Source organism: Miscanthus floridulus, chromosome 8, assembly GCF_019320115.1.
Source record: "Miscanthus floridulus cultivar M001 chromosome 8, ASM1932011v1, whole genome shotgun sequence".
Lineage (NCBI taxonomy): Eukaryota > Viridiplantae > Streptophyta > Magnoliopsida > Poales > Poaceae > Miscanthus > Miscanthus floridulus.
The window spans coordinates 89,916,980-90,060,058 of record NC_089587.1 but is presented as its reverse complement, the minus strand read 5'-3'; the positions used below and the strand labels follow the sequence as shown (position 1 = coordinate 90,060,058).

General features: G+C 48.1%; 6 protein-coding genes and 4 pseudogenes across 7 annotated transcripts; 5 read left to right on the top strand and 5 right to left on the bottom strand.

Annotated features, from left to right (window-relative positions):
* Positions 1-26,370: 26,370 nt before the first annotated feature.
* LOC136469560 (uncharacterized) lies at positions 26,371-27,260 on the top strand (annotated as a pseudogene).
* A 3,177-nt stretch (positions 27,261-30,437) lies between these two features.
* Positions 30,438-33,315, top strand: LOC136476932 (peroxidase 55-like). The gene is made up of 3 exons (XM_066474915.1): positions 30,438-30,891; positions 32,379-32,570; positions 32,674-33,315. The coding sequence occupies exons 1-3, from the start codon at positions 30,655-30,657 to the stop codon at positions 33,247-33,249; spliced, it is 1,005 nt and encodes a 334-aa protein (XP_066331012.1). The 5' UTR covers positions 30,438-30,654; the 3' UTR covers positions 33,250-33,315.
* Positions 33,316-33,699: 384 nt separating this feature from the next.
* LOC136476931 (plant-specific TFIIB-related protein PTF2-like) lies at positions 33,700-37,337 on the bottom strand (annotated as a pseudogene).
* A 7,194-nt stretch (positions 37,338-44,531) lies between these two features.
* On the bottom strand, positions 44,532-49,425 carry LOC136469559 (protein NUCLEAR FUSION DEFECTIVE 4-like). The gene is made up of 2 exons (XM_066467704.1): positions 48,686-49,425; positions 44,532-44,907 (listed from the first exon to the last, which is right to left on the bottom strand). Exons 1-2 carry the CDS (start codon positions 49,423-49,425, stop codon positions 44,532-44,534), a joined length of 1,116 nt encoding a protein of 371 aa, XP_066323801.1.
* Positions 45,039-46,661, top strand: LOC136475420 (uncharacterized). The gene is made up of 3 exons (XM_066472911.1): positions 45,039-45,275; positions 45,322-46,337; positions 46,427-46,661. Exons 1-3 carry the CDS (start codon positions 45,039-45,041, stop codon positions 46,659-46,661), a joined length of 1,488 nt encoding a protein of 495 aa, XP_066329008.1.
* LOC136476930 (plant-specific TFIIB-related protein PTF2-like) lies at positions 49,421-53,701 on the bottom strand. 2 transcript variants are annotated; one of them, XM_066474914.1, is made up of 2 exons: positions 51,233-53,701; positions 49,421-49,548 (listed from the first exon to the last, which is right to left on the bottom strand). In XM_066474914.1, the coding sequence occupies exons 1-2, from the start codon at positions 52,931-52,933 to the stop codon at positions 49,528-49,530; spliced, it is 1,722 nt and encodes a 573-aa protein (XP_066331011.1). In that variant the 5' UTR covers positions 52,934-53,701; the 3' UTR covers positions 49,421-49,527. The 2 variants fall into 2 exon arrangements, with proteins under 2 accessions (XP_066331011.1, XP_066331010.1); XM_066474913.1 differs by having other exon boundaries at positions 49,498-49,623.
* Positions 53,702-56,904: 3,203 nt separating this feature from the next.
* LOC136472902 (FACT complex subunit SPT16-like) lies at positions 56,905-86,026 on the bottom strand (annotated as a pseudogene).
* A 20,146-nt stretch (positions 86,027-106,172) lies between these two features.
* LOC136476929 (nascent polypeptide-associated complex subunit alpha-like protein 1) lies at positions 106,173-112,034 on the bottom strand. Its single transcript, XM_066474911.1, has 4 exons — positions 111,875-112,034; positions 110,722-110,797; positions 106,713-106,843; positions 106,173-106,631 (listed from the first exon to the last, which is right to left on the bottom strand). Exons 1-4 carry the CDS (start codon positions 111,944-111,946, stop codon positions 106,293-106,295), a joined length of 618 nt encoding a protein of 205 aa, XP_066331008.1. The 5' UTR covers positions 111,947-112,034; the 3' UTR covers positions 106,173-106,292.
* A 3,181-nt stretch (positions 112,035-115,215) lies between these two features.
* LOC136469558 (uncharacterized) lies at positions 115,216-116,828 on the top strand (annotated as a pseudogene).
* An 8,459-nt stretch (positions 116,829-125,287) lies between these two features.
* Positions 125,288-127,872, top strand: LOC136472901 (nuclear transport factor 2-like). Its single transcript, XM_066470598.1, has 2 exons — positions 125,288-125,702; positions 127,499-127,872. The coding sequence occupies exons 1-2, from the start codon at positions 125,400-125,402 to the stop codon at positions 127,568-127,570; spliced, it is 375 nt and encodes a 124-aa protein (XP_066326695.1). The 5' UTR covers positions 125,288-125,399; the 3' UTR covers positions 127,571-127,872.
* The last annotated feature ends 15,207 nt before the right edge of the window (positions 127,873-143,079 follow it).

Here is a 143,079-nt window from a genome sequence, read left to right as displayed (position 1 = left end):
TGATGAGTACTAGGTGGGTCGACCGGCTCATCCGACAAGGCTGGAGGAGTGCGAGGGCTTCCATTAGTGGGTGACTTGTCAGATCGATGGCCCCCCGCCGATACCAACTAGCCCCTGTCACGTGGGGTGCGTCCCAAAATCGTGATCAGTTGCTCACAGCATTGGGGCCGTTTATACTTGTTTCTAGCGGGTTGGCTACTTTCCTGCACGTGTGGCAGTGATGTCGAAGTTAGTACTTAGTTAGTAGGAAGCTAAATGCTACAAAAAATCAATGAAATGCGTGTAGTTAGTACCCCGGGGCTGGCACCGTACCACTCGGGGTCAGCTATAACCTCTCCAGTCAGCAGGTCACGGCCTAGCCCAGTATGGGTCTGGCCATCGCGCCAGTTGAAGTAACAATGTTTCAGCTCATTGTACTTGTTCTGGCAAGTTTTCTTGCTGTACCCAAGGTCCGTGATTTGGTTGAAGTCATGAGTGATTTTGGTCCACGCTAGTGAGGTTGGACCGTGGGCAGAGGTCCAGTGACAGAGCTCTTTTTGCTGGAGGATGAGATCAAGAAGGACAGAGGTTGCTCTGTCCTCCCACACAGCACGGTCCTGGCTCATCTGATTCAAGGATCGACAAAGCTATTAGTAAACCACCAGTCGCAAAATCTGCTGGTATAGATATACTAATTGATTTGTAATGCTTTCTTCTATCACGGATACTACTAGTTGCCTGAAAGTGTATGCAGCATAGAGCAAACCAAATAACTCAATAACTAGAACACTTGTCCCTTAAATGAATTATAGGAATCAATTGGTACTGTGCTAGTTCTGCACCATAGCCAAACCCTCGGGAAACGTTGAGAACTAAAAAGGAGACAACAACAAAGGCAACACACACAAAAAAAGAGAGAAATCACAGCCATGTGGCTTGTGGCAACAGCCTAGAGGATGGAACTGCACATAACCAAGAATCTGCTGCAAACTGAGAGCTGAGCATACATTTGCAAAGGACAACGGAAACCCAAATGCAAACTACAAAATGACAAATAGTAGCCCTAACTTGCCTTTAGCGACCGTTTTTGGCCTTTTGAGCGGAGGTTGTAGTGCCTGTCAGCAGTTGGAGAGCAAGACGAAGCCGACGACGCTGCCAGTTTGGGCAGCGCTGCTCACAACCGGACGAAACGTCCCTTCTATGGCTGCAGTGCAAGCATAGAGCACAAAAGTAAGATGATTCCACACCTAGTTGCATGAAAATCAAATAACACAAGTGCACCAGAGATATATATCTGAGTAACCTAGCATCTCTTCATGTACAGATGACTTTTAGTAACAAATCTAGAATTGAAATATCAAAAAATAGGACCTATTAATAATGCATGAACATGCAAAGGATTTTCTAGTTATCAGTTATCACCTAACTCACCTACTAAAGACAACGCAAAAATTGTTCAACAAAAACTAACCACTTTGATGAACCAACTGAATGCTGAATGCAATGAAAACCAAGAGTTGTAACACTCCATACTTAGCATTCAATATACAAGTATAGAAGAAACTCATTAAATCAGGTCCAATTTGAAATATGATGAACATATGAAGATATAAACAAACTTATATATGTTATCTCCTACTGATATAGTAAAATAGCACGAATATTGTTCAAATAAATAGCACTTCAATGAAATGGAATCATATGGAATGCTGATAGTGACTGAAGACAGTAGTTCTAGCACTCAACTAATACTTTGCAAGCACATAGTGACACAGGAGGCACAGTACTGATAAGGAGTTTAAACCTGCATTCTATAGAATACTTAGCAGGTATAAAAAAGCAAGGGTAAGAGATTGAACTTAGTGTGTGGTAATAATACACCAAAAAGAGACATGACTACATGTTGGATCTCAGATCCGGCGGGGTCAAAGTGCGTGGTGTCGGGTTTGAGGGGGCTTACCGTGGTGGAAGGAGTCGCCGTTGATGGAGGTAGGGTTCGGGGAGGAAGGCCGAGCCCACTATCACCGAGGCCGGCGAGAGTGAGGGAAACCCTAGCCGTGCGGAGCTCAACCTACAAGACGACCAGCTGCGACTCAGAGGTGGCCAGGTGAGAGGACGGAGGCATGGGATCCGGGTTACCTCGCTGGCCGAAATCGTCGTCGATGGAGGTGGTGTGGGGGAAGAGGATGACGACACTTTCACCATAGCCTCGCCGAGGAGGACAGAGTACAGAGGTGGCCAAGCCCAGATCTAGGGGCCACCGATGGCGGCCGTTGATGCGACGTAGGCTACCGCCTGTACTTGCGCGGCACGAAGGCGGGGAGCGGCGCGTCAGTGGGGAACCCTAGCCACCGCGAGTGACGGGAGGAAGGGGAGAGAGTGATGGACAGGAGTCCACAATGGATATAAGCCCAGCCGTTCGGCTAGGGCTGGCTGGTGCTAGGCTACTGAACGGCTAGGCTGATAAGCCCAGCACTAGCCAGCCCAGCCAGTGTACCGAACGGGCTGAATAAAGCTATTTTTTTACCTGACAGAGGTGAAGTCAGTCCGACGCCAATCTCCTTTCTCTCTCTTTTTCCCCTTCTTCTTACAGACAGAGGTGAAGTCTCGCTGACTTTCTTGAGCCCCGTTGGCTTTTAGCTAGGTAGGGTCTTCTGGGCATCTGGGGTTTTGACTTTTTGTTTCTGCTAAAAGAGGGCACTACTGTGTTACCGTGTTGTTTCTCGCACTCGCACTCGCACAGCAGCCTGCACTCCCGTCCGCAATAGACGGCCGGCAATGTCTGTCCTGCTCCTGAGTTGTTGCGCGCCCGGCGCGTGCCTGCCCGTGGTCCACCATGGTGTATCAATTAATGTCAGGTGGCAGGCATGATATGATCTGTGGAAGAATTAGCAATCGACGACAAATTTTAATATTCAACCCCAAGTTGGCAAGCCTATCTGATATCGAATTCGCAAGCCTTTCAATATTTAACTCTGCACATGAATTATTTCAATGCGAGGAATTTATGTGATTTTCTCTCTTTTTCTAATTTCAAATACCTCTTCTCACTCATCATGACATTGGAAATGACCAAAGTACCCTTGCCTCCTTATCCTATACTGGATCGAGCGTTCCTTTCTAGTTCGTGTTTCTTCGTCGGGTCGTCGCGACCGCATGGAGTAGCGAGGCCACTCGCAGACGCCGCCGCCCAACCCCGCCTGCCGCCCTTCCCTGGCCCGTCGGCCTAGGGTTTGGGGCGGCGTGCTCGTCTATCGCTGTAGGTCGGGTGCTGCCGGTCTCCCTGCTGGCATCGCGCTAGCAAGCTATCCTCCCCCTCCGTCTTGATGGCTCCTCCTAAGTAAGCCCCCAATCCTAAATCTCTCTTATGAGTTTTGCAGTACCTGTTAATTTTGGGTCTCATTTATTTTTTGTTGGTACACATGGTAGAGTCGATCTGGATGGCGCATTTAGGTTGTGCATTTAGTTTTCTCAGTTGCTAAGTTCAATGATGGTCGCTCTGTTGATGTGCCACGAAAATGTGATAAATGGGTTGTGGATTGTCGATCTTATAATTTGGATATGCTAGAAAATGACATGAAAGCTAGGCCCAATTGGGGAAGCAGGCAGCAGCCTATAATACATGAGTTTGGCATGAGTGGTGGTGGAGAAAGAAAATTGCTAAATGATACAGAACTGTTCCTTGCATTTTCTAAAAGGATGGGTGACAAGAAGCTATTCTTGTTTGTTGATGTTGAGGACAAACCCACATAAGTGTTTTGTAGCTCTGTAACAGAGGCAGCAACAAGCAATGTGGGGCATGATAATGTCACAGGACCAATAGATTCAAGCAAGGAGGCATCAGTTTCTCATGCAATCGACTGGGATAGTCTGGAGATTATTCCTCTTGGACAAGATCAAATTATTGGTGCCGCACTTCCTATGATGGATGAAGATGCAATATATGAGTTTGTTGGCCTTAGGGTAGAGGATGAGAGGGCTGAGCAAGCTAGGATGGCTGCTGAAATTAATCTTGATGATGTGGACCTACAAGATGTAGAGTTGTTGGTTGATGATCGTATACCTGGTGATGATTCTGTGTTATATGACAGAGAGGACCCTCCAATGAAAGCAGGAACCATATATGCTAGTATGAATGAATTCAGGGCTGTAGTGCGGCAGCATGCTATAAAGGGATAATTTGAACTTGCAATAGAGAAATCTTGCAAAGATTTGTTCAGAGGGCACTACAAAGCTGAGGGTTGTTCAAGGTCCTTGTTTGATTTTGGTAATTGAGTGACAACCTAGGTGGACTAATTGTATTTATGTGAGATATACATGTGATTAGTCCACAGGTACATGTGTGTGAGCAAGATATGCTATGGAGGTGGAAATGGCTCGGAGATGTTGCAAAGCTCACACATGTGATGATAAAGGAGCTCATTACACATGAGACATGACATTGAGTTATGTGATCAAGGTGGAGAAGATCAAGACATGACTTGGCTTGATGGACTAGTTGCAAGCGTGAAGGGCAAGTTGGAGGCTTTGGAGTGATGCACCGTGTGGCGGTGAAGCTTGAGCAAGACTTGACGCCGATGGACGAAGGCAATGGTGAAAAACAAGTAAAGTCAAGATCGATGAACCAATATGATCACGTGATGATATGAAGTGGATCATATCATTATTGATCATGTTGGTGCATGTGTTGCATCGACATTGGAGGAGATGGAATGGAATGCGCAAGGCAAAGGTATAACCTAGGGCATTTCATTTCACCGGTCATAGGTGTGTAGAGAAATTTATGACCGGGTTTAGGATAGATGACCATACTACCAAGAGGGGCAAACTTATTTGTATATCAGTCATCTAGTGCCACTCGAGTGATCTAACTTTGCATCGTCGCTAGGATCGAGTGGTGTGGCAAGTTGAGTGGCTAATCCTTTGAAAAATGATTGTGAAAATGCTAACACACATACACATGGTGGTGTGCACTTGGTGGTGTTGGCACATTTACAAAGGAGAAGAAGTTGGAGTTGATGTGGATCAACTCGGTGAAGAAATAGAGGCAAAAGGAGGTCACTGTGTGACTGGATGCTGGCCTCAACTGGACCGGCGCATCCGGTCAGTGGCAGCAGTGAAGGTGCAGACGTCGGTCTTCGACTAGATGCTGGGTCACTTCATGACCGGATGTGTGGTGGGTGCATCTGGTACTGCTGATGTGGTGGCATAGAGAAGAGGAGAAGGACCGAACACTGATGCTGCATCCAATCGTGATCTACCAGACATGTCCGGTCGCAGTTGAGTGGCTCTGGGAGCTCTCTGGACTTGATCGAACGCTGCCCCTCCTGCATCCGGTCATGATCAAACTGACGAGTCTAGTCATCATTTGGCTCTCTCGGGACCTCTCTAGAAATGACCAGACTTGGCAGAGGTGCGTTCGATTATCACTTAATCGTTAGCGCGTGGAAGCCGACCATTGAGATTAAGCGACTGAGGCTGAATGGAGGCAACGCGTGGCGTGCATCTGTTGATCGGACGCTAGACCAGGTGCGTCCGGTTGATAAATAGAAGTGTTGGTCGGCCTATGGATGTAGGGGAGCACACTAGAGCCTTGGTGGCTTATGTGGTAGTGCTTGGGAGCCTTCCAACTCACTTGAGCTTGATAGTGATCATTCGATCGAGTGAGTGAGCGATTCTAGTGCGATTGCATCGTGAGGTTGCATCGAGTGGCACTAGGTATTCGAGTTGCAAGCCAGTGGTGCTTGTTACTCTTGGAGGTTGCCACCTCCTAGATGGCTTGGTGGTGGTCTCCATCGAAGCCCGCAAAGAAGCTTGTACGGTGCTTTGGAGAAGAGCTTTGTGAGGGGGATTGTGCTCACCCCGTGGGAGCCACGAAGAGCAACTCTAGTAGAGCAAGACACAAAGAGCGACAAGTGGTCCGGCTAGGTCAAGTGCTAGAGCTTGTGGTAAGCACTCCATGTGGGAGAGTGTGACTTGTGGGTCACCACTAGCAAGAGGACTGGCGATAATCTTGGAGCTTGTCTGAACGAGGACTAGCGTGTTGGCAAGCACGTGAACCTCGGAAAAAAAATCATCGTGTCATCCTTGTATTCTTGTTGGTTTGCATCCTTGTTACACAAGCTTGTAATTACTTTCATATACATTGTGCTTGTGTAGTTGCTTTTGTAATTAGTTAGCTTGTGTAGCTTGCTAGTTATCTTCTAGCTTGTGTAGCATAGAAGTAGCTCCCTTGCGTGGCTAATTTGTTTTGTGTAACCTTGTTAGTCATATTGCTTAGTTTGTATAGCTAAGTATTTGCGCTCTCTAATTTGGCATTGGTTGCCTTGTTATTGAGCATTGCTAGTGAGCTTAGGTGGCTTTGTGCTTTTGCTTACTAGCATGTGTAGGAGCTCCCTCGTTGCTTGAAGTACTAGTGGCATAGGTTTGTGTAACCTTGCTTCTAGAATTAGTTAGGTGAGCTCTAGCTAGCCCGACACCTTAGTTGCTTAATTAGGATCTTTGCAAGGTGCTAGAGAACATAGATAGAGGGGTGTAGTCTTGGCTAGATTGATAGTTTTAATTCCGCACTTGTTTCGGTTAGCCAACGCGATTAATTTTAGAAAGGACTATTCACCCCCCCTCTAGTCCGCCATCTCAACCTTTTAAGTGGTATCAGAGCTAGGTCTCTCATTTGTGGTATTCACCGATCTAAGAGGATGACGTCTAGTGGGCTAGATGTTTATGAGACATATATTTTTGATGGCACAAACTTTGCACTTTGGAAAAGTCACATGCTTGATCATTTTCATGTAAAGGGACCTAAGTTTTGATGGATTGTCACTAGTGATCTCACCCATGTCTTAGATCATAGAAATCTCACCAAAGCTCAAAGAGTTTTCTACAAACTTGACGCACATGTTTGTTGTTTTCTAATGGATGCATTGAGTTTTGATTTGGTGAAACAAGTAAACTACACGGGAACTGCTCGTGAGATATGGGAGTCCATCAAGCGCACCTTCAGTGATTCCTCCACATGGGATGATGGCAAGTTCAAGGAGGATGAGCCCAAGAAAGTGGCGCATGAGGATGTTGAACATGACCACAACTTGGTGATTGTGGAAGATTGTTCCACCTCATGGTCAAGTGATGATGATGATTGATCTACCACAAGATCACTTGACAAGGTTGATGATGATGCCACAAGTGTTACACATGAAGATTCTACCTCAAGCATACTTGGTGGTGATCTTGATGATGTTGGTTCATGCTCAAGCCATGATGATGATGCTACTACAAGCTCTCCAACTACATCATATTGCTTCATGTCACAAGGTGACACTAAGGTATCTAATGCAAATGTGGTTGATCATGTTGATTCATATGATGAGCTTGTTAGTAGACTTGCTAGCATGACCATGTCTTTAGAAAATGAGAAAGCTAAAAATTGAAATTGGAAAATGAAACCTCATTTCTAAAGAACTCATGTGAAGAACATAAGAAATTACTTGATGTTCTTAAATCTTCACATGGTGAGCTAAAATTGACTCATGAGACACTACTTGCATCTCATGAAGAATTATTAGAACAACATGCTTCTCTCATTAAAGTATTTTCAAAAAAACTTAAAAATAATGAGAGCTCATCACATGAGTCAAGTGATCAATTGCAACATGTGACTAACTCTTGTGATATAGGGAAAAAGCATGTATCCACCTCTTGTGATGATTTATTAGAAATGCCATGCTCTTCACATATAGATGATTGTTCTACTTCTATGTCTTATGAGACTAACCTTTTGAAGGAGAACAATGAGCTCAAAATTGAAGTGAAGAACTTGAGCAACAAGTTAGATAGGTGATATAACTCTCAAGTCACCTTCGAGCATATGTTAAACAACAAAAGAAGCTATGGTGACATGAGTGGCATTGGCTTCAACAAGAGCAAGAGATAGGGCAAGAGAATATATGAAAGAGAGATGAAGAAACAAAAACAAGAGAAGCTCTCTCATTTCATGTGCTTCAAGTGTCATGAAGTGGGACATCTTGCAAATGGTTGCCCTAATAAAGAAAAGATCAAGTTGAAGAAAGAAGAAGACATGCTAAGGCATGTCAAGTGCTTCAAGTGCCGCACATGGAGTCATCTCACCTTATGTGCCCAACCAAGCAATTGGTGAAGCAACAAGTGAAGCCTCAACCAAAGCCACAAGTTGAGCAAGAAAAGACACCCCAAGAGAAAATCAAGATCAACCATGATGGTAGTGATTTGATGATAAAGAAGAAGAAAACTAGAAGGGGTGGAAAAGCAGGAGAAAGAGCAATGCGTCCAAGGATGAATCAAGATGCAAAGCAAATGAGCAAGAACAAAGAAGAAAAATAGAGAAGATTGCTCACAAGAGATGTTATAGTTGTGACACATTGGGCCACCTAGCCTCGGGTTGTCTAAACAAGCTTGAGAAGATGGCTCAAGCAAACAAGGAGAAGCAAGGCAATGAGAAGCACAATATGAGCAAGGAAGAAAAGGCTCAAGCAAAGAGAAAGTGCTACTCATGCTGGGAAAGGGGACACATGGCTCATTCATGTCCCCTAGGTAAAAATTCTAAGCCCATTTCAATTGATGATCATGATGTGCTTAGAAAGGATGTCAATGGTACCTCATTGGTTGCAATTGCAAAACATCCCGCTATTCATACTAAGGCTATGCCTAAGTATGTTGCACCTAACTTGAGAGGATCCAAACTAGTTTGGGTACCATCAAAAAGAGGATGAATGATTGTAGGTACCATTGACATTGGAGACTTGATTCAATTGATTTTATATTGATCATCATATATTGAGTCAAGTTATGAAGCTTAGTGCAATCCTATCCTAATGCCAAGCCAAGAATTAGTGAAGTCCAAAAGTTCTACAACATACAAGTGTCAAATTCAAGTTGTTGGTGATTCATTGGATATATTAGATGGATTGCAAATATTTGAGTTGAAGCTTGCTAGTTGGATGATCATGAGCTAACCAAGGTATATCTCTTGTTGATCATTTCATTTGGGTGCATATGAGTTGATTGAATTGGATAAATATGTAATATTGCTTGCTATGAGATGTTTGAATGGATAAATAGTTTAGTAATCAAGTTTGGATTGATTTATGCTGGATAAGTTCATAAGATGACATTTAGTAAGTGAATTGAATAGATTTATGTCTTGTGAAAGTATTCAAATAAGTTGATTTCAAGTTTGATTCACATTTGATGAAGTATAGCTCAAGTGATTGAAATCTGTCCTATATTAAAAATCTGAGTGAGCTGTGATCTTAGCCATGTTTGAGTGATCAAAACTTATAGGATTGGCATAAAAATTAATGTACATGCGCTAGACTTATGGTATAAGATTCTGTAAAAATTTCATGAGAATTGGATAAGAGATGCTTCGGTTTTAGAATAGATCTTATCAGCTATAGTGCAGTAGTTTTCAGCATGTAGCAGTGGTGGAAGAATTAAAATCTGGTAGCAATCTAAAAGTCAAATGAAGCTCAAATTTTTACATATGCTACATAACTTAGTGAATCATATCTCCACCAAATTTTATGGTATTTGGATTTGTACTTTGGGAGAAATGAATTTTTCTTTGAAGAGTACAGAATCTGCTAGAAAAGTGACAATATTGGATTGATCTAGAGTCACTTTGATTGAAAGGTCCTCAAGTTGGAAACATGTTTTTAAGTAATTGAGGCACCTAAGTTTGGTATTGAGATGATCTAGAAGCATTACAAGCAAATAGTACAAGGTCATTTGATTGTGGAGTGTACTTTGCACACATTTGGTACTCAAATTAGAAGATCAAGATCAAACTCAAGATGAAGATAAAGTTTAAGTTCTATAGATTATTGGAGATCATTTGGTAGAAAGAAAAGGACTTAAACAAGTAGAAAGAAAAGGATTTAAAGAAGGAATTAAGGTTATTCATCAAGTTAAGTCCATCACTTGGATCAATCAACAAATTCATTTCAAGTGAGTGTCAAGAATGGTTCTTAGAGAGATGTCACTTCTCCCTAAGTGTAGGGGCTTGCCGCCTATGTGTAGGTAAACCAAGTGTGGTACTTGGAAGGCTAACATAGAAGTGGTGATCCTAGGGACATTTAAGATGCTTAGTTGAAGCAAATTAAAAGGGTTGATCAAGAAAAACAAACAACACCCAAAAGAGAGCTAGTCATGGCAATTCAAGTGGTATTCCAAATAGTTCTCTCATGCAAGCATTGATCAAAAGATGAAGCAAGCTAACCACAACAAGATAGTGCACTTGTTCATATTAGTGGTTCTCAAATCATATAGGTGAATAATGGATTTCTTTATTCATGATTGGTCTTCATCAAGTTTATAATTGGACTTCACATTGCTATTGGAGTAATGAATTAGAATCTATGTGACTATCCTCTACTCCAAGATAGCAAAGGTATCATTGTAATGTGCATGATCATTTCATCCCTTACTAGTATGCGATTAATGCATATAACAAATGAAATGTTTAAATTCATAGACTACCACTATTGCTTGAATGATTAGTTGATCTAATGGTTAGTATATGAATTTGTTCATGAGCTAGTGAACCCAAGTACTTGATTTAATTTGGATTGCTAACAAGTGACAAGTACAACATTGGCAAGATAACCCTTGTAAGAGGTGTGAAGAAGTTTGTCATTGGTTCAAACCGGACTTGGAAGCTTAGGCAAATCAATTTAGTTCAAGTCAATCATAGAAGCTCATGATAGTGATAAGAGTACAAGAACAAAACAACAATGCAAATGGATATCTAGTTTGTTTGTTTCAAGTAGCATCTAGACTCAAGTATTTCATCAAGAATTCATAAGTGATGTCTAGATCAACTCACAAGTGATATCCGATAAGTGGTACTCATGAAGATAGCAAAAGTTCAAGAAATGATTTTTATTGATAAATCCAACAAGTGGTTCCATACTAGAAAATTCTTTCAAGTGCTATCACATCTACACATGGTATCAATCTGTTTGCACCAAAATTTAGGAGAAAGGACGTGGGAACTCACAGGCCTTCAAGGTTGTGCCAGTTAAGAAAGACTGATGTTAGCCGATTCAAATATGACTCTGGAATCAGATATCTTAGGGTGACGTCAGCAGGTAGCAATGATAAACTACGGTTGGCGCCGAAAAAATACATATCGGACTCTACAAAAAAGGAAATATTAGAGTCCAAGTTATCTTAAATTAGGAATATTCTCCTTTATACCTAAATTTATAGCAAATCATGATCAAGTAGGATTCATGTTTAGATCTTGGGTATAAATACCAAATCCCGGCTATTGTAAAAAGGACAACCAATCAATCAAATACAAGTCAATTACTTTTTTCAGCTTTGGCCACCCCTTAGGAGTAGGAGTAGAGTAGATCTTGGCGAGTTCTTTGGCAAGTACAGCTGCATCGATCTGGTCGACCTCCACTGCTTGTTGTAAGTACCATCATGGTTTATACCTCTGTTCGTATGGCCGCATCGATCCGGTCGACCCCCACTACGGCTCTGGTATAAGCTAGTTATCGACTATTGTCTAATTCAAGTATGACCTATGTGATTCTGCCTCACACCCCACTGCTTGAATTGGATCAAGGTCAAGTTATTGACTCTATCTTAGAATGGTAGTCTTTGGTAGATTCATTAAGTTACCGATATTGCTTATCTAATTACAGCAATATTCCTCTGCCTGATTGAGATTGATTTAGATCGGCCTTATATCTTATTTGACTCATCGTTTGCTAATCTAAAATTGATCTAATCTACACCTTAGACGATGAGCTATGTTTTTTGTCAGCTGTTTTACATCAATCTTAATCGTGCATAGCGTACGGTTAAGGCATGTTTGATCCTAAGTAGATCTATTGGTTAGCGAGAACCATTTCATGGCCTATTATCATGGCCTATGGGATTCTGCCTCTCACCCCACTGTTAGCACCGTGGAGTAGGGATCGTTAGTTGGTAGATCCATTCTTGAGAAGGCATGACCTTAACTGTGCGCTATGCCTAAATCGGCTATTTAGCCGATATCGAGCGCTTTCACGAATAGTTCACATCATGAGACCATTGAAGTAGAGGTAAGTTGAAAGATATATTAGCCCTATGATCTTATTATTGTATTACGGCCTGCATGATTCTGCCTCATGCTCCACTGATATTAGGAATGAGTTAGGGTCGTCGAGTCTATTGTTGTTTCTATGGCCTGCATGATTCTGCCTCATGCCCCACTGGTCATGGTGATAGATGAGATCTAACATGTTCATTAGATTTATCTTTATTAAATGGTTAAGTGGTGTTGAATTGTTTCTTTATATAAAAGGAGTTTGGTTACTCGTAATCATTGGCTTAGTATGAATCGATCATCATTGATATCTTATTGCCATTGATTAATATTTGTTTAAATGATATTTATCCTGAATGATAACCGATTCTTCTTATGCACCCCCATGAGCTCTAACTGACTCATTCTCATGAATATACTGGAATCGGCTATTTAGCCGATTTCCTTTCATATCGGCTCTCATAGCCGTACATTCGGGACTGTCTAGCAACACCGGCAAGTTCCACCCTTAATTACTGATGAACTTTCTCTCCTTGTCAATTATAGGGTCAAATTGACTGGCATGCCTTAGGAGGATTGTGCAGGATCGACCACCCCTACGCTGAAGCTAGGCGGATCTGCTCCATCAAGTGGACCCTTCCGGCTTGCTACGTGTGTCCTCGACATGGGACAAAATTCTATGTCGACACACGTTTCTGGCACGCCTGGTGGGACCCCACAATCATCATGGCAGCTCATAACAACAGCGACATCCTTATGCTACATTATAAAGATCTACCTGATGGAGATAAAGATGTCATCAGCAAAGCTATAGAAGAGTTTTAGAACAAATATTTGTTGTCCTACACCAAAACATGCGACAACACAATTGTTCAGAAATTTCCACTACCGAGAGTTCTGTTACATGGATAGACAGACACAGCCGAAGCTAAAGATAGGCGTTTCTTTAAAGAGGTTGTAGACAAATCTATTCATGATGCCATGTCGAGTCACAACGGAGCTTTTGTGGACGTGTTCCACAACGCCATGAAAGAGGCGATTCATGGATTTCCAGTTGGTCAAGGTGGACCGATTTATTACAATATTCTAGATCCGCCTACCCAAGGGACTAATCAAGTCAGTACCAGCCATCAAGAAGCAGTACCAGCTAGTAGTGGTGATGTCTAGACAGTTTAGGGATCATCTGAACAAACTCAAGGAATTGCTGCGAATTAGACACAATACAATTCTAGACCACCAGTACATCATGTGCAACAACCGACGGGGTAAAGTCAGAACTAGGTGATCAATTTTGGCACGTCAGGCCACATACCAACGTCAGCTCAAAAAATAGCGCCATTAGTTCAAAAGATCCATAGAGATATAGATCCTTATGTCTATAATCAGAGACTTCAAGCAGCAAGCCAGCAAAAGACCTAGCAGATTGAAATTCCACAAGGGTATCATTATGGCACAGATTATAATACCCTCCATATGATACCAAATCCAGGATATCAAGGCACACGGGATTTCAACCCACAGATGGGTCAGCAGGTGCAGAGAACTCCAAATTCAAATGCTGATGAGTTGCTGCTAAGGGTGATCGAGATGATGAAGAATCAGTTCGGTCTGAAGCCAAAAGGGTTGACTTTTTCGTACAAACGCACATATCCAGAATGGTATGATTTGGTCGCTCTTCCAATGAATTACAGGCTCCTAGAATTTGCTAAGTTCACTGGCCAAGACAGTACAAGCACGATAGAATATATCAGTCGGTATCTTACACAATTAGGCGAAGCATTAGTTGAAGACGCCCATCAAGTTCGTTTCTTCTCCTTGTCCCTATCAGGGCCAGCCTTCACTTGGTTTTCATCATTGCCAGTCAATTCCATTGTCAATTGGGCTGACCTAGAAAAGAAGTTTCATACATATTTTTATACTAGGACTGGAGAGAAGAAGATTACCGATCTGACAACCATAAGACAGAGGACTAACGAATCGGGCATTGAATTTCTTCAGAGGTTTCAAGAAACCAGGAACTTGTGCTTCTCCTTGAACTTAGCCGATGATCAACTAGCTGCTTTAGCTGTTCAAGGAATGCTGTTGATGTGGAAAGAGAAGCTGCTAGGACAGGAATTTGACAACTTGGGTCAATTGGCTCAACGAGTGGCAGCGCTTAATAGCCAATTCTAGAGCATATGCAGAGATACCTGATTCTAGAAGAGTACCTCAGTAGCCGAAGCTTACGATCCATATTCAGTCAATGACGGCTATGAAGATGAAGAAGAAGAGGTTGCTGCAGCTAAATGGAATTGGGGCAAAAAGACAGTGATGGTGCCAAACCCTTGGGGAAGAGGAGTTGAGGAGAATTATGACTTTGAAGTCACCAAAGCAGACAAGCTCTTTGACTTCCGACTTGAGAAGGGGCAGATCAAGTTGTCCGATGGTCATGTCATGTTGCCCCCTGATTAGTTGAAGAACAAGAAGTTCTGCAAATTCCATAACGCTACTTCTCATTCCACTAATGAATGCAGAATCTTTAGGCAGCACATACAGAGAGCTATTTAGCAAGGGAGGCTCAAATTTGATACGCCTTGGAAGATGAAAGTCGTGGATAATCCTTTCCCAGGAGATTAGAACATGGTTGATGCTAGGCTGTTTAAGGAAAAAACCAAGGTCCTAACATCGACCAAATTGAGAGAAGCTAGAACAGTAGATCTCAAGATGCAAATATCGGCTGACGAGTATAGAGAGATCAAAAGGCGTCATGCCAAACAAAAGAGCTGATACGAGTAGGGGAAGACGTCGAAAGCAGAGACGATAAAGCTGCGGGTCACATCTCAAATTTTGTTGAATAAATGGCAGCGACAGAAGGAAAAGGATTATCAGCGTTGGTTAAAAGATCAAGCATACCAGCATCAATTGGAAAAAGAGAGGTATGAAAGGGAACAAACTAAATTACATTGGAATTGTCCCTTCTTTAGACATTGCTGGAATGAAGGTTTGAAGTTCCCTACCAGGCATGACTGTCCAGAATGCAGCAGTCAATATCGAGAGTATAGGCAATCTCAAACCAACCGCCGGTTTGTCCATGCTCAAGATATGTATCATCATAATAACATGGACCGGCGCCTAAAAAACAAAGGTGTTCATGATCGGCTTGGAAAAAGAGTCATTGGACAGGATTGGGCTGATCATGAAGAGGAAAGCATTAAAAGAAGATATACATGGCAGGAAGGCCGGTGGTGCCCAAGAGGTTTGACAAGAAGCCAAAAGAGGAGGGTGCAGCGCCTAAGGAACAAAGAGATGGAACAGACTCAGGCACCCGGTAAAACTCAAGTGTGGTGTACCAAACAAATAGCCGATAGAAAACAACCATCGGCTAATATCCAAATGGCTTTTCTGTTACCATTAGAATTCAGAGCTCCGGAGAATCAAGAAGCTTATTCGGATTTCGATGAATCAGAGTATGAAGAGATAGTTACCAAGTTGACAGTCGTACAATAGGCAATATTTGATAGACCAGTCAAGCATCGGCACTTGAAAGTGTTGTATATGAAAGGTCATGTTGATGGAAAGCCGATGAGCAAGATGTTAGTGGACGGAGGTGCATCTGTCAATCTTATGCCTTATACTACTTTTTGTAAGCTTGGTAAAGGACCAAAGATCTGTTGGAAACCAACATGATGCTCAGGGACTTTGGAGGTAACACGTCTAAGACCCAAGGAGCAATAAATGTCGAACTAACAATTGGAAGCAAGACTCTGCTCACCACATTCTTCGTCATTGATGGAAAGGGGTTGTATAGTTTGCTCCTCGGTCGTGATTGGATTCATGCAAATTGCTGTATACCATCGACCATGCATCAGTGTTTGATTCAATGGCATGGAGATGATGTCGAACTGGTTCATGCTGATGAGCCCGTAAGCATCACAACAGCTGATCCAGTCTTTTGGGAACTAGGAGACTTCGAGTGTTTTTCTGGCAAGTCATGGGAAGGAGGCTTCATTAAGATCAGCAATGAAAGCCAACAGCCGATGCAAGCGATCGGCTCTGAGAGTTTATTTTAGTAAAAAGGTTATGACTTCACATCGGCCATTGGAATAAAGGAAAACAAACATCAGTTCTGAGGTTTTGGCCGATGTGTGAATGTTAAATAAGGCGGTGAATTCGGAGTTAAAGGATTTGAAGAAGTTATGTTTCACTTAATAGGATGTTCGACCTGGGTTGATTGCTCATTCGACTTTTGATGTGAAAGTTTCTATGGTACATTATCTTGACACCCGGACAACATTTGATAGCTGATTCATTCTCAGCTCTAATAGCTGGTATCATAAGGGTATCGCCTCTAGTTCAAAAAACGAAAATCTTCAAAGACAATAAAAGCCGATATGATATGTATTGCCTATAGAGCAAAAACAAAAGATAGAGCAGTCATGCACAAAGGCACCAAGCGGCTGAAGGAGGGAAATCAAAGGACTCTCTTAATAAAAGCCATATTTTCAGACTTAACTGGATTAAGATCAGAAGTCTGAGATCGGTTGTTTTAAATTGGCTCTTTAGCTAAAACAAAAGATACAACGAGACAACAAAAAAGTATGATCATACATGTATCAACTTATGAATTACAAGTTTAAGACATCCTGGATAATTTTCAATAGCTCTAGCTGGATGACGTCGACTTCTGCAATCTTTTGCTCATACTCTTTGGCTGTTCTAGGAGTGTTCTCAAGGCTGCTACGAATGGCTCTGCTTCTTTTCACTTTGGCCAGCAGTTCCTATTTCTTTTGTTTAACAGCATCAGGGATTTGGGCCAGAGTAAATTTGCGACTGTCAATAGCAGCTTTCATGCTTTCCAGTTCCTTCTCAAGTTTAGCACATTTGATTTCTAGCTGGGAAAGCTCTGGATCGGTCCCGAAGGGGGAATTTTTTAGATCATCAATTAGCCGCATCAACTCTTTGGCATCTTGCTTGTTGGAGCTATTCTAGGCCATCAAAGCTTCGTGGTTGGACAGGTTTCTCTGAATCTTTTTCGCCTTCAGAGCTTGATCTTCAAAAGAAGACAAATATAACAAGACTCTAGAGAGGGTTGGAGATGGATCACCCTTTATAGCCAAGAAGATTCTCTGCATCGAGTCGGTGTCTTGGATCAGATTGGCTACGTCCTTCTCAAGCATTGGCAATATGTGTCTTAGCCGATCTTTGGTCTCTTCCGATAGGGCTTCGCTAGAAGAGGTAGCTGACGATCTAATTTCATCCTCATCAAAATATTCCTCAAAATCAAGAGAATGGCTCTGGGCTGGAAGATTGAAGGCCTGTGTACGAGAGAAAACTTGATTAGAAGGTTTGACTCGGTTTATCACAAAGTGGACCACAAAGAAGATATAACACCTTCTCTGTGGCGGCCTCTATCGGAGGGGAAGGGACAGCTGATGATGCTCCAATAACATCTAGTTGAGTCGGCTCTAAACATCCAGCGTTAGCATTTGCAATGACAAGGAAAATTTTTAGTTCATGATCATCATGATGGAAAAGACGTATAGCTTCCTTACCATCAGGTGTGTGCCGGATTGGGAGATCAGCAGTCTGAACACCGACCACAGGATTATTCCCAACGTCAACTGGATCATGGCCAATAGGTGAACTACCAGATTCCTATTCTTGCATGAATGTTTCATCGAAGGATGTCTGGTGTAATGAATAGCCAAATAAGGGGTGGGAATAACAGTGAATCAAGGAGTCAAAAAGGATGCTTCAATAAAATTCAGAGATGGAACTTACATTTTCTATCGTTATGGAAGTATCGGTTATTTCAACCGAGATCGGCTCCATTCATGGATCAGCCGATGGAGGTTTAGCTGGTGTTGAACCAAATGCCTGGGATAGCAATCCCGCGCCCAAAGTAGACTGCGACGCAATGCTCGATAACTGTGGAGGAACAAGATTAGAAAGTTAAACACTAGTCCGAGGAAAAGACAAATTGATTACCTGAACAGCTGATGGTCTCATTCTACGCAGTTGCTTCCCAGTAGTAGCCTTCTGAGTTATCCCTGGAGATGCCTTGCGCTTTGAGGAGTGATGTGTCACAGTTGTGGGAGCAGCAGGGGTTCTCATCAACCTCTTTAAGGAAGGTGCGGCTGATCCCATCCTTAAAACTGGGCATGAGGGTTGGTAATATATGGGATGCCCTCTCCTATCCAGGCTTGGAGGGTCGAATTCGATGTCCTGAAAGGATCGGTTAGAATGATGGGCAAAAGGATTTGCCAAGTGGTCTATCTGAAAAGGGAAATAAAAGATTACCTCACTACCAGAAGCAAATTCCCCATCCAGAGCTATACACAGAGGGTGGACTGGCCCACAGAAAAGATGGGAATGCCATTCTTGCCACCAGGAGTTGAAGAGGCTGGAAGAGAAACTGGCTATGACCTAGTCATGCAAGGAAAAAGAAGGAAGGTCTGGCCCCAATTGAAAGATTCTAGAGCTTCCAGCATGTCGCTGACATCTTCTCTTGGCTTCAAGATGTTCTTAAAGAACAGGCGGGGGGGGGAGTTGGCCAAGGCCAAACTGATGGGCCACAAAAAAAGGGTTGTAAAACTCGTAGGATGGAGGATTGTATGGGGTGGAGGAGCCTTTAACCATTTTGCCACGACCATGATGAAATTTAGCCAGGAGAACATAGGGCTTGATAAAGGTATTAAAGATCGCGGCCGCTATCTCGTCCGAGCACCCAGACTCAAATTAGAACTTGAATGGAAAGATCAGTTCATCATCCTCCTTGTAAGGTAGCCAAGTCAGGACGACTGCATCAAACCCTCTGTAAAGCTTTTTGAAGAAGTGGCCAACATTGAAGTCAATGGTTATGGTCGATGCAGCCTCACCATAATTCATACACTGCCGGGTTCTTCCTTCTTCGCCTCTGTATTCCTCATCAAAATTGGAGGAGGGGAAACTCAGATCTCTGAGATCAGGCCTTACCATCTTATGCATGTATAGATTGAGCCACAATTGTATTAGCCACCAAGGGCCGCTGATAGTCTGTATTGGTTCATTCTTCAATACTTGAGCAGCCACCTGGTGCATCAGATGATAAGCAGCTCCTAGCAGATATTTTCCAAGAGGGATATCCTTGCCTAATGCCAGGTGTTCTGCCATAAGTTTGTGATTATAAGTCAGGCCACAAGATGACCCACAAAAGATAAATTTCTCCAACCACATATTCAGAAAGGCCACATATTCTCATTCACTGATAGATGATCCGTCCTCAACATGATTCTGAATGTAACTCGCCCATCCGGTATAATCTGCTATCTTGGCCAGTCTTTTGGAACCAGCACTCAAATACTCATAAGGTTGCATTGATCTAGTAGTTCTAAGGCCAGTCAACATGTATACATCGGCCAGGGTAATGGTCATCGGGCCATGGCCAAAAATGAAAGCATTTAGAGCATTGGACCAAAAATAAGAAGTAGAGATCAGGAGTGAATCGTTCCTCTCCATTTCAGACAATGAAAGTGTCCGACACTGGTTTAGATCATAAAGCTCCTAGTCTCCATCCTTTTGTGCGGATACCCTACGAAACCAGTCTCTCCATCCCTTAGGCGCTTTAGGCCAGTTTCTGAAGGGAGTTTTGTTCCAGGAAGATAAGTCCACTATGGACCTTTTAAAGGGGATCTGGTTGGTTTCTTGGCAGATAAAATCAGATGGATCAGGGTCACCCATTGGCCTGAGGAAGTAAGCATTGGGGACAACAGCCGATGGAATTAAGATCTCGTTCTTCATTTCCTAGAAATCGGATAAAATAATTTCAAGAGGAGCAGAAATACGGGGTAACGGCTGACACCTGGAGAATAGAAATTGGAAACATACCTCAGGAACATGATCATTGGTCACCATCACATCTGGAGCAAGTTCAGATCTAACAAAGATAGCTCGAATAAACGGTTCGACGGAACGGCAGATTTGCTAGGGTTTGGGTCCCCGACAACGGCAGCGTCGGCTGTCAAAGTTGGCTCCAGAAAAAAGGGGAAAGCAAAAAGGCTGAGTGCGTCGAAAGAGATACTATTGATGTTATGTGAGGTTCAGGCCAAAAAGTCAGGAGTTATGCGTATTTCTCGGATAAGGACGGTTACGGCGCGGTAAACCGATGAGTCAGAATTTTGGGATAAAACCATTTTATCCCAAAATTGGGGGACATGTGTTTGCACCAAAATTTGGGAGAAAGGACGTGGGAACTCGCAGGCCTTCAAGGTTATGCCAGTCAAGAAAGACCGATGTTAGCCGATTCAAATACAACTCTGGAATTGGATATCTTAGGGTGACATCAGCAGGTAGCAATGATAAACTACGGTTGGCGCCGGAAAAATACATATCGGACTCTACAAAAAAGGAAATATTAGAGTCCAAGTTATCTTAAATTAGGAATATTCTCCTTCATACCTAAATTTGTAGCAAATTGTGATCAAGTAGGATTCATGTTTAGATCTCGGGTATAAATACCAAACCTCGGCTATTGTAAAAAGGACAACCAATCAATCAAATACAAGTCAATTACTTTTTTCGGCTCCGGCCACCCCTTAGGAGTAGGAGTAGAGTAGATCTCGGCGAGTTCTTTGGCAAGTACGACTGCATCGATCCGGTCGACCTCCACTGCTTGTTGTAAGTACCGTCATGGTTTATACCTCTGTTCGTATGGCTGCATCAATCCGGTCGACCCCCACTGCGGCTCTAGTATAAGCTAGTTATTGACTCTTGTCTAATTCAAGTATGGCCTGTGTGATTCTGCCTCACACCCCACTGCTTGAATTGGATCAAGGTAAAGTTATTGGCTCTATCTTAGAATGGCAATCTTTGGTAGATTCATTAAGTTACCGATATTGCTTATTGCTTTCATTGCTTATCTAATTACAGCAATATTCCTCTGCCCTATTGAGATTGATTTAGATCGGCCTTATATCTTATTTGACTCATCGTTTGCTAATCTAAAACTGATCTAATCTACACCTTAAACGATGAGCTATGTTTTTATCGGTTGTTTTACATTAATCTTAATCGTGCATACTGTGTAGTTAAGGCATGTTTGATCCTAAGTAGATCTATTAGTTAGCGAGAATCGTTTCATGGCCTATTATCATGGCCTGTGAGATTCTGCCTCTCACCCCACTGTTAACACCGTGGAGTGGGGATCGTTAGTTGGTAGATCCGTTCTTGAGAAGGCATAACCTTAACTGTGCGCTATGCCTGAATCGGCTGTTTAGCCGATATCGAGCGCTTTCACGAATAGTTCACATCATGAGACTGTTGAAGTAGAGGTAAGTTGAAAGATATGTTAGCCCCGTGATCTTATTATTGTATTACGGCCTGTATGATTCTATCTCATGCCCCACTGATATTAGTAATGAGTTAGGGTTGTCAAGTCTATTGTTGTATCTATGGCCTGCATGATTCTGCCTCATACCCCACTGGTCATGGTTATAGATGAGATCTAACATGTTCATTAGATTTATCTTTATTAAATGGTTAAGTGGTATTGAATTGTTTCTTTATATAAAAGGAGTTCGGTTACTCGTAATCATTGGCTTATTATGAACCGATCATCATTGATATCTTATTGCCATTGATTAATATTTGTTTAAATGATATTTATCCTAAATGATAACCGATTCTTCTTATGCACCCCCATGAGCTCTAACTGACTCATTCTCATGAATATACTGGAATCGGCTATTTAGCCAATTTCCTTTCATATCGGCTCTCATAGCCGTACATTCGGGACTATCTGGCAACACTGGCAAGTTCCGCCCTTAATTACTAATGAACTTTCTCTCCTTGTCAATTATAGGGTCAAATTGACTAGCACGTCTTGGGAGGATTGTGCAGGATCGACCACCCCTGCGCTGAAGCTAGGCGGATCTGCTCCATCGAGCGGACCCTTCTGGCTTGCTGCGTGTGTCCTCGACACGGGACAAAATTCTATGTCGACACAATCATGCAAGACGATGGTTCCACAAGTGATCCTCAACTTTAAGTGATCATCAAATGAAGAATGCATCCCTCAACTACAAGAGTTCAAGTTTAGAAAACAGATGACCCATATTATGACATAGGGGGAGGTGTCCCACAAATTGGTATCATGGACGAAGATCCTATGTGTGGTATCTCAAGGGCTACAAGTGGTGTCATTCCAACAAACAAGTGGTATCCATAAAAAATGCAAGATTCAAGCCTCAACCATCTACCCCAAATGCAAACCTTTGCATCAATAAGAAGCACACCTTTCATGAAAATTGATGACAAAGGGGGAGAGAGTGTACAAAGATATGAAAGCTTTGGGAGACATTGAAGAAAAGAAGTAAAGGTTGGACATAGACATGGACAAAGAGGGAGCAACATTGAAGAAAAGAGATGGATCAAAATTCTTGGACAAGAGAAGCACATAAGTAGGGGAGCAAGCTCATAAACTTTGATTGGTTGCATTTGTTATGTGCATAGTCATGTGCTTGCTTGCATTGCATAAGTTTTTAAATTTAATATGCATGCTTGTGTGGTGTATGCTAGTTAAAGAATTTGATTGATGAAATGAAAACTAGCATGCATAGGATGATAGCTAGACACTTGGTATCCTTTTCAAGTAATGCTAGTACCTTGCTTTTAATGTTGATCTCACGAGGTATCTAGTGATTTTACTTCCAAGTGATATCTAGCTAACCATGGTGCTAAGGATGAACTTAAAGGTGCAACTCTGATTGGTATCATGCTTCAAAGGTTTACTCTATACACCTTAGCATCATTTGGTAGTAATTACTCTCCCATAATTTCAATCTATGCATATGTGCAAGCTTCAAACCAAACACTCTAGCACATATGTAGGGGGAGCTAATACTACCATTTTGGGTTTGTGGTACTTGTCCAAAATCATTTACACATGGTAAAATTACTTGGGAAAGCAACATGAATCCAAAAGAGCTTAATTTCCATATCTTTGTAGAGTTGCCATCAATTACCAAAAAGGGGGAGATTGAAAGGTCCTTGTTTGGTTTTGGTAATTGAGTGATAACCTAGGTGGACTAATTGTGTTTATGTGAGATACACATGTGATTAGTCCACAGGTACATGTGTGTGAGCAACATATGCTATGGAGGTGGAAATGGCTTGGAGATGTTGCAAAGCTCACACATGTGATGATAAAGGAGCTCATTGCACATGAGACATGACATTGAGTTATGTGATCAAGGTGGAGAAGATCAAGACATGACTTGGCTTGATGGACCGGTTGCAAGCGTGAAGGGTAAGTTAGAGGCTTTGGAGCGATGGACCGCATGGCGATGAAGCTTGAGCAAGACTTGGCGCCGATGGACGAAGACAATGGTGAAAAGCAAGTAAAGTCAAGATCGATGAACCAATATGATCACGTGATGATATGAAGTGGGTCATATCATTGTTGATCGTGTTGGTGCATGTGTTGCATCGACATTAGAGGAGATGGAATGGAATGCGCAAGGCAAAGATATAACCTAGGGCATTTCATTTCACCGGTCATAGGTGTGTAGAGAAGTTTATGACCGGGTTTAGGATAGATGGCCGTATGATCAAGAGGGGCAAACTTGTTTGCACATTGGTCATCTAGTGTCACTCGAGTGATCTAACTTTACATCATCGCTAGGATCGAGTGGTGTGGCAAGTTGAGTAGCTAATCCTTTGAAAAATGGTTGTGAAAATGCTAACACACATACACATGGTGGTGTACACTTGGTGGTGTTGGCATATTTATAAAAGAGAAGAAGTTAGAGTTGATGTGGATCAACTCGGTGAAGAAACGGAGGCGAAAGGATGTCACTATGAGTGACAGGTCGCTGGCCTCAACTGCACCAGCGCATCCGGTCAGTGGCAGCAGTGAAGGTGCATGCTTCGGTCTTCGACCGGATGCTGGGTCACTTCGTGACCAGACACGTGGTGGGTTCGTTTGGTCCCGCTGACGTGGCGGCACAGAGAAGAGAAGGACCGGACGTTGATGCTGCGTCCGATCCTGATCTACCAGACACGTCCGATTGTAGTTGAGCGGCTCTAGGAGCTCTCTGGACTCGACCGGACGCTGCCCCTCCTACGTCCGGTCGTGATCAAACTAACGAGTCTAGTAGTCATTTGGCTCTCTTAGGACCTCTCTGGAAACGACTAGACTCGGCAGAGGTACGTCCGGTCTTGGCACTGTGCAGCGTCCGGTCATCACTTGACCGTTGGCGTGTGGCAGCCGACCGTTGAGATCAAGCGACTGAGGTTGAACAAAGGCGACGTGCATCCATTGACCGGATGCTAGATCGGGTGCGTCCGGTCGATACGACCGGCGCGTCCGGTCGACCCAAAAAAAATGCCCAGTGAAGGGGCAACAACTATTTTAGCCCATGGGGATATAAATAGAAGTGTTGGTCGACCTTTGGCCGTAGGGAAGCACACTAGAGCCTTGGTGGCTTATGTGGTAGTGCTTGGGAGCCTTCCAACTCACTTGAGCTTGATAGTGATCATCCAATCGAGTGAGTGAGCGATTCTAGTGTGATTGCATTGTGAGGTTGCATTGAGTGTCACTAGGTGTTCAAGTTACAAGCCGGTGGTGCTTGTTACTCTTGGAGGTTGCCACCTCCTAGATGGCTTGGTGGTGGTCTCCGTCGAAGCCCGCAAGAAGCTTATGCGGTGCTCTAGAGAAGAGCTTTGTGAGGGGGATTGTGCTCACCCCATAGGAGCCGCGAAGAGCAACTCTAGTAGAGTGAGACACGAAGGGCGACAAGTGGTCTGGCTAGGTCAAGTGCTAGAGCTTGTAGTAAGCACTCCACGTGGGAGAGTGTGACTTATGGGTCACCACTAGCAAGAGGACTAGCGGCAACCTTGGAGCTTGTCTCAACGAGGACTAGCGTGTTGGCAAGCACGTGAACCTCGGGAAAAATCATCGTGTCATCCTTGTATTCCTGTTGGTTTGCATCCTTGTTACACAAGCTTGTAATTACTTTCATATACATTGTGCTTGTGTAGTTGCTTTTGTAATTAGTTAGCTTGTGTAGCTTGCTAGTTACATTCTAGCTTGTGTAGCATAGAAGTAGCTCCCTTGTGTGGCTAATTTAGTTTGTGTAACCTTGTTAGTCATATTGCTTAGTTTGTATAGCTAAGTATTTGAGCTATCTAATTTGGCATTGGTTGCCTTGTTATTGAGCATTGCTAGTGAGCTTAGGTAGCATTGTGCTTTTGCTTACTAGCATGTGTAGGAGCTCCCTTGTTGCTTGAAGTACTAGTGGCATAGGTTTGTGTGGCCTTGCTTTTAGAATTGGTTAGGTGAGCTCTAGCTAGCCCGGCACCTTAGTTGCTTAATTAGGATCTTTGTAAGGTGCTAGAGAACATAGATAGAAGGGTGTAGTCTTAGCTAGATTAGTAGTTTTAATTCTGCACTTGTTTCGGTTAGCCGACGCGATTAATTTTAGAAAGGACTATTCACCCCCCTCTAGTCCGCCATCTCGACCTTTCAGGTTGTCTATGGTCTATTGTAACAAGGTTGTTGCTTGATCAAGTCTAAGTCAGGGTACTAACACTTTTCATATATACAGTATGCTAACTTAATATATTATGCAGTATTAGTCCTCATGCATGTATGTTGCGTTACTAACATGTTTGTTTCCATTTAACAGGTTACATTGAATAAAGAAAAACATTTTTGTCCATCTACTGGGAGAGTGAGGACCAAGATGGCATGATACCATTGGGTAGCAGAGAAGGCAACCCCTTACTAATGAAGGATCCAAACATAGGTGCAAAGAAAATACAAGAAGAGCTAGATGACAAGTATCAAGTTAAAATTGGGTATGGTATTGTGCATAAGGGTTTTATTGTAGTAGGAGAACAAATTCATGGGACATGGGAAGAAAGTTTTGGATATTTGTTCAACTTCAAGGCATAGATTGAGCTTAGGATGCCAGGAAGTATTGTAGAGATAGACGTCGTGAATAAGGAGGAAGGTGTATTTTTCCATAGATTCTTTTGTTGTTTGAAACCAAGCATTGATAGTTTCTTAAATGGTTGTCGGCCATTTTTAGTATTGACTCCACAGCTCTCAATGGTAGATGGAGTGGCCACTTACCTTCAGTTACAGCACTAGATGGACACAACTGGATGTTTCCAATTGCATTTGGGTTTTTTTATGGTGAGACTACTGATAATTGGACTTGGTTTATGCAGCAGCTGCAAAAGGCAATTAGGAATCCACCCACCTAGCTATAAGTTCATATGCTTGCAAGGGTCTAGAGAATGCAGTGAAGAAGGTATACCCTTGAGCAGAGCATAGAGAATGTTTTGTCCATCTCATGAAGAATTTCAGCAAGAGGTTTCAAGGACCTGTATTTGGGAGAATGTATCCTACAGCAAGGACTTTCCAACCAGAATACAATGAGTACTTAATGAACAAGATGTATGTAGTGAATAAAAAGGTTGAGCCATGGTTGAAAGCCAATCACAAGTTGAAGTGGATGATGAGCAAATTTTCAGAGGCAATAAAGTGTGATCATATCACTAATAATGTGGTAGAGGTTTAGAACAATTGGGTGAAGGACATTAAGGACCTTCCCATAGCTGACCTTGATGACACTCTTAGGTCAAAGTACATGGAGCTTTATGCAATAAGGAGGAGAATAGGTGAGAAATTTGAAGGACATGTAATGCTGCCAATAGTTGTTCGCCAACTATATACAATGAGTCGTCAGTTGGGTCACTTGAAAATAAAATAAGGTGGATGGGATGAAGCAGAGGTGACAGAGGTCACAGATTCCTAAAAGATCATAAGACATGTGGTTAATATTCAGAATCACACATGTACCTGTAGGGAGTGGCAAGTCTAAGAAAAACCATGTGCACATGCTTTGCTTCTAATCACCACACATAGAAATCCTAAGATAGAATATTGCCTTATCTATACTACTCAGTGTACCATTTTAGACTAGCCTATGGTGGTGTGATCAAACCACTACCTGATAAGTCTCAATGGGCAAGTGTGGATCCTGGATTTAACGTCCTACCACCACTCGATAAGAGAGAGGTTGAAAGACAAAGGAAACTCAGAATACCTAGATGCACTGAGAATAAGGAAAGCAAACCCAGGGGCAAAGGCATGTGGCAAGTGCAGTGCAAAAATTGCTTAGGTCATGGCCATAGGACAACATCCCCAAAGTGTCCTCTCAATGGAACAAAGAAGAGGTAAATGTGTCTGCCTTTTTCGACCTAACTCATATTTTCTTCATATTTTGAACTTATCTCAATTTTACATTTACAGAAAAAGTCGGGCCAAGAAAGGAAAGGCAGGTAGGCCTGCTGGTTCTACCAAAGGTGATGCGGCTCCTAGTCCATCCATAAGTCAGAAGGTTCATGTGTAAGAAAATTCAGTGAATAATAGTCCTGGACCTGCGTAAGAACTAGAAGGCACAAAAGAAATTAGCACTAGTCCCGGGCCTGTTACAAGAAGGTGAATAAACTGAACACTAACTTGGAACTTGGAACACTATCTATTTTTTAGGCTAAACATTTGTCTTATTTTTAGCCAAATGCAATTAACAATGATGGAATTTGGAGGCACTAATCAGATCACTGCAAGCCCTAGAGCAGTTACTTGATTCAACTTGTTTAACATGTTTGTGCTTATCTTACTTCATATACTGAACCGGTCTATTTTCCTATGGTATTTAGTCAAACTGGAGAAGGGGCGAGTAATACTATAGCCACTCCAAGGAAGAGGCTAGGTCTGAAGAAAAAACTCACTCCAAAGAAGAGAAAGAACATCGATGTTTGAATATTCCAAGAACAACGTTTGGAGACTTTTGTATTGTTCTAGATTCTCGGCCATCAGGATGCTTCTTTTGTCTATGTAAACCTGTAATCTTAAATTGGCTGGGTAATTCTATTGTCTCTATGTGAACCTGTACTCTTTAAATTGCCTACATGGTTGTATTGTCGACTTGAACCTATTTACTAAATTGTATGGTTGGTTCTATTGTGTACGTTGAAATTTGATTATAATTTATGCGTTGTTTACGTTGATTTGGACTAAATATGTTAGATCTGTGTAAAATTTAAGTTCTGAGGACTATGAAAATTGTTGGGTGAGCCGGCAGGGAAAATGTCAGGGAGAAAAGTGCGTAAACCGAGAGAAACGAGGTGCTGAGCGAGCGTCCAGACCACCAGAAAAGAGTGGAGGGTAGTATCGTCATTTCCTGTGGCCTAAACAGTGTAAAGAGGTAGGTGGAAATAAGAAATGAGACAAATCCTTCATGATCCCTTGAATTGAAACAATTCACGTGCGTAAGGTTAAATATTGAAAGGCTTACGAATTAAATGTCAAATACTGAGAGGCTTGCGAACTCAGGTTACATAATGAAATTTCTCGCCGCTGACGTCCATCGAGCGAATCTTCCTTTCCTGGGTGTCTGCCCCCCTTAGTGTTATGCCTGGGGACGGACGATACGGTGTGTCGGCGGCGAGCATTGCTTTGGGGTTGGGGGCAGCGACCATTCTCGTGCAAGACCAACGTAAAATCCGAGCAAACACGTGTGATCGAGCTGATTTGTGCGAGTGCGAGGATTCGTAGCCGAGAGGAGCGACGAGGAGGGCAAGCGTGAAGCAGGATGATGCAGGTGAAGACGGGGAGACGAGGAGAGGTGGACAACAGGACAGCGCCGTTGGCGTCCCGTCCGTCGGGTGATCCCGGGATCCGAGGCTGAATTGCTGAAACCGGGGTCGACTCATGGGCCCCAACGCAGATGCGACGCAACCAGCAGCAGTGCAATACAAGTTGCTGAGTTGGACTGCTTCCCCTGAATGCGCCTCACGAAGCACTTGCGTGCTTCCCCCACGGTTTCGGTTTCCAATTTCTCTCCGTGAGTTTGACAATCACACTGTCTGTTCGCTTGTTGGTTTGAGCCAGTCCAAACCAGTCAGTCAACAGTGTTTTTCTCTCACAATAAACCAGTACCAGTCAGCCCAAACTAGCTCAGAAACCAACCAGCGAACAGACCGACAGTTGTCGCCATCCTTATGTACAGTACTTCCTCAGTCGAAGATCCTGTATGCCTCGTCACGGGAATTAAGGAGAAGAGAAAATAAATATGATGCACAACAAATAAGAAGGTCGAGATAGAAATAGAGATGTATTGAAAAAAAAGGAAATCTATTGAGAAAAGGCGGTGTGGATGTCCTCATAGATTTATTATACTAGAAGTATACCTCGCGTGTCGCTACGGAAATTATGGATGAATTTGAATAAAATTAAACTAAATTACTTATATGAAGGAATAAACTATTATAAATTAATGGTAGTGGATGGCGTGGCATACTAATAACAACAGTTAAACGCATGTGATAGTGGGTTTAAGATTATAAGATATATAGAATATAGAATATGAATATAGATATAGATATATAGCTTTTAACTATCCTAAGTTAAGCTTTTTCTGATACTGTGTCCAAATGAAATATATTACGTTAGGAGGAAAGGAAATCGTAGTAGCCTCAAAGGAAGTTTCTAAGAGAAATGTACAAAACCATGGGATCTCAAACAAAATTGTTATTGTACTTGTAAGGGTAGAATCCCTTTCCTACTCAATGTGTTTAAAATGACTAATTCGAATTACAAAAAAAATCAACCATAAAGGATGATCTAATCGTAGTTTCGAGAGGCCTTACTTTGGGCCTCCACAAACCGTTAAAGCAAACACTTTTGCCCGACATCACAAAATGAGATGCCCCCCATCTTTTGCTAGGTAGCTAGACTTTTTTATAAGGAAAAAATGTAGATAAGTATGACTGTATGAGAGCTCAATCAAGAGATTATATATGCAACATATAACTCGTTGGAGCTCCTGGCATAACCAATTTCATTTTTTTTAAATAGAACCATTCTAATTTAGCTTGAGGAGCTTTATTATTAACTTTATTATATTATACTGTCCTAAAATAAGTGTCGCTAATGTATTCGTGCCATTCAACTTTGTATCTCTAAATACATTTATTATAAAAATAATTCAACAATCTATATAATGATATTAATTATGCACTATAAATATTAATATTTTATACTCTCTCTCTGTTCTAAATTATAAGTCGCTTTGATTTTTTTAGTTCATCCATTTTGTTATGTATTAGACATATTAATATATCTATAGATGCATAGCAAAATGAATATACCAAAAAGTCAAAGTGACTTATAATTTAGAGGAACGGAGAGAGTATATATTTGATTAAAGTTAAAAGTTAGTGACTTTTTGGGAATTGAGAAAACATTTATTTCGGAATGGAGAAATTATATACTTATTTATAAAAAGGCCTAACGGCAACGGCCAATCATTTCTCTCATCGAGACATCGGCTGATTGCTATAAAACATTTGCTTTCCATTCCATTCACCCCCGTCCCCCCGGCATCCCCGCTGTCCGCGACCATAGCCGTTCGCCCGTTCGGCTCCACCACTTCGTCCCCGCTCCTCAGCACCGCCGCCTCCTCCTCCTCCTCTACCCCGCCGCTCCGGCCAGCTAGCAGGCCTACCCTACACCAAGCCACCGCGCCCCAGCCAGGCCCCGACAGCCAAGGCGGGGCCGGCGGCCGGCCATGGAGAAGCGACGAAGAGGCGGCGTGTCGTCCCTGATGGTGCTGGCGGCGTTGTTGACGGTGGCCGCAATGCCGTCGCCGCCCCGCGTGGCGGCCGCGCTGTCGCCGGACTACTACAAGGACAGCTGCCCGGACCTGGAGTCGATCGTGCGGTACGAGGTGACGAGGAAGAAGAACGAGACGGTGGTCACCATCCCGGCGACGCTCCGCCTCGTCTTCCACGACTGCATGGTCGGGGTGAGTAGTAGCACACGCCGCGAATCCTCTCCTCTGCTCTCCTCTTCCTTTGCTTTCATCGCACTCATCCATGGTTTCATTCGTGCGTGCTCCCCATCCTTGCTCCGAGATGCACAATTTTTAGGGGGGGGCTGCACATGGTGCTCAACTTACTGATCTACCGCATTTGATTTTTTTAATCTGTTTTTTTTTTCCTTGGGTGGTGGTCTGGTTCTCGGTTCAGCTGTGATTCGTGCGTGCTAGCAGCAGAGTTTAGTTCCCACTCCTCTCACCCTCCTCTCTCAACTTGCTCTCCCCTGTTGTGGAGGAATCAGAATCATTCTTTCTCATCTCCTTTCCTCTGTTCGGTCCAAGAAGGCAGAAGCCGTCTCTGGAACCACAAAAGTTGCAAGTTGCTCACTGCTTTTCCAGTCAGATAACATGGGCTGTCTGCCGCTTGCCTCTTCTGATTCCCAGTTCGTCCTTCATTGGCTCATCGCAACTCGCAAGCCCTGCCTGCCCTGTGCTGCTCTTCTGTGAATCGTGCTGAAAAGAAAGAAAGAAAAAGAAATGGGTGCCTTGAGATGTTGCCAATAGAAAACCGGATTCGATTTGGCCGGGGAAGGGGAGGGAACAACTCGAGAGCCCCGCGTGGTCGTCGGTTGCGGCAGGGCGCGCATGTGACGACGCGGCTTTTCATCAGCCCCTCCGGATTATCAAAATGCCAGCCGTGTGCCGTGTCGGAGGCAGCGGGCAGCGGCGTGGCGTCTCGTCAGAAATCACCACACCCCGAATCCCGAGCGGCAAGCGCGTCGTCGACCTGCCGAAAATGAGGACGGCCAACTCATCTGTTTCTGGGCTCTGAAAATTCTCGCAGAAACTTTTTATGGAGAATTCTTCAGGTCCAGGCGTAGCTGGCTGCTTGGGAAACGATTTCAATCATGTTTCACCAACTCACTTGCAGCTGGTTTGGTTTCGGTTTTTGGAAGGATTCATATACCCAATACTCCTACCTGCTGCAGCTCAACAGCTGGTTACATGCATGTTGCCAAGAATATGACGAAGATGCTGCCTTTGGCTGGCTCTCTGGTCTCTGCTAGTGTTGTTTAGTGGCATCCTGGCAAGCAAGCAGCTGGCATCTCATTCCAGTCCTTTTTTCCTCCACCTTTTCTTTTCTTTTCTGGGTTGACCTAATACATCGGGTGCCGCGTGAGCTCACGTCGAGCACCAGTTGTATAGGACCCCCACGCTTACGGATAGGCAGGCGTATTTCATATTCAGGCTTTTTAAACCTTATTAATTTCTTTATAGGAGCAAAATACATTTTCCGGTCACCAATGTATATGGACGTTGTCAAGTTTTCTGAACACAATTTCAACTGCCAAATATGCTCTATGTTTTTCTTTTACTCGCAGGAACATTACATTTCTAATTGCAAAAAGTATAAAAAAGAAAAAGAAAAAAGTAATGTGATGAGTAATCCTGCCGTTTCACCTCAACAATCACAGGGTTGCGACGCCGCCGTCCTGATCGCGTCCAAGAACAACGACGCCGAGAAGGACGCGGAGGACAACGAGTCGCTCGCCGGCGACGGCTTCGACACCATCAACCGGGTCAAGGACGCCGTCGAGAAGAAGTGCCCCGGCGTCGTGTCCTGCGCCGACATCATCGCGCTCGCCGCCAGAGACGTCGTCTACCTGGTAACAAGCCACACCCACCGCCTTCATCTCTCTAGCCTCCGATCGAGCCAGTCCCGGCCCTGGATCAACCTGATGATATATTGGTGGTGGCAATGGCATGCAGGCGGATGGCCCCTACTGGCGCGTGGAGCTCGGCCGGCTCGACGCCCTCGCCTCCAGGGCGAGCGACGTCAAGGGGAAGCTGCCGGCCCCGGAAATGCACGTCAAGGAGCTCACCCCGGTGTTCCAGACGAACGGCTTCACCACGAAGGAGATGATCGCCCTCTCCGGAGCGCACACCGTCGGCTTCGCGCACTGCACCCGCTTCACCAACAGGCTCTACAACTACAGCAGCAGCACGCCGACGGACCCGTCCTTCAACTCCGACTACGCGGATCAGCTCAAGCAGGCGTGCCCTATCAGAGTCGGCCCCACCATCGCCGTCAACATGGACCCCGTCAGCCCCATCAAATTCGACAACGCCTACTACACCAACCTGCAGTACGGGCTGGGGCTCTTCACCTCCGACCAGGTGCTCTACACCGACGAGACTACCAGGCCCATCGTCGACAGGTTCGCCGCCAGCCAGGAGGAGTTCTTTGATGCTTTCAAAGCCGCCATGCTCAAGCTGGGGAGGTTAGGGGTGAAGACAGGGAAGGATGGAGAGATCAGAAGAGTCTGCACTGCCTTCAACCATTAGAGGGAGGGCCTGCATGCAGCAGCGTTTGTAACTCAGATTATCTCAATGCTGTTTGGAGTTGATCGAGATGCGTATACTGAGATTGATTCTTCTCTCTCTCTCTCTCTCTCTCTCGCTCTCTCTCTCTCTCTCTCTCTCTCTCTCTCTTTGCATACAGCTGCCAAAGTTTGAAGGTGTTTTTTTCTCTGTTTGTTTCTTCCTTTTCCTTTTCTTTCTTTTTAATATTTTTTGTGGCTATTGATTTTTTTGGTGCATTTTTTGTACAGACTGAAGAGTGTACGTAATACCATGATCAACTTGAGGATTTTTAATTGAAAAGGTTAATCTGACGATATATAGGTCTAATAAAGAAAAGGATATTTTGGCTTGGGTTCGGTTTTGTATAAGTCCAATGCTGTTACATGATTTATTTTTATTTTCTTCTGAAATACTAGTGATCATCGGCAGAATAAGAGGTCAATAAAAAGTGCAATTCAAAAAAGAAAAGTGGATGTTGATTAACTGATTGGCCAATTTGAAGAACTTTGGCATATGAAAGAGAAGAAAAATGTTTATCAAGCAAACCTTGTGATGAAGGCTGAGGTACAAAGTCCAGCATTACAAATGAACAGCAAGCCTTTGAAAAAGTTAACTAACCACTGTCCTGAGAGAAGCTCATGAGTATAGACTATAAAGTATATTTTTTCATCCAGCTGACTTCTAGAAGTTCCAAAGAAGTTATTACACTACACATAGTTTAAGGAGCAGAAACCTGAGATTGCTCACCATCTTAATTAGCTGTTGCATTCGCTTCCTGATTGATGATTCCACGCTGTAAAGGTATAGTAACCTTCATGTGCGATTATAAACTGCACCCAACAGAACTGATTCTGCAAGAGCCTGAAGAAACAACTGGATCATCAATTAACCAGCCATCGTTATTTCTGCAGGCAAGTCACCACTTATCCCAAAATATCAGGTGCCCCGTGCACTAAGCATTACTTTTAAGTGGACAGTACTTCACTAGTGAACCTCTTCCCTTCACTGGTTCTCTTCTCCCTCTCTGATTTATCTTTTTCGAACATAATGCTGGATATGGATTTATCAACTTAACTGACAAGCAATGAATATTGTTAAGGTAAAATGATGTCATATGTTTTCATTCTTAGTAGCGAAACAGTATAATAGCATCCTTTTAAAACCACCAAGGTCATATGCAGGAAAAAGAACTACACCAAAAACACAAATAGAATACCGCTTCCTAACTCTGCATATACTTTTTTTTAATGGTCACTGGGAGGGAAAGAATCCCCAGCTAATTCATTCACAGGAGTTTCTTGAAAGCCCACGAAAATACATGAGTTTCATTCTTTCATCAGACACAAAAACAGGACAAACAAAAGATCTCAGGAACTTCTACATTGTCAGGGAAACACTGAACACTAAGCTCATACCTGACTGGGAACTTCTACATTGTAGGGGAAAACACTGAACACTAAGCTCATACCTGACTGAGCATGTGCATTATATCTAGACAATTATCCAAATCTGGAGAAAGATCTGTTTGTACAGTATGAATGTATGAGCTCCTCACTATAGGAATTCCAGCTATGAAACTTAACCCCTAGAACATTATTAACTGATAAAGAAAACATTTGAGTACCAGGGTAGCACATAGCATGAATAACCTGGGAGTCAGTTCTTTGGAGTTCAACCTTCAGTAAGTTCTTTATATTCCTTTTGTCCTTTTTCATGAATTCTGTTGCTCGGACACATTTGTTTCTTCTATTACTAATATATATTAACCAGTAGGGGGCTACCCCTCCTGTTTCCAAAAAACCTTCAGTAAGATATAAGGATGCAGGAGAAGGTAAAAGATAAGAAGAGAAATCGAAATGCCTATGCGCCCAACCTAGGTACTACTTTCAGTTAACATGGCATTTGAACACAAGCCTCTTCAGAAATGTGCATTGCACGAACCTACTTTTCAGTCGGTGGGTTCAGCTGTGATATACTCATATTAGTAGAACAAAACATTTTAAATTTGAGTCTATAAATGCATGTCATTCATAAGATGTATAGCAATGTACAAAATTACACCTCCAGTTAGATAAACACATGGAATTGTCCGTATCATTCCTAACTTCTATCTTTGCCTTCATTAGTAGGGCAAGCACAAAAAGAATATTTTGCGTGTTATCATTATCTATTCTCTATCATAATATGTTTTTTTCCCACAATTAGCTTGATCTAACTTAAAAAAAAATTGCACTCAGCAATCAGCATGAGCTTTCTATTATCACTATAAATTTAGAACAGTAAGAGGCTATGTTCATTCAGAATGACTGGGATCATATACTGAAGACTTGAGACATGGCATTGCCATTATTCAATTTCCCCCCACTTACTGCACTGAATACATGCAACTCCAACAATCTTCTGTACTGGCCTTGTTCGATCTCAGCTTCATTTACACCATGCAGTAGCAGGAGCTCAATAATGCAATCTTCCCAATCAATACCGTCACAGGAACCTCTTCTTCGTCTCTTTTTCCTGGCACCTGAACTATCTGCCATATTGTCACTGAGAAGGATATGATCTATATCATCCATCTTCTTTCCCCCTCGATTCTTCCTGGTCAGTTTTTGCAGGGGAGAGACATATTTGTTTCTTACAACATCTTCTGATTCTGAATTATTTGCTTTTGCAGCTGGAGCAGCAGTAGCCTTCCTAATCGCATCAATCCACTGCTTTGCAGCTTCAATACGTGCTCTCCTCTCCTTCTGCAACTCCAAACCAGCAGTAAACGATGGCGGAGGTGCATCATAGCCAATGTCAATATCCACCACATCCTCAAGCAGCATATCCTTTTTCCAGCCACTATTCACTGCGTCCATACACGGCTCCAGCTCCAGTCCTCCTTTCAATCGCTTCCTCCTGTCAGCACCTTTACCAACCTTCCCAAGTTTCTGTAGCTGGGCAAGCCTATTTAGGACATTTTTGTAAGCATCTGATAGGCCCTTCTCTGAGATACCCTGGTTTTCAAATTCTTTCTCCTCTGGCTCAAGACTATCGAAATCAAAGTCATCAGCACTGACAGGAGTAATCTGAAGGTATTTGGACTCGTCGTCGTCAACTTTAGAGTACGCCTGCACAATTGCAGCAGTGTTCGGAGCGAAGCTCTCAAGAAACTCTTCAGAAGGGTCCGACTGTGACCGCATCTCCATGAGCCGGAGCAGGACCGGAGCGTTGAGGAGCAGGTTCTTGGCATTGACATCGGCGCCCCACGGAAGCAGGTGGCGCGCGACATGCACCAGCGCGTCAACGAGCTCCTTGTATCGGCGGAGGCTGGTCCTCAATCCCGCCGAGATGTCCCGGGCAATGTCCTCCAAGGAGAGAGAAGTGACCCTGTTAACTTCCGCAGATAAGGCGAGCAGCGCCGCGACGAGGGGGAGCGGGAACCGCCCGGTGGTGAGCGACCACTTGGAGGCGCAGCGGAAGAGGAACCGGGCCTGGGCGAGAATCGCGTCCGTCTTGTGGGCCGCCGCGGCGTTGAGCGAGGGCGAGAGTTGCACGGCGCGGTCGAGCGCGGCGGCGTAGTCGAATCAGGGGAGGGGCGGGAGGGATAGCTGGGCGGCGACGCGGGAGACCAGGTCGCCGAGGGCGGGCGCGGAGCAGAAGGCGGCCTCCGCGGCCTCGGCGAGGGAGAGCGGGAGGTGGTTCGACCGCGCGACGAGCAGGGTGCAGGCGGCGGCGAGGGCAGGGAGGAAGGCGCTGCCCGGGGTGGCGAGCTGGCCGTCGGTGGCGGACTTGGCCATGCGGAGCGCCTCCTCGGCGCGGGCCCGCGACAGGCCGAGGCGGGTGGCGGTGGAGGTGATGCCCGCGGAGGCGACGGCGAGCTTCTGGTCGCGGTAGGCGGAGTCGGAGCTGTTGCGGACGAGGGAGGAGACGCGGAGATCGAGGCCCCCCGAGTCGTTGAAGGTGGACTGGTGGACGAACTCCGCGCCGCCGGCGTCCTGGATGACGCCGCAGGAGGTGCAGACGAGCGCGCCCGAGTCCGGATCCGCCACCACCGCGCCCTCGCCGCACGACAGGCACGTGGAGCCCATCGGGGGTGTGTGTGGGGTGGGGGGGGGGGGGAGCCGGCGGCTGGAGCACGCGCAGCGGTTGCGGCGGAAGGAAAGGAACGGAGTGGGGATTCGATTCGAAGAAGCGGCCGCGATCTACTCGCAATTTGAAACGAGATCCTCTGTACTCAGGCTGGTCGACTTTCCTCTGCAGTCGGCTGATCTGTGCCGTCAGCTGCGATCCAACGACGAGGAGCTCTTACCCAGTCTCCCACAGGCACAACACACGGCCCATCAAAGCCCAAGATCGCTTTGCCTTCGTCTTCCTCGTTTGGAGCCGGCTCTACGCGTCGCGATGCCCCGCCGCCAGAGGTAGCGAGAGTGGTGGCTGACACGGAGCTGCAACGAATCGCACAGGAGGCATCCGACGCTCGGAGCGAGAGAGTGGCCGGCATGGGGCTGCTACGAATCTCACGGGCGGCGTCACGACTGCACGTGCGGATGCTACATGGAGCCGTGCGCCTCTTCTTCATGATTGTGGCTCTGAGCCGAACACGTATGGCTTGAGTGACGGCAGCGGCAGGAGCTCGCCGTGGCTGCGAAGCAAGACGCGGCGATGGCGGTGGCTGCGTGCCTTGCCAGAGGCGGTGCCACAAAGCGCGCCAATGACCGTGCAATCGAGCAGGTAGTCCTCTACTATATTTGCTCGGAGATCAAGGGGTTGGTACTGGTAGAAATGAAGCTGGATGCGCTCCGCTTGTGCAGGATGCCAGCAACGACCATGCAATCGAGCAGACACTTCTCTATTGGATTACCTCCTAGAGCAACCAAGTGGGACTGGAAGAAATAAACTGGCGCTCGACGGCACAGGGCCGCGGCCGCCTGCACGCGTTGATCTAGAGGGCGAGCAGCTGCCGGAGCTCGACGGAGCAGGGCTGTAGCCGCCTGCATGCGCCGAGCTGGAAGGCCGCGCGGGCATCGGCGCTCGACGGAGCAGGGCCACGCCGTCGCGGTGGAGTACTGTGGCAGCGAGTCTCTGGCCATGACGGCGAGCTGGGCCTTGCAGCCTTGCAGGAGAGACAGAGAGGTTAGAGGAGTGGCAGCACCAAAAGAACGGATCGACCCTGCAACACCAAAAGATTAGATCGCGGCAATGGCGACGGCGATGGAGAAGGCGGCGAGCGGCGGCGCGGTGAAAGACTGGACACGCATATGGCAATCTCGTGTACTTCCGGTGTTGTGGGCTTAGATGGGCCACCGTGACCTACCCGTATAGCCTGCTAGATGAGTTCTGGGAGCTTCACCGTTGAATGCTAACGGACGACACAGATACTATTACTGCAGAGAAGAGTTGATGTGCACGACTGCAGAGAATCTCATTCCCCCAATTTATGGTCCGTGTCGACCGACTTAGGCCCCGTTTGGCAGGGCTTCTCCACCGGCTTCAGGAGCCGTTTTCTTTCAAACGGGGTAAAGTGAAATAGCTTCACTGGTGAAGCCCCTAAAAACATGCTCTCACAGTGATTTGGGGTGGGATGGAGCCAGAAAAAGTGGCTTCTCTCGGCTCCTCCTCCAGACCCCTAAAAACATGCTCTCACGGGGAAGCCATTTTGCCAAATGTTTACCAAAACCGCTTCAGCTCCACTGGTGAAGCTATTCGTGGAGCTGAAGCAAAAAAAAATGGTGAAGTGAAGCTCTGCCAAACGGGGCCTTATTATGACTGCTTACCGGATTACCGGATCTTGTACTGCGACGGGTTGTAGTTGTAGTCGCGCTGAGAGCGCCATCCTCGCCCCACGCCGCAAGGTCGCGACGTGGCTGGCCCCCGGCGGCCCGAGTCGCAACCATGGCCGGCCAGGGCGGCAAGGAGCCTGGCCCCGTGGCCCCCTGGCACCTCCTTGGCTAGGGGCGCGGCCGCCCGGGCCTCCGCCGTGGCCGGCTCCGTGGCTGCCCGGGCCACCACCGTGGCTGGAGGCGCGGTCCCCCTGGACGTGGCCGCCTGATGCTGGCTGCGCCGGGCCATCAACGCCCAACCACCAGGGTGAGCTCACCTTCCTATTACTTTCCTATTACGGTGCGAATCTGAGCACTCGAACCCTAACTAGCTATTTGCTTATTTGTGTTCAGATCTGATCCATTTACAAGTGTATCCTTGTGTTATGCCTACTGTGGTGAGCTGTCAGTTCATGGATATATGAATGGATCGATGGTGGGTGTTTCTGTTGTTTGGAAATCATGGATGTCAGTTCATGGATATATGAATGGATGTTAGTTTAGTTTGGAAATCATGGTCTTGAATTAGCACTGTATCTTAAATTGGATTGTATCGGAACAAAATTCTTGTGGTATGAATGTTGTGTTCTCTGTGCAGATGGTAATTTATTGCATAGTCAAATTGGTTTATGCTCTTTCTTTTTTTTGAAAAAAAGAAGTCTAATAGTTCTGGTTGTCTGAAATCTCGCTCTCCCAGCAGGAGGTCAGTCCGCGTCCTTTGTTTGTGTTCTCTGTGTGCACGCTCGCCAGGCTGAGGACTATGAGCCCAAGATCCAGCAGGTCGTGGATTGGTAAGTTTTTGCTACCTATTCTGTTGTGTTTGCACAAATAGATAATTCAAGGGCTGGTTTGTAGTGCTTGCAGATTTCAGCTCATGTTAAAACGAATGAAAAATCAGAAATAATATCAATTTTCCTTGAGTGAAATGTTAAAATCGTTGGTCTTCCCTTTGTTAGATTGATATAGCCTTGTGTATGCTGCCAAATGCATTTATTTATCCTGAATTTCTAATGTCAAGGCTATCTGGTGATCTATTAGAAATAGTACCCCTTTGTCAGATGGTTGCATGTGTTGTGAGCCCCATAACTTACTGCTTGGGGCCACATTATCATAGTTACTGCATATGTTATCATGTTTATACGTGTTGTCTAACCATTTTTGTTTGTTATATGTACAGGGCTTATGGCAGTGGCAAAGAAGATAGCCCTCTCCGTGACGTGCCAGGTTTTGAAAGCTGTAGGATGAAGCTCTTTAGAGGTGTTTCATATGTTGATTGCACGGTATGATGAAACCGTAGCCTTAGCACGAGCATCTGCTACACTCATTCACAGAAACTTCCAGGTACTTTTATCTTCTTTCTGAAAGATTATGGGATTATTCAGGATTATAAGGTTCTTAAGTAAGAACTTTTACTTTCAGATAAAATCAAATGTGAAAATCTGCAGCGTATAACTCTGTCAAATGCTTATCTTTGTTATTAGTAATTTGTTGTCCTGTGGCACTCTTTTTTGTTGATCACACCCCTAATAGCATCTAATGCTACATGCGTATTTGCTTATCTTTTTCATTCATACAGATTTGAACTGATTTTCCCTCCCTCCAGCGATCACGCAAAGGATCTTCTTTGAAGCATTACCAGATTGAGACACGTCGTTTCTTCCATGGGAACTTCTGCAGAGCAGGGTTTGATCATTTCTTTTTCGTTTGTTTTTCTATCAAAATGTCAGAGAATATAAAAGAAAATTCTAAGATTGCCAGGCTACAGAGTATCTTTGAACAGTCCATTCTTTTAAATTTTTTCTCGATCTTAATGTGGCCCGTATTTCAGCTTTGATAGAATTAACTTTGGATTTAATGTGGTCCGTAGCATTAGCACGGGCAAATATACTATTTATTATGTTTTGGGTATTGGAGAGGATAGATGATTTTGTCACTTAGATGTATACCTTAAGCTCTTGAACGGTGGCTTCTCCCCACTATTTTTTTCTGTGAATATTCAATCTATTTTATTTTATTCCGCGTTTGGTTGTTAATTTGCGTCACCTGAAATTAGATTTGCAGATTGTTTCATATCAAGAGAGCAAGGACTGCAGCTGAGCTGCGATATTTGCAGGGAAACTGAACTTCAAACTACCACTTATCTGGCTGGAGTTCAGGGTGACGCGTGCTTAAGATTGATGAGTCTGGTGCTCTGCTGCGGCGTGCTTGGCGGTGAGACAGTGGCGGGCTCGTGGTTGGCCAGGGCCGGGGGGGTACGTCATCGTCAGATGTGATTGCAAGGTAAAGCTCTCAACTGCACCTTTTTCATTTCTATTGCTCAGACTTCAAACCTATATCTGAAAAAAATATGTTACAAATGTATGAATTAAGATTTTTCATCATTCATTGGATCATGGAGCATCATGGGTAAATTTCAATAGGTGTGTTTTAAAAATTAAAGTATCTTGGCTACAGAAGGATTATGGTGGTATTTCTGGTAAAAAAAACTCGTTGCAACCTAGGTTACATTATATATTTATCTCTATTGAATAACTGCCACTCTATTTTCTTTTGTTTGTTAGCCCAAGTACAACGAAGACTCTTGATAAGACTCGTGGGATTATGGGAACGAGTTTAGCTAATATAATTAACAATATTGTTGAGGCTCATGAATCCGCGGTAGAATGTGTAAAGGCCTCCCTCCCAACTACTAGCATATTCTTTTCTATGTGCTTTTGGAAGTTTAGGAGTTTGAGGAGAATGGAGACCTGTAAGCCCCGAAGGCCATCTTCAGCTATTGATCTTTCTATTGAAAGAGGTGATTTTTTTAGAGAAAAGGTCTCTAGGCTTTACTGAACCACCAAAGCATAATTCGATTTACATTCAGCATAGCATATTTGAGGTGTGTGTGCCATTGAAAGAGGTGATATAGAAGGGCAGTTTAAAAATGGAACATATTGTTGTCTAACATTGTTTCTATTGTATCTGTATCGTCTGGCACCCATCCTCTGGGCGCTTCGTGCTGTTTGGCCTAGGGATTTATTGTAGCCATCTTCCTATGCTCTTGCTTTTGTGTTAAAGAAATTGGAAACTCCCCTCTAACATTTTCATTATTGTACACTAACTGCATCCTTATGTAGGCTCTCTGCGTGCTCGACAAGTGAGGATGTTGCCTTGCTTATGAAGTGAGAGGATTAAAAGAGAACAATCTGAGATGGGGAATAGCTTTTAACACGCAATAATGCTTTGCCTAGCTATGTAGCACGGATTTGTATTGCAGTCATCACACTGTCTAGATGATATTTTCTTTTTTTCGGACATGTTTTATTTCTCCAGGTTGTCTAACTGGAGTTTTTTCTCAGTGACAAATGACCAATCTCGCGAGACAGTGATATGTGTTTTCTGTTGTGGCATCCAACAATAGATGTTCTTCTTGGTGCAACATATTTTTGTCAGTTCATGTCAATTCAAGTTCATTTTTCTCCTGGTCTAATATTGCTGATGATATCCGATCATCTTTTTGCTTGCAGGATGGTTGTGAATGGATTCAGCAAAGTAAATTTCTATTTCTATTCCTGCATGCTATGGAAATATGATTAGTTTCTTTTCTCTACCTTGGATCGGTGAAGATTGGGTATTTTCGTCTTTTACCTCCTGTTTTAATGCAGTCTTCTATTAATTCCTCCAGCCTTTAAGTCGGGCGACCAAGATGATGAACAGAGGTGGAGAAAATTCAAAGCACGGAGACAAAGATTTGAGCAAGTTCGTTAAGTTTGCAAGGGTAACAGAACATCAGGATGAATTCAAAGTTTAAACATGTTTCTTGTACTGCAGATTTTGAATGCCATATTATTTTTTTCGTATACATACTATATATAACAAGTATATTGCCCGTGCTAACGCCACGGTGACGTGTAAAAAAATATTATTTATAAAACTAAAATAAATCATAAAACTTAAAAATCAACTGATGAAATAAACACAAATTCACAAACAAATGGCTTTGACATTGTGGTGTCTATAGCCGAAATAAGTCTCATATTTTGGTGTTCGGCTATCAAAATATTTTCCCAGTACAACAAACGTTATTCATCGAAACTCAGAAACTACTGTTATTGACATATTGAAGAGCCAAAGCTACAACCTGCTCATCACCGGATAGACCGCGGTGCACGATTCGTCCATTCAAGATTCCTGATTCCAGATATGTTTATTATACGCTGACTTCAAGTTTCAACAAATCATAGAAGAATATGCTCTCCACCCTGACATACTACGTCGAAACGTCTACAGCTTATTACATGTGTATACAAATTTTCCCAACTAGATACAGCAAAATTTGAGCAAAGGGCAGCATTTCCACCACGAACTTTCTACTCTCATATACTTCGCTATAATGAACCTCCCATCTGCAGCCACAAACTTGGAATGCTGCTTGAGAGATTAACCTTCTGTGACTCGCGTGCCTCAGCAGCACTTTGTAATGGAACGCAAAGCTCCTGTTCTACTCTCCTCAAAGAACCTGTGCACAAGGGAAGACCAACACTATACTATACCTGTACAGGCATGGGGGTACCACCAGACTAAATTCAAAATTGAAGTATGTTTTGATAACACTGGAGCTATATCACGCCCTCTGGCCCTTGAAGGTTGATCTTTCAAGTACGCGGTTTCCCATATAGGCTTGTGTACACAATCTTTGTCCGATAGACCAGGATCAAGCTCAAGCCAAAAGCAATGATGCAGAGCCCGGACATGATCAGGGATGAGAGGAAGAAACAGATGGCGCCCTCACACTTCGATGACGGAGCGGCTTCAGAGGCTATGTTAGCCACTCTGCCACTCATTGCTAAAGATGGCAATGGGGATGTACCCGTCGGTATCGTCGGAACGTTCTCTTCCCCGCTACGAAGAATTCATCACGTCTCCGTCCCCGTTAACTATCTCGGGTATAGATTCTTGCTCATCCCCGTACCCGTCGGGCATCGGTCAGGTAACAGATACCTGATGAGTATTACATATCCGATAAACAAGGACACTTGGGGTCGTAGCTTTGCAATCGGAGACGTTTCTTCTTCACACAGTTATAAGTGTCGGAGTCTCGGAGATGCCGAGGAGGAGCGAGGTTGCGAGGAGGACGAACAAAGGTGGCAGAGAGACCGAACTGAGGAAGCGAGAGGCACGAGCGCTCGTGAGGCAGGCGTGCTTGTGCTGCTGGCGAAGATGGTGAGGAAAAATTGAACTAAGGTTCCTAGAACACACAAACTATATATATGATTGTTCAGATTTGGGCCAAAATATCTATGTTGAGCTTCTTTGGGCCTAATACTCGCATGACAGCTCAAATAGTCGGGTTCCTTAATGGGTAACGAGGACGGGTAAACAGGGAACGTTCCCGTACCCACTATACCTGTCAGGGATGGATTCTTGCCCATTTAGATATCCACGGGTAAAGATATGATCACATTCCCGTCTCCTAATGGATCAAATACCCATCGGGTATCGGGTATCGGGGCCGTTGCCATCTTTACTCATTGCCAGCAACGTAGAGCTGTGGCGCTGCTGAGCCTGCTTTGCTGCTTCAGCGTCATAGATGCCACTGGCGATAACCCCCGAGAATACCAGGGAGCCTGCTGGGTTTGCGACTGTGAGGAAATTATACAGTGCTCCGAAATTTTTCACCCCAAACAGTTCAGAGGCTGCGGCTGGCACAATGGCCCAGTGGGCACCGTAGCCTACTCCGACAAGCAGCGTGCCAATGTACATTGTCCCAGGCCAAGCCATTGCAAAGTTGAAGTGCCCGATCGCCATCAGGACTTGAGCTATTGTTAATGCAATTGCCCTTGGATATGCATAATCTCTGAAAACAGGTCAAGGAATGCAAAAGGATCAGAGAAGAAAAGAGTTGATGTGAATAAGAAACACCCTAAATAAATTAAGAGTTGAGCAATTCGGAGTTATACTTTTGTTAATTCGTGATTGCAAACTTTGATGAATGCTACTGAGAACTATTGGGAGCTAAGGAGGCTACCTTTGTTTGTGAGTTTCTATGATACAGTTCCTGTTTCATTTAGTCAGAGTGTGTCTTTGGATAATGAGACATGTGCTACTGTTGATCCCCCATTGCTGCTCCCTTTGCTTGGTAATGATGGTGGGCAGAACAACCAGTCTGTTGATGCAGCCATGTCTAGTTTAGGTTCCCAGGAAGTTGAGTCTCTCAGCGAGGAAGTGAGTGATTCAGATACTGCTGACTCAACTAACTCTGGTGAATCAGCTGAGAAATCCATACCTGCTCAAGGAAGAAAGGGAAGAGGCAAGAAGCCTGCTGATGATGATGTGCCATTACAACATCATGAAGGCTGCATCACCAAGAGCAATGCAATGGATAGAGGACAACCACAAGCACTTGTGGTGTAGATGGAGGTTCTCCCATGCATGCAAATGTGACTATGTTACTAACAACATAGCAGAGACTTTCAACAGTTGGATTAGGAATGAAAAGTCCCTTGCCTTAGTTCCTCTGTTGGATAGAATTAGGCAAATGATCATGGAGAAGCAAGATATTAGAAGGGCATTGTCACTGAGGTTAACAGACAAGATCTTGCCTCAAGTCACCAAAGAACTTCATGCTATGAGTAGAAACTTGCAGTATGTCATACATAGGGGGCCCAACAACACTGCAGAGATTCAAGGTACTACTAAAGAATTGAAAACTTGGAGGCATACTGTGGATCTTGAGAGCAGAACATGCAGCTGTCAAAGGTGGCAGATTTCTGGATTGCCATGTACTCATGCTCTCTGTCTCATCCATTCAATGCGCAATAGAAGTGTTGAGGACTATGTGGATGACTACTTTTCAGTTGATAAGTTCAAGAAGGCATATGAACATGTGATCAAGCCCATGACCGATAGGAATCAATGGCCTGAAGTAGATATAGGTTTCAAACTTTGGCCCCCATTGTTGAAGAGAGCTGCAGGCCGTCCAAGAACTAGGAGGATCAAAGGTGTTGAAGAAGGTGGAAAGTCAACTTCCCAGAGACAGTGCAAGAGGTGTGGTCAGTTTGGTCACATGATGAAGACATGCAATGAGACTGTGTATGACTCTGATGCACCACCACCAGCAAAGAGACCAAGGACAAAGAAGACTACTGCTGCAGCAACAACTGTATCCACCCAACAATCACAAATTGAAGGTGCACCACCAGCTCTGACTAACAGCCCAGCTCTGTCTCAAGAAATCAGTGTTGCACCACCAGCTCTGACTAACAGCCCAGCAGCAAACACTAGGAGGTATTTAATCTCTGTCTTGAAATAGCCCAGCATTGTCACTTGTTTCCTCACCTTTTCCTGTCATTCCTATTGTTTTATGTGTCTAACAGTCGCAAGAGGGCATTGGGGTATGCTGCTGAAACTTCCCCCCCAACAGCTGACATGAGGCAGAAAAAGAAAAGGAAAAGAATGAAGGACCTAAGCAAGAAGACAACCAAGGCAAGCAAAGTGAGCAAGACCACCAAGAAAAAGAAGTCTAAGAGTATGGAAACAAGCAAGACAGTGGCTGTTTCAGAAGAGATGACCAACAAGAGGATCAACAAGAAGTTGATCATAGACATGTGATGACAAAATTTATTAGTTGTTATGTAATGAACCTAGTGTGTACTAAACCTAGGGTTGGCAGACTATGTTTCCCTTTTGCGCTTAAAGTCACAGCTTATGGCTGCTGTGTTATGAACACTGATATGTAAGCTTGTTATGAAGGCTAGACTTTATTGGCATACTGACTTTATTATGTGTTATGTCAATTTATCTTAATTCTTGAGTGTGATACAATTATGTGTTATGCCAGTTCAAAAATGAGTGTGACACAATTCCGTTGCAAGAAGATGCAAGATAAGATGCTGGATACATGATTACATCCTGATACATGATAAGGTTCACAAATTGAGTCTTTGAAATAAGCTGCTGATAGCTTGATACATGATAAGCTGTTGTTATGCATCACTTAACCAACAACACTAACAAAACTAAAACTAAAATAAACACCTTTACAGCACCAACTACAAGCAGTCTCTCTCCAATCTTATCCATCTTTGTCATCAATTTGCTATTGCTATCAACTAATGCCTTAAGCAGTGCCTCTGAATCTTTGAGATGAATGACTACACTCTCCATCAGTTCTTGGCAGGCATCAACACCTTGGCAGGCCTTCAACATGTCCTTGCCATCCTTCATCACCTCCAGCCCCATGCCATCATGACCTCTAAGCTGACTGAAATGGCGAGGAAGAACACCTTTGGAGACCAACAAAGGGACATAGTGTTCTTCAAAGTAGTATGTGCGACAGGCATAATCGGTCTGCAAACCAGAGATGAAAAAATCAACAAAAAAAACGCATCCAAAAAAGAGATGCAATTCCACCACAACTTACATGCTCCAACAGTGGACACTTGTAGAACCGCTTCCCCTTGCTGCCCTCCTTATGTGAAACGCGACCGATGAGAAGGGTTTCGCACTTGGAGCAAGGTACCAATGGCAAGAATCCTGCTTCATCTCTGTAGGGCTCGAGCTCTGGAATGCGAAGTTCGTCTCTGTAGGCCGAGTGCGACGCTCCGAACGGCGTGGATTGCGAGCTTGAAGCCATGGGGATCTAGGGTTCTTGCATAGGGGAACGGGACGGCGCCAGCAGAGGAAGGAAAAGGGAGGCGGCGGTAGAAGGGAGACGACCGGGCCGACTTTACCTGGTCCAACCAGACCAGCAACGCGCAGGGGCAAAATTGTCTCCTCACTGCGGTTTCTCTCTCCCAAACTCTAGAAATCATTAAAATAATGGTCGCGGTGTGCTGTGGCAAACATAATCGAATTCATAATGGTATTCAGCAAACGATGGCGTTGGCGGTGTGTTGCAGCAAAATATGCGTTTTCATGATGTCCTGTGGCAAAAATTCCCAACTAAATAACACAGTATTGCAAGTTTAGTTCACATGTTACTTTGTTCTGTTCTGTTTGTAGATCCAGCACTTAATATTTATGTTTCAATCTTCCTCGTCTCTGCTATGCATTTGTCAGGATGGTGTACCACTTTTGTCGACCTTCACAATCAGCTCTCAGTATCAATCCGAAAATCTATATCAGGCAAGAAATTTATTCTTAAACAACATTATGGCAGCAACAAACACTAGGTACAATTTGGTACACCTTTTGTTCCAAAACGAAGGTGTTTTAGTTTTATCTTAAGTCAAACCTAACATTGACCAAGTTTATAAAAGAAAATTAACATCTACAATACCAAATAAATGCACTTCAAGAAATATTTTTTTGAGCTATGTATCTTTGCATTAGAGAGAAGCAAGAGAGACCGTTCCCTTACAAGCAACCGCACTGACTCACCTAAGAGAAAAGACTGGGTTTAATTAAACTAACTTGATGTTTTAGATGGTGATGCATTTTTCTATAAACTTTGTCGAAGTTACAGAAGTTTGACTTAGGGCAAAACTAAAAACCCTACATTTTGGAACGGATGGAGTAAAAACATAGGTCAACATGGAAGGTGACTATGCTGCCAAAAAACATTTGAAAACAAAATATTTATAAAATGGCATGCGAAATAAATTCTATTCAGCAAAGAAGCATAACAATCTTACTTGACAATAATCTCTGAGAAGTACCCTCCACCAATACGTCCAAGAAAGTTCCAGATGCTAATCATTGAGACAAAAATGTGGGTTTCCTTGTAACCCAATGACTGGCTCATTTGCCCAAGATTATCAATCACAGTGAGACCAGATCCAGAGCCCAGCAGAAGAGAGAAAAATAGAAGCCAGAAATCTGCCTTGATGAGCGCTTGCATCAGTGTGAAATCCTCTCCTCTCCGTGGACCTTTCCTCCTCTTAACCCTGACAGCACCAACAGCAGCTGCCTGAAATAACCTTGTCTGCAATTCTGCTATCCTTTTTTGCCTCTCTGAGGCTGGAAGTAAATCAACGTCCTTTGGCTTTTCATCCTCCACCTCGCTGAGTATAACCTCCTGTTGCTCCTCAGAAGATGTTGGTGCAGTTGGTTCTTCTTTCCGAGGTGATGGCAATAATAGTGCATAGAAAGTCTCATCATCATCCGAAAAGAAGCTGAGTAGAACTGGGATGACTATTGGAACTAATAAAAAGATTATTAGAATGATGGTCAACAAGACAGTCACTGACTGGCTTAAGTCGACAAGGTCTTCCAATAACATGACACCCATAAGATAAGTGGCCAAGAGCAAGCAGACGCTGTATACAATTGTGAAACTTGTGCCATCAGAAGGCCGCACTTGTCTGTGGCCTCCAACAGGTCTTACAATGAACATTAAAGCTATAACAACCATTGTTGGGCCAATTGCGACCATGAAGATCAGTGCAGCAGCATCAGGAGAGTGTACAATTGCATAAATCTGCGTTAGAATTGCACCACTTAATCCAGCGAATCCTTTGAGGATACCCACAATTGGTCAACGGCTCTTGGGGAAGTTCTGAACACATGAGACAAGTGCAGCAGTGTTGAAGTATGTCTCACCATTGTTACCGATGAAGATTAGAATGCACATCTGGGGAAGGATGGTAAACTCTTAGTATGACACCCACATAAAGGCAATTCAAGTCAAGAAATATAAAAGGTCAATAACAATTTCATTTTGCCCATGTGGCGATTAGCAAAAGGTCCGGTTTTGGAGGCCAAAAGCTGAATAGGGACTTGGAATCCTGTGCCAGAATGCACCGTAGCAGTTGGTTCTTATGTTAATAAAGCGTAGCGTCAGGTAAAAAGCACACTTGGTTTCATATATTGCTTTTTTCCCTTATGTTTGTCATGTGATTTGTGAGAGATAACAGGAAAAATCCCAGAAAATTAACAGTAGATCCACCTAACATTCAGTCAGTGAGACTCAAAACCATGATAGCCAGCCACAACCATACTGTTGGATTACACAGCCTGGAAAAACAATGGCAAGTAGACTAGCCATCAGTTTGCTACTAACTAATTATGCAGATGCGTTGCACACGCATGCTAGTGACAGATTGTTTGCAGTCTAGACATTACCTTTTCCTGATTTATTTTAACAAATTTAGGCAACTCCATGTAGCCATATTTGGCTTACCAGTCAAATTCATATTGAAGGTGCATTGTGAAACGCATAAAGGAAATGACAAATATCGAGAGGCAACAACAGGGATGCACACTATTCAAAAGGTTACATGTTATCATTTATGTCATACAGTTGAAAGAAATTGTTTCTAAGCAGAACTCTCAGGATCTTTATTGAGAGCATGAACAAAAAAAAAGTGAGCATCAAACTTCCATAATTTTAGATGAAGGTTTCGTAAGAACAGAAATGACTAAAACTAATCAAACTATATGTTATCTTGTTCTTTCTCAAGGACAAATAAGACAGCACAACGTTTCTTTACAGGTGGGAATCAACTAGAGGTGTTATGTTATAAATAGTATTGATCATTAGCCTCTACTTGTCATCTAATCCAAGAAAAGAAATAGTTCAGTTTCTTAAATAAAAATGCAAAATAATGTCAACTCTCTATCTATGTGGTATGGACTATAATGTTGCCTGAAATAATATCAACTAACTCGATGCTTTTATGGAAGGGCTGTAGCCTTGTTTGAAACAAAGGGAGATTTGGCATGACAAATCTCAGTTCCTGATCTTGAAACAATTTTTTTTCTTGAACCTTATCTTGATCTTAGGTATTTCAATAGTTCAAGTTATAGTGGCAACATGAACCAGAACACCTTTTGAAGCCCTAAGGAATGACATTCTTTCTGTAGAAAGAGACAAGATAACAACTACACATCTCTAATACTTTCTTAACAAAGAAGGAATCCTGTGATGTCATTTAACTTTCTGTACCCCTAAAACAAATCAAGTAACCTGCTGCAACTATATTTGATACAAAGAGAGTAATCAGCGCTGATGTTATAGACTGCAAATTAAGGGAGCAGAATAAGATACCGCCCTTAAATCACTGTATGATTTACCCTGACTGTCATAGCATATACAGGAAATTTTAGATAATAAGGTACAGCTAGAGGCACATGGAAAGCAGGACAGCAACCACATTGACATTATCTTGAACCTTATCTTGATCTTAGGCATTGCCATTATTCAATTCCACCCCCCCCCCCCCCCCCCCCCCCCAACTTACTGCACTGAATACATGCAACTCCAACAATCTTCTGTACTGGCCTTGTTCGATCTCAGCTTCATTTACACCATGCAGTAGCAGGAGCTCAATAATGCAATCTTCCCAATCAATACCGTCACAGGAACCTCTTCGTCGTCTCTTTTTCCTGGCACCTGAACTATCTGCCATATTGTCACTGAGAAGGATATGATCTATATCATCCATCTTCTTTCCCCCTCGATTCTTCCTGGTCAATTTTTGCAGGGGAGAGACATATTCGTTTCTTACAACATCTTCTGATTCTGAATTATTTGCTTTTGCAGCTGGAGCAGCAGTAGCCTTCCTAATCGCATCAATCCGCTGCTTGGCAGCTTCAATACGTGCTCTCCTCTCCTTCTGCAACTCCAAACCAGCAGTAAACGATGGCGGAGGTGCATCATAGCCAATGTCAATATCCACCACATCCTCAAGCAGCATATCCTTTTTCCAGCCACTATTCACTGCGTCCATACACGGCTCCAGCTCCAGTCCTCCTTTCAATCGCTTCCTCCTGTCAGCACCTTTACCAACCTTCCCAAGTTTCTGTAGCTGGGCAAGCCTATTTAGGACATTTTTGTAAGCATCTGATAGGCCCTTCTCTGAGATACCCTGGTTTTCAAATTCTTTCTCCTCTGGCTCAAGACTATCGAAATCAAAGTCATCAGCACTGACAGGAGTAATCTGAAGGTATTTGGACTCGTCGTCGTCAACTTTAGAGTACGCCTGCACAATTGCAGCAATGTTCGGAGCGAAGCTCTCAAGAAACTCTTCAGAAGGGTCCGACTGTGACCGCATCTCCATGAGCCGGAGCAGGACCGGAGCGTTGAGGAGCAGGTTCTTGGCATTGACATCGGCGCCCCACGGAAGCAGGTGGCGTGCAACATGCACCAGCGCGTCAACGAGCTCCTTGTATCGGCGGAGGCTGGTCCTCAATCCCGCCGAGATGTCCCGGGCAATGTCCTCCAAGGAGAGAGAAGTGACCCCGTTAACTTCCGCAGATAAGGCGAGCAGCGCCGCGACGAGGGGGAGCGGGAACCGCCCGGTGGTGAGCGACCACTTGGAGGCGCAGCGGAAGAGGAACCGGGCCTGGGCGAGAATCGCGTCCGTCTTGTGGACCGCCGCGGCGTTGAGCGAAGGCGAGAGTTGCACGGCGCGGTCGAGCGCGGCGGCGTAGTCGAAGCAGGGGAGGGGCGGGAGGGATAGCTGGGCGGCGACGCGGGAGACCAGGTCGCCGAGGGCGGGCGCGGAGCAGAAGGCGGCCTCCGCGGCCTCGGCGAGGGAGAGCGGGAGGTGGTGCGACCGCGCGACGAGCAGGGTGCAGGCGGCGGCGAGGGCGGGGAGGAAGGCGCTGCCCGGGGTGGCGAGCTGGCCGTCGGTGGCGGACTTGGCCATGCGGAGCGCCTCCTCGGCGCGGGCCGGCGACAGGCCGAGGCGGGTGGCGGTGGAGGTGATGCCCGCGGAGGCGACGGCGAGCTTCTGGTCGCGGTAGGCGGAGTCGGAGCTGTTGCGGACGAGGGAGGAGACGCGGAGATCGAGGCCCCCCGAGTCGTTGAAGGTGGACTGGTGAACGAACTCCGCGCCGCCGGCGTCCTGGATGACGCCGCAGGAGGTGCAGACGAGCGCGCCCGAGTCCGGATCCGCCACCACCGCGCCCTCGCCGCACGACAGGCACGTGGAGCCCATCGGGGTGGGGGTGGGGGGGGGGGGGGGGGGGGGGGGGCGTGAGGCGGGGCGGGGGGGTCGGTCGGGGAGCCGGCGGCTGGAGCACGCGCAGCGGCGGCGGCAGCTTGCGGCGGAAGGAAAGGAACGGAGTGGGGATTCGATTCGAACAAGCGGCCGCGATCTATTCCCAATTTATGGTCCGTGTCGACCGACTTATTATGACTGCGTACCGGATTACGAGGAGCGCGGCCCAGAGCGGGAGCACGGCGCAGAGCGTGCCGGCGAGGAAGCTGACGCTGTCGCCGAGGTCCTTGGCGACGCCGAGCCCGGCCACCTAGCGCTGGTTGTAGCCGAGCGAGGCCTTGATCACCGGCGAGAGGCTGCCGAAGAGGTAGCCGACGCCCGCGCAGGACTGCATCCACATCGCCGCCACGAACACCAGCCACCGGTTCCGCAGGAACCCGCGCACCCGGCTGCCCACCTCCGCCATTGCGCTTCCCCGGCTCCAGACTCGGAGCTCCGACCCCCCGACGCCGCGATACCCCGCGCGCGCGGCCGATTCAGAACGGACGAGGCGGCGGGGCCGGGTGTCCGCGGCGGCGCGACGGACGGGCGGACGGGGTTGGGATCTTCTGGGCCAGGGACGGGCGCGGCGCCCGGATCGTTGTGAGGCACGGCAGGCTCCGGCACGGGCAGCGGTTGCCGTGGCTTTCTGTGGGCTGCCGAATGAATGCCGATAAGCGTGCGTGCGTGCGTGGGTGGTGGCCTGCCCTGCCCTGCCCTGCCCCAGTGTCGCGGATACAAAAATGACGGACGGGAACGGGACCGGCCGAAATTCGTGGGATTGGAGCTCGTTTCCGCTTTCGCTGTCGCAGTTTGGGCGGTCGGGTCGGGATCGGGCGGCTAGGGTGGGCCCCCTTCTGGGGAGCGATGACGACTCGGCTAGACCGCCGCGAGAGGAGGCAAAGGCCAAGGCAGGCGAGAGGCCACAAACACGGGCGTTGACAGGGAAAGCCAAGCCTTTTCCTCCGGCGCGCAGTGCGCGCTTCACGCACGCCTTTACTGATGGCACGGGCCAAGCCCCAGTGCGCAGTACGGAGTAGCAGCTAGCGAGCGACCGGGCTTTTGCTGCGAATGCCGCCTGCCGGTGGGTAACCGACTGAACTGAACGTGCCGTGTGCCGATGCGCCGAGACGTACGTGTTGCCCGCCGGGGAGAAGATACCAAGCGGATGCGTTTCATGTCAGTTGCCGGCTTTTGGCGCTTGAACGACGGTGAGCTTAGGGGAAAAGTTCCAACGCCGGTCTCAGTCGGCAGTCCACTTGACGCCGGAGAATGGCTGTTTGTGCCGTCTGCGTCTTCTGCGGCGTGTCCGTCCTTGCCTGCCGTGCATGCTTGGCTGTCATTTTCCCAGCCGTCTCGTTGGTGGGCCGTGGGCCGATGATATACACAACTGGTAATCTATATTTTATTTCTGCGTAATAAATTAGTACTTCGTCGGTGTTGAGATGGTATGCTACACGTCAGCCGTGTCTATTCAGCGCTTGCCATTTTAGCTAATGTGTGAGCCGGACAAAATATAGAACGAAGGTAGTAGCTAGCGATTTTGGATGGATGCCTGGCTAGCGTCATCTACCTCTAGTCTCTATGCACCGTGGACGACTGCGATTCCGTTCCAACGAACCACCGTTCTAAATCCAGAGGAGCAGAGCGAACAATGGGTGTGGACATGGGCAAAAACTCACCCGCGGATACTCCGCAAAGATATGTGTATCAAATTTTACCCACAGGTCTCGATGAGTATCTACAATTTTGAAAATAAATATAAATATCTTTAACATGTGTTATATGCGTCGACTCACCCATTTAATATGGAACTTATAGCTTATGCCCATCCACTTGCATTGGTACGTGGTAATGGAACTCGCTGCAACCAATTTTCTTGTTGATAATAACAAGTGATAAAAAAAAAAGTGGACTTGCGCATCTGGCCATGGGCATGATGCAGAAGGATCATGTTCACAGATGCAGATGCTCGCTTTGTGAAGTTCCCTTTCCCTTTATAGAAAGACTAGAACGATACTTGCGAAGGGGGAGCTAGTATAGATTTGCTTTAAACTCTGTAGCTGAGATGTAGGCTAATCGTTGTAGGCATTGCTTCTTGGTTAACTACATTGTTCGTTATAGTTTTAGGAACTCAGATTATATAAAATATGGAGTTTACTAGAGGCCGCGTGCGCAGGCGGATAGGAATCCGCCCGCACGCCTCTCCCCACCCTGTGCTATTCCTCTTCCCCGCAGTCCCGTCTCCGTGACGCCTCCACCCCTGTCTCTTCTCTCTCCCCGATGCCGCCTCCCCTCGCCGCCGGCTGCGCGAGTGCCCTCGCATCTAGATTCGGCAAGCCCCCGCCTCCATCACCTCCCCTCGGCTGGCGGTAGGGTCTCACCGAAGAGATCCTACCGCTGGTGGCGACCTCCTCGTTCCCCTCCCCCCTCCCTCTCGCCCCCTCCCGACCACCGCCAACTCCCCTAAATCGCCCGTCGACCATCCCCACCGCCTGGCCTACCTTCTTCCCCCCGGCCGGCCATTCTATAACCCGCCGGATTTAGGGAAGAGGGTGAGGCGCGGCTCGCCGGAACCCTAGCGCCGCCGTCTTCTTCGCCGGAGCCGGCACAGCACAGGCGAGTGGGGCACGGGCGCGTGGTGGGGTGTTGGTGGTGCCTTATCTGGCGGCGGTGTCGAGCTCAGCCCCAGTGCGCGTCTTCTCCGGCCTCGGCATCGAGCGCATCGGACGGCCACGCGGGCTGGTGCATCTTCTTCCCCACGCGGGTGTGCGCACCCTACCCGCGCCGAGCCTCTGGATCCTGCCCGCGCAGAGTTAAGCATTTCCGATAAAATATATAATACCAATCACATGTAATGGCCACAAATTCGGTTATATGCAAGGTGTCCAAGCAAATACCATAAATCAACATGACAACGTGAGAAGGCGGCACTAAGTATTAAACGGACATGCCATATGTTTTTACTACAAACTATACAGTAGTAACTTACGCACAATTTTATAGAACGAAAAAGTTACTTCACGACCCATCGCGCTCCGCGTGGACGGCGCGACCCTCTCCCTCTCCCACGAGGACGTGCCCGAGAGGACGACAAGGTGGTCGGCGCCGGACGCGTCCCGTCGAGCTCCTCCCCCTACCCGCACCCCCACCTGTGCCGGCGAGCTCCACTCTCTCCACCCTCCGGCGGCGGCAGCGCCGACGAGGTAGGCCTCCTCCTCCTCCTCCTCCTGGATCTGTAATAATCGGAGACGAAGATGACGGCGGCAGTGGCTAGGGTTCCGGCGAGCTTCTCTCCCTTTTTCTTCTTCAATTCCGGTGGGCTATAGATGGGGCCGGCCAAGGGGAGGCAGGTCGGCCAGACGGTGGGGAAGGATGTCGGGCGATTTAGGGGGGGCCTGGCGGTAGTAGCGGCGGCCAAGCCAAGTCGGGGCGGGGCAGGGCCACCATGGCCGGAGCTCAGTGTCGCCGGCGAGCATGGCCATGTTGGAGCTCCGGCGAGAGGGCGGGCGCTAGGGTTGCCATATACGGTTACAAGTACCAAGGATCAACTGCAAGCATAAATTAAAATTATACAGCCCGTAGGTCCACCTAACCAGGAAAATATTGCATCACTGAGGATATTAACAAATCAATCAACTTAGATTTCCTTTCCCCAATGATGCAAGTTCAACGCTCATTTCATCCACCAAAGTTCATCTGTCACATTTCACCTAAATAGACTAAGCTACTGCAGATAATACCAAGATAATCTAGATATAACAAACGACACTTCTACAGACATGTCTACTCCGGAGACGGAGGTTCAGGAAGCGCAGCCACGGCGCCACAGCAACCGGCAGGTACCACTAACCTGAACTGCCTTCTTGGAGGCAGCGCTCCCTTGAAGCTGCTGCGCTCTGGCACATGCAACTTGCTGAAGGTAGCTTTCACCTGAACTTTGGCTTCTTGGAGGGCGGCCCTTGAAGCTGCTGCGATCCGGTGCACACGACTTGCTGAAGGTCTTCGCCTTGCGGCGCCTCCTCTCCTCCTCGCTGTCCGACTCTGCACCGTTCTCACGGTCCGCGTTGCTAGCATCGCGTTCCAGTTCCTCCCAGGTCTTGCCCTTCTCCTCCTCTGAGTCCTCAACTGACTCATCATCATCATTGTCGTCAGATTCCACCAAGGACTCGCTGTCGGAGTCATCATCTTCTGACTCGGACTCAGGCTCAGCGTCGGACGACACATAGCCTTGGTCTGATTCCTCTGTGTCATCAGTCTCTGCGTCGCTCGCCTCCATGTTCAGGAACTCCCAGCCACCATCGTCAATGAACTTCTGAGGATTATCAATTATAGTTTTCAGGATAGGACGCCAGTTCAGATTCAGCCTGCTCTCATAGTACTTGAGGTCAGTTGTGTCCAGCCATTCCTTTATCACGTCAAGCGATGCTGAAGGGATGGAATCAATACGGAGAACATCCTTCTTGAAGTCCTTGAACACGATAGCCATGTCAAAGTTCTTCGTTCCAAAGCCCGCCCTCTCCAGGTTAACAATCTCTATCTCGCTCAGGCTCACCACAAGGAAGGGAGTCTCAATCAGCTCAACCAAACATGTAGAAGTTGGAATGATGAAAGCAGAAGCTTTATATGGGACACCATGGAACCCAAGCTCTCTAAGTGGGACATCAAACTCCAGGTCAAGCCCCTTGAACTGTGGTTGCGACCAGTGGTCATTAACCTTGTTCACAAAGTTCTGGAAATCCATGTTTATTCTGTTCTTCCTATCCCTCTCACGCTGCTCTTCTTCAATCTCATCAGGGGCCTGTTTAGTTGCACCCCAAAACGTCAAATTTTTTAAGATTCCTCGTCACATCGAATCTTTGGACGTATGCATGAAGCATTAAATATAAATAAAAAAATAAAATTAATTACATAGTTTAAATGAAATTCACGAGACGAATCTTTTAAGCTTAATTAGACTATGATTGGATACTAATTGCCAAATAATAACGAATACGCTACAGTAGCGTTTTGTCAAAAATTTTAGCATCCAAATTGGCCCCAGGATCAAGTGCCGATCTTCTACTGCCCCCAAGAGTCTATACAACATCCATAACTTCAACATAGAACTGGACATCCTTTGTCTTTTTGTTTCCAACCATGATATGGTTGTGCAGATGGAAGTGAAGGAGAGTAATCATTTCTTTCTCTGCAGGCTGGAAAAAGGCATGCTTTTATATTTCCATACATGATGTCCACGCGCTCATCAGACCTTGAAGTAGAATATCTGAAACCATTGAAATGAGCCTCAAGATTTCCTGTGAGCTTCCTCCCACGACCACCAAATGCAGGTCGTATCCACACATCAGAAAGTTTCATCATCTTCATTCTGTTGTTTCCGATCTGAAGTTTCTCCTGGGTAACAAGAGTTGCCCTTTCAGCTCTCTCTGACTCCCTTAAGCAACTTGCCTCCTCGACGTTTTGATCTGCTGAACAACTTCACTGCTATGCCGTGGATCTTTTGAGCGGAATGTAATTTCTTTCAGATAGATAGCACCTTGAGAATTCAGCTTGCTATCATTTGAGAATGGCATGCCAGGCACATTGAAGAAGATGCGGATAGTGCAGGTGCGGTTGTCCTGGTGGCTGGTCACACTCTTGACAGTAGAAACATGGAAAGGAACCATACAACAATAACAATAAAGCCTTTAAGTCCTAAATAAATTGGGATAGGCTAGAGTTGAAACCCAACAGAAACAATAAAGTTCAGGCACGTGAATAGCTGTTTTTCAAGCACTCCTATATAAGACTAAGTCTTTAGGTATATTCCATCCTTTCAAGTCTCCTTTTATTGTCTCTGCCCAAATCAACTTCAGTCTTCCTCTGCCTCTCTTCACGTTACTATCCTGGCTTAGGATTCCACTACGCACCGGTGTCTCTGTAGGTCTCCGTTGGACATGTCCAAACCATCTCAACCGGTGTTGGACAAACTTTTCTTCAATTGGTGCTACCCCTAATCTATCACGTATATCATCGTTCCGAACTCGATCCCTTCTTGTATGACCGCAAATCCAACGCAACATACGTATTTCCACGACACTTATCTGTTGAACATGTCGTCTTTTCGTAGGCCAACATTCTGCACCATACAACATAGCAGGTCTAATCGTCGTTCTATAAAACTTGCCTTTTAGCTTCTGTGGTACCCTTTTGTCACATAGGACACCAGATGCTTGACGCCACTTCATTCACCCTGCTTTGATTCTATGGTTAACATCTTCATCAATATCCCCGTCTCTCTGTAGCATTGATCCTAAATATCGAAAGGTATCATTCCTATGTACTACTTGACCTTCCAAACCAATATCTTCCTCCTCCCGAGTAGTAGTGTCGAAGTCACATCTCATATACTCAGAGTTTTAGTTCTACTGAGTCTAAAACCTTTGAACTCTAAAGTCTCCCGCCATAACTCCAGTTTCTGATTCACTCCTGTCCGGCTTTCATCAACTAGCACTACATCGTCCGCAAAAAGCATACACCAAGGAATGTCCCCTTTATGTCCCTTGTGACCTCATCTATCACTAAGGCAAACAGGTAAGGGCTCAAAGCTGACCCTTGATGTAGTCCTATCCTAATCGAAAAGTCATCCGTGTCTCCATCATTTATTCGAACACTAGTCATAACATTGTTATACATGTCCTTAATGAGCCCGACGTACTTCGTTGGGACTTTATGTTTGTCCAAAGCGCACCACATAATATTCCTTAGTATTTTATCATAAGCCTTCTCCAAGTCAATAAAAACCATATGTAGGTCTTTCTTCTTCTTCTCTATACCGCTCCATAACTTGTCTTATTAAGAAAAATGGCTTCCATGATTTACCTTCCGGGCATGAAACCAAATTGGTTCATAGAGACCCGCGTTATTGCTCTCAAGCGATGCTCGATAACTCTCTCCCATAACTTCATAGTATGGCCCATCAACTTAATTCCTCGGTAATTAGTACAACTTTGAATATCCCCTTTATTCTTATAGATCGGTACCAATATACTTCTCTTCCACTCGTCAGGCATCTTGTTCGATCGAAAAATATGGTTGAACAACTTGGTTAGCCATACTATTAGCTATGTCCGCGAGGCATCTCCACATCTCGATTGGGATACCATCCGGTCCCATCGCCTTACCTCCTTTCATCCTTTTCAACGTCTCTCTGACCTCAGATTCTTAGATTCTCTGCACAAAGCGTCTATTGGTGTCATCAAAAGAGTCATCCAACTGAAAGGTTGTGTCCGTATTCTCACCATTGAATAATTTGTCAAAATACTCTTACCATCGGATCTCATCCTCCTTCACCAAGAGATGGAAAGGAACCATACTGCCATAAATAGGTAAGAGGACAGCTTCATTCTTCTGATCTACTTGGATCACCAAATCTCTTATAAATGGTACATCATTAACATTCTTATATGCAACAAGCTCATTTGAAGCCCTGGCAGGACCACGTCCCTCACCAGATCCAGAACCACCCCCAGCAAGCCTTCTAGCAGTCTCTTCATTCTTTTGGCGAGCAAGTTCAGCCTGGTGCTGTCTCCGGAGCTCTTCCTTCGACATCTCCTGGTTGTCCGACCTGAGAGTTGCCTTGGTTGGCAAGACATCTATGGTCTTCGACTCTATCTTCACCTCAGCAGCATCATCATCATCTTCGTTGAACGAATAAGCAACATCTTTGACTGCCTTGGAGCAAGGTGCTGTTAAGATCTCGTTTCCTCTTTCATTGACTAAAACTGTATCAGCTAACAACTGTGAAAACTGCGTTGTCTTCTCACTAATTGTTTCTGCCTGGACGTTATGCAAACCAAGGGATACATTAAAAACCATTCCCTGTTTTATCCTACGATCATTCTTGGCATTCATATTTAAGCCAGATTCTCGGAATTCAAGGCCTATTCCAGTTCCAGCTGACTTTGTTAGTTTAGGAAGAAGTTCAGGGGCATCCCTCTCAATCACTGCCACTGCAGCTTGATAAACTGCACTCATCTGATTGCCTGGTTTCACTTGTTCAACAGCAGCTTCATGAGCTTTCAAAAGGGTCTCATATTGTCAAGGGCGTCAAACCCTCAGATAGCTGGCCCTCGGCTACGCAACTTGTAGCCTCGGTCCGTCGTCTTCTCCGGCGAGGTTTCCCCTGCCGCAGGCTTAGTTGAGAGAAGGAGATAGGAGATTAGATGGTAATATCTTTCTTAATTCCAATTATTTTCGGAAGTACAGATAAATAGGCCAGTCTGCCTAACCAACTTGGAAACAAACTATTCCTGGAAATAACCTCTCCTAAACTTAAGGGAATAAAAAGGAAACTAATCTCTCTTTCCCCTCAGCCACTCGTGTTGGCCTCCTCCCGCGCGGCTGCTGCGCTGATCGCGCGCTCTGTGGCGCGCCGCATGTCACGCGCCCGTCGGCGCCTAGTATACGTGCGTCCCCACATGACATCTCTCCCCCCTCGAGAGCCAGCTCGTCCTCGAGCTGGAACGCCGGATAGCGCTCCCGGAAGGTGTCGAGGTCCTCCCACGTTGTTGAAGCCGCTGTTTCGCCCTTCCAGTGGACGAGTACCTGCTGAACACCGCGGGCGAGGCGTGAGCGCACGATGTGCTCCGGCTCAGGCTCGACGGCGCCATGGTGGATGGCCGGCAAGGCAGGTGGAGCAGCCGGAACTGGCCCAACGAACTTCTTGAGGAGTCCCACATGAAACACATCATGCAGCTTGGCACGCGGAGGCAGCTCGAGGCGAACGGCGACGGGGTTGATGAGCTCGACTATGTGGTACGGCCCATAGTATCGGGGCTTCAGCTTGCCCTTGGTGACGTGGGGCAAGGAGGCCGGAGCGCGATGCCGAAGGCGCAGGAGCACCCAATCACCCATTGTATAGGAAACGGGACGGTGCAACTTGTCGTAGTGCTTCTTGTGGATGGCCTGCGCCTGCTCCAGGCGATAGCGGACGTCCTCCAGGAACTCCTCCCGGTCCGCCATGCTCCGCGCGACGGCAGCCACGCGAGTATCACCCGGTTCATAAGACCGGATGGTGGGGGGATCGTGGCCGTAGACCACCCTGAAGGGCGTGTCCCGCAATGAGGACTGGTAGGCGGTGTGGTAGACGTACTCCGCCCACGGGAGCCAGCGCACCCAATGTCGTGGCCGATCGCCGGTGAAGCAACGCAGGTACATGACGATGACGCGGTTCGCCGCCTCGGTCTGGCCATCAGACTGTGGGTGGAAAGCTGTCGTCATATGCAGCTTGGTGCCCATGAGCCGCATGAGCTCTCGCCAAAACGTGGAGGTGAACACGGGGTCCCGATCCGACACCATGGACTGGGGAACACCATGAAGACGAACGATGTCCGCGAAAAAAGCCTGTGCCACGGACTCTGCAGTATATGGGTGAGCCAACGGAATGAAATGGCAATACTTGCTGAAACGGTCCACCACCATCAAGATCATTGACTTCCCGCCTACCCGGGGAAGGGCCTCCACGAAGTCCAGGCCGATGTCCGCCCACACCGTCATCGGGATCGGCAGGGGTAGAAGGAGGTCGGCAGGGTGGAGGTGCTCGGACTTGTACCGCTGGCACGTGTCACACGCACGTACGAAGTCCCGGACCACACGATGCATGTCAGGGAAGTGGAAATCGCGGCGGAGCTGGTGCAGGGTACGCTGCACCCCCTCGTGGTCGTCCTCGTGTACGGCAGCCAGCACCTCCTGGAGCAGTGGGGACGACAGCGGGATGTAGAGGCAGGAGTCGAAGGTGACCATGCCGTCGCATAGACCCCACGGCGCCCCCCGGGAACCAGCCAGGATCGCGTCACGAGTGGCGACGAGAGCGGGATCCATAGACTGAGCTTGCCGAAGACGCTCAATGTAGTCGAAGCAGGGCGCCGAGACAGCGAGCACCGCCCCCTCCTCCGTGTGTTGGTGGGACAGGGCATCCGCCACGGTGTTGGAGGCGCCTGGCTTGTATTCCACCGTGAAGTCGAAACCGAGGAGCTTGCCCACCCAGTGATGCTGTGGGATGGTCGCTAGGTGCTGGTCGAGGAGGTACTTGAGGCTGAAATGGTCGGTGCGCACCACGAACCGACACCCCCAGAGGTATGGTCGCCAATGAAGAATGGCGAGGACGAGGCCGAGCAACTCCCGCTCGTAAGCGGCGAGGGCGCAGTGACGAGGTGCCACTGGCCGGCTGAAAGAAGGCCAGCGGGTGCTTGTCCTGGATGAGCACCACGCCGAACCCGTATGTGGAGGCGTCGCACTCGACGACGAATGGCCTGTCGAAGTCCAGTAGGGCGAGTACCAGGGCGGAGGTGATGGCGCGCTTGAGCGCCAGGAATGTAGCTGCAGCCTCCTCGGTCCAGCTGAACCCATCCTTCTTGGTGAGCGCTGTGAGTGGCACGGCGATGATGCCGTAGTCATGGACGAACTTGCGGTAGTAGCCCGCTAAGCCGAGGAACCCACAGACCCCACGCGCCGAACGTGGCTGGGGCCAGTCCATGACCGCTTGCACCTTGGCCGGGTCCATAGCGATGCCTGAAGCGCTGATGATGTGGCCGAGGTAGGAGATGGAGTCGACGCCGAAAGCGCACTTAGAGCGCTTGATGAAGAGCCGTTGTTGCTGCAGGACGAGGAAAACGGCACGAAGGTGGCACAGGTGATCCGCCCAGGTGGAGTTGTAGATGAGTATGTCATCGAAAAACACAAGGACGAACCAACGGAGGAAGATGCGCAGGATGTCGTTCATCAGAGCCTGGAACGTAGCGGGGGCGTTGCACAGCCCGAACGGCATCACCAGGAACTCATAAAGGCTGTCATGAGTGCGGAACGCCGTCTTTGCGATGTCGGTGGGGCGCATGCGGACCTGGTGGTAGCCCGAACGAAGGTCCAACTTGGTGAAGAACTTGGCGCCGTGCAGCTCATCCAGCAGTTCATCGACCACCGGAATCAGATATGCGTCCTTGACGGTGATGGCGTTGAGGGCTCTGTAATCGACGCAGAACCGCCATGATCCGTCGGCTTTCTTGACGAGGAGGACGAGGGATGAGAATGCTGACGTGCTGCGACGGATGAGTCCTTGCTCCATCATGGCTGCACATTGCCGCTCCAACTCGTCCTTGTGCGCAACCGGGTACCGGTATGGGCGAACAGCAACCGGCGGGGCGCCCGACAGGAGGTGGATGGCGTGGTCGCGGCCACGCTGGGGCGGCAGTCCGTGGGGTTCCGCGAACACATCGTCAAAGGTGGCCAGGACCGCATCCAGCAGCGAGCGCTCCACGGTCAGGGCATTGGAGGCCGGCGCGCCCGTGGTGGTGGCGACGAGGGCAGGCACGTCCGGTCCATCGGCGCCCCGCCAGCAGACCACCTTGCCCTGGCGCTTGAAGGACAGCGTACCGACGGTGAAGTCCTAGGTGAGGGGCCCCAGGACAATCATCCACTGGGTCCCTAGGACCACATCGTAGCCCGCCAGCGGCATGATGAAGAGGTCCGCAGCGAATGGGGCCCCCTCGATGGTGAACGCGGCGCAACGCAGCACGCCGGTGCAGGAGACGTGCTCACTGTTGGCCACCGTCGCAGTGAGGCGCGGACGGCTCTGGATGGGCAACCTGGTCTGCTGCACTGCGCCCTCCGAGATGAAATTGTGCGTTGAGCCGATGTCGAGGAGGGCGATCAGCAGCACACCGGCCACCAGAACGCGGAACTGGAGGGAGTCATGGGCACGGACGCCCGCCACGGTGTGGAGGGAGTAGGCCGGGGCCTCCTCGATGGCCTCGTCCACGGCGGCCGTGTCGTCGTCGGCATCGTCGACCTCCACGGCGCCATCCAGGAGGAAAAGATGCTTGCACACCCTGTTGTGGCCACGTGTGTACTTTTCGTCGCAGTTGTAGCACAAGCCGAGGCGACGGCGCTCCTCTTGTTCCGCCTATGAGAGGCGCTTGATCGGGCGTCCATCGATGGTGACCGTCGGTGGGGCGGCCTTAGGCGCTGCTGGAGCCGGCAGGGCGTGACGCGGTGGAGGGGCCGGCAGAAGTCCCCGGACTGCGGTCTTGGGCTGGGCGACGGTATACTGCTCCATCAATTCCATCTGTCGGGCCAAGCTCATGGCCGCCGCAAGAGACTGCGGGTTTTGAATCTGCACGGCGAGGCTCAGCGGGGGCAGGAGACCTCCCGTGAAGAGCTGGACGCGTTGCGCCTCGTCGAGTCACCCCCCGCGCGGCAGAGGGCTCTGGAAACGGTCCTAGTATTCCGCCACCGAGCCCGTGCGCCGGCAATCCGCCAACTCGAACAGCAGGGCGGAGCGAAGCGGCGGCCCATAACGTAGGTTCAACAGCTCGGTGAAACGCCGCCAAGACGGCGTGCCCTCATCTTGCTGTACCTGCATGTACCACATCTAAGCGCCCTCTTCGAGGTTGTACGACACCATCCAGACCCGCTCCTCTTCCATGATGTGCTGCTGGTGGAAGTAGGATTCGCAGCGGTTAAGGAAGATGAGGGGATCGGTTTTGCCATCGTACCGGGGAAAATCCATCTTCTGGAATTTTGGCGGCCGGTCGTTATGGTGCTCGCCGGACACCGGCGCCTTGCTGCCGGAGGAGGATGAGCAGTCGGCGGCGAGGGAGGCGATGGCCTTGGCGTTGGCTTCGACAGTGGCCTGCAGCGACTTGACGACTTCGGCGAGCGACTCCACCGTGGCCTTGAGGTCACTTTGGTCACCCATGGCTGCCGAACACGATGCTGCAGAAGACGACGTCGGGAATGGTGGCGCGGCGGCTGGTGGTGAGGTGGATCGGGAAGGCGAGGATCGCCAGGATCGTGATACCAGGTTGTCAAGGGCGTCAAACCCTCGGATAGCTGGCCCTCGGCTACGCAACTCGTAGCCTCGGTCCGTCGTCTTCTCCGGCGAGGTTGCCCCTGCCGCAGGCTTAGTTGAGAGAAGGAGATAGGAGATTAGATGGTAATATTTTTCTTAATTCTAATTGTTTTTGGAAGTACAGATAAATAGGCCAGCCTGCCTAACCAACTTGGAAACAAACTATTCCTGGAAATAACCTCTCCTAAACTTAAGGGAATAAAAAGGAAACTAATCTCTCTTTCCCCTCAGCCACTCGCGCTGGCCTCCTCCCGCGCGGCTGCTGCGCGGATCGCGCGCTCTGTGGCGCGCCGCACGTCACGCGCCCGTCGGCGCCTAGTATACGTGCGTCCCCACATGACACATATGCTTTACTCTGTGTAGGGGTAGCATCAACAAGGTATGTCCGAGCAACATTTGAACAATAGCTACTGTATTTGGAACCAATTGCACAGATGATAACACTTGCTGAATCATAATACAAGTACTCGTCATTGCTAGACGCACCAGACTTGAGATCAAACTTACCCCCACTTTGAAAGACTGGAGGGTAGCATATATTAACATTATCAGGCTTCAATTGGACCTTAACCTTGAGCGGATCAAGAATAGCCTTCTCTGTGTCATCCATCAATGATGAGTGTGAGACTTTCTTCTCCTCATCAATAACCTTCTCCAACTAAGGAACCACAAAATTTTTCAGAACAGATGAAGTTAAGTAAGCAGCCTTCTTCACACACGTGATCTCTGTGGTGTCCTTCACAGAAAAGAGCTCAGAGAAGCCGTTTGTTACATCTACAAGTCGTAGGCCTGATCCAGATAACTTTTCTATCCATGTTTCAAGAAGCTTACCCTCAGGCTATGTTACACGGACCATGTATCGCGTATCCAATACGTATCGGATACGGATACATGTCCGATACGTCCAGGATACGTATCCTCGGAGTATCCGCTTTTTTATTATTTTCGTGCAAATTGGATACGCCATCCGACACGTATAGTAAGAAGCCCAGGCAGACAGAACCTTATCCCTCTGCCCGGACGCCCTAGCGTTCCGCAGTCCCGCACGGCTGCCCCCGCGACGAGCGCCGCATCCCCGCGCAGTGACGCCACAACCCCGCTCGCTGGTCGCCGGCCACCGGCGACGAGCCTCAGTCCCTACTCGCCGGCCGCCAGTGACGAGCTTCCGCCTCCGCTCGCCGGCGACGAGCCTCCGTCCCTACTCGCCGCCCGCCAGCGACGAGTTTCCGCCCTACGACGTGGATCCCGTGAGTTAATCCCCTTCCCTGTTCTCGATCTCCTCTTCTTCTTCAGTTCGTAGCCGGTAGTTGCTTGATTTCTTTACTCCCCACGCCGCATCCCCACTTCGTCTTCCCCTTCCTCCCTTCGTCTTCTATTTCTGCAGTGCAATTAGTGAGTTCTTGTTGCTTGTATGCTGTGAAAGCAACTGGAGCACCTATAGCTTTGTCCATAGTGTCAAGAGAAATGCCTTAACTCCAGAGTGTGCTGAAGATTTGGTCTTTGTGCACTCAAATCTGAGGCATACAAGACAGGAGAGACAATGATGTGGGATGTAGGAGGGGATTCTTTTGATTCACTTGGTGGTATTGGCATTCTTGAAGTGGTTGACCTGTCCCTTCATAAACCTGAATTGCAAGTTGTGTCTTTTGGTTTGGATGATCCACAGGTTCATGTTGTGGATGGCAATGAAACAAATGAGGAATAGTGTCGGGGACCTAATACCGGGGTACCCCAGAAGGTGGAACCGATAACCACCGAACGTAAAAAACTTCTGGACGCATAAGGGCGCCATGTCATCCCTTGTTCGAGTGACAGGAGTTCGGTTCCGTCTCGCCCGACGCCTTGAGGACGGGCTCGGTCTCGCCCGAGGGCTGAGGGATGAGTTCCGTCTCGCCCGATCCCGGAGGGGTGGGGTCAGCCTCACCCAACGCCTTTATGGGATAACCCTGCCTCGCCCCAAAGGCTCAAGGCTAATCTCCGTCTCGCCCGACGCCTATAGGGCGGGCTTGGTCTCGCCCGAAGGCTAAGGGATAGATTCCGCCTCGCCCGATCCCGGAGGGATAAGGTTAGTCTCGCCCAGGAGATAGGGATTGGCCTCCGCCTCACCCGACGGCCCAGAACGAGCCTCGCCCTGATCGATATCTATCCTTGGTAACGATGGGTACAGGACGAGACAAGACGTTCGGGTCAACCATGACTCCAACGACCATACCCTGCGCCCTGACAGGAAGAGAACTGTCAGGGAACGACAGGACTGATGCTTAGACCCTTCCGGGCGCCGCAGAGCCCAAAAGGTATTACAGGTGCGTGCACCTCACTCTGTAGAGTTGTAGGCGCCGCCTTCAGCTCTGGGACACGGAACCCAACGAAGATATACGACAACCGCTACGCTCCAAGAACGGATTTGCTATCTCCACGAACGACGGATACTCCGTCACCACGCTATGGACCCAAGGGAGTGGGGGGCCCTCTTCCCGGCCCCTCAGGTCCTCCAAGTCAGAGAGCCTTGGCCACGGCGCTACACCGGACCCCGACCCCGAATTCTCATCATGGGAACCAGAAGGCGTGTGGAGCAAGGCTGGGGGGAGGCCCCTAAGTCAAAACCACTGTACCACAACCCATACCCTGGGGGCGGCATGCTGTGACTAATCTGACATCCTATAGAGATATCGACAACATCGTAAGCACTTATCTTCCTGCGCACTCATCAGAATGGGGGACCTGACCAGGTAAACAGGAGCCACAAGACTAGGTAGTGTACGAAACACTGAAGCTCTCACCCTTGTAAAGCCAGCCCCTTCATCTATAAAAGGGGAGGCATGTCCTCCATCAAACGGACGGGAAAAAATAGGACCGAACAATAGAACGCACTCACACACAAGCAGCTACGAAGCTCTTGACCACCTTTCAATCCTTCGATCAGAGACTTGGGACTAGTCCCTCTCTCGGCAGTTTGTATCCCTTACTATAGATCGTTTACGGTGCTAATAACACAAGCAGCAACAAACTGGACGTAGGGACATTCCGCCCGAACCAGTATAATTCCTGTGTCCTTTAGCGCACCATCTGAACCTAATGCGCATTACTATAAATTTACTTGCCGGTGCTTGTACGAAACACCGACAGTTGGCGCGCCAGGTAGGGGCTTTGCGCGTTCCAAATCAGGTCTCGGATGGCCACCCACGCAATCACCTGGGCCCCGGGCGCACACGTGCGTTTCGGCGACCTGGATTTCATCATCACATTAGGAGGAGAGCTGGCGCTGACTCACTCAGCCGCTCCATCTCCCCCTTCCATCAACCTCAGCCGTCTCAGGCTTGAGGGCCCACCGGGCAACTCCCGGGGAGTCCCGTCACCCAAGGGGGCTTCCCACGACGCCACCATGTATCCGGAAAGGTCCGTATGGAGCACCCCGACAGCGTTTCCATTCGGTCTCCGCAACGCTGCGGCGACCGCTGGCCGCCCTTGGGCGCTACGTGTGGTTCAATCACCCACGGACATCGAGTTCGTGGGGGTGATTGAGCGCGATACGGAGACCCTCTACGAGCTCCTCAACGAGAAGCCTGTATCGCTCTCCAGCTCAGATTCCGGTAGGGGGAGCCACCATCCTTCCCGAGAATGCTACATGACGCAGACCCCCGAGGGTCACGTCGAAAGCGCCTCCAGGGAAGAGGCCACCCCTACAAACAAACCTGACAGCAGATCCGGGGAAGAGGGGACAGCCCCATCTCACCTGAGGATGGAGCAGCTAAGGGCTCGTCAGCAAGAGATCGACGAGGCCGGGCAAGGGCTCGCACGGGAATACGCGGACATCAATCGCGAGATTGAACGCCGCAAAGACGGGGGGCGCGCGCGCGCCACAGCCCGCACCGTACACCAAAGGATCCTCACCGACGATGGGGCCTTTCCTCACTTTGCCCGAGCCAGCCAGAACATCGCCGCAGCAACCGCCTTGCTGCATGGCCTCCCGGAGGCCGCAACGTCCGAGGATCGACGCGCTTATCGGGAGATTCGCACGTTGCTCGAGCGTGCAGCCGCGCAGCAGGCGGAAAGTTCGTTGTCTCGACGACGTGAACCCGACACCAGCAAGCACGCGCCCTCAGTGCGTCCCACCAAGGACGCATCCGTACACCAAACACCGCCAGCCGGCGGGCAGCCCTCCGTCGTCCCTGTACATCAACGCCTCGGCCGTGGCCGCGACGTACGCAGCATCATCGACGCCCGGAGACGTGCCCACGGCGACGAGGGAGAAGCAGCGCGCCGCGGCTATCATCCCCGACGTGGAGGGCGCTACGACAGCAACGAAGACCGAAGCCCGAGCCCCGTTCTGCCCGGCCCTCAGGCCTTTGGCCGGCACATCCTCAACGCCGCGTTCCCCCTAAGGTATCGACCGCCTACGAACATTCCTAAATATTCTGGTGAAACAAATCCCGGGCTTTGGCTCGAAGACTATCGGCTTGCGTGTCAGGCCGGTGGTGCGAGTGATGATAATTTTATTATTCGCAATCTCCCGCTGTTCTTGGCCGACTCGGCACGAGCATGGCTGGAGCACCTACCGTCCAATGCTATTCAGAGTTGGGCGGATCTAACTGAGATCTTCGTGGGTAATTTCCAGGGCACGTACAAACACCCTGGAAACCCATGGGACCTCAAGAACTGCCGTCAGAAGGCCGATGAAACCCTCCGCGGGTACATCCGGCGCTTCTCCCGACAGTGCAACGAGCTCCCAAACGTCGCCGACGCCGACGTGATAGGAGCCTTTCTGTCCGGAACGACCTGCGAGTCCCTGGTCCACAAGCTAGGACGCAGGGGCCCGCGAACTACCAAGGAACTTCTGGACATCGCCACCAGTCACGCCTCTGGAGAAGAGGCGGTCGGAGCCATCTTTGATCGCTCCGACGGAAAGACAAGGCGGGACGAGGGCGCCAGCGAAGGCGCCTCCAACCGTCCCGCCAAAGGGAAAAGTAAGAAGCAGCGGCGCGACAACTCGCTCGTGGCCGCAGCCGACCGCAAAGGTGGCCGGAAACCCACGGAGGGCACTCCGAACCACTTCGAGAAAATGCTCGAGGGGCCATGCCCAAACCACGCCTTCCCGGCCAAGCACCTATACAAGGAATGCGGCCTTATGCGCAAATACTTGGCCGGGGGCCTGAACAAGGAGGAGAAGGGGAAGGAGCCTGTTCCCACCATTGATGACACGGAGGAGAAGGACGACGCCTTCCCAACACCGACCGGTGCCCTCATGATCTTCGGAGGATCAGCGGCCTACGACTCTAGGCGCCGCCAGAAGGTCGCACGTCGAGAGGTCTATACCGCTGGACCGGCTATGCCAGCTTATCTCCGGTGGTCGGAATCCGCCATAACCTTCGACCGGTCCGACCATCCAGATGCCATCCCACACCCGGGGAGGTATCCGCTTGTCGTCGACCCAATCGTCGGTCCAAAGCGGCTCACCAAGGTACTGATGGATGGGGGCAGCGGCCTCAACATCATGTACGCCAAGACGCTCGACGAGATGGGCGTCGACCGAACGCACCTCCGTCCCGTCCGAGCACCTTTCCATGGCGTCGTGCCTGGAAGGCAAGCTGTGCCACTAGGGCAGATTGACCTGCCCGTCACCTTTGGGGATCGATCCAATTACCGAACTGAGACCCTCACCTTCGATGTAGTGGGATTCCCGGGGACTTTCCACGCCATTCTGGGGCGACCATGTTACGCGAAGTTCATGGCCGTACCCAATTACACATACCTGAAGCTGAAGATGCCAGGTCCCCGTGGGATCATCACCATCGGCACCTCCTTCCAGCGTGCTTACGAGTGCGAGGTCGAATGCTGCGGACACGCATCCGCGGTCATCGCGTCCGAAGAGCTCGCCACCCTCAGGGAGGAGGTCATTGAAGGGACACCCGACGCAAAGAAGTCGTCCGGATCATTCGAATCAGCAGAGGGTTCCAGGGACGTCCTCTTGGATCCCAGTAGCTCCGAGGGCAAAAAAGTCCGAATCGGGACCGCGCTCTCCTCCGCATAGGAAAGCGCGCTCGTCGACTTCCTCCGCGCTAACAAGGACATCTTTGCGTGGAAACCCTCGGATATGCCGGGCATCCCGAGGGAGGTCGCCGAGCATACCCTCCAGATCCTCCCGGGCTCCAAGCCGGTGAAGCAACGCCTGCGCCGCTTCGACGAGGAGAAACGTAGGGCCATCGGCGAGGAGATAGCCAAACTACTGACCGCAGGATTCATTAAGGAAGTATAGCACCCAGAGTGGTTAGCAAATCCTGTTCTTGTCCGAAAAAAGAGTGGGAAATGGAGAATGTGTGTTGATTATACTGGTCTCAACAAAGCGTGTCCAAAGGATCCATTTCCTTTGCCCCGAATAGACCAAATAGTCGATTCCACCTCGGGGTGCGAAACCCTCTGTTTCCTTGACGCATACTCAGGCTACCATCAGATCACGATGAAAGAGTCCGACCAGCTCGCAACATCTTTTATCACGCCCTTCGGATCATTTTGCTACGTTTCAATGCCGTTTGGTTTGAAGAACGCTAGGGCGACGTACCAGCGCTGTATGCTTAGTTGCTTCGGAGACCTCATCGGGCGAACCGTTGAGGCCTATGTCGACGACATCGTAGTCAAATCCAAGCGGGCTGACCACCTTGTCGCCGACCTTGAACGCACCTTTGCGAAACTCCGGGCGAACGGCATCAAGCTCAATCCCGAAAAATGTGTTTTCGGAGTCCCGAGGGGCATGCTGCTCGGCTTCATCGTCTCCGAGCGTGGCATCGAAGCCAACCCAGAGAAGATATCGGCCATCACGAGGATGGGCCCGATCCAAAACATAAAGGGGGTTCAGCGGATCACAGGGTGCCTTGCCACCCTCAGCCGATTCATTTCACGCCTCGGCGAACGAGGACTCCCCCTTTATCGACTTCTGAAGAAAACTGACCACTTCGAGTGGACAGCCGAGGCTCAGGAGGCACTTGACATGGTTAAACAATTTTTAACTAAGCCACCGGTCCTAGTTCCTCCACGCGATGGAGAATCTCTCCTACTATATATATCAGCCACCACCCAGGTGGTTAGCTCCGCCTTAATAGTAGAGCGAGAGGAGGAAGGGCACACCTTCAAGGTGCAGCGCCCTGTATATTTCATCAGCGAAGTGCTATCCGACTCCAAAACCCGCTACTCCCAGATCCAGAAACTCCTCTACACCGTCCTCATCACCAAAAGGAAGCTACGCCACTACTTCGAGTCACACCCCATGACAGTAGTGACGTCGTTCCCCCTCGGCAAGGTCATTCGTAGCCATGACGCTACGGGAAGAACCGCAAAGTGGGCGCTCGAGCTGATGGATCAGGGCATTTCTTATGTCCCCCGAACGGCGATCAAATCTCAGGCACTGGCTGACTTCATCGCGGAGTGGACCGAGGTCCAGATGCCACCAACAGCCGTCGATCAAGAGTACTGGATAATGTACTTCGACGGATCGCTGATGAAGAAGGGCGCCAGAGCAGGACTAGTCTTAGTATCCCCCCTCGGGGTCCACATGAGGTACATGGTTCGGCTTCATTTTCCCTCATCAAACAACACTGCAGAATACGAAGCGCTCATCAACGGCCTACGAATCGCCATCGAGCTGGGCATCCGACGCCTTGACATCAGGGGCGACTCTCAGCTGGTCGTCAACCAGGTCATGAAAGAGTCGGGCTGCCACGATACCAAGATGGAGGCATACTGTCAAGAGGTCCGACGTCTGGAGGACAAGTTCGACGGCCTCGAACTCAATCATATCCCCAGGCGCCTCAACGAAGCGGCCGACACACTCGCAAAAGCGGCATCCAGCCGAGAGCCGGTTCCAACAGGCGTCTTCGCTAGTGACCAACACAAACCCTCGGTACGCTACACGGGGTCGAAACAAGCCGACGATGGCCCTTCTAGTCCGACCCCCAAGGCCGATCCGCCAACTGTTCCTCCCGACCCCGAGGTCATGGAGCTTGAAGAAGACCCAGCAACGGAGTCTGATCCTCCCAATGACTGGAGAACGCTTTACATCGACTATCTCCTCCACGATGTACTACCAACCAACGAGACAGAAGCCCGACGGCTCACGCGACGCGCCAAATCCTTCGTTCTTGTAGAGGGCGAACTCTACAAACGAAGTCACATCGGAATTCTTCAGCTTTGCATCCCTGGCGAACAGGGAAAACTCCTACTGAGCGACATCCACGGTGGGGCATGCGGACACCATGCCGCACCAAGAACCTTGGTTGGGAAGGCATTCCGACAGGGTTTCTATTGGCCCACCGCAGTAGCCGATGCCGAGCAAATTGTACGCACCTGCGAAGGGTGCCAATACTACGCTCGGCAAATACACCTCCCGGCCCAGGCTCTCCAGATGATCCCCATCACATGGCCCTTCGCGGTCTGGGGGCTTGACCTGGTCGGGCCTCTTAAAAAAGCGCCCGGAGGCTTTACCCACTTGCTTGTCACCATAGACAAGTTCACAAAATAGATTGAAGCTCGGCCAGTATCCACAATCAAATCCGAGCAAGCTGTGCTGTTCTTTCTCGACATCATCCATCGCTTTGGAGTACCGAACTCCATCATCACAGACAACGGCACGCAGTTCATCGGTAGGAAATTTGTTCGTTTCTGTGACGAACAACACATCCGAATCGATTGGGCAGCCGTCGCGCACCCCCGGACGAACGGATAGGTCGAGCGCGCAAACGGCATGCTCCTTCAAGGCCTCAAACCCAGAATTTTCAACCGGTTGAACAAATTCGGCGCGCGTTGGCTCGCTGAGCTCCTGGCTGTGCTCTGGAGCCTTAGGACGACTCCTAGCCGGGCCACCGGCTACACACCCTTTTTCATGATCTACGGCTCCGAGGCCGTTCTCCCGACGGACCTCGACTATGGAGCGCCAAGAATCAGAGCATATGACGCTAAGGGAGCCGGGGCATCTCACCAAGACGCCATGGACCAGCTGGACAAGGCCCGCGACATTGCCCTCCTCCATTCAGCCAAGTACCAGCAAGCGTTGCGGCGGTACCACAGCCGACGGGTGCGGGGTCGAGCCTTCAACGTCGGAGACCTCGTCCTCCGTCTTGTACAGAGCAACAAGGATCGTCACAAACTCTCCCCGCCCTGGGAAGGGCCCTACATCATCGCGGAAATACTTCGCCCAGGCGCCTACCGGTTGAAAACCATCAAAGGGGAGGTCTTCGCCAACGCCTAGAACATTGAGCAGCTACATCGTTTCTATCCTTAAAATAAGCTTACACTTTTCTTTATCAGTTTTTGTCTTAATAGAACCCCGATCCATAGTGATTTCCGACCCCTACAAATCGTGAGGGGACAGATCTCACTCAGGGGCTGGCATGTGATCGTAACATATGTTATGTGTAATACAAGTATCGCGCTTGCAAAAAATCCCTGTGTTATACTTACAAACATTCTATAAATTTTCCATTCGCCTCGTAAATGAGTCTCGAGGGCTAAGATCTTGGGAGCTAATTCTGAATACAACTGGTAGGATTGCGAGACACCCACGCCCCAGCGGCTGCAACCTCTTTGCTCACCAGTTCAATCAGAATTAGTTTGCCCACGTTCCTAGCCTCCTGTGACTTAGACCATGAGAAGAGTTGGAAAGCGCTAAAATGACTTGCCACAAGCAAAGGATGTAATTTTGTTCATTTTTGCATGAATTCACCACTTACAAAGCGATGTCATTACAAAAAAGGAACAATATACCCTGAAGATTGTTTACTCGGGGGCTTCCCCACAACGTTATTTCATTACAGTCTCGGCTCAGCTCTACCACAAGTGCTACTACGATCGCCGTACCACGCTCTCCATCGGCGACGTCGAGGGCATGTACACGGGCCAGTTCGTCCACTGCGGCCGCCGTGCCACGCTCTCCATCGGCGACGTCGAGGGCATGTACACGGGCTAGCTCATCTACTGCGGGCGCCGTACCACGCTCTCCATCGGCGACATCTTCGCTGGACCCTTGAAGGCGCCACCATCTATGACGCCTCCGCCGGAGCGTCCGGGGACTACGCCATCGTCGTCAGCCGCAACCCCGGTAGCAACGCCACCGTCATGGCGTCTGGGGACTATGCCATCATCCCCAGCCATAGCCCTGACAACGGTGTAGGGGCAGGAAACGCCTCCAGCCAAGGGAGGAGCGCAGCGAACGACGGCGCAGTCAACGACGCACGACACCCACCGACGCCTTTTCTCCTTCAGCAGCAGCGACTCCTCACCAAGGGCCGCGCGTACCATCTCATCTACGTTGGATAACCTCCGACTCGACATCACGCACCAGAATCACGAGCAAGTTTGTAAGTTCTCTATCTCTCTCTGGCATTACTCTTCCTCACTCAGGAACCACCGCGACGCACAGACGCGTTGGACGGAAAGGAAGAAGAAGGAGAGATAGCGGCTCGGAGGCAAAAGGGGAGGTGGGATGAGAACTCCTCTCCCCCTCCCTATTTAAGGAGGAGGCGCAGTAACTAAGGAAAGGCGAAAGGTCGGACGAAAAACCCTCTCCCTTCCCCTTTTTTAATACGCAATCAATGCTGATTGATATCTGAGGGGACGCGCCGGAAGTGACGGGACGAACCCCGGTCTACGAAGCGTCCCTCTTTGGTCAAACTGAACACTGCCAGGGTATGGCCCGCCACTGACCCGCTCCGGACGCGGCGATTAAGGCACCCACATAGGCAGACAACTTTTTCGCCTTCCCATGCAGGACCACGGACGACCCGATGACGGGACCCTTCAGATCTCCTGGGTCGACCGTTCGGCTCAGAAGACACGACCAAAGAAAGATAAGCCTCTCAGTTTTCTCACTTTATACGTTAAAATTCGTTCGCAAGATTCCGACCCCGTCAAATAGCAGGGACGCGAGCATCACTCGGGGGCTGTCGAGGATGACTACCAGTCTAGACATCCTCTTCACCCGACCCCTCCGTACGCCCGAAACTAAGGGCGCGACATACAGGCACAAAGCTTTGAGTAAAACTGGATGAACTAGCAAACCCTACGCCCCGATAGCTATGGTGTTTCTGTTTACCAGAAAAATCCTACTCAACGCCCCTCGCGTCTCTAGTTTCGACGTCGGCCCTCTCAATGAAGGGATCGGAGGGGTCCGCCTACAGAGTCTCCCCCAAAGGAGAAGCTGTCAGGCTGCCCAAGTTAATCGAATGGCTCGGATCGTCACCGAGACACGAAAACAAAGAATAGCAATTCTTACGCAGGTTTTTTCAACCTCGTCACAAACGTCGGGGCCCGAACCCATCTGCTAGGAGCTTTTCCGCCACTCACATCACCAAGGTAACGTTACCAACCCCGCCTTTATTTTCAATTAAATATTGCATTCAAAACATTCTCATTCGATATAGGCAACCATAGGCTGAGGTTCGAAGGCCGGCCCGCGAGGGCTCGAGGCCGCCTCACGCCAAACAGGGCCAGGGAGAGATAACCAAGACGAGCCCCAGCGGCCCTGCCCGATCCCGCTCAGAAGCGAACCGGGACGTCTCGACCTTCTCTCGTTCGATTCTAACCTTGAGCCAAACCCACAGAATCTCCATCGAGGAGAGGCCATCGGGCCCCCTGAGCTTATCGAACGACTCAGGCATCTGCCGGGAGGCGGGTTAAGAAGTTGTGGAGTGCCACCAGAGGGCTCTGCCGATCCCATCAGCAAATGATGGACCCGGATTCCACACGAACGTACCCGTTAGCGAGCTCGTTGAGCATGGTACTCAAGCCGTCGAGGCAAGTGTCGTTCACTCAGCCCCTCTGATTGCGAAAACCGAGGACGGGGTAACACGCAAATAACGGCCGACCCCCATCAGACCCTAACAAGGCTCGAGGGCTCGGGCCAAACAATGCAGGAGCAAAGGCCCCACCTTGCCGAGCCCATAGAGTCCCCAGTTGGGATTTCTGTTGGAAGGCAGGGCAGGGATTATTGCGAGGACATCCATTGTCACCAAAACCACGATTCCGGTCTCCAGTAACACCCGACCCTAGGCAGGTGCGGGGGTCGGACCTTACTCGGGGGCTGTTAAGGTACGGCTACCTCCTCAATCTCCTCACATTATAATCAGCGGCATAATTCAGGGGAACATATTGGTAAGACCGTAAAAATCAAATCGCAAAAAATCAAACAAAACGAAATTAAGACGCAAAAGCACGAAAGGCGTCCAGACTCGAAAAATACCGACACTTGTCCACATATTACATATAAGCTATTCTCAAAATTGTTCGACTAATTACTCCCGCGAAGGGAGAACCATTTCTTTCAGACTATCTGCCAGGTTCTTCGCAAGAGGAGCGACCATCTTCTCCATTTCCTCCAGCTCTTCATCCTCGTAGGTGGACGGAAAGCCTTCGCTCATCACCCTCAGGTTTATTTCCTTCTCATAATGGGCGTGGGTGACGGTGAAGGCCTAGGTAATCCCGGCGTGAAAGGCACTCTCCTCAAGTTGGCCCACCCGAGCCGTGATACCTCCGACACGAGCCGCGAGCGGGCTGGTCTCCACAGGCTCCGTCACATTCAGGGCGTTAAGGACCACCCCGACCGTAGCTTGTAGAAGATCATGCTCATCGCTCTCCGCCTGAAGGGCCCTGCGCGTATAGGTAGCCTCTTTCTCCAGCTTGGCGGCGACGTTCTCGGCACTCAACTTTCCTTTCACCGCGTCATCAAGCTCCGCCCAGAGAGAGCGGACCACCCCGACGTCCTCGTCCACCTTCTGCTGGAGGGCTGTGGCCCTACTCTCGGCCTTCTGCCGGAGGTCCCGCTCCATCTCCAGCTCCTTTAGGATTTCGCTGGCCTTCTCATTAGCCGCGGCATTCCTCTGCAGCAGCTCGTCTCGTTCTTTTTGGAGTTTGGCAATCTCCTCTCCATCCAGCTTAGACCTCACCGACAGGTCCTCGAACATCCCGTGCGCCTCCTCCGCATCCTGACGCGCCTGGGCCTCCCGCTCTTGGACGATAGCAAGCTGGGCGGCCATGTTTGCTCGCAGCCGGGCCTCCTCGGAGAGGCGATCCCGCTCTACCTTCTGCTCACGGAGGAATTGGGATTTTTTCCGGCTACGAGCAACAAGAATCTGAAGAAGAAGAAGACTGATATCAGAAATGCGAGAATCCACAAACACACGAAGAAAGAAAAAAGAAAGTCCAGAGAATACCTGAGAGGTAGGGATAATGATCTCACGAAGGGCTCCTCTGGCCTGGTCCAGGGCGTTCAGCATGGTCGAAATCCCGACGTCAAGACCCTCTCGCTCCATACTCTCGGAATGATCATCGAGCGAGAAAAGAGCCGACGTCGGGTCCTGAGCAGCCATCCACTGGAGCGGCGGCTCCCCCCGCGCAGGGGAGCGGCTTCCTCCCGACAAGGGGGCCGGTGGCGGCTCCCTCCTGACCCTGTGTGGCACCACCGCCGCACTCAAGGACCCTCCGGATGGACCCTCCTCCGTCTGGACCGCTTCGGGCGCCACGGGCGGATCCACATGGGCACCTGGTGGCGCGGATTGCACCACGCCCTCGGGTGCCACCACGACCGCGCCCGGCTGATCCTGGCTCGGCGCAGTCACGATCACCTTCACCGGCGGTATGCGGTCCTCGGCCAGCTCTTCCACGCCCGCCGTGGAAGAAGCCGCTCGCCCAGTGGCCTCCGCGGGCGTGGGAGCCACCATGGACGCCGTCGGTTCGGCCAACGCGGCCCCAACATCGGCACCACCCCTGCCCGAAACAGGGGTGACTCCAGGCGACGCTGTCTGTCCCGCTTGAAGGGCGAGACTCTTCTTGGGCGCCAGCCCCAGGGGGTGACCCGTCCGCAAGTACCTACACAGAGGTAATAACCGTTAAGTCAAAATAAAAATGGAAAAAAGATGAAAACAGAGGAGTCAAGAGCTTACGTTGACGTCCTCGGCCGACAGAAGCGTTTTGGGGACGGATCCCTAGATCCCTGCCCTGACTCGTCCGGACGGGACCGTTTCATACCTGCCCCCTGCCCCGGGGCAGGGGGGTTCATCTCGTCGGGCGCAGCGCCGGAGTCGCTCCCCTCCATCGTCTCACCGGGCGCGGCACCAAAGCTGGGCGCGGCTCCAGTACCACCCCCCTCCACGATCGCCTCAAGGTCGGCGGCAACAAGCCCGGCGTCCCCCATCCACCGATCCTCGGCCGGCACGCCGTGCGAAGCGGCGGATTCGCCGGCCTCCACCGACCTCATTGATTCACTTCCCTCTGCGTGAAAAGCAAAGGGCCCCTGCACGGGTGGGTGGCCACTTGTCAGCATTTCCTCATCCTCCAGGACGCCCCAATCCACGTCGACGGCTACCTCGTCGTCACCGTCGTCATCATCATCATCGTCGTCATCCTCACTGCTCACGTCCTCTCCCCGATCCCGTGCCTCCTGCTTCAGTCGTTTCGCCTTCTTCATCTCCTCCTTTGCCTTCTTGTCCCGCTCGGCCGCGAGTCGATTCGCCGCCGCCATAGCCCTGTCCTTCGGCAGTGGAGCCGGACTATCCTTGAAGACTAGCCCCCTCGGCTAGCCCCAACATCACAAAAGCAAGTATTAAAAAGGGAGATTCAGGAGAAAGAAAAGAGTGCAGGGGAAGAGGGCTTACGAATTCGAAGAACCCAGGCTCCGGCCGCATTGGAGGATGCCCGGGCACCGGATACACGATGTCGAGGACCATGCCGGCAGAATCCCTCGTCGGCTCCGTCGCTTCCTTGACACGCTGCGCCACTTCCGAATAAGGGAGCGCCTCGTCAACGAGCACCGTTCCCTCGAACGACATCCCTGGCATCATCCGATGCAGGGGAAGCACGCGCGCCATCAGTGGCGCCACCCTCCTCGCGTGGTAAGCACCAATAATCCCCGACCCCTTTACACCCCGACCCTTCAGGGCATGGAGGGCGGAGAGAAGGTCGGAGATGTGCTTCTTGTCTTTAGTCTGGACGCCCCAGCCCCATGACGCCGGAGCATCCACAATAAGACGTCCGGTGTACTTCGGTAGGGGGGCACTCGCATCATCCCTAACATAAAACCATTGCGAATGCCATCCCTTGTTGGATGTGGCCAGACACATGTACGGGTAACCCTTCGATCGGGTATGGCGTAGGTGAATGCTGGCACACCCCATCGGTGCGTCTACTTCTTTCCCCCCAATCTTCCTCCTCGACAGACTAACGCTAAAGAAATGCCGCCACAGATCAAAATGGGGATCGATCCCCAGGAAACCCTCGCACAGGGCAACAAACGCTGCCATATGCTGTATCCCATTGGGAGTTAGATGCTGCAGCTCTACCTCATAGTAATCTAATAGCCCCCGAAGGAATCTATGCGCGGGTACCCCGAATCCCCGCTCATGGAAGAGGGCAAAAGAGACGACATACCCTTCAGGCGGCACCGGCTCACCCTCGTCGCCAGGAAGCAACCACTCCTAGACGGCGGATTGTGGGCGGAGAAGGCCACGGCGAACGAGGCCCTCCAGACGCCGGGAAGAGATGCTTGATCTGCCCCACAACTCCATTGAGGCAGTAGGGGGGAAGGGCAGGCGCGAGCTTAACGGCGGCTGGAACACGAACGCAGGCCGGTCGACGGTGGCAATGCGGGCGTGAGGGGCTGGGAAGATTGGTGGCGGATGTCTCAGAACGCAAAGGAAGGGGAGCGAAATACGGGACCCTGGGGGCGAACCCCACGGTTTTATAGGGGGCGACGGACACGAGAAGGGCAACCGTCCGCCTCGATCTCCGAGCCTGCCACGCGCGCCCCCGCGTCGCATCGCGGGACACGCGCCCGCAGTCCCTATCTTCTTATCCCAAAAATCTCGGCGGACGGTTCGCCTTCCCCAAGCGAATCCGGACTCTCTGCCCACCGGGGAAGCGCAAGCCACAAAGGCCTGTTTCTTTTCTCTTTGGCCCACCTAGGGTCCAGCAACTCGTCGGCCAGCCCAACTAAGAAGGAATCCACGAACGATCCGCCATCAGGGGCAGAAGCACCAGTTAGGACAGCCCCGAGTCAGTCCCCAGCGAATGGGACGCCACGACCCACTCGAAAAAACACCCAGTTGATGAAAAACTAAGTCCTTCAGCCTTACCCGCGAAGGGGCCGATACAACCCCCCGGGCGACTCTACTCGAGTCACCCGGGGGCTCGGGGGCTACACCCATCGGGTGCGCTCGCGCGCACCCTCCGGCAATTTAGCTTCGGCGAAATCGAAAAACACCCTCCAGGCGGTTCTGCCCGAATCACCTAGAGTCTCGGGGGCTACTGTCGGGGACCTAATACCGGGGTACCCCAGAAGGTGGAACCGATAACCACCAAACGTAAAAAACTTCTGGACGCATAAGGGCGCCATGTCATCCCTTGTTCGAGTGACAGGAGTTCGGTTCCGTCTCGCCCGACGCCTTGAGGACGGGCTCGGTCTCGCCCGAGGGCTGAGGGATGAGTTCCGTCTCGCCCGATCCCGGAGGGGTGGGGTCAGCCTCACCCGACGCCTTTATGGGATAACCCTGCCTCGCCCCAAAGGCTCAAGGCTAATCTCCGTCTCGCCCGACGCCTATAGGGCGGGCTCGGTCTCGCCCGAAGGCTAAGGGATAGATTCCGCCTCGCCCGATCCCAGAGGGATAAGGTTAGTCTCGCCCAGGAGATAGGGATTGGCCTCCGCCTCACCCGACGGCCCAGAACGAGCCTCGCCCTGATCGATATCTATCCTTGGTAACGATGGGTACAGGACGAGACAAGACGTTCGGGTCAACCATGACTCCAACGACCATACCCTGTGCCCTGACAGGAAGAGAACTGTCAGGGAACGACAGGACTGATGCTTAGACCCTTCCGGGCGCCGCAGAGCCCAAAAGGTATTACAGGTGCGTGCACCTCACTCTGTAGAGTTGTAGGCGCCGCCTTCAGCTCTGGGACACGGAACCCAACGAAGATATACGACAACCGCTACGCTCCAAGAACGGATTTGCTATCTCCACGAACGACGGATACTCCGTCACCACGCTATGGACCCAAGGGAGCGGGGGGCCCTCTTCCCGACCCCTCAGGTCCTCCAAGTCAGAGAGCCTTGGCCACGGCGCTACACCGGACCCCGACCCCGAATTCTCATCATGGGAACCAGAAGGCGTGTGGAGCAAGGCTGGGGGGAGGCCCCTAAGTCAAAACCACTGTACCACAACCCATACCCTGGGGGCGGCATGCTGTGACTAATCTGACATCCTATAGAGATATCGACAACATCGTAAGCACTTATCTTCCTGCGCACTCATCAGAATGAGGGACCTGACCAGGTAAACAGGAGCCACAAGACTAGGTAGTGTACGAAACACTGAAGCTCTCACCCTTGTAAAGCCAGCCCCTTCATCTATAAAAGGGGAGGCATGTCCTCCATCAAACGGACGGGAAAAAATAGGACCGAACAATAGAACGCACTCACACACAAGCAGCTACGAAGCTCTTGACCACCTTTCAATCCTTCGATCAGAGACTTGGGACCAGTCTCTCTCGGCAGTTTGTATCCCTTACTACAGATCGTTTACGGTGCTAATAACACAAGCAGCAACAAACTGGACGTAGGGACATTCCGCCCAAACCAGTATAATTCCTGTGTCCTTTAGCGCACCATCCGAACCTAACGCGCATTACTATAAATTTACTTGCCGGTGCTTGTACGAAACACCGACAAATAGGAACCTGCTGTGTTGTAATAATAGTACACTTAAGTGGTTAATTGCAATGTTTTATTGTTATTAGTTTTAAATAACAATACTCTTTTGTCCTCTCCTCTCCTATCTACTTCAGAGTTCAGACTCCGGTACACTAGTAGTAGAAGGTGATGTACTGAATTACTACTGATTACTGAATACTCAAGTTTTAGTAATAATTGATTGATAGTTGATTTTTCTATGCAAATTCTGGACTTGGAGTCTTGGAGAACTCGAGAATGGACAATTGAAGAATGAAGATGCTTTCAGAGTTCCGGTCTTTGCTTTGGCTGGCAATTGCTATTGCAAGGTAATTTACTACTTTCAGTCTTTCACAATTTTAATATGCGCTATTATATATTTTTATTTAAAAAATAGTAAAACGTATTTAGGAAATTGCCCTATCCACGTCCTTCCGATACCGATAGGCATATCCGTGCTGCATAGCCCTCAGGTACCTCTTTGGCAATGTGTCCAGCAACTGGCTTGTCTGATTTCGATTGACTACGAGCAGCCTGCACTATGTCATCCATCAAGTCAACCATCACCATTCTTGGTTTTCACATGCAACACAATGTCAGCACCAACAGCCTCGTTCGCCGCCTTCTCGAGGGTCCCAATAAGATTTGCTTTCTTCTGACTGCATAAAACATGTATTTGCTTGTGCATGAAGACAATTATCGTTTCTGGAAATTTGTATCCAAGTAACCAAATATCCAGGGCAGATGATTTCAAATAACGAAGATCATCAGAAGGAGGTGGGGTAGCAATCGCAATAGCATCAGACGAACTCCAAAGATCAGACTTATACTCCTTCCAATGGTCATAGAATACCTTCAGTCGCTTACTGAAGTTCTCTAGATTAATTGTATAGGCGCCACATCCCTCTTTGGCATTACCATTATCAGCCATCTTTGTCAATCAGCTAACATTAACCAAGGCAACTGCAGAAAGAATTGATCCGAAGTTAGCAAACAAGAAAATCACAAGGTTATCCTAACAGTAAGCCATGAAAGTGTGAGCATTAAAAAATACTTGAGAACAAAACAAAAATTGTACAGGCAAATACGATGGAGCAGTAGCCATGCAGAATATGAAAATTGACAGTGGTTATCAAAATAACATTTTCCTTGTAGAAAGGAGAGCAACTTGCAAGTTACTTCAATTACAATTACTATGGATTAGCTATAGTCACAACAGGCAATAAATGTCCCAATAACAGCAACACTGCATACAAAGACGTTCCTTTTAACATAATACAAAAGGATATTTTCCTAGTCCATACTTGCAATCTTAAAAGCATATCAACTTCCACGAATCAGTTTGGGAAGGGGAATTGGAATCCAAATCCTTAGGATTTACTTCATCGAGACAGGCCCGCAGTGACTGCGAAACCATGAATAAATATCTATACAGCTGATAACGAATGTACCACACCACTTGGATCTATTACTTCAATAAATATTAAAAATGCTAGTTTTGTGTATCTATTAAGCCATGGTGGTGAAGAAAAACACTTAACGGGAGCATTACAATAATCTGGCATTTGAGACACTTATGATATGCCAATCATGTCATATAGAACAATAACATAGATTTTCAAAAGTTCCATTACTTTGCAATCTACTTAGGCCCTGTTTAGATCCATGGAGATAATAGTTAGCTGCTAATAATTAGCTCCTTGGATCCAAACAGGTCTAGCTAATAGCTAATTGTTAGTTGAATACCAAACTAACAACTATTTCACTAGCTGATCAAAACTAGCTGATAGCAGCTAATATTAGTTGTGGTCTATTAGCTAGCTAATTACTTGACAATGGATCCAAACAGGGCCTTAACTACTTAAGTTCTATTACAGCACAGCGGGTCTCAGATTCTCAAATATAGCATTCTCAGAATTAGGAAATTAACAGAAGGCATTCAGGCTTGCAATTCAGGCTCGCATCAAGTTTGTTCTTCCTCATTTGTCTCATTCTCATCCACACACCAGGCCGGAGAAATTACAAACCAAAAGACACAGCTTGCACTAGCACTACTCATATTTGGAGACATATTTGGAGGCGCCATCTATTGCATACAATAAGCATGGTAAACCCTAATCAGTACGAGGAAGTGGGGAACATGAAAAATCAAGCAACGAGAAGCCGTCAACAACTGCAGAAATAGACTAGATCGAGAATGGGAAGGGGAAAGTGGCGGACAACGAAATCAAGCAACGAGAAGTCAAGAACTGCAGAAACAGAGTAGTTCGAGAATGGGGAACGGGATGAACTCACGGGTGGTCGCCGGATAGACGTCGCGAGGGCGCAGGATCGTCCCTGGCGGCGGGCGAGCAGGGGCGGGGGGTCGTCGCCGGCGGCCGCCAAGCGTGGGCGGAGGCTCGTCGCCAGCGGCCGGCGAGCGGGGGCGAGGCTCCCTCTATGCGTCGCGTTGGAGTGCGGCAGAGGTGGCGCGAGCCGCGAGGTGGTGGCGCGCGGGCGTCGGGCGGGGGCTAAAGGCCTAGGGCCGTAGGGCGTCGGGGACACAGCAGACAAGGCCGCCGTACTGCTTGTTGAGCTGGGCCGTATCGGATATAGGCCAGATAGGTATCGGGCCACGTTCTAATATTCTTCGCGAAATTAAGTAAAAATTCGGATCGGTGGTCTATCCGTATCGGCCCATGTACTCAACATTTTTTATTCATGTTGTTAATTATATTATGGATTTTGGACTTCCAGCATGCACACCTCCTCACGTCAGTTTTTAGTCGCAAAAAAGAAAAAAAAACACAGCAGGCATTCTTCACCTACTCTAGTGCCCTCGCCCACGCCATCGCCGGTGAAACCCTAGTGTCGGTGTTTCGAATAAACACCAACTAATAAATTTATATTTGTTGCGCGTTAGGCCCGGATGGTGTACTAAAGGACATAAGATTTATACTGGTTCGGGCAGAATATCCCTACGTCCAGTCTGCTGCTGCTTGTGTTATTAGCACCGAAAAAGATTCGTAGTAGGGGGTACAAACGGTCGAGAGAGGGACATGTCCTAAGTCTCTGATGGAATGGTCGAAAGGATGCCAAGAGCTCGGTTGCTGTTCGGTTGTGTGTTGTGTGATGTGTTGTGTATGAAATCGATCCGTCCCCTTAGTGGGGTGTCCTGCTCTCCCTTTTATAAACCAAGGGGGAGCAGGGGTTACAGATGGGAGAAAGAGAAAAAACCAAAGGTAGAGACGGTCCTTCAAAGACGCCGGATCTTCCTTTTTCCTTGAGCCTGCTGACATGGCAGACCATGCCAGGGATAGCACGTTCGTTGATCCTGACATGGCCGTGTTCTGGCTTCGTTTCAGCAAGTGGTTACGTCTCATCCCACTCCGACGGACGCTGCGGCGTGCCGGGGTGCCGAGCCATGATCCTACGGAGAGCAGACGGGGAAGTGACTATACATCTATAACTGTAGATGATGCGAGTTCTCTCTTGAATTATAGCGGTTGTCGTATGCTTATGTCAGGATCCACGTCCGAGGGATGATGGTGGCGCCCACAACACTGTAAGACAAAAATCGACGCCTACAACACTGGTCGGGCTCTGCCATGTCTAGAAGGGCTTAAAGCGCCCGTCTCGTCGTATCCTGATGGTACTTTCCTGTAGGCGTGCATGGCATGGTCCTCGGTACTGTGGTTGACTCGAATGTCCTGTCTTACCCTGTGCCCGTCATTATGAAGGAGTAGGGTGTAGTCGCCGGGCGAGGCGGAGCTAGCCCCGGGACATCGGGCGAGACGGAGCCTGTCCCGGGACATCGGGCGGGGTGGAGCCAGCCCTCAACCATCGGGCGAGGCGGAGCCAGCCCTCAGACGTCGGGCGAGGCAGAGCCAGCCCTCAATTGTCGAGCAAGGCGGAGCCAGCCCTCGGGGGTCGGGCGAGGCAAGGCCCGTCCCTGGTCGCCGGGCGAGGCGGAGCCAGCCCTTAGCCGTCGGGCGAGGCAGAGCCTGCCCTCAGTCGTCAGGCGAGGTGGAGCCAGTCCTCAGCTGTCGGGCGAGGCGGAGTCTGCCCCAGACGCCGGGCGAGGCGGAGTCCAGCCCTCGGGGGTCAGGTGAGGCGCATCCAACCTCCGGTCGTATGGACAAGAAGCACAGTTGCGTTCTTGTCTGCTTGAGAGCATCAACGTTTGATGGTTATTAGCCCCCCCCTCATTTGGTACCCCAGTATAGGTCCCCGACAGTAGCTCCCGAGCCTCCGGGTGATTCGGATAGAATCGCCTAGGGGTGATTTGACTTGCCAGAGGGTGCGCGTGAGCGCACCCGACGGGTGTAACCCCTGAGCCCCTAGGTGATTTGAATAAAATCGCCTGGGGGGTTTCGATTTGTCAGAGGGTGCGCGTGAGTGCACCCGTCGGGTGTAGCCCCTGAGCCCCCGGGTGATTTGGATAGAATCGCCCGGGGGGTATTTCAGACCCTTCGATGGTATGGCTGTGAGATTTGGTATTTTGACAACTAGATAGCTTTAAAGGGAACTCTGGTATCCCGTTCGTGGGGATTCGTCCAGGGTTAGCCCAGTTGAGACTCAATCATAGATCAAGACTTCCTTGAGGTTCGTGTGCCTGAGTTCTGGCCGCTTGTGGGCCCATCTCTCATTGGGACAGCCGTCGAAACTATTGGGCCAGCCTTCGAACTCCTGGGCCCAGGTGGGCCAGAGAAATGGTGCTTGACCCATATCCCCTCCGCAGGAAAAGAGTCCTAGTCTGCCCGGGAAGGCAAAACGTCTGGCGTGACTTTGGTGGGAAAGGATAGGGATTGTGGACGTATATCCCACGACGGGACATGTGTTTCATGGCAGGCACGGAGATCTAGGAGGATGGTTGCCCTTCTCGCATCCGTCGCCCCTATAAAACCAAGGGGTTCACCCCCAGGGTTTCGTAATTTGCCTTCTCGCCTTTGCATCTACAACTTCCATCGTCAATCACCTAAGCCTCCCGCACCTGCATCACATCCACCGTCAAGCTCGCATCCACCCCCTCCTAATCGTCTAATGGAGCCATGGTGCAGATCCAATATCACCCTTAAGCGCCTGGAGGGCCTCGTTCATCGTGGCCTCCTTTGCCCATGGACCGCTGCCGAGGAGTGGTAGCTGCCTGGTAATGAAGATGTGTCGTCGCCACTCAAAGGTCATGTTGTGTCCTTTGCTCGCCTTCACGAGCAGGGATTCACCACCCCCGCCCACAAGTTCCTTCGGGGGCTGCTGGATTACTATAAGGTGGAGTTGCAACACCTTACTCCCAATGGGGTCCAGCACATTACGGCATTCATCGCCCTATGTGAGGGGTTCTTGGGGATTAGTCCCCACTTCAACCTGTGGCAGTATCTCTTCGCCGTCAACCTTTTGAAGAAGTGGGTCGAGAAGCAAGAGTTGAGCATGCCGGTGGGATGTGCCGGCATTCATCTCCGCAACAACCGGGTGAACGAATACCCATCGATGCGTCTATCGACCTCCAACAAGGGGTGGCATTCACATTGGTTTTACATCAAGGACGACATTGCTGCCCCCTTACCAGTGTTCTCCAAGCACATCATCGAAGAGGTCTCGGAGTCGTGGAAGTGGGGTGTCCTAGACAAAGACAAGAAGAAGATCAAGGACCATCTCGCCGCCCTCCAAATTCTGAAGGAGAGAGGCGTGAAGGGGTCAGGGATCATTGGCACCTACCACATGAGGAGGGTGGCACCGCTGATGGCGCGTGCGCTTCCACTACACCTGATGGTGCCTAGAGTGTCACTCATAGGGACAGCGCTTGCTGAGGGAGCGCTTCCCCCCTCCAAAGTGGCGCAGCGCATCAAGGGGGTGATAAAGCCCTTAAAGGACGGTGCTGGCACCGCTCTTGATTTTGTGTACCTAGTGCCGGGGCATCCCCCAATGCGGTCGGAATCAGGGTACATTGGGTTCATAATTTCTCTTTCCCCGTGCCTCCTTTTTAATTGAACTCCTAACCCCTTGGTGCTGACATTGGGATAGCGGGACCTGCCAAAGAAACTTGTCTTTATGGATTGCCCGGCTCCGCTGCCGAAGGACAAGTTCATGGCGATGGCCAACCACGCCATGGCCGAGTGGTAGAGGAAGACGAAGGAGTTCAAGCAGAAGAAGAAACAACAAAAACAATAGGCACAAGAGCGAGGAGAGGAGATAGACAGTGAAGATGACGACGACGATGACAATGAGGTAGTTGCCGATGTGGAGTGGGATGACCTGGAGGGCAAGGATACACTGATAGGTACCCACTCATCCATGCAGGGATCCTTCCTATTTCATGCGGGGGGGAGTGAGTCTGTGAGGCCAGCGGAGATGGGTCAAACCATCGGCCCATCCTTAGGACTGGTGGGAGCGGACAAATCCGCCACCGTGCCCGGGGTGTCAGTGGAGGGGGGTAGCTCCACTGTCATGCCCCATGAATTGATAGGGGTGGGCAGATCTACCACCGTGCTTGAGGTGCTGACAGAGGGGTGGCTCCGCCACCGTGCCCTCAGAGGCAAGGGAGATGACCCCCCTCTGCTTGTGCTTGTGGCGCCCTCTGCTCGTGCTTGTGGCGCCCTCTGTGGTGGGCACGACATCGCAAGTCGAGGCCCCAGTGTTGCAAGTAGAGGTGGCCATGACCGTGACAAGCCAGGCGCAGCCAGACGTAGCCACAGTGGTGTCCGATGGAGCAGCGTGATCCGTACCACCGGCGGCCCAAGTGACAGCACCCGAGGCGGGCCGGATGGAGGGGGACATGGACAGAGAGTCCCTAGGCATCATGGCGGTGGTGGAGAGGACCAACAGGGGGTCACCCTTGGCCCTAATATCAGGGGTAGCTGCTCGCCCATGTGGGGTGAGTCGCTGCTCTAGTGGATGGATCCTCAAGACCCAGTGTCGATTATCTTCTTGCTCGACGATGCTACCGCGAGCACAGAGCGGGAGAGTCTTGATGGAGGGATCTCGGCTATGATGGATGTCCTAAACTAGGCTAGGGCCATCCTGTGTGACATCATCGATCCCACTGGTTGGGTATCCGCTTGATCTTCCCTCTCGCTTTCTTCCTTCATGTATTTTTGTGTTTTTCACACTGGTCTTCTTTTCAATCCCTCATTGCTCATAGCCAGGAGAAATCCTGGTTCCTCTGCGAGCACAAGGTGGAATTGGACCGCCTCATCGAGGAGGCCTAGCTTTGTTGAGATGTGAGTGCCCAGCTTGCTGCCGCCCAACAGCGGGAAGCCAGAGCGTGGCAGGACACAGAGGAGGCCCATGGGGTGTTCTAGGATCTGTCGGTGAGGGTGCGGCAGGACGAGGAGGTGGCTACCAGGGTTCAAAAGGAGCGGGATGAGCTACTCTAGAAGGATGCCGAGGCTCACCAGCGGGTCATCGACCTCCTAGCTGAGGTGGAGAGGGTGTGGGATCTCAAACTAGAAGCCAAGGAGAGGTCCACGGCCCTGCAACAGAAGGCGAATCTAGATGCTGAGGTGGTTGCCTGGCTGCATAGGGAGCGAGACAAGGTGTGCTAGACTATAGAAACACTCCACTCAGAGCATGGCATGGCCTGCGAGGAGCGCGACCAGGCCATCTGAGAGCGCGATGAGGCGCGTCAGGGGGTCCGCTCCCTTTGGGCAAATCTTGGAGTCGCGGTGGCCCGAAGGTTGGAGGCTGAGAGGATCTCTATTGAGCTAGGCATGGAGCTTGCCAATGTGCAGGGGATTCTTCAGGCTAAGAGTGATGAGCATGGTCTCCTATGCGCTACCGTCGGGGTGGTTTTCGATGACCTAGGGGTGGCGCGGCCGGAGGAAACCGGCTCACTTGCGGCCCATGTCATAGATATTATAGCACGAGTGCGCCAGCTTGAGGAGAACGCCTTTCATGTTGGGATCACCCAAGCCTTTGCTGTTGCCCGCTCTCATTATGATCAAGAAATTTACTTGGAGATAATGAGCCTTGGCTTTATGCCTGGCTACAAAGCCTCTGAGCTAGATGAGATTGAGAAGGCAGTGACTCCTATTGTGCGAAACCTGGCGGACAGGATGAAAGACATAGTTCTCCCCCCGAGGGGTAGTTAGTCAAATGAGTCTGATAAATATTTATCTATAATCTGTGGACAAGTGTCGGCACTTTTGTGTCCAAAAATAGATTCATAATTTTGTTTTGTAATTTTGTTTTGTTTGTCTCAACTTGTTTTCTTCCCTTTTGCTATCGAGAAAAGGGTTTATGCGATCCGACCCTTTCGTTCGTTAAGGCCATAGGCCCGAGGTGTATAAGGGGGAAATTTTGATTATGCTGGTGAGCAAAGTTACCATAGCCGTTGGAGCATGTGTTTTTGTAGTCTTACCAGGCATGCGCATTTATCTGTTCCCACAAACCTTGCCGCTAACCTTAACGTGAGGAAGAGGTCTGACGCAATGACTGTTTCGAAAAAAGGAGATATTTATACCTTTATCAGCCCCCGAGTGAGATTCGACCCCTTGCGGTCGCTAGGGCCGGATATTACTAGAGACCGAAGCGAGGGTAGCAAACTTACTCTTATATTCACACGTACCCCTTACTTAGGATTTTAACGATCGTTCCATGACCGTGCGTTTGGTCTCATTACTGGCTCGGCCTTCCCCAAGCCCCCACGCATGGTGGGGATTCGGTCAAGGGTTAGCTCATTTTGTGACTATCGCTCCGTTCGTGGTTTTCACAAGTGGAGGGGTTGAGGTGACATCGCCAGCCTCAATGGCTCGAGGGACGGGCTTGATGAGCTTGCTAACAGGGATGTTCGAACGGAATCTGGTCCCGTCGCTCGTGACAGGCTCATCTGTGTTTTCTCTCCTGGCTCTTGTTTGATGTGAGGTGGCCTTAGGCCCTTCACGGACCAGCCTTCAAACCTCAGTCTCCTGATCTAGGATCAGGTGGCTCGAGCCCTTGAGCCCCTTGGGGTCTGATAGGGGTTGGCCATGTTTTACGTGTTACCCTATCCTCGGTTTTCGCAACTGAAGGGGCTAAGCTGACGATACTTGCCTCGATAGCTCGAGTGTCATGCTCAATGAGCTTGCTAACGAGCATGTTCGTGTGGAATCTGGGTCCATCATTCACTGATGGGGTCGGTAGAGCCCTCATGTGGCATTCCACTACTTCTTAATCCGCCTCTCGGCAGATGCCCGAGCCGTTCGATAGGCTCAGGTGGCCCGTTGGCCTCTCCTCGATGGAGATTCTTTGGGTTTGGCTCGAGGTTAGAATCGAACAAGAAAGGTCGAGATGTCCCTGTTCACTTCTGAGCGGGGTCGGGCAAGGCCGCTGGGGCTCATCTCGGTTTTTCTCCCCTGGCTCTGTTTGACGCGAGGCGGCCTCGAGCCCTTCGTGGGCTGGCCTTCGAACCTCGGTCAGTTGTCGCTCATATCAAATAAGGCGAATCTCGCTTCATGACGCGACACGAAGCATTGAGATGTAGCGATTGCATATGCAACGTTTGTATGCATGGGTTTAATGTACGATTTAATTGAAAGGAAAGCGGGGGGTCGGTGATGTTACCTTGGTGGTATGAGCGATGAGAAGCTTTTACCGGACATGTCCATGCGGGGTTTGGGTCCAACGTTTGCGACAGGGCTGGCGTGACCTGCACGAGCATCACAATTTTTCATTTATGTCTCTCGGTGGTGATCCGAGCCATTCGATTGATTTAGGCGACTTGATAGCTTCTCCTTGAAGGAGATTCTATAGGAGGACCCCTCCAAACCCTTCTTGAGAAGGCGGATGCTAAAGCTTAGGGTACGAGGAACTGTGAATTCAATTATGCTGTTGAACAAAAACACCATAGCCGCTAGGGCGTAGGGTCTAGCGGTTCATGCAGTTTTACTCAAAGTTTTACACCTGCACACTGTGTCTCTGGTTTTAAACATAAGGAGGGGTTGGGCGAAGAGGATGTCCAAACTAGACACTCTCGGCATCCCTCAAGCGATGTCCATGCCCCTAATGTTGCTGGGGTCGAAGGCTCGGTAGTGAAATTAACACTCAAAGTAAGTAAACAAAGGTGTTTATCTTTTGGCGGCCGTTCGTTCAGCGTTCACCTGGGCTGTCCAATCAAACCAGGAGGCCTGTTGGGCTCCCCTTGATGGAGGTTCCATCGTTGGGTCCTTCTAGGTCCTGCTTAGAGAAGCGGAGAGTCGCCCGCATGTGGGTGAGCCTTGTTTCTCGTGCCCAGCGCGCGGTATTGGTGGGCTAGGCCCGGGCCATGTCCTATTTGACCAGGCACCATCTCATCGAGCAGGGTGTGTCCCGTCGGTCAAGGCGCATCGCCTCGAATTCCCATCAGCATTGAATTCCCATCTGCATTGAATAGGGGAAGAGAGAGGGTTTTTCGTCCTGACCTTTCGCCTTTCTCCAACCGCTGCGTCTCGTCCTTAAATAGGGGGAGAGGAGTTCTCGTCCCATTCCTCTACCTATTCCTGAGCTGTCACTTCTCTTCCTTCTTCCTTTTCACCGAGCGTGTTTGCATGTCACGGCAGTTCCTAAGTGAGAGATGGTAATGCGAGGGAGAGGAGAGAGGTCATTCAATGTAGATGAGATGGTGTCAGCTGTCTTCATCAAGAAGGGGCCGCTTCTGCCGAAGGAGGAGGCACACTAGAGGGTGCTGAGCGTCGTCGGCTTTGTCATCGTTTGCGAGGCCTTCGTTGGGATGGATCCAGATGGGGGCTTCCTCTGGCGAAGCTTCTCCAGGCGAGCCTTGTTGGTGGGGAAGCCACCTAGGACTGCGTTGATGGGGGTTTCACCCTTGTAGCCGCTCAGATCAGCCAGTTCATGAAGCTTGATGAGATGTCAGAGACGTCCATCAGCCATGGCAGCCATTCTCCGGTGGGCATCGCCCCCCATCTAGATGCCATTGTTAGGGTTGCAGCAAATCATGATGGCGTAATCCCTAGACACCCTAGCGAAGACACCGCGGTCACCACCATGGTGCTCCTCGTTGCAGATGACGGTGCCCTAAAGGATCCCACGGAGCAGTAGGACATTGCTGATGGAGAGCATGGCGCGGCGACCGCAGTAGTATCTAGAGTAGAACTAGGCAGAAAATGTAATTGTTTAAGTTGTGGGGGAGCCCCTATGTGAAGAGTTTTTTGTATTCATGAATACATCAGTCCCTTTTTGTGCTGAAATCACTTTGTAAGCGATGAATTTGTGCAAAAAATGAACTGGTTCTCAAATTTCGTTATGGCAAACAGCTTTTCAGCTCTTCTCCCCCTTTTTGTAAAAGATGTTCAGTGCCTTCCGACCCTTCCCATAGTTAAGGTCGCAAAAAAGGCTCGGAGTGTGGAAGAGCCAATTCTGATTACGCTGGTGAGCAAAGAGACCGAAGCCGCTGGGGTGTGGGTTTCCCACAGTCCACCAGTTATACTCAGATTTTTGTTCCTAAAATCCTAGCCCTTAGGACTTACCATGAGAAAAGGGGGAAACCATAGAGAATGTTTGCAAGATAAACATACTCATACCAGCCCTCAAGTGAGGTCTGACCCCTCGCACTTTGTAGGGGTCGGATGTCACGAAAGATCAGGGATTTTTTAGGATAAAAACTGATAAGAGAAAGTATGCATTTATCTAAGGGTAAAAATGACGTAGCTGCTCAATGTTCCAACCGTTGGTGAAGACATCGCCGTCGATGGTTTTCAACTTGTAGGTGCTTGGGTGGAGTACTTCTGCGATGACATATGGCCCCTCCTAGGGCGGGAAGAGCTTGTGACGGTCCTTGTTGCTCTACATGAGATGGAGAACCAGGTCCTCGATGTTGAAGGCTCAGTCCCACACTCGTTAGCTGTGGTACCGACGTAGCGCCTACTGGTACTTGGCTAAGCAAAGGAGGGCGACGTCGCAAGCTTCGTCTAGCTAGTCCATGGCGTCTTCGTGGGATGCCTCGGCTCCCTATTCATCGTATGCTTTGATCCTTGGCGCTCCATGATCAAGGTCGGTTGGGAGGATAGCCTCAGAACCATAGACCATGAAGAAAGGCATGTAGCCGGTAGCTCGGCTAGGAGTTGTCCTTAGGCTCTAGAGAACTACAGGGAGCTTAGCGACCCAGCGTGCGCCGAACTTGTTCAACCGGTTGAAGATCCTAGGCTTGAGGCCCTGTAGGAGCATGCCATTTGTGCGCTCGACCTGCCCGTTCATTCAGGGGTGCACGACGGCGGCCCAATCGACCTGGATGTGTTGTTCATCACAAAATCGAAGGAATTTCTTATTGGTGAACTATGTGCCATTGTCCGTGATGATGGAGTTTGGTACTCCAAAGTGATGGATGATGTCGAGGAAAAACAACACAGCTTGCTCAGACTTGATCATGGAGATCGGCCGAGCTTCGATCCATTTTGTGAACTTGTCTATGGTGACAAGCAAGTGGGTGTAGCCCCCGGGCGCCTTCTTGAGAGGCCCAACCAGATCAATCCCCCACACCACGAAGGGCCACGTGATGGGGATCATCTAGAGTGCCTGGATCGAGAGGTGAGTTTGCCGAGTGTAGTACTGCACCCTTCGCAGGTGCGTACAATTTGCTCAGCGTCGGCTACTGCAGTGGGCCAGTAGAAGCCCTATCGAAACATGTTCCCAACCAAGGTTCTAGGCGCAGCATGGTGACCACAGACCCCACCGTGGATATTGCTCAGCAAAAGCTTCCCCTGTTTGATGGGGATGCAGAGTTATAGGATCCTGGTGTGGCTTCATTTGTAGAGTTTGCTTTCTACAAGAACAAAAGGATTTGGCGTGACGTGCGAGCCATCGAGCTTCCGTCCTATCCATTGGTAGCATGTCACGAAGGAGGTAGTCGAGGTAGAGCATTCTCCAGTCGATCAGAGGGTCGAGCTCTGTCGCTAGATCCTCTTCAAGCTCCATGACCTTGAGGCCAGATGGAGACATTGGTTCGTTAGCCCCTAAGGCTGGATCAGATGGGCCATCATCGGCCCATTCTGACCCTTCATAGTGCACTGAGGGTTTGTGTTGGTCACTGGTGAAGACACCCATTGGCATCGGCTCTTGACTAGACGCCGCTTTTGCAAGCGTGCCGGCCACCTCATTGAGGCACCTTGGGATCTGATTGAGTTCGAGGCTGTTGAATTTGTCCTCTAGCCGTTGGACTTCTTGGCAGTACGTAGCCATCTTGGTGTTGTGATAGCTTGACTCCTTCATGACTTGGTTGACGGCCAGCTAGGAGTCACCCCGGATGTCAAGGCGTTGGATGCCCAACTTGATGACGATGCGTAGGTCGTTGATGAGTGCTTCATACTCGGCCACATTATTGGATGAGGGAAAATAGAGACGAACCATGTACCTCATGCGAACCCCAAGGGGTGATACGAAGACTAGCCCTACGCTGATGCTTTTCTTCATCAACGATCCATCGAATTACATCGTTCAGTACTCTTGATCGACGACCACCGGTGGTGTTTGGACCTCGGTCCATTCTGCGATGAAGTTAGCCAACACCTAGGACCTGATCACCGTTCGGGAGGCATACGTGATGCCTTGATCCATCAACTCGAGTGCCCACTTTGCGGTTCTTCCCGTGGCATCCTAGCTCTGGGTGACCTCACTGAGGGGGAACGACATCACGACCATCATGGGGTGTGACTCGAAGTAGTGGTGTAGCTTCCTCTTGGTGATGAGGATGGCGTATAGGAGCTTTTGGATTTGGGAGTAGCGGGTCTTAGAGTCGGATAGTACCTCACTGATGAAGTACACAGGGCGCTGCTCCTTGAGGGCGTGCCCTTCTTCCTCCTGCTCTACTACTAGGGCAGCACTAACCACTTGCGTGGTGGCCGCTATGTATAGCAAGAGGGATTCTCCATTGCTTGGAGGAACTAGGATCGGGGCTATTGTCAGAAGCATTTTGACCATGTCAAGTGCCTCCTAGGCCTCGGATGTCCACTCGAAGCGGTCGGCTTTCTTCAAGAGTCGATAAAGGGGGAGACCTCATTCGCCAAGGCGTGAGATGAATTAGCTGAGTGCGATGAGACACCCTGTGATTTGCTGAACCCCCTTTATGTTCTGAATTGGGCTTATCCTTGTGATGGCTGAGATTTTCTCCGGGTTGGCTTCGATGCCACGTTCAGAGATGATGAAGCCGAGCAGCATGCTCCTTGGGACCCCAAAAATACACTTCTTAGGATTGAGTTTGATGGTATTTGCTCAGAGTTTTGCAAAGGTCTGCTCAAGATTGGCAATGAGGTGGTCAGCCCGTTTGGACTTAACTATGATATCATCGTCGTAGGCCTCAACGGTCTACCCAATGAGATCCCTGAAGCATTTGAGCATACAGCGTTGGTACATAGCCTAGCGTTCTTCAGTCCAAACAGCATTGAAACATAGCAGAACGATCTAAAGGGGGTGATGAAAGACGTCGTGAGCTGGTCAGACTCTTTCATTGCGATTTGATGGTAGCCAGAGTACACATCAAGGAAGCAGAGGGTTTTGCAACCTGAGGTAGAGTCAACTATTTGGTCTATGCACGGCAAAGGAAATGGATCCTTTGGGCAAGCCTTGTTGAGACCCATATAGTCAACACACATCCTCCATTTCCCACTCTTCTTTCATACAAGAACGGGATTAGCTAACCACTCTAGGTGGTATACTTCCTTGATGAATCTGGCCACCGAAAGTTTGGCTATCTCCTCACCGATGGCCCTAAGTTTCTCCTTGTTGAAGCGACATAGGCGTTGCTTCAACGGCTTGGAGCCCGAGTAGATCTTCAAGGTATGCTTGGCTACCTCCCTCGGAATGCCTGGCATATCCAAGGGTTTCCACGCAAAGATGTCTTTGTTATCACGAAGGAAGTCGACGAGAGCGCTTTCCTATTTGGAGGAAAGCATGGTACCAATACGTACCGTTTTACCCTCATAGTTGTTGGGGTCTACGAGGACTTTCTTAGAGCCCTCTGCCGGTTTGAACGACTGGGTTGACTTTTTGGCGCCGGGCGCTTCTTCGGTGACCTCTTCCCTGAGGGTGGCGAGCTCTCTAGAGGCGACGATTGCTGTGGCGTGATCGCAGCACTCGACTTCGCACTCATAGGCACGCTGGAAGGAGGTGTCGACGGTGATGACCCCATGGGGGCCTAGCATCTTCATCTTGAGGTATGTATAGTTGGGGACGGCCATGAACTTCGCGTACCATGGACGTCCTAGGATGGCGTGGAAGGTTCCAGGGAACCCAACCACCTCGAAGGTGAGGGTTTTAGTCCTGTAATTGAACTGATCCCTGAAGGTAACGGGTAGATCGATCTACTCGAGTGGCATTACCTACTTCCTAGGCACGATGCCATGGAAAGGCGCTCGGGTTGGGCAGAGGCATGTCCGGTCTATGCCCATCTCGTTGAGCGTCTTGGCGTACATAATGTTGAGGCCACTGCCTCCATCCATCAGTATTTTGGTGAGTCGCTTTGGGCCAATGATCGGGTTGACTACAAGCAGATATCTCCCTAGGTGTGGGACACTATCTGGATGGTCAGTCAGGTCAAAGGTTATGGCTGACTCTAACCATCAGAGGAAGGCAGGCATGGCCAGTTCGGTCGTATAGACCTCGCGGCGCGTGACCTTCTGACGGCATTTGGAGTCGTAGGCTACTGATCCTTCGAAGATCATAAGGCAGCCATTCGGTGTCGGAAAGCCATCGTCCTTCTCCTCAGCACCATCCATGGTGGGGGCAGGGTCCTTTCCTTGCTCCTCTTTATTGGAGCCTCTAGACAGGAACCATCGCATGAGGCTGTAGTCCTTGAGTAGATGTTTTACCGGGAAGGCGTGGTTTGGGCATGGCTCCTCGAGTAATTTTTTGAAGTGGTTCGGAGTGCCCTCCGCGCACTTCCAACCACCCTTGCAGTCAGTGGCGACCATGAGTGAGTCCCTACATCGCTGCTTCTTATTCTTCCTTTTGGCAGAACGGTTGGAGGTGCCTTCGTCGGTGCCCTCGTCCCACCTTGCCTTGCCCTCGAGATGATCGAAGATCGCTCTGACCACCTCCCCTCCTGAGGCGTGGCTGGTGGCGATATCCAAGAGTTCCTTGGTGGTTCATGGGCCCTTGTGTCCAAGCTTATGAACCAAAGACTCGTAGGTAGTCCTGGACAGGAAGGCTCCTATGACATCAGCATCGGCGACGTTAGGTAGCTCATTGCACTACCGAGAGAAGCGCCGGATGTACCCACGGAGGGTCTCACCAGCATTCTAATGGTAGTTCTTGAGGTCCCATGGGTTCCCAGGGTGCTTGTATGTGCCCTCGAAGTTCCCCACAAAGATCTCCTTCAGATCCGCCCAACTCTAGATCGCATTGGACGGTAGGTGTTCCAACCACGCTCGTGTCGAGTCAGCCAAGAACATCGGAAGGTTGCGGATAATGAAGTCATCATTATCCGCACCACCGGCTTGGCAAGCAAGCCGATAGTCTTTGAGCCAAAGTCTGGGGTTTGTCTCCCAAGAGTACTTAGTGATATTGGTAGGTGGTCGGTACCTTGGCGAGAAAGCAGCGTTGAGGATGTGCCGGCCGAAGGCCTAAGGGCCTGGCAGGCCGAGGCTCAGGCTCTGGTCCTCATCGTTGTCGTAGCATCCACCGCGACGAGGGTGATAGCCGTGACGGGCTCCTTCTCTTGGGTTGTTGTAGGTGCGTCTGCGGGCGTTAAGGGTGCTACGTGCGTTGTGGTTGTGGCTGAGGTGTTGATGCACCAGGACCACGGTGCGCTGCCTACCACCTTGTGGTGCCTAGTGGACAGACGCTCTCTGGTGAGGCACACTAAGGTTGTGCGCTGGCTGACGTCAAGCTCGTGTCGTCGAGACAGTGAGCTCTCAGCCTACTGCGCCGCCGCACGCTCGAGTAGCATGCGAATCTCATGGTGGGCCTGATGATCCTCGGGCGTCGTGGCCTCTAGAAGGCCATGGAGCAAGGCCGTTGCGGTGGCGATGTTTTGGCTCGCCCGGGCGAAGCGAGGAAGGGCTTCATCGTTGGTGATGATCCTTCGGTTCATGTCATGGGGCTTGGCGTGTGCGCACCCACTGTCTCTATGGCATTTGATCTCCCGATCGACCTCTGCGCATTCCCGCACAAACTAGATTCCAGCCTTGATCTCCCACTTTCGGGCTCTTAGCTGCTCCACCCCTACGTGAGGTGGGGCCACTGTATACCCATGAGTTTCACCACCGAGGTTGCCCGCCGGGGTAGCCTCCTCCGTGGAGATGCTTTCGACGTGCCCCTCTGGGGTACCCATCATGAAGCAGTCTCAGGAGGGGTGATGGCTCCCCCTGCTGGAGTCAGAGCTAGAGGATGACCCTGGCTCCTCTGTGAGGAGGTTGTGGAGGGACTACGTGACGTGTTTGATCACCCCCATGAACTCGTTGTTCACGGGCGGCTGAACCATGCGTCGTGCCACAAGGTGGCTAATGGTCGCCGCAGCGTTGCAGAGACTGAACAAAAGCGCTATTGGGGCGCTCTGTATGTGACATTCCAGAGAGAGGGATCCTCCTCCAGAAGATCATGTCATGTCATTGGCGTTGGAAAGGGCGAGGCAACGCTGGTCCTCCCTGGACTGCTGGGGTCCGAGGGAGACGCCGAGCTAGCGCTCAAACCTCTCATGGTTGAGGCCGACGGAGGGAAGAGATTGGATGGCGGCGTGAGCCAATGCCAACTCTCCCCCACCATGATGATGAAGTCTAGGCTTCCGAAGCACACGTGTGTGCTTGGGACCTAGCTGATGCCGTGGTTAGCCATTCGTGGCTTGATGAGGAACGTGCGAAGGTCCCCTACCTGGCGCACCAACTGTCGATGTTTCAAATAAACACCAACTAGTAAATTTATATTTGTTGCGCGTTAGGCCCGAATGGTGTACTAAAGGACACAAGATTTATACTAGTTTAGGCAGAATGTTCCTACATCCAATCTGCTGCTGCTTGTGTTATTAACACCGAAAAAGGTTCATAGTAGGGGGTACAAAAAGTCGAGAGAGGGACAGGTCCTAAGTCTCTGATGAAAGGGTCGAAAGGATGCCAAGAGCTCGGTTGCTACTCGACTGTGTGTTGTGTATGAAATCGATCTGTCCCCTTAGTGGGATGTCCTTCCCTCCCTTTTATAGACCACGGGGGAGCAGGGGTTACAGATGGGAGAAAGAGGAAAAAAACAAAGGTAGAGACGGTCCTTCGAAGGCACCGGGTCTTCCTTTTCCCTTGAGCCTGCCCTGCTGACATGGCAGACCATGCTAGGGATAGCACGTTCGTTGATCTTGGCATGGCCATGTTCTGGCTTTGTTTCAGCAAGTGGTTACATCCCATCCCACTCCGGCGGACGGTGCAGCGTGCCGAGGTGCCGAGCCATGATCCTACAGAGAGCAGACAGGGAAGTGACTCTACGTCCGTAACTATAGATGATGCGAGTTCTCTCTTGGATTATAGTGGTTGTCGTATGCTTATGTTAGGATCCACGTCCGAGGGCTGATGGCAGCGCCCACAACACTATAAGACAAAAGTTGGCGCCTACAACACTGTTCGGGCTCTACCATGCCTAGAAGGGCTTAAAGCGCATGTCCTGTCGTGTCCTGATGGTACTTTCCTGCAGGGGTGCAGGGTATGGTCCTCGGTACTACAGTTGACTCGAATGTCCTGTCTTACCCTGTGCCCATCATTATGAAGGAGCAGGGTGCAGTCGCCGGGCAAGGCGGAGCCAGCCCCAGGATGTCGGGCAAGACAGAGCCTGTCCCGGGACATCGGGCGGGGCAGAGCTAGCCCTCAGCCGTCGGGCGAGGCGGAGCCAGCCCTTAGACGTCAGGTGAGGCGGAGCCAACCCTCAGTTGTCGGGTGAGGCAGAGCCAGCCCTCGGGGGTCGAGTGAGGCGAGGCCTGTCCCTAGTCACCGGGCGAGGCAAAGCTAGCCCTTAGCCATCGGGCGAGGCAGAGCCAGCCCACCGATGTCAGGCGAGGCGGAGCCTGCCCTCAGTCATCGGGTGAGGCGGAGCCAGCCCTCAGTCGTCGGGCGAGGCGGAGCTAGCCCTCAGCCATCGAGCGAGGCAGAGTTTGCCCCTAGACGTCGGGCGAGGCCGAGTCTGCCCCCATACGTCGAGCGAGGCGGAGTCCAGCCCTCGGGGGTCGGGCGAGGCTCGGCCAACCTCCGGTCATATGGATAAGAAGCGAAGTTGCGTTCTTGTCTACTTGAGAGCATCAACGTTTGATGGTTATTAGCCCCACCTCATTGGGTACCCCAGTATTAGGTCCCCGACACCTAGCTTGCCCACGGCGCCACCTTCTTCCCCTCCCCCCTCCTCCGCCACCACCATGGCCAGAGCTCCCTCGCCTCGACATGGCCCGACCGCCCCTGCCGCCGCTAGCTCCCCTAAACCGCCCATCGCCCACCCCCACCGCATGGCTTACCTATCTCCCCCAGGCCGGCCATTCTATAGCCCACCAGAGTTGGAAGAGATGATACGAAGAGCTTTCCCGAACCCTAGTTCAGTGATCCAGGAGGAGGAGGAGGCCTACCTGCCGCGGATCCAGCACCGCCACCGTCAGATCTGGTGGATCCGCCATCGTCGTTGCCAGATCCGAAGGCGGCGCGCGCGGGGGAGGTGGTGGGGCGTGAGCACGGAGAGGAGAGAGAGGGAGGGACGGAGAGAGAGAGAGAGAGAGAGAGAGAGAGAGAGAGAGAGAGAGAAAGGGAGGGAGGGAGGGGAAGGTGTGCGGGCGGTGGGGGTGCGTCGTGCGAGCGGGGTGTGTGGGCGGAAGCCACAAATAATGTGTGTTTAGATATTAGCATTTCCGTTATGTTATATAGTTCTTCGGGTGCCATAACCCACATTTCTCTTCTTATAAAGCTAAAAGGCATATAGGTGATAGGTACGGTGGACAATAAGTCAAGAACAACACTTGTCGAGCAATTTTTTAAAAAGAAAAAAAAACTAGTCAAATGATTTCCTAAAAAATATTCAATATGTGTGTAATGGCATTAACATATGTTACAAAGTTTCTTAGATAACAGCAAGATATAATTGTGTTATCCTCTTGCAAAATTGAAAGCGATGCCGCACGTTGGTGCATGGTATATGGAACACCAAGACTCGTTCGATTGTCCTAAGATTACTACCACAAGAGGCAAATAGCTGTATCTGGCATATGCTCTTGAGGAATATTGCGCACATCTTTGCACCAGATCTTCCATCCTTAGAAAATGCATACAACTCCACAATCCCACCGGATAGGCCATGTTCATGAACCCTTAGGGCAATCATCATCTAGATGACCAAGGGAAAGAACAAATTTTCTATTTGACATCACCCGCAAGCGCAAGGTCCATGGAGCTTGTGCACGTGGCCCTAAGCTTCTGCTTTCGTCTAGGGTTCCTCTAACTAAACCTATGAAGCAACAAGTAATCATATGTGGCAGGGTCCATATCAATTCTTATCGAACCTTTACCATACATTCCTGCTGATAGCATTGCCAATGTCAAGTCATATTGGTTTGCATTGATGTTCAGAGATGTGTGTTGTATCATTTTTTTTCTGCGAAATGTGTAGTGCAGCAACAAAGTAGCAAGCCCTCGCCAACAACAATGCTAGGCTTTGCTGGATCAAGAGCTCCTCCACTGGATTCCTTCTCCACCAACAGTACGAAGGGCACCTAGATCAAGCCATACCAAAGCAGGAAGTTGAGCTTCAATTCCCTCTCCATCTGTTGACTATTAGAATTTGGTTGATTTAGCACAATTAGAGTTATCATTTTGTTAGAACTAATAAAACTGCTAGATCCAGAAAGAGACCATGGTTGGTTTCCATTGTTTTCAAGATTTCTTCCTTTACTGCATTTGTCTTAGCAAAACTATTATACAATGAAATGACAATTATTGTCATATTTTTTTATTATTCACACAAGCATCTGTCAACACAATGCAAGAGATTTCCAATTTATGGCCCAACAAAAATGAACAGAAAAAAGTCTCCAGTTTATGTTCATAGCATAAGGTCTTTTTCAAGATATATGAAATTAATGATTTGCCAAAAAAATGTATTAAAACTCAAGTTAAGACACTTGTCATTGGTCCTTTTTGCTCTTCTTTTTGTATTCTATGTTACGTTATTTCATTTATGTTTTAGTAGGTGCTCGTAGCAACGCACGAGCCAATAACTAGTACATAGTAAAAGTAATCTATTTTGAAAAACAAAAATGTATTATAGTAAACATGTGACTAAAAAGACCATCCATCTCATCTACACCTAATTATGGACCATCCATCCCAACCAATTCACAAGAAAAACCAAGCACAAACCAAACTGACCAGTGTATAGGATAGACAACCCATTACTTGGGATCTGTTTGCATAGAAAAAAAAATAGCGGACTACAGTGCCGCTATAGCGACCGGAGAGACTCAACGCTAAGCTATTTCTACTTGTGCTGCTATGCCAACTTTAACCGCTATTATGTGCTATAGCCCCGCTAATTGCATAGCTTCAGCGTTCAAATAGCGGCGCTATTTCAGATTTTGCCATCACTAATAGATTTTGATAATTTAATTTGTTATTTTCTACTTATCATTTGCTACTAATTTATTATTTTAGATAATTAAACACTGAAATTTCATGAACCATGTTGTAATGTCATGTTAGTAATGTTACCTAGACTTGTGGAACCTTAAAAACATATTTGTGTTCATCGAATTTCATGTTTACCATGTTTTTTTCATCAATTATTGGTGTTTTCATGTTTTCTTTATAAAATCGCTATCTGTCATAGCGCCGCTATAGCCTCATAGCTGTTGAAAAAAAGTTACCGCTATTTTCAATAGCCCGCTATTTAAAACTGTCTGTTTGGAACTGCTTCATTCCATGTTTTTCAGCCAAACATGTGTAACTCCACAGACTCCTTTAAAAATAAGAAGTTGTAAGAGCATCTAAAGAGATGCTCTAGAAGCTCTAGGTTTTTGTGAAGCTACTGAGTGACATTTGTTGAACAAAGTTTATAGAGCAGTCCCCTGAAAAGACCCAATGACCCAAGCCAATACGGTCAAACCATAATTCACGACCCATAACCTAACCCGGTCAGACCATAATTCATGACCCATAACCTAACCCAACCTGAAAAGAGCCAGCCCAACATAAGAAAACAAAAACCAAGCGCCTATTTGGTTCATGACCAAACTTGCCATGCCTAACTTTCAGCAACCTACGGTGAGCAAAAACAAAGCCACATTTGTGGCGAAGTTTAATAAGAAAACGAGTCTATGACATATGTGGCAGGATGCTAAAAAAGTGTGGCTTGTCATAGTTGCGGCAGTGAATCAAACACGTCTAAAAAACTATGGAACGACAGACTTGCGACGCGGCAAGTTATGGTCATATAAACATAACAGGACCCAAGAAATAGACTGACCCAACCCAACCCAACATTGCCCATCGGATGGGCAGGGCAAAAAAAAAAAAGGCACCACACAGCCCTGATTAGGTCTAATCTTACCCAGCTCGCCAATGATGTAATAACAGCAATAGAGGTACAGAAAAATGCCCAAAAGAAAAAAAAAATCCTGTGGCATCACCGGAATACCAGAGCCATAGACAAACAGCCTATGCCATAAACTGTTGCTATGCAGCAAGCCAGCAAAGATGAAACCATGTTTGAATGACCTTGAGTCCTTGACCGAAGAAGCAAGCATGATAAAATTATTAAGCAAGCATATGGTCCACAGATAATGCTCAAGCTGCACAGCATACCATACATCTGGCTTTAAAAAAAACGGGTTGACAAAAATAACACTAATTAGTCAGCTCCATAATGGCAGTGACGATGTCCCCATTAGAAGCCTTGAGAGCCTTGACAGCCTTGGGCCTCGAAACAGATGCCTGGGTCATGACCAGCTCAATGTCCTTGGCCTCAACGCCAGTTTCGTCAACCTCCTCCTCATTGTCCTCCTGACCCAGACCAGATGTCTCAGGCTTCGAGATCATTTGGCTCAAGTCAGGAGCCTTGAACTGTTCTGCAGCCTGGGTCTGCAGCTGAGAGCTGAGGTCCTCGATCTTGGCCTCGCCAAATATGACGTAGGTGTCTGAATTCGGGCTCTTGAACACATCTGGCTTGGAGATGACAAAAAGCATCTAGAAAAATAGCTTGTTAGCCAAACAATATATAATATATGTCAGTTTGCCTGACCTGACTATGAGTGAATGATGAATTACATTCTTGCTTTTCTTCACAGTGACGCGGCTGACACCAGTGATGGGCTTCATGCCAAGCTTCAGCATGGCCTTGCGGCTCTTCTTCTCACTCCTGCTTTGCTTGGACTTGCCACTGGCATCCCCTTCTTGTCCTGAAGATGAAAATGTGATCAATACTTATCAGAGCACAGGTATAGTAATTGTTCCACACACCAGAGAACCAAACAGTCAGCAAATTCCCTGCGAAGGGATACAGGGGAAACAAGAAAACTCATGGCATAACATTTGTTTGCCCAGTCTTCTTGGTCATCAACAAATGAGACTGCCTAATTAAACAATGCAGTTTACTTGTCTATAAACAGTATGTGACTATGCATAGTTGGCATGTGTTTTTTCTAAAGAACGTGGTTGACATGTACCTGATATGTACATAAAACTATACACCTATGCCGTATAAGCCATATATGTAATATGTAAAACAATAGCAGCAAAATCAACTACCTACAAGTATTCAAGGCAAGCTAAAAAAAACTATGCATGCCCCTTGCTCTAACATGTACAGCATTTAACAATTAAACATCCAGACTCATGGACCTACAGTAGCACCACTGATGTGGCACCGAACTGATTCTAGTAGCGCTTAATACAAAAACCATTAGTGATAAATCATTTCACGAGGGCTGAAGAGTGACACTTCAAACATAACCAAGCCAATGACAACAAATTATAAGCATTACGAGTTTCAACATATTATACGACGTTTCTTTTGTCACTACTTTCACAGATTTACATTCTTATCATGAACCTACAACAACAACAACATCAACAACAACATAGCCTTTTAGTCCCAAGCAAGTTGGGGTAGACTAGAGTTGAAACCCACCAAGAGCCCCAAGTCACGGTTCAGGCACTTCAATAGCTGCTTTCCAAGTACTCATATTCAAACATAGATCTCTAGGTATATCCTAAGCTTTCAAATCTCTTTTTATTGCCTCCCCCCATGTCAATTTCAGTCTTCCTCTACTTCTCATATTATTAGCTTGGCTTAGGACTCCACAATGGACTGGTGCCTCTGGAGGTCTCCTTTGGACATGGCCAAACCACCTCAACCGATGTTGGACAAACTTTTCTTCAATTGGTGCTACCTCTAGACGATCACGTATATCATCGTTCCGAAATCGGTCCATTCTTGTGTGACCGCAAATCCATCACAACATACGCATTTCTACAACACTCAGTTGTTGAACATGTCGAATCTTTGTACGCCAATATTCTGCTCCATACAACATAGCCGGTCTAATCGTCGTTCTATAGAACTTGCCTTTTAGCTTTTGTGGTACCCTCTTGTCACAGAGAATGCCAGAAGCTTGTCGCCACTTGATCCACCCTGCTTTAATTCTATGGCTAACGTCCGCATCAATATCTCCATCCTTCTGTAGCATCGATCCGAGATACCGACAGGTATCCTTCTTAGACACTACTTGACCTTCCAAACTCACATCTCCTTCCTCCTGTACAATTCCGCCAAAGTGGCATCTCATGTATTCGGTTTTAGTTGTGCTCAATCTAAAACATTTAGACTCAAGAGTCTACCGCCATAACTCTAGTTTCCTATTTACTCCCGCCTGGCTTTCGTCCACCAACACTACATCATCAGCGAACAACATACACCAAGGGATATCCCCTTGTATGTTCCTGGTAACCTCATCCATTACCAAGGCAAAGAGATACGGGCTTAAGGCTTGACCCTTGATGAAGTTCAATTTTAATCGAAAAGTAATCTGTGTTACTATCATTTGTTCGAACACTAGTAACAACATTGTTGCACATGTCCTTGATGAGGATCACGTACTTTGATGGGACTTTATATTTGTCCAAAGACCACCACATAACATTTCTTGGTATCTTATCATAAGCCTTCTCCAAGTCAATGAAAACCAAGTGGAGGTTCTTCTTCTGCTCTCTAAACCGCACCATAACCTATCTTATTAAGAAGATTGCTTCTGTGGTTGACCTTCCGGGCATGAAACCAAATTGGTTTGTTGATATCTGCGTCGTTCCTCGTAGGCGCTGCTCGATGACTCCCTCTCATAACTTCATAGTGTGGCTCATCAACTTAATTCCCCGATAATTAGTACAACTTTGGATATCTCCCTTGTTCTTGTAGATTGGTACCAATATGCTTCTTCTTCACTCCTCAGACATCTTGTTCGATCGAAAGATATTGTTGAACATCTTGGTTAACCATACTATAGCTATATCCCCGAGACATCTCCACACCTTGATTGGGATACCATCAGAGCCCATCGCTTTGCCCCCTTTCATCATTTTCAAGACTTCTCTGACCTCCGATTCTTGAATCCTCCGCACAAAGCGTCTGTTAGTGTCATCAACCCGAGTCGTCCAGCTGAACGGTGGTGTTCTCGTTCTCACCATTGAACAATTTATAAAAATACTCTTGCCATCTATGTCTGATCCCATCCTCCTTCACCAAGAGCTGCTCCCTCTCATCCTTTATGCACTTGACTTGGTTGAAGTCCCTTGTCTTCCTATCGCAAACCCTAACCATCCTATAAATAGTCCTTCTCTCCTTCCTTCGTACTCAAACGTCGGTAAAGGTCCTCATAGGCCCCCCCCCCTTTGCGGCACTCACCGCTCGTTTTGCAGTCTTCTTTGCCACCTTGTACTTCTCTATGTTGTTTGCACACCTGTCATGATACAAGCGCTTATAGCATTCCTTCTTCTCCTTAATAGCCTTTTGCTCATCTTCATTCCACCACCAAGTGTCTTTCAAGTCGCATCCGCTCCCTTTGGTCACTCCAAGCACCTCTGAAGCAACCTTCCGAACGCATGTTGCCATCTTCTCCCACATGCTGTTTGCATCGCCTTCATCATTTCAAGGGCCCTCTTCAATGACCTTTTCCTTAAAGACCTTTGATACCTCCCCTTCTAATTTCCACCACTTCGTTCTAGCAACCCTAGCTTATTTGTTCCCACGAGCTTGCACCAGAAAGCGGAAATCAGCCACCACCAGCTTGTGTTGAGCAACCACATATTCTCCAGGTATCACCTTACAGTCCACGCATGTTCATTTATCCCTCCTTGTAAGGACAAAGTCGATTTGACTAGAGTACTGGCCGCTACTAAAGGTCACTAAATGGGACCATCTCTTACGAAAGAAAGTGTTAGCTATCATCAGATCAAAAGATATGGCGAAGTCTAAGACTTCCTCTCCCTCCTGGTTTCTACTACCATATCCTCCTGGTTTCTACTACCATATCCGAAACCCCCATGAACCGCCTCAAAACCTGCACTTGATGTACCTACATGGCCATTAAAATCACCTCCTATAAAGAGCTTCTCGCTATTAGGGACAGCTCTAACCAAGCGATCTAAGTCTTCCCAGAAAAGCCGCTTAGCACTCTCATCATGGCCTACTTGGGGGGCATACGCACTAATTACTTTAAGACCATATCACTAATGACAAGTTTAACTAAGATGATCCTATCCCCTTGCCTTCTCACCTCCACCACACCATCCTTGAGGGTCTTATCAATCAAAACTCCTCCATTTTTATTTGAACTTGTCCCTTTGTACCAGAGCTTGAAGCCGGTATTGTCCACCTCCTTCGCCTTCTGCCCATTCCATTTAGTCTCTTGGACGCATAAAATATTTACACGTCTCCTAACCACTGTGTCCACTAACTCTCTTAATTTACCTGTAAGGAACCCTCCATTCCAGCTAACTAAACGGATCCTAGTTGGCTCGACTAGCTTCCTTACCCTTCGCACCAACCGAAGTAGGTGTGAAGACCCTTGCTCATTTTACACCACACCTGGGCACCGATGTGGCGCGCCACTAAGGAAGTAAGGATGCGACGACTCGATCCTTGCTCACTTGACACCTGTCCAGATCGTGACACGGCGCGTCACGGGGGTGACGACACGGCCCTTGCTCATTTAACACCATACCCAGGTTCCGACATGCCTAAATAGCGCTAAACAGACAGTACCATATCATAATAACTCACCATCCAATTCATCATCATCCTTGTCGTCATCGTCATCATCATCATCGTCATCGTCCTCCACCACAACCTCCTCTGCCTGTCCATGCCATTCAACATTCAACAGATAAGTATGCCGGCGTCAAGATCAGAATAGTTGGTGTACAGCATTATATCACAAAAACATATAGCAAAACAGCAAGTGAGATTAAAAGGATCACGTAAAAATTTTCCACCAGCCATAATAACAATAATAATACTAAAAGATGAAACTTTACATGATCAACCACACCCATGTATAGCCACTTCAGGTTAACGAATCCGCAGCTAGCTGAAAAAACATCAAGTTTCTATTGGACCACAGTATCCTAGCCTATGCATCACTGATTCTACTTCCGATTCAGAACGATGAACATTGAGATTTTCTTTGTGTGAAATCTTTTTGAAGCAACCTCTGAAAGGGGAAGGGAGTTCCTAAAGTTCACTATAGGTAGAAAAGAATGACCTGGTTTATGAGAAAAATTGAGCCCAACAAAAAAACATCAGAATTGCATGGTTAATTAATCAAAAACTTGCAAAAACCCACTATGATAGTGTGTCTGAAACAACCAACCCAACACAACGGAGCCCAACCCAAGTCATCATTGCCGAGGCGTCGCCATGGCCAAACAGCTCCAAGTTCCTACACCGGACCTCACTTCACCCCCAAAAAGGCACTACACACACCTACATGAAAACTAATACCACAGACAAGAAGCCGGCTAAGAGTCAGCGTGTCCGAGCTAAGCCCGCGCCGACGGTGGTTCCCTGCCCCCGCGTGGATCCGCGCTATTCCAACCTCCCAACCAAAGGGGCCACCCGATCCAACTGTGGAGGCACCGGATCTGGCCGTCGCCGGCACCCTGAACCTGGGAAACGACGGTCGCAGTCCGTCTCCGTGGTGACCACCGTGGATGATGGATCTCGGGGCAAACCCGAGTGAAGAAAAGCACCCGCCGCCGCCGTCCCTAAGGCCGCGCGGGAGACTTCCGGCGGCGGCGAGGCTAAGGAGGAAGGGGTGTAGTAGCGGCGAGCCTTGTTCCACCCGATCTACCGCTAGGGGCGACGCTGGTATCGGTTCGAATTGTGTTCGTGAAAGCTATTTCTAGTACAACTGCTTCTCTGTGCGAAATCTCACCTCGGTCTTCTGCTCCTCGAGCTTCTGCTGCTCGATCTGGGCGGCGAGCTCCTCCGCAGCCTGCGCCGTCATCTTGGTGTATCGGTGGTGTGGAAGGGGCAGAGGGACGGCGGCGGCGTGGCAAAAAACCTAGAGCAAACAAGCACGAACGGGGGTGGGCCGTTTTCTGCTGTGTTTATTTAAATAGTATATCGCGAAATCAGTTGGCCGCCAGGGCTTACCAGGAGTGGGGACAGTGACTCAGTGAGAGCATGTGGAAAGCTCATTGGAAATTTTATTACTATATTTACTCGGTTCAAAATTACAAGTCGCTTTGATTTTTCTATGCGAAAAAACTAACGCCAGTTTAGACGAATAATTATAAACCAGATTATACATATAATTATTATAGTCAAGATTGTAGATTATAATAATCAGAGTTTTGGCTCTCTTGATTGTTATGGGTCATTAATTTTATTGAAATCATACAATAATTTCACATGAAAAAAACAAAATTAGAAAAACATGCATATCAAAAGAGATCTTAGCATTTTTCTCAGTGGAATATGCTTCTCTAGCGATGTAGATCAAGGTAATAGCATTATCGTTGAGAAGAAACTAAGCATCACAAGAGGCATATCATATCACTTTTGAAGTTCCTAAGCTCGATATTCCTATTGGCACGAACACTACCGCCCTACAGTGCATGCTCCCATTCTTTCATCTCTGAACACCCACTAACCACCAAATGTCCCCCTCCCCACTTCCGACTTCCTAGAGCATGTACTTGGGCAGTCTCAGCATGCACAACTCTTGACGTCTCAGTGGTTGAAGACGCAAATGAGGGAGAAAGGTTTGTTTGCTTCAACGCGAGGCAAGATTGCCTGCCGCGCTATGCATCCCTAGGCATCTAATTTTAGTCGCCTGTTAAGATGTAGATTGATGCTTGGAGCATCCATCTGCCTGGGAGGGTAGGAACCAATCGAGTCATAAAATGCCTCATGGTGTGTGTAGTGAGGTACAAGAACTAACCATGGCGTTGGCTTAAAACTTCCTTTTGCACACAGGTTTCACAGCGCCAATTTGCGACAAGTCGTTAACAACCAGACATGGATGTAGTTTGTGCATAATGGGTGGCAACACTCGTCAGGAAAGAGTACGTGCCAAAGGCTCCCAGAAGATCCATAATAATACCAATATAATTTATGCCTTGTAATTTTTTCTTTACCTTTTGTTGTGGGCAGGGACGCATAAGAGGCTCTTGTCAACAATAAAAAAAAACAGAAAATTTATGCACACATAAGTTACACTTTAGTGAACATAGCGATACTTCCACTACTCAGACATGTTTTGCACTAAAGAAAAAAGAAGAGCAACTCACTCAAATATATGTTTTCCTATGAGGGCCCGTTCGGTTGGCAGAATTTCGGCTGAAACTAGCTGAAAAACACTGTTCTGACTGAATTGTTGTGAGAAAAAACACTGTTCCGACTGAAAAAAAGCCGAACAAGCCAAATATAGGGTAAGCCGAACGGGGCCATGGTACAGTATTGTGGAGGAAAGAGAATGATGTTTTCCTTTATTCCAAACACTATCCTCATTTTTTTTCTTTATCTTGTTTTCCCCATTTTTTAAAAAATAATTTCTTTAATCCAAACAGAGTCTAAGCTAAAGTGCCTTTAAAAAATGGATAACGATATGACGCGGGCGGGTGTCCGTCCGTTTGGACGTCGCGCGCCCGCACTCTGCCTCCCGCAGTTTACTTTATCCAACGCCAATCGTCAGTCCAATTCTCAAAAAAAGACATCGCTGCTACCTTCTCCAGCGCGAGGCTCCTCGCCGTAGGCAGTGCGAGGCCGCTCACTGTGGTTTTCTCCAGCGCGGCGGCGCCGCATCCGCTCCCATCCCGCGCTGCTCCACGCTCCTCTCCTACACTCCCATCCCACACTGTGCTCCCATCCACCTCGCCTGTTGCGGAAGGAGAGGCAAGGAGGCATGCGCCTGCGCCTTTACCTAGGGGAGGCATGTGCCTATGCTCCCATCCACCTCGCGCCGTTGGCAACAAGGGGAGGTTTGTGCCTGCCCCTAGGTGTATGTTGGGTTGTTGACGTCCCCCCGACCTAAGCTTGCAGGCTACCGCAGTTTCCCACTAGGGACGTCGTGCCCGCCGACGACGCTGTATTTCAAGTGTTTCAGACGTTTCATAATTTTGTTTCAAGTGTTTCATCTGGATGTTGCAAAAGTAGATCTGGATGTTACATATGTTTTCAAATGTTTCAGGCATTTTGAGACTTATGTTTCAGATGTTCAATCTGAATGTTGCAAAAGTAAAACTAGGATGTTGTATATGTTGCAATGGCAATATACACATGTTGCAAGCCTATGTTTTTAATTATTTCATGTGTTTCATACATTTGTTTCAAAATTTCATATGGATGTTTCGAAAGTTGATCTGATGTTGCACATGTCGTATTGGCTATACACGAATGTTTCATTTGTCTTCATATGTATGTTTAAAAAATAGATCGGATGTTGCACATGCTGCAATGGCGTCGTTGAATGGTAGAGAGCGGCCTGCCGCATGGCTTCGTCTCCTATCTCGCACCTTCCTCGCGCGACGCGCCTCGCCCTCCCCTCTCTTCCCTTTCCTCCATCTCGCTGTGGCAGTGTGAGCTCGATTTGAGCGAGATAGGCGTGGGACGAGAGAGTTGTGTGCATCGGGCGCAATGCCACCTCCGGAGCAGGATGGTGCATGGGGCGGAGGGAGTTGTGTGGTCATAGTAGAAAACGGGTTGCAAGCGTGAGCGTTCGGACACGCTCGTCCATCTAAAAAACCAGGCGTATAAGGTTGTCTCCAACAGGAGACCCATTGCGGAACCCAAACCCAAAATGGGTCTCCAACATAATATCTATAGTCTCCAATAAAAGTATCTATATGGAAGTCCCATTTTAGGTGTCAGGAGATACATAACCCAAATCTGAGTATCCTCTCTCCTAAAGACCTATGTTATGATCGAGCTACAGTACTCCAGGCGGAAGCCCATTAGTATATTTAGTTTTAATTCTCAATTTTATTCATGGAAGTATAAATACTTGTAAACAGGCATAATTGGACTTTAAGCAAAGAGTAATCATATTACTCGGCTTCCTTAGGGAGCCAGGAGTTGCCCTAGTCGCCGCTGTCTTCTTCCTCGCGCGAGATCACGGTGCCCCGTCGTCGTTCCTCCATCTTTAAACCTCATCCAGCCATCACTCATTCATATAACCTACGATCCATCAGAGGGAGAGCATCGGTCAGTATCAACCTGGTATCAGAGATGTCGAGCCCCCTACCATCCACCACCGTGCCACTGCTGGCCGCAATGGTTCCCACCACCACCGCGCCGCTACCTGCGTCCTCCTCCACGTCGGCGATGGTGCCAACGTCGTCGCTGCCAATGGGCACGCCGGCTGCCCCGTGGGTCATCTTCACGCCCGAGCAAACGACGGTAGCCATCGTCGATCTCAGCAATGGCATGGCAGAGATGCGGATGACGATGCAGTCCATCCTCCAGTACCTCCAACCGCCGATGTCGACCTACGCCGCACCAACCCAGCCGTCCCTGCCGCCTTCCCAACAGATGTTGCCGATCTCGTACCCCTACGGGATGACCACTGAGGCTAGCCCATCGTCTTCCACCTCTATGCCGCTGCCGTCGACGAACATACCGATCCACATGATCCGATTCCCACCATCGCCATCCCAGATACCAGCATGGGCCCTGGAGCAGCCCAGCCCCGTGTATACCATGGCCCTGTCCCGGCCGCACATTCAGGTGACGTCCTCCACCGGTGCCCTAATGGACCATGGGGGACCCATGGCGTCGGGTACCCTCTACGATGGGATGGATGGCACCCTCTTCCACGGCAGCAGTGTGCTACCACCGGCCACTAGCGCCCCGCGCTCCACCGATAGTGCCTTGGACGGTGGTGATCCGGCGGCCGCGCAGGGCAGCATGCCCCCAAAATTCCACAAGCTTGAGTTTACAACTTATGACGGCTCCGTGGATCCGCTGAACTGGCTCACGCATTGTGAGCAATTTTTTCGGGGCCCTCACGTCGGTGTTGCAACGCACATGGATGGCCTCCTACCACCTCACCGGAGCAGCCCAGACGTGGTACTACGCCCTCGAGCAGGACGAGGGCATGCCTCCATGGGACTGTTTCAAGGACCTGTGTCGCCAACGTTTCAGGCCTCCTATCCGCGGCACCCGCCTGGCGGAACTGGGTCGGCTACCGTTTCACTCCTCGGTGGAGGAGTTCGTCGGTCGCTTCCAGGCGGTCCTGGCACATGCCCAGGACATATCTACACGCCAGAAGGCCGAGCTATTCGTGGGTGGTCTTCTGGACCACATTCGTGTGGATATGGATATGCGAGACCCCGATGACCTCTAGACGGCCATGTACTTGGCCTGTGCTTTCGAATGTCACGCTGAGGCCATGGCAGTGCCTGCGTAGCGTGGCGCTCGCCCTCCTTCATGGTCGGGACCTCCAACATGGGCTCCCGGGGGGTGCTACTCTAGAGACCATGTCCGCCCTTCCAGCAGCGGCATTTGCAGGCTCGGGCATAGTGACGCCTGCTCAGCCGTTCCGACGTCTCTCGTTGGCTGAGATGCTCAAACGTCGTCGCCAAGGATTGTGCTATAACTGCAATGAGCAGTATGTGCGTGGACACGTGTGCCCCCGCTTGTTCTACCTGGAGTCCGCAGACTACATCGATGACGAGGGACTCAACGCCGCAGACGCCGACGTGGCTGCCCAGCCTAAGGAGTCGACACCTCCGAGGGGGCCGGGGGCCACTGTTAATGCCCTTATTGTTTCAGTGTATGTGCTTGCAGGGATCAGAACCTACCACACCTTGCTGCTGGCGGTTGTGGTCAACGGGGAATGCCTCCTCACCCTACTGGACACGGGCTCCACCCACACTTTCCTCTAGGGTTCCGTCATGCGCCGCCTAGGGCTCATTCTGTGGGGGGCGCCCACCTTCACATCACCGTCGCCAATGGCGAGCGCGTGCCATGTGAGGGGATCGCTCATGACGTCCCTGTCACCATCGGCGGCGAGTCTTTTCCCATCACCTGCGTCGGCCTCACGCTCGGCTGTTTCGACTTCATCCTTGACGTCGACTTCCTCGGGACTTTGGGTCCCCTACTCTAGGACTTCGAGGGCCTCACCATGGCCTTCCAGAGGGACGGCCGATGCGTCACGTGGCAATGTGTTGGCCCCCCAGCACTCCGATGAATCAATAGCCCCTGGCCGCGGTCACGGCTGACCCGCAGCACCCGCTGCTGGAACAGCTACTGCTACAGCACGGGGCCATCTTCGACGATCCTCGTGGCCTCCCTCTAGCGTGGCCCTACGACCACCGCATCCACCTCCTACCTAGGACCGCGCTGGTGGCGGTGCGCCCTTACCGATACCCGCAGCTACAGAAGGACGAATTGGAGCGGTAGTGATGAGGACATGGCACCTTCGGATACGAATAATGATTATAAGGTGCGCTCATTCCTACATTTGCATAGTGGCTTTGGTTATAATTCACTTGGTTCCACATGTACATGTCACTATTTGATTGTAGGTTCAAATGTGTTTCATAATGGAAGTTCATCAAAGTTGAACTTTTGGTTCGTCGGCAGCCCGATAGTGCCTCATTGGGAAGGCCATAACTCATCCATCCGGAGTGCGATCGAGGTCAATGAGCACTTAATGGAAAGCTTGTTTGATAATCTTTCAAATAGATCTGGTCCCATCTCAATACCACGTTGGCAAGGCCTCCAAATCACCAATATATTCTGTCGCTATTTCTGGCGGGAGCTACACTATCGTTATGGGCTTGTTAGACATCCTTGAAACCCAGACCTAAGTTGGAGCACGCCCTAAGAAGATAGAGAACACCTAAGAGATGGCCTTGGACATCCTCCTCCTTGGCCACCACCTTAGGAGGCTAGCAAGGACGTCCAAGCCAAGCCAGAGGCCCAGTCCAACTTGAGTTCGAGTCCATCTCGGGCTCTAGGACCAGCATATAGTAAAACGGACGCCCAAGACGCATTCGAACTCTGTTTTCGATGATCCACATATGGATGGAAAGCTAATTTGATAAGGAAGCCAATCAAAGTGGTTTCACATCAAAAACTCTTCGGAATCAATAGGAATAGTCGAAACAAGTCAGCATCCAGAATCTGCCAGGGTGCTGCGACACCTACTTTTGGTCTGTTGGACCGTATATCGTGTTTGGGCCCATTAGGGGGCGCATCCAGGGTAGGCGACGACTCTAAGACCTTTATAATCATACGCTGCCATCGTCATTAGGTTTTGGGTTTTTTCTTAGATTATTCTGTCAAGAAATAGTTTCGCCATTCTTCGGTTTGTGAGACCCCACTCGTGAGATTAATCTTTCATCTGTAATTTAGTTGCGTTCTTTCTTGTTCTTGCTTGTGTTCTTCATTGCGCAGGCAGGGATTAGCCTTCTTGGAGAGGTCAACCTGGTCCGTGACTTGGTTGATAACCAGAGGAGCTGTGGTGCTAAGATTGCAGGGTTTGATCTTTCGATCTGAAGCCGGATCGGTGTGTCATTCTCTACCACAATGATAATTACCATCACCTGACGGAAGATCGGAATCTCCGTCTCCATTAAGTGGTAATCAGAGCTAAGGTATACCGTCAGGTTCACATTTATTCCCTCGTTTGAGTGTTTCGCATTCATCCCATAGTCCAGTGCCATGCTCATTTTTTCTGTCCTAGAACCTTCCGCGCCATAGCCTTTGCATATTTTAGTTTCAGAGTCCGCTTTGTTGAGTTTGTGTCCTAGGTCAAAGTCTTGTTGCTGGTTTAGATTGTGTTCTTTTCTAGTTTATGTTGATCCCTTCACCCGTCACTATTCCGTATCACCATCGGTTTACATCTTATGTCCACTAAAACTCTTATCCGAGCAGCTTCCTTAAACAAGTCATAACTTTTGCATCCGAACTCGAAACGGGGAAAATTTTATATCTACAGAGAACGCCAGAAAATTTTAGATCTATTTCATCCCAGCATAGCTGGTTTTGAAAAAATTAGATTTGCAAAATTCAATTAGGAAAATTGAGTTTCTGGGCCCATAAGTTTTGGTATGCTTTTTAGAGCACAGTCCTAATTTTCTATAGGCCACATCTTTTATTCAATTGAGCTCAAATTTTTTATGGTTTATTCTTATGTGCTCCTTGCTGAGAAAAAAATATCAAAAGAGCAAAAGCAAGAAAAAAAGATTGGACAAAAAAATAAAAGAAAAAAAATAGTAAAAGAGAATAGAAGATATAAAAAAGGAGCACATAAGGAACACTCAATAGCTCTATTGTTTGTAGTACCTTTTGCCTTATTCATATCCGTTGCTACCTTTAATACTTGTTTTCTTTCATCCTTGTTTCCTCTCTTGTTTATCATAACTGGTGATAGGAACACGTATAGGCCAGCAACTAGGATAAGTGCTCTGAATATTTATTCAATATTGTTATCTATCACTGACTTGTGTGCCACATATATTTATTTATTTATTTTTATGCCTCCCAAGCTCCACATATATACTTCAGATCAGTGCAGAAAAAAGGTCCTTGCAATCTCGGTACCACTACCTTATAGGTATCACGAACCAGCCACCGGTTGTACCACCCACTGCTTGCATTGGTAAGAACTTTGTAAGAGCTTGGTAAGACGCTTCCACTTACTGTCAAAAGTGATACCACTGCAACCACGTAGTCATTTGATAGGGATAATATTTTTGTATTGTCTTTTGTTGTCTTCTAACAATGATAGGTTGTTCGTATCCACTGACTTATGATGGTATAGGTGCTGATGAGTACATGGAGTGGAAAATTGCCATCGACAACATATTTGCTACTCGCTTTATGTGTCCAAGGAGGAAGGTAAAAAATGCAACTAGTGTTTTATGACATTCTGCTTTATCTTGGTGGGAGTCTTTAGATCCTTCTGATAAACCTCAAACTTAGAATGATATGAAACTTCTTATGCGAGAAACCTTTGTTAATCCACCTCCTGTTTTGATTTCATATGATGAGGTGCACCATTTGGAGGAAGAATCTATTGTTATTCCTCTTGCTATGACTAACCTTCTGCAGGAGAATATCCATAAGCGAGAAGATGACATGGAAGAAAATAAGGAGCTCACAACCTCATATGCAAATTTAGAACCATCACTTCACAATGCACCTATTACTCCTGCTGAGAACACACGTAATGCCTATAGTGCTACACTCATGGAAGGTGAAAATTGTCTTAATGTACTAAATTTTTCCACAAACCATGCTATCATAGAGCAATTGTTAGTGGAACTCTCTCTTGATTTATCTTTGTCCCGTGATAATTTGCTTTATGTTCCTTGTGATAAAGATGAATTAGTTGATGATGCTTCAGTTTTCCATGTTTTGGAACCAATTACTTATGTTGAACATAAACGTTTGCTTCCCATTGCTACCGAAAAAAAGAAAAGAAATTATTGTATTCTTCAAATACTTTGGGTTATATTGAGTTTGATACTTTATATGCTCTTAGTAGTTTAGAAGAGAAACTTAAATGTGTTGAATTGCCATGGTTGTCTACTTGTACATATCATTTTATTGGAAAATATAATTGTAAAGGGGAGTATATGGTGCATCGTGTCTATATTTGTTCAACTCTGAAATCTCCTAATATTGCGCAAAAGTATGATCAACCAAAGGATTCCAATTGCTATAATCTTATCATGTCGAGTTTCCCTAGTTTTGTTATAAAGAAACATGTTAAATTTCAAGAAGCAGAGCAATGTTGGCTACTACTAACAACGTTTTCTTCAGCTAATCCCAAACCGAGGACGGTTTGTTGTCAAGAAGGGGAGGATGATGAGGACATGGCATCTTCGGATATGAACAATGATTATAAGGTGCGCTCGTTCCTATATTTGCATAGTGGCTTTGGTTATAATTCATTTGGTTCCACATGTACATGTCACTATTTGATTGTAGGTTCAAATATGTTTCATAATGGAAGTTCATCAAAGTTGAACTTTTGGTTCGTCGGCAGTCCGACAGTGCCTCATTGGGAAGGCCATAACTCATCCATCCGGAGTGCGATCGACGTCAATGAGCACTTGATGGAAAGCTTGTTTGATAAGCTTTCAAATAGATCTAGTCCCATCTCAATATCATGTCAGCAAGGCTTCTAAATCACCAATATATTCTGTCGCTATTTTTAGCGGCAGCTACACTGTCGTTATGGGCTTGTTAGACATCTTTGGGACCCAGGCCCAAGTTGAAGCACGCCCCAAGAAGATGGAGAACACCTAAGAGATGGCCTTGGATGTCCTCCTCCTTGGCCACCACCTTAGGAGGCCAGCAAGGATGTCCAAGCCAAGCCAGAGGCCCAGTCCAACTTGAGTTCGAGTCCATCTCGGGTTCTAGGACCAGCATATAGTAAAACAGACGCTCAGGACACATCCGAACTCCATTTTCAATGATCCACATATGGATGGAAAGCTAATTTGATAAGGAAGCCAATTCATGTGGTTTCATGTCAAAAACTCTTCGGAATCAATAGGAATAGTCGAAACAAGTTAGCGTCCAGAATCTGCCAGGGTGCTGCGACACCTACTTTTGGTCCATTGGACCGTGTATCGTGTTTGGGCCCATTAGGGGGTGCGTCCAGGGTAGGCGATGACCCTAAGACCTTTATAATTATATGCCACTGCCGTCATTAGGTTTTGGGTTTTACTTAGATTATTCTGTCAAGAAACAGTTTCGCCGTTCTTCGGTTTGTGAGACCCCAACTCGTGAGATTAATCTTTCATCTGCAATTTGGTTGCGTTTTTTCTTATTCTTGCTTGTGTTCTTCGTTGCATAGGCAGGGATTAGCCTTCTTGGCGAGGTCAACCTGGTCTGTAACTTGGTTGATAACCAGAGGAGCTGTGGTGCTAAGATTGTAGGGTTCGATCTTTCGATCTGAAGCCGGATCGGTGTGTCATTCTCCGCCACAACGATAGTTATCATCATCTAACAGAAGATCGGGATCCCCGTCTCCATTAGGCAGTGTGCCACCATGTTGGAGCATGGCATCATCCGGCCGAGTACCTCCCCGTTCTCCATGCCGGTGCTGCTTGTCAAGAAGGCGGATGGGTCTTGGCGCTTCTGCATTGACTATCGAGCGCTCAATGACAAAACGTCCAAGGACAAATTTCCCATCTCGGTGGTTGATGAGCTCCTCGATGAGCTTCACGGGGCTCGCTACTTCACCAAGCTCGACCTCTGGTCGGGCTACCATCAGGTGCGCATGCACCCAGCGGACGTCGAGAAGACCGCCTTCCGCACCCACCACGACCACTTCGAGTTCCTGGTGATGCCATTTGGGTTGTCCAATGCCCCGACTACTTTCCAGGCACTAATGAACGATGTCCTCCGACCCTTCCTCCATAGGTTCATGCTAGTTTTCTTCGATGACATTCTGATCTACAGCACGTCATGGTCCGAGCATCTCCAGCACGTGAGCCTCGTCTTCACTGCCTTGTGAGCTCATGGCCTCTACCTCAAGAGGTCGAAGTGCTCCTTCGGGGCCCTATCCATCGCCTACCTCGGCCACGTCATCTTCGCTGATAGTGTCATTATGGATAGCGACAAGGTGGCCGCGATCGCCTCTTGGCCGATGCCCCGCTCCCCACGGGGTGTGCGTGGCTTCCTTGGGCTCGCCGGCTACTATCAGAAGTTCATCCGTGACTTTGGCTCCATTGCGGCGCCACTCACGCATCTCCTATGCAAGGAGGCATTCGTTTGGACAGCGGAGGCGGCTAAGGCCTTTGCCGCCCTCAAGCTGGCTCTCTCTTCAGCCCTGGTTTTGTAGATGCCGGACTTCACGCGCCAGTTCCTGGTCGACTGCGACACGTCGAGCGCGGGCTTCGACGCCGTCCTACACCAAGGGTCGGCCTCCCTAGCCTTCTTCAGCCGGCCATTCGCTGCACGCCACGTCAAACTAGCGGCCTATGAGCAAGAGCTAATTAGCTTGGTGCAAGCGGTGCGGCATTAGAGGCCGTACTTGTGGGGGCGTCGCTTCCTCGTCTGCACCAACCACTACAGCCTGAAGTTCCTCCTAGACCAACGGCTTTCCATGGTTCCACAACACCAGTGGATTAGCAAGTTGTTCGGGTTCAACTTTACAGTGGAGTATCGTCCGGGCCGGCTCAATTTGGCGGCCGACGCGCTGTCCCACCGCGACAAGGACACTGCAGCGGTGTGCACCTTGTCAGGACCATCCTTCACCCTCTTCGATGACATCAGGAAGGCCACCACCGACGACCCTATGGCGCACTGCCTCCTATAGCAGCAGGACGACACCAACCTGGAGGCACCATGGGGGCCCGTGGATGGTTTCCTCCTCCATGGCAAGCGCATCTACGTTCTAGATCTGGGGGACCTGCGCCACCAAGTGGTGGCTCTGGCCCACACCGTCGGGCATGGGGGGTTCAGAAGACCCTTGTGCAACTACGTGGCGATTTCTACACCCCCGGCGACCGCAAGCTTGTGCAGGACTTTGTTCGCTCCTACGACATGTGCCAACGCAACAAGACGCCGACCACATAGCCGGCTGGGCTCCTCCAACCCCTAGATGTGCCGTCCCAGGTGTGGGCTGACATCTCCATGGACTTCATCGAGGGCCTTCTCAAGGTGCATGGCAAGTCGGTGATCTTGACGGTGGTGGATCGGTTCTCCAAATATGCTCACTTCATCGCCCTCAACCACCCCTACATCGCCGCCTCGGCCGCCCGTGCTTTCTTCGAAGGGATTGTGCGGCTCCACGGCTTTCCCCACTCCATCGTCAGCGATCGCGACCCGGTCTTCACCAGCAACCTGTGCGCGTGACCTCTTTAAGCTTGCAGGTGTGAAGCTACGTTTGAGTACGGCGTTTCACCCTCAGACCGACGGCTAATCTGAGGTCGTCAACAAGGTGATCGCAATGTACCTTCGTTGTGTGACCGGCGACCGCCCGCGCTCATGGGTGGATTGGCTTCCGTGGGTGGAGTACTGCTACAACACGTCGTTCCACACGGCGCTCTGAGCAACGCCGTTTGAGGTGGTCTATGGCAGGCCTCCGCCGCCCCTCATTTCCCATAGAGAGGGGGTCGCTGACACGGAGGCCGCGGACAACATGTTTAGGGACCAGGACGCCTTCTTGGTGGAGGTCCGAGAGCGCCTTCTTCAGGCGCAGCAGCATGCCAAGCGCCGCTACGACGAGCATCATCGCGCCATGGACTTCGATGTCGGCGACTGGGTACTCCTTCGTCTGCTCCATCGACCCACCCACACTCTCGCAACGCCGACAAAGGGCAAGCTGCGACCGCGATACGCTGGCCCTTTCCAGATCCTAGAACGGATAGGCCAGGTGGCCTACCGACTGTAGCTACCAGAAGGTGCACGTCCCCATGATGTTTTTCATGTTGGCTTGCTCAAGCAATGGCGGGGTGATCTTCCCACGGCGACGCCGGCCATGCCGCCTGTTCAGGATGGGCGCCTGCTGCCTGCTCCGGAACATGTTCTGCGTGCTCAGCTCCACCGTGGCGATTGGAAGCTGCTGGTCAAATGGCACGGACTTCCCGACGACGATGCGACATGGGAACCGCTCGATCACTTCAAGACTCTTTATCCCGATGTCCAGCTCAAGGACGAGCTGTTTGTCGGGGAGGGAAGAGATGTTATGACCGGGCTACAGTACTCCAGGCGAAAGCCCATTAGTGGCTAAGAGCCCATTAGTATATTTAGTTTTAATTCTTAATTTTATTCATGGAAGTATAAATACTTGTAAGTAGGCATAATTGGACTTTACGCAAAGAGTAATCATATTACTCGGCTTCCTTAGGGAGCCGGGAGTTGCCCTAGCCGCCGCTGTCTTCTTCCTCGCGTGAGATCACGGCGCCCCGTCGCCGTTCCTCCATCTTCAAACCTCGTCCAGCCATCACTCATTCGTATAACCTGCGATCCATCAGAGGGAGAGCATCGGTTGGTATCAACATATTTACAGAAAGGGTTGTCTTTTGAGTCTTGTTGTTGTAGAAGACCAAAAATAAAAATTAAACTTTTTGTCTATAGCATTACCCAAAGACGAATATATCTTGTATTTTGGGTCGCGGCTGTCGTAGACTGTCTAAGGGGTTGTTTTGCTCGTCGTCTCCTCCCGTCTCATTTCAATGGAAGATCAGAAGACGCCGGGCCGTTAAAGCCCAACCCATGAAAGCAGTTCCTGCCCATCGCATGAGAGATGCTGGGCCCCCATTTGTAGCCTAGCCCAACCGCCCAATCCAGATACTGTCGCGTTCTTTCCACGCCAACCCTACCCGCGGCCCCACCACCCAGGGCCTAATTCCCCTGCGCTCCTCTCCATCCAGCTACCAGCTATCCTTCGTCAATCCTCGTACCGCGACGCCTCTCTCCCCCCGAGCGTCCCTCCTCGAAACCCTAGGAGCGTGCGGACAGGCGGCATCGGCGGCGGCGGCGAGGTGATGGCGATGGACCCGGACGCTGTGGCGAAGGCCTTCGTGGATCACTACTACCGGACGTTCGACACCAACCGCCCGGCGCTGGTGGGGCTGTACCAGGAGACCTCCATGCTCACCTTCGAGGGCGAGAAGTTCCAGGGCCCCAACGCCATTGCCGGCAAGCTCGGATCTCTCCCCTTCCAGGCCTGCGAGCACAACATCGTCACCGTCGACTGCCAGCCGTCGGGGCCCCAGGGAGGCATGCTCGTCTTCGTCTCCGGCTCCATCCGCACCGGCCCCGAGGAGCACCCCATCAAGTTCTCCCAGGTATGCACCCCCGCTTGGCCTCGATCCGCCTTATTAAGGCTTATTTTATTGTGTCTGGTCCGCGATTACTTGTCACCTGATCTGATCCGTTGTCACTCCTGTGATTCCTAGGTTGGTTTGGCCCTGATCTCGTGGTAGTCCGTAGAAGGCCCTTGGTTTGTTTGTTGTTTGATTGAATGGTGCCAATCATCTGTGCTTACTGTTGTGATGGTTCGATTGGTCTCATGATTATCTGCTTAGTATAAATGTCTGGTCCATGATCCTTGTGGCGGAGTTTGTTAACTGTTCAGAGCATTTGTTTTTCTACTAGGCAGCTTGTTTCGTTTAGATCTATATGTAATTGTTTATGCTAGTCCTGGATCCATCCATTTTTCAGTTCTGTTTCGATTGATCGGATAGGCTGGTGTCTTGTCTATGCATTCTGTTGGCCTTCCGACCCTTCAAGAAATTGTTGGTGCTGTTGTAATTGACTGTGCCGGTGCACAATTTATGACTTATTATGCTTGTCCTTAGTTGTTGCGTTAGGTTGTTTCAAACGTACACACTTTTTATTGGGCACACTATCATTGAAATTTCTGTTGAATGTCAGCTAGTCTGTTATACAGACGTTTCGATCAAGTGCGGGATTTCTGTTCGTCTCTGTGGCTTTAAGTTCCATGGCAAAGTCACTGGTTCTTGCAATATTTTTTGCAGTGCTGCTGAGTACTCGAGATAGACATGCATCGTGTTCTGCTGCATCATTTTTTTTTAATGATTCATACACTCTGGTTGATCAAATTTGTTTTTGTCGGTTTTTTTTTTCTTGAAGTCTTGAACTCCCACTCCAGAAATCCTTTTAGCATGGAGTGAATTTGAAGTAGTAGTGTTTGTATCTGCGGTCAGGAGGTCTTCCTTAAACATTTGTGGACCCTGTGTTCTGCCATTATCTCCTGAAGCAGTTAGATATGAATTCATTGCCTCTGTGGCAACAAATAAACTTCATTTCCAGTGTGAAACTTTTAAACATTGGCCCATGTACATTTTAGAAATTTTAATATTTGCCTGCCTTCTACATTATTTTGTATATTTTTCTCCATAGCAAATTATGTTTCAAACTTTGGAGTACTTAGAAGGCTAATGACACTTAGTTGTATCTCTTAATGGACGTTAGTTTATTAATGTTTGCTTGTATAACATGTGCATGATGCCTTTTGTATATTCTCTGGCTGCAAATGTACAGTTTATCTTAAATCAAAGTATATAAAGCTTTGGTTTGATAGTACTTCTGTATCTTTTGATCATAAACTCCTATGTTGGAAGCCATAGACAGAACTATCAACTTGCCTTACTTCCTGCATGACTAACCTTATCAATGGTAGTAAGGTTCTGGTGTGCAGCTTGTGGTTTTAAACACTGGATTAGCTTTTGCTCCTGTTTGAAATTATAATTTTCATTTCGTTAGGACAATTGTTTGACCGTCAATTACTCTATATTAGTATTTTATTTATGTGATACAAAATGATACCCATAAAGTCATGCATAATTTTCAGTATGAATCTAGTAACATCAATTCTGTATTACAAAAATCATGTATTGGCAAAGAAATTGTTGGTCAAAGGCTTGTATAGTTTGTGTAAAGTATGATTATATTCCGATAGCAACCCCTGCTTATCCAATTCATGGTTTGTAGAACTGTAAATTGCTTCTAGTGCATTCTTTTTACGCAGAGTGCACATCTTGCCTTATGTTGGTTCTTTATGTTCCTCCACCAGCACAGGTATTCTGCATTTCATTGATGTGATATTCTGTCTCTGTAGGCATTCCATTTGCTGCCGGCGGGTGGGTCCTTCTTCGTGCAGAATGACATGTTCCGCCTGAACTATGGCTAAAGACAGCCAAAAACTCTTGTGATGAACGAATTGGTTAAGGGTTTGATGTTGAAATGATGAATACTGAATGTTGCTGCTACTCTTGTCTCCTTTGTATCTCCTTTGTTGGCTGCTTCACTGTATTACAAGAAATTGGTAGACTTTGTATGCCTGTGTTGGACTATTTCAGTTGTTTTGAACCATGTACTATGGTCGCACGGGCACCATTTCTTTGTGCAATGTGAACTGAAACGGTCCAGATTTGCTGGTGTGCCCTTCTACAAAACCAATGTTAGCTGGTTGATATGCATTTTGTTACAATACATTCGAGTTTCTGGTGTCTACTTAGTAAATTAAGCTTTTTGCTTGGAATTTGACTCCACTGCTTTCCAAAGTTAACATATAAGTCTATCTAAAATTCATATTGTGGGAGATGGAGATTGATTCTATAGATCTACATTATATGTTTTTACTTTGCAATTTATAATATGCTCTTCAAGTCGCTCTCTTACAGTAGAAATGTAACATATAAGTATCTTTTTCGTATAACCTATGATATAATATACAAATATAATTCATATACAACCATATTAGCTTAATTAATATGTGTCTGAATAATGATTATGAAAACAAACATAATTCATATACAACCATATTAGTTATTTGTTTGTAGAAGTTTGGTAAATTTTTGTTCTGCGTAGGAAAGTCTAATTATTGGGATGTGGCAAAAAAACCTCAGGGCCTATTTGGAATGTAGGAAATTTTTCTATTCTTGCGTTTCTCGTGTGAAATTGAACTGATTCTTGAACGGTTCCTACGAAATTCTTCCATGGCTGGTTAGGTAGCTCAAATGATGACTTTTGCTTCATGTCTACCACTAACATGGCTGGTTAAGGATGACTTTTGCTTTCCTACAACTAATGAAATTGAATTCAATGTGTGCCAGAATTTCGGTGCCTGCAACTAATAAGATTGAATTTTCAAACTATAATTTCCAAAAAAAAGTCCGTGACAAATTTTGAGAACTAAAACTCCAGCCGGGAAGGAGATAGATCGTGAATGCCAGCCAGGAGGTGTATTCTGATGACAAAAGCATATATATCAACAAGCAAGGTGATATCATACAACAACAACAACAACAACAAAGCCTTTAAGTCCCAAACAAGTTGGGGTAGGCTAGAGTTGAAACCCAACAGAAGCAATCAAGGTTCAGGCACGCGAATAGCTGTCTTCCAAGCACTCCTATCTAAGGCTAAGTCTTTGGGTATATTCCATCCTTTCAAGTCTCCTTTTATTGCCTCTACCCAAGTCAACTTCGGTCTTCCTCTGCCTCTCTTCACGTTACTATCCTGACTTAGGATTCCCCTACGCACCGGTGCATCTGGAGGTCTCCGTTGCACATGTCCAAACCATCTCAACCGGTGTTGGACAAGCTTTTCTTCAATTGGCGCTACCCCTAATCTCTCACGTATATCATCGTTCCGAACTCGATCCCTTCTTGTATGACCGCAAATCCAACGCAACATACGCATTTCTGCGACACTTAGCTGTTGAATATGTCGTCTTTTCGTAGGCCAACATTCTGCACCATACAACATAGCAGGTCTAATCGCCGTCCTATAAAACTTGCCTTTTAGCTTCTGTGGTACCCTTTTGTCACATAGGACACCAGACGCTTGCCGCCTTTTAGCTGTTGAATATGTCGTCTTTTCGTAGGCCAACATTCTGCACCATACAACATAGCAGGTCTAATCGCCGTCCTATAAAACTTGCCTTTTAGCTTCTGTGGTACCCTTTTGTCACATAGGACACCAAACCCTTTTGTCACATTCTGCACCATACAACATAGCAGGTCTAATCCCCTTGTATGTCCCTTGTGACCTCATCCATCACTAAAGCAAACAAATAAGGGCTCGAAGCTGACCCTTGATGTAGTCCTATCCTAATCGGGAAGTCATCCGTGTCTCCATCACTTGTTCGAACTCTAGTCACAACATTGCTGTACATGTCCTTAATGAGCCCGACGTACTTCGTTGGGACTTTATGTTTATCCAACGCCCATCACATAACATTCCTTGGTATTTTATCATAAGCCTTCTCCAAGTCAATAAAAACCATGTGTAGGTCCTTCTTCTTCTCCCTATACCGCTGCATAACTTGTCTTATTAAGAAAATGGCTTCCATGGTTGACCTTCCGGGCATGAAACCAAATTGGTTCATAGAGACCCGCGTTATTGCTCTCAAGCGATGCTCGATAACTCTCTCCCATAGCTTCATAGTATGGCTCATCAACTTAATTCCTCGGTAATTTGTACAACTTTGAATATCCCCTTTATTCTTGTAGATCGGTACCAATATACTTCTCCTCCACTCATCAGGCATCTTGTTCGATCGAAAAATATGGTTGAACAGCTTGGTTAACCATACTACAGCTATGTCCCCGAGGCATCTCCACACCTCGATTGGGATACCATCCGGTCCCATCGCCTTACCTCCTTTCATCCTTTTCAACGCCTCTCTGACCTCAGATTCTTGGATTCTCCGCACAAAGCGCCTATTGGTGTCATCAAAAGAGTCATCCAACTGAAAGGTTGTGTCCATATTCTCACCATTGAACAATTTGTCAAAATACTCTTGCCATCGATGTCGGATCTCATCCTCCTTTACCAAGAGATGCTTCCTTTCATCCTTAATGCACTTAACTTGGTTGAAGTCCCGTGTCTTTCTCTCACGAACCCTAGCCATCCTATAAATGTCCTTCTCTCCTTCCTTCGTACTCAAATGTTGGTAAAGATCCTCGTACGCTCTACCCTTTGCCACACTTACAGCTCGCTTTGCAGTCTTCTTTGCCACCTTATACTTCTCTATGTTGTCCACACTCCTGTCATGGTACAAGCGTCTATAGCATTCTTTCTTCTCCTTAATAGTCCTTTGGACTTCCTCGTTCCACCACCAAGTATCTTTAGCCTCACGTCCCCTTCCTTTGGTTACTCCACACACCTCTGAGGCTACCTTCCGAATGTTGGTTGCCATCTTGTCCCACATATTGTTTATGTCGTCTTCTTCCTTCCAAGAGCCCCCTTTGATAACCCTTTCCCTAAATACCTCTGACGTCTCCCCTTTCAGTTTCCACCACTTTGTTCTTTCAATCTTAGCTTGTTTATCCCTACGGGCACGCATCTGAAAACGAAAATCTGCCACCAAAAGCTTATGTTGAGAAACAACACACTCCCCTGGTATCACCTTGCAATCAAAGCATGCTCGTTTGTCCTTTCTTCTTGCGAGGACAAAGTCAATCTGACTACAGTGTTGTCCGCTACTGAAGGTCACTAGATGAGATTCTCTCTTTCTAAAGAAAGTGTTGGCTATCATCAGGTCAAAAGCTACCGTGAAGTCTAGAGCTTCCTCCCCCTCCTGATTCCTACTACCATACCCAAAACCTCCATGAACTGCCTCGAAACCTGCGCTTGTAGTACCTACATGCCCATTAAGATCACCTCCTATAAAAAGCTTCTCACTACTAGGTATAGCTCTAACCAAGCCATCTAAGTCTTCCCAGAACTGTCTCTTAGCACTCTCGTCGAGGCCTACTTGGGGGGCATACGCACTAATTACGTTCAAGACCATATCACCAACGACAAGCTTGACTAAGATAATCCTATCTCCTTGCCTTCTCACTCCCACCACACTATTCTTGAGGCTCTTATCAATCAAAACTCCTACTCCATTTCTATTCGCGACTGTCCCTGTATACCAAAGCTTGAAACCTGTATTGTCCACCTCCTTCACCTTCTGACCCTTCCATTTAGTCTCTTGAACGCATAATATATTTACACACCTCCTAGTCGTGGTATCAACTAATTCTCTTAACTTACCTGTAAGTGACCCTACATTCCAACTACCTAAATGGATCCTAGTTGGTTCGACTAGCTTCCTTACCCTTCGCACCCGTCGACTCTGATGCGAAGACCCTTGCTCATTTTTCACTACACCCGGGCGCCGATGTAGCGCGCCACTAAGGAAGTGACGACCCGATCCTTGGTTACTTGACACCATGCCCAGATCACGACACGGCGCATCACGGGGGTGGCGACCCGGCCCTTGCCCATTTAACACCATACCCGGGTTCCGATATGGCGCGTCGCTAAGAGGGTTACGCCCCAACGATTTTCTTTCGGGTTTCATCTCCATTTAAGTGGCTAAGTTTTTACATTGGCTCGCCACGCCTAACACAACCCTCCTCCTTTACCAGGGCTTGGGACCTGCTATGCTGGGACACCAAAGGCGCCCCACCATAGGCGGAGTTAAGCAAGGTGATATCATATGGGCCAAAAATAGGCGATGAAACCCAGTAAATAGAGCCCAGAGGCCAGAAGATAAGAGCTAGCCCGGAACACCCATGCGAGGAACCCAATTCCATTTCAGTGAGCGCTCACTCAGAATGAATCCAGCGAACGATTCGACTAGCCCCCGCACATGGTGACCGCATGCTTTCCCTTCCCTGCATGCTTTTCCATGTTGCTGATGTCACCCTAAAAATGCATTATATTTATTTTAAATTGCTATAACTTCTAAACAGTGTATCCAATTTTAATTCCGTCTGTACCGGTGTGTTTTACGCGATGAGACGAACAAAACTAGACCCCCAGTTGCATATATTTCGAATAATTTTTTCTACTAGCAATTTATATGTATTAAGTTATAACATATAATTTATAACTTAGAACTTATGCACAAAAGTTGTATTCATTAACTTAGATACACAAGTTGTATGGAGTAACTTATGTTCACAAGTTGTGTTTCATAACTTTTGTATATAAGTTGCATTTCATAACTTTTGTGTTTCTAAGTTTTGGTATGTTATAAGTTAATCCGTTCATTTGCGTGTTAATAATTTTTGTGTTTGCAAGTTTTGTCATAAGTTATAAGTCAGTTCATTCCTTTGTGTTTAATAACTTTTTATATATGAGTTATGTTTCGTAACTCTTGTGTTTCAAATTTTTTCGCATAAGTTATATATTATAAGTTATACGTTATAAGTTACATGTTCTAAGTTATATGTTATAAGTTAATATAAATAAATTATTACTAAATTTTTTTTGAAAAATATGCCAGTGGGGTCTAGTTTTGTTCGTCTCATCGCGTAGAACACACCGGCGCATACGGAATTTAAAATGGATACACCGTTTAAAAGTTATAACATTTAGAAATAAATATTTTGCTTTTTTCTAGGTCATGTCAGCGCTGACGTCATACACCCATAAAGGTAGTCAGACTGGCGGGAGGGGGGTGAGCGGTGCGCCAGGGATGTTTCCCAAAAGGAAAAGAGGTGGGCTTTTTCTTCCAAAAAGGAAACTATTACATGTCTGGAAATTGTTGGCTGCTTTTGAGTTGGATGATCGTTCGCTAATTACTGGCCCTGCGCGAGGAAACGAGCAGGATTCTTCTTGAGAAGACGACAGTCTAGGTCCCAATAAGTATTTTTTTTTATAAATGAAGCTTTTATTAAAACCTCATAAGCAATACATCGAGTTGATACAAAGTCAAGGAGAGCAACTTCCTGCCTCTGCCTAACATGAGGCACACAACCAAAGAAAGAAGAAATCTGGCACAATCTAGTGACTATAAATTCGTAAACTAGACCGCTACCCATGTGTCTGGGAGAAAAAAAATCAATGACCACTTGCGTCAACTGTACCACTACAACTATATCCTGCAAATCCGACTTCTGCAGAATAGCCCAAGTACGTAGCCAGTGGGTAACCAAATAGATAACCTGCACAGGAGAAACCGATTTTTTCTTTTCAAAGACTATCATTCCTGCTGAGCCAAATAGACCAACAAGTCACAGCTCCTAGTAGGAGTAAAAGCTTGACATCTTTGTTGACACCTCTTAGCCAGCCATTGAACATATGCCCTATATTGTGGGGTTTTAAAAAGACCTATCGCAACATGAATAAAAGACCAAATTAAACAAGCAAACCGGCAGTCAAAGAACAAGTGCTTAATTGTCTCTTCTTTGTGACAAAAGCAACAAGTTTTACTACCTTGCCAATTGTGCTTTACTAGGTTATCCTTTGTCAATATAACTCCTCGTCGTAGGTACCACACGAAGATTTTTATTTTCAGAGGGGCTTTCACTTTCCAAATGAGTTTGTTAATGTTTGGGATGTCAATATGTAATAACGCTTGATAGTGTGACTTCACCGAGAATTTTCCATTTGGATATAAATTCTAGTGAAACTCATCTTGTTCATGGGCCAACTCTATATTAGCAATACAGGGCAACAAATTGTTCCACGCTACTAATTTGGGACCAATGAGGTCTCTTTGCCAAGTAGGTTTGGTGATGGACCAGAAAGAACATCCGCAATGGTAACGTGTTTAGGTCTGGCAATGTTGTAAAGACACGGGTACTGTTCCTGTAAAGATGAATTCCCTAGCCATTTGTCTTCCCAAAAACATACTTGTGTTCCGTCCTTTACCATGAAGGATCCAAAGCGGAAAAAGTCTCGCTTCACCTTCATAAGACTAGACCAAAAATGTGAGTCCCCATTTTTTCATTCCACTTGTATTAATGGTTTTGAGCCTAAATATTTATTGTGGAGTAATTGTTGCCAAGTCCCCTCTGTGGTAAGTAACTTGAACAACCATTTACTAAGTAGAGCAATATTTTAATATGCAGATCATGAATTCCAAGACCTCCGTGGTCTTTGGGCTGACATAATATGCTCCATTTAGCTAAACGATATTTCTTTTTTTGCTCATCACCTTGCTAGTAAAATCTAGACAGGAAATAATCCAATTTCTTTTGGACTCCTTTTGGCAGGGCAAAGAAGGACATCATATACATTGGTAGGCTGCTAAGCACTGAATTTATCAATATTAAGCGTCCCCAATTGAAAGATGTTTCCCTTTCCAACTACCAAGTCGCCTCTCAAAACGTTGCTCAACCTTCCTCCACTCAGCATTCCTAAGCTTCCTAAAATGTATAGGAATTCCCAAATATCGAATTGGAAAATCACCAGACTTACAGCCAAACAGTTCGACGTATTGATCAAGGTGGTCTTGGGCATTTCCAAAATAGAACAATTCACTCTTATGAAAATTGATTTTTAAACCCGATACTTGCTCAAAAGCACAAAGCAGCAGCTTCATGTTTCGGGCTTTCTCAAGGTCATGATCCATAAAAAGAATTGTATCGTCAGCGTATTGTAGAATAGATAATCCACCATCGATGAGATGAGGCACTACTCCACTAATCTGTCCGTCCACTTTGGCCATATTCATAAGAATAACTAGCATATCTGCTACAATGTTAAAAAGTAATGGGGATAAAGGATCGCCCTGTCGAAGGCCTTTCCTAGTTTGAAAGAAATGCCCGACATTGTCATTAACATTAATTGCTACACTCTCACCTGAAATGAAAGTTTTAACCCAATTTATCCACTTGGGCGAAAACCCTTTTTCATTCGTGGTGCTTGAAAGAGAAAGGGCCATTTAACTTTATCATACGCATTTTCAAAATCTATCTTGAGGATTACCCCACTCTGTTTCTTTCGATGCAACTCATGAACAGCCTCATGCAAGATGACAAGACCCTCCAGAATGTTTCATCCTCGCATAAACGTTGTTTGAGTTGGACTAATAACATGTTCTGCCACTGAATTTAGCCTATTGGTTACAACTTTTGTAAAAATTTTGAAGCTCATATTAAGCAGGCAGATCGACCGATATTGTTGGATCACGTTCGCTTCTTGGACTTATGGGATAAGGATAATTACCCCAGAGTTTAAACTAAAAAGCGGTAAATCCCCTGCATATAAGTTATGGAACATTTGCATTAGATCCTCTTTGATGGTATTCTAGAATTTCTGATTAAATTCAGCTGGAAAACCATCTGGACCAGGTGCTTTATTATGTTCTATATCAAAAATCGCTTCTTGCACTTCTTGCTCGGTAAAGGGGCCGGTTAGAACTTCATTCTCAGTCTGTGTAACCTGAGGAATATTAAAGATCCTATCCTCCTCCAGAGTAAAGGAACTAACCTTAGGTTCTCCAAAAAGTTCCTTATAAAACCCAGTGATATAGGCTTTTAGGTTTGCCTGACCCTCAACAATGCCATTTTCATGATCAAGGGAAAAAATTCTTTTTTCCGATGTTTACCATTGGCGACCATTTGGAAGTATCTAGTGTTGTTATCTCCCAAAAGGACATCTTTTACCTTTGCCCTCTTATAGTACTTGATTTCCTCTTCTCTAAGTAATTTGGTAGTTGGTCCCGAGATTGAGCAAGATTTTCTTGTTTAGGTTCAGTCAAATCCTTGACCTCTGCAGCAATGTCTAGGTCATTAATTATTGATTGAAGTTTGACCTTTCTTTGCTTATAAACTCCACTAATATGGGAAGCCCATCTACGTAAGTGTCTCCGTAAGGCACTACACTTATTGTTCCAACGTTGGACTAAATTCCTACCTTTCACCGGCCTATTCCAAATTTCAATAACTCGATCATTGAAATCCTCATGGGTGAACCAACTTAGTCCAAGTTTGAACTGTTTTCCATTCCCCTTAAAAGCCGGTGTTCCCGCATCTAAGAGTAGGGGTGTGTGGTCCGACACCCCCCTATCAAAGGCATGTAGCGAGACTAAAGGATACTTAAACTCCCATTCAGTTGACATAAGAGCCCTATTCAATCTCTCATATGTGGGTTTAGGTAGTGAATTGGCCCAAGTAAATTGTCGTCCCATTAAATCAATTTCCCAAAATTCAAAACTATCAATAACAACATTGAATAGGAAAGGCCAACGATCAACGTATCTGTCATTATTTTTATCTTTGCTAGATCTCAAAATATTAAAATCTCCACCAATTAATGTGGGCAAAGGATTTTGTTGGCATGCTCTAACTAGTTCAGCTAAAAAGGCTGATTTAAAATCATCCTGGACTAGACCATAGACCGCCATAAGGATCCATTTGAAATTATCTGCCTTGTTGCATAAATGGAATTTAATATAGAACTCCAATAAAGGAAAGGTGTAGCATTTCTGTATTGACTACAAGAAGGATTCCACCAGATCTACCACGAGATGGAAGACAATGCCAAATGAAATCCGCACCTCCTGAGAGTCATGCCAAATTCGTCTTTGACATGTCTTGTTTCCCTGTTTTCATGATAGCAATGAAATCTAGACTATGGTCCTTTACTGCCTCCGAAATATATCGGAATTTAGCTAGGTCCAATAAACCTCTGCTATTCCAAAAGAAACCTTTCATTGGTAAACTAGGTTTTATTTATGACCCTTTTCCGGATCTTACATTTTCTCGAGGTAGATTTTGATTTTTGGGCAGTGGCCTTCAGATCACATAATTTTGTGTCTAGGTCCATGTCCTCAAAATCCACCTCTGACACATCTTGATCAAATGAGCGAGCAGATTGTCATCTACGATGGCCTCGTCATCACTAGCATCAAGAATCAATGGTTTACTACCCCCGCATTCATATCTCCTTTTTTCAATTGTTTTGTAGGTGGTGTTACAATTTTTCTATCAACTTCTATTTTTTTAAAGCATTGATAGACAAAGTACACTCTGCACTGCTATTACCTAATTTATAACCTAAGTTACTGAGATTTCTAACACAAGAAGCATTCGAAATAGGAATAAAGGAAATAGCAGGGCATGAGCTGTGTGTACTAGGCTGTGGAATCAATGGAGATGAAAGCGAATGTGGCACCACACTCTGTGCAGCCATCGACTTCTTCTCTGGAGGGCTATCTAAATTTCGAATGGCAGCCCTTCGCATAGCTTTGCTTGTCATATCCTCGTCAGCTGTGGAAATTCCATCAGCAGATTGGATATTAGTACGTGTACTACGTCGAAGCCCTTCAGTTGAATTCAAAGGAGATAAATTTTTTTCATTTGTACCTGAAGGGGATTGTAACCCTGAACCGTCATTAATATTTACTAGAACATCATTGCCTGGCTGGCTTGCTTGAAGCCGAATACCGCGGAGTCATCAACCTTGCTACATTGAACAATCTTATACATATAATAAAACCATCTTATACAGAACATGAGAAATAAGTACACCTATACATGCTGTACAGTGGTGTACTATATGCACTTGCTGCATTGAACTTGAACATGGCAAATGTTTGAGAGAAATTATTGTATATATATGCATGCCCACTTTGTGCATCTCAGAAGCTTCAACCCGTTTGACCAGAGACAAGTTACACAATGCCAATTAACGACGGCCCCCTTTCTTATTCAGAAAGCTTTCACCTCTTTCTGGTGAAGAAAGCCAAAACCAGGCTTAGCCAGTGCTAGTCTGCTCGACATAATTAAGAAGTCATCGTACAGAGAGATGTGACTTCAGAAGGCTTTTTCCTCAGAAGCCACCACTCTCTGAACATATGGCTTTAAATTGCCAGACTGATTGTTGCTAGCTTCATACTAGTTTATATGTTCATCAGTTCATCTACTGACGTGCTAGAGAAATTAGCAACCATAGTAGACCCAGAGCAAGATGCTAGTATCATACAATTTGAAACTTCCTTCTTACTGCCGATGAAAGAACGTTCTTACTTTAGGTTTAGGGCCATCCTGCTTCCTAGGGGTGGCTACCGAGAGGGATTGATGCGCATTCAGCTATGATTAGTTCACCATCTGATCTCTTAGACAGAGATTGATATTTGGGATGTGATTCTTTCAGAGATGGAGGACACTTTGCTAGAGGGCTTCAAGGGCCACCATCAGTTGTCATATGCTCATTGGATCTGCTTTCTGATCTTCATGGCACTAACACCTATACCAGTTAAGGCTTAGGCTGAGTTGACTAGCACTACTATAGTGTTTCCTGAGTATGACATGAGCCGGCTGATGGGTCACAGCACTGGGAGCAGGACACCGAGGCAGTGGCGTCGTAAGAGGCCACATGTGCTAGAGATAGAGGCCAAGCAGGATGAGGCTATTAGAGGATTAGCAGAGTCAGAGCTTGCAGACCTAGAGGCACAACAAGATGACGAGGTCAAGGATGACCCGTCTAATAGCTCGGATGAGGACTACCAACCTATTCCATAGATGGCTCCCCAAGCTCATGATAGAGAGGCTAGTGGCTCTAGCTCACCTCCACCTCAGCCACCTTAGACAAACCCTACCTTGATTGCTATACTTGAGAGGGTGCAGCAGGATCAGGCATGTTAGGTTCAGGCCACAACAGCAGCTATTGCTCAGATGCAGGCATGATAGGATCATTTTCAGCAGCAGTAGCAGGTCGTTCAGCAGTAGCTTCTCTCTTTCCAACAAATAGCCTTTGGATTCATGCAGCACGTCCTCACTGCTACGGGTGTTGCGCCTTATCAACCAATGCAGCAGCTTGTGGAGACAGTTACTACTACCCCAGTGACTCTAGCGTTATAGCCTAGTGGGCTTCAGAGTCAGGGACAACTAGCTACATAGTTTGCCTCACTCTCCGAGCAGGTGTCTCAGTGGTTCGCTACACCAATGACAGAGTAGGCTTAGGGCTTCACGCTAATCACCATTGGTTTCACTTCTACTCAGTCTGAGTCAGTGTTAGTGACACAATGGTCTCTAGGAGCTTGGCTACCACTTTCAGTTAGATCACAGGTCACCCCACACCTCCAGAGCTTCGGGTGCCTATTACTACTGTAGCAGCTCTGGTCATAGGGACGACTAAGACTCTTTCATCTTTTGTTGCTTCGTTAGAGCTGCCTCTGACAGTCACTCCTACATTTGAGGCCTTAGCGACAAAGATAGCTTCAGAGCCATAGGGTCAAGCTACAGCTTTAGGTTCTACCTCTTAGCCAGCTAACCCAATTACCGAGACCATGAAGTAGACCTAGACCGCTTCACTTGCAGTTCTAGAGTCATAGGGTCAGCTTCAGCTAGCTCCAACAGGTCCAACAGTCCTGAGTCCATAGTTCGAGGATGATGCTACTTAGTTTTAGATCTCTCACCGCACCTCAATGCCTGACTTGTTTGCTCCAGTCCTGCCGACTGACCCTTAGGTTTTGGTGCTTGATGCCAAAGAGGGAGAGGGAGCGAGTATGTTAGACTTAGGGGGAGCGTGTGAGATGGACTCGTTCTTTTATGTGTGTCTCATACCTATCATGTTTACTTTTCATGCATTGTGATATATGTGATATATGTGTGATCGTGAGACATTTGTGACATGTGTGCTCTCTACTTTGTTATCTATGTCATGTTACTTGTTTATGCTCATTTGCCTTGCTTCCGTATTATACTCCAATTCAAATGAGCTCTATGTTTCGTACTCATGCTTATTTCATATCTATTGAGTACATGATGTTGGCTTGGGTCATGTAAGCATTCCTAATCCCTTATTATCATTGTCATTTGCTTATATGAACCAAGCTTGTTGAAAACCTCACCCATCTCTTATACACATACTCGAGGTTATGTTGTCATCAATCGCCAAAAAGGGGAGATTGAAAGCATCTAGGCCCCTAGTGGGTTTTGGTGATTAAGGACGATATAAGATTATTGTGACTAATGTGTGTTTTGCAGAGGCAATTTGAGTTAGGTCACGATAATGGAGATTGTTTAGGCAATCAATGGTTTTTGTGCCCCTATCGATGGAAATTGTTTCGGTTTTCAAAGGATGGACGATAAGGTTAAGGATGGACTAGTTCTAAGTGTCGATTGACGCTGGAGAGACACTTAGAGTAGTTTATGACTTTATTTTTTCTTTGGCCGTACTATTATGGGAGTATGAACTAGTAGCTTGACCTAGATGAGTCTAATGTGTTTGGTGTGGTGCACACTTATCAAACTTAGCACTAGGTAGCTCAGAGACAGCCCAAAGATCGATTGGAGTCAAACTCATTCACAAAGGTTTCTGTTTTGAAGGTGAATGGAACATTGCTCCACTGATCGGACACTGGACCAAATGCAGCGATGACGACTGGACACGACACTGGAACAGGGCCAGCAAGGTTTCGGTGTTGATGTAGGACCGGACGCAGGTAAACCAGCGTCTAGTCAACATCAGTAAGGGTCTAGAGAGCGTTTTTGGTGACCTAATGCGTCAGGTCGGGGTTGACTGGACTTCGGGCTGAGTCCGGTCACTCCAACAGCTCTTTGGCGATTTGTAACTATTGGTTACTGACTGGCGCATCCGTGTAGGATCTACAGGAAGATAAAGAAGGCCTAGAGGGGGGGGTGAATAGGCCTGTAAAAATTCAACTCAAAACTCTGTTAGAACATAGGGCGACACTGCCGGCCTTACAGGGTGGCACTACCGCTCTACGAAAAATAATCTAACACAGTTGAGATTTAATAGATATAAACCTGACCCTACTAGTTGCTTAATCCTGCAATATAAAGCCAAGATCCAGTTCAAAGACTGGATACCACAGAAACTTCACACAATAATAAATCGAGCAACTAAACCCTAGCAACAGCTAGCAATAAAATGAACTACAAGTATAGTAAAGATGAAGCACACAAGACACAAGATTTATCCCGTGGTTTAGCTCACCACTAAGGTTTGCCTAAGTCCACATTGTTGAGGAAGCCACAAAAGGCTTGAGCTTGCCACCAAGGCTTGCTAGGGTTTAGTTGCTCGATTCATTATTGTGTGAAGTTTCTATGGTATCCAGTCTTCAAACTAGATCTTGGCTTTATATTACAGGATTAAGCAACTAGTGGGGTCAGGTTTATATTTGTTAAATCTCAACTATGTTAGATTATTTTTCATAGAGCGGCAGTGCCACCCTATAAGGTTGGCAGTGCCCCAAGGCTGCCACACAAGTTGGCAAGCATAAGGGCAACGCCTAGCTGGCTAGGAGCAAGCTCCAAGAGTAACAAACCCTAGAACTACCGGCCAAACGTGAACCAAATGCTCTTAGACTTTGGGAATCGGTGGAACTTCTCTCCAATCGAGTTTTGCTGCCTTTTCTCTCAAGTTTTGATGGTTGGAATCAAGGATTAACTTGAGGGATGGAGGAGCAACAATGGAGGAGAGAGGTGAGTTTTGGTTCTATCTTGTTTCGAGCTGAATGACTCAGTGGAGAAGATGACCATTGTGGGTCAGGCCTGAAGGGTATAAATACCCCCCGAGCCCAACGGTCAGTTAAGGGCGACACTGCCGCCCTAGCCAAAACAGGTAATATGATATGAAATTTAGCTGGCTGTTTTAACTAGGTGGGAGGATGTAAATCTATGAATTTGAGCATCTGATTCAACAGTTGACCAACTGTCATAAAATCCCTCTTAATAGTACGGCTTTCCATAAACTCAATTTCAAAACATAAAAGAATTTAAGCTTCCTTTGAGCTAGGTCTGGCCACCATTTGTAATTAGGACACCTGCAACCTGTACATCATCCTTATTCTTTGATTCCCTGCTTGTCATCTCGATAAATCTTATTAGTCCTCTAATTTGGTGGTCATCAATACCAAAACCCACAATAGGGCTTGATTACACTTACAATCTTCCCCTTTTTGGTAATTGATGAACAACCCAATTAGAGCTTACAAATGATATGAAATCTAAACTGAGATTTTTGAACCATGGGTGTAGGAGCCTCCCTCTAAATATGTGAATAGAGATTTGAATTCTCAAATTTGCATGAAAGGCCATGATTCACATTTTAGGTGTGATGGGAACCTCCCCCTACATCCATGCCTGTTGTGGAGTGCTGAACAAAGTGTCATAGGAATAAAAGTGGTGCATATGATAGGTTATATCAGTTCAAGCACATAAGATTCTGGCTGGTACAGCAGAGGGTGGCACTGCCGTCCTGACTATATCAGTCAGATAGCAATTAGATTTCTACAGCAGATCATATGAATATAAAACAACTTAAACTCAGAATATGACAAGCTAAAACTATAACCGTGAATACATGTCCATATCCGAAGCAAATAAAGTCACAAAGTAGCATAATTTCATAAAATAGAGTTTTGAGCGACTCTCAAACTCATAACCTAACAACTACTCTTATTGGATCTGAACAAAAAGCACAGCAGCGAAGAACAAATGGCGTAGAAAAACTGTTGACCCCTCCTCTAGTTTTCTCCCCCTTTGGCATCAAGTACCAAAAAGAGAAGAAAAAGAAGAGAAATCACTCATCACTGTTGGAGTCGACGCGGCACGTCTAGCAACATGGGTGTGTGAAGTAAAGCGTCCTGAATGTCATGGAGGTGCTGCCCCATCTGAAGTAGAAGGCCCTACCTGATCTGTCGAAGGATGCAGTCTCCTAGAGTAGGTGCGAAGTAAAGCTGCCTGTACCTGTGGATCGGCCTCAGTAGGGTGAATCTCTGCACCAAGGTCCTGCTGCATTGGGGGCTCCTCAAAATGCTACCCCTGTGGGTATCCATAGTACTAACTGAATGGCTCATATGAGTGCTCATGCTGCTGATCATCAGGCTGCTCATGTGACTGATCTTGCTCCTCATCAGAAGAAGAAAGGCGAGGCAAGTCAGGGAACCGAGGTGGTGACTGCACTGGTGGAAGTGGTGGTAGCCTTGCCATCTCCCTAGCA

What these genes read in the sequence shown, in the direction of transcription:
- LOC136475420 (XM_066472911.1), top strand. Translation starts at nt 45,039, where the DNA reads ATGAATGCTACTGAGAACTATTGGGAGCTAAGGAGGCTACCTTTGTTT. An exon ending in TTGAGTCTCTCAGCGAGGAA is followed by an intron (nt 45,276 to 45,321) that starts GTGAGTGATTCA and finishes CTGGTGAATCAG; the next exon opens with CTGAGAAATCCATACCTGCT. An exon ending in CCAGCAGCAAACACTAGGAG is followed by an intron (nt 46,338 to 46,426) that starts GTATTTAATCTC and finishes TGTGTCTAACAG; the next exon opens with TCGCAAGAGGGCATTGGGGT.
- LOC136472901 (XM_066470598.1), top strand. Translation starts at nt 125,400, where the DNA reads ATGGCGATGGACCCGGACGCTGTGGCGAAGGCCTTCGTGGATCACTAC. An exon ending in ACCCCATCAAGTTCTCCCAG is followed by an intron (nt 125,703 to 127,498) that starts GTATGCACCCCC and finishes CTGTCTCTGTAG; the next exon opens with GCATTCCATTTGCTGCCGGC.
- LOC136476932 (XM_066474915.1), top strand. Translation starts at nt 30,655, where the DNA reads ATGGAGAAGCGACGAAGAGGCGGCGTGTCGTCCCTGATGGTGCTGGCG. An exon ending in TCCACGACTGCATGGTCGGG is followed by an intron (nt 30,892 to 32,378) that starts GTGAGTAGTAGC and finishes CAACAATCACAG; the next exon opens with GGTTGCGACGCCGCCGTCCT. An exon ending in CCAGAGACGTCGTCTACCTG is followed by an intron (nt 32,571 to 32,673) that starts GTAACAAGCCAC and finishes AATGGCATGCAG; the next exon opens with GCGGATGGCCCCTACTGGCG.
- LOC136469559 (XM_066467704.1), bottom strand. Translation starts at nt 49,425, where the DNA reads ATGGTCGCAATTGGCCCAACAATGGTTGTTATAGCTTTAATGTTCATT. An exon ending in TTCTCAGAGATTATTGTCAA is followed by an intron (nt 44,908 to 48,685) that starts GTAAGATTGTTA and finishes ACCTGTTTTCAG; the next exon opens with AGATTATGCATATCCAAGGG.
- LOC136476929 (XM_066474911.1), bottom strand. Translation starts at nt 111,946, where the DNA reads ATGACGGCGCAGGCTGCGGAGGAGCTCGCCGCCCAGATCGAGCAGCAG. An exon ending in GGATGATGATGAATTGGATG is followed by an intron (nt 106,844 to 110,721) that starts GTGAGTTATTAT and finishes TTTCATCTTCAG; the next exon opens with GACAAGAAGGGGATGCCAGT. An exon ending in CTGTGAAGAAAAGCAAGAAT is followed by an intron (nt 106,632 to 106,712) that starts GTAATTCATCAT and finishes CTATTTTTCTAG; the next exon opens with ATGCTTTTTGTCATCTCCAA.
- LOC136476930 (XM_066474913.1), bottom strand. Translation starts at nt 52,933, where the DNA reads ATGGGCTCCACGTGCCTGTCGTGCGGCGAGGGCGCGGTGGTGGCGGAT. An exon ending in AGTTGCATGTATTCAGTGCA is followed by an intron (nt 49,624 to 51,232) that starts GTAAGTTGGGGG and finishes ATCCTTCCCCAG; the next exon opens with ATGTGCATTCTAATCTTCAT.